This window comes from Chiloscyllium plagiosum, unplaced genomic scaffold, assembly GCF_037043375.1.
Source record: "Chiloscyllium plagiosum isolate Xiang-an unplaced genomic scaffold, Cpla_swu_hap1 HiC_scaffold_51, whole genome shotgun sequence".
In the NCBI taxonomy this organism is placed as follows: Eukaryota; Metazoa; Chordata; class Chondrichthyes; order Orectolobiformes; family Hemiscylliidae; genus Chiloscyllium; species Chiloscyllium plagiosum.
Window position 1 is genome coordinate 38,012,684 of NW_028270189.1, and position 144,179 is coordinate 38,156,862.

General features: G+C 46.5%; 1 protein-coding gene across 2 annotated transcripts; it reads right to left on the minus strand.

The window, feature by feature from the left end:
• Positions 1–24,546: 24,546 nt before the first annotated feature.
• Positions 24,547–118,304, minus strand: LOC148135179 (putative G protein-coupled receptor 139). Of its 2 annotated transcripts, none has more exons than XM_087985243.1 (2): positions 118,172–118,304; positions 24,547–25,543 (listed from the first exon to the last, which is right to left on the minus strand). In XM_087985243.1, the coding sequence occupies exons 1-2, from the start codon at positions 118,302–118,304 to the stop codon at positions 24,636–24,638; spliced, it is 1,041 nt and encodes a 346-aa protein (XP_087841369.1). In that variant the 3' UTR covers positions 24,547–24,635. The 2 variants fall into 2 exon arrangements, with proteins under 2 accessions (XP_087841369.1, XP_087841368.1); XM_087985242.1 differs by lacking the exon at positions 118,172–118,304 and adding an exon at positions 79,375–79,507.
• Positions 118,305–144,179: the final 25,875 nt, after the last annotated feature.

The window sequence follows — 144,179 nt, forward strand, 5'->3', positions numbered from 1 at the left end:
TGTCTCCCTTCTCTCTGACCCCCTCTATCTCCCTCACTCTCTGTGGCCCTCTCTCTGTCGCCAACTTTCTGCCCCCCTCTCCCTCCCCGTCTCTCTCTGTCCCCCTCTCTGTCCCCCTCTCTCTCTGTCCCCCTCTCTCTCTGTCCCCCTCTTTCTCTGTCCCACCCACTCTGTCCCCACCTCTCTCTAACCCCCCTCTCTGTCCCCTTCTCTCTGTCCCTCTCTCTCTCTGTCCCCCTCTCTGTCCCTCTCTCTCTGTCCCCGTCTCTGTCCCCCATTTCTCTGTCCCCCTCTCTCTCCCACCTGCCTCTCTCTGTCCTCCTCTCTCTGCCACCCTTTCTCTGACACCCTTTCTTTCCCCCACTCTGTAACCCTCTCTCTGTCCCCACTCCCTCTGACCCCCTCTGTCTTCCCCACTCTCTGTGCCCCACTCTCTGTCGCGCGCTCTCTGTCCCTCGCTCTCTGTCCCCAACTCTCTGTCCCCCTCTCTCTGTCCCGCGCTCTCTGATCCTCGCTCTTTGTCCCCAACTCTCTGTCCCCCTCTCTCTGTCCCGCGCTCTTTGTCCGTCGCTCTCTGTCCCCCACTCTCTGTCTCCCTCTCTCTGTCCCCCAGCTCTCTGTCTCCCCCGCTCTCTGTCCCCTCTCTCTCTCTCTTTCCCGCCCTCTCTCTGTCCCCCCTCTCTTTCCCCCCTCTCTCTGTCCCGCTCTCTCTCTGTCCCCCTCTCTCTGTCCCCCTCGCTCTCTGTCCCCCCTCTCTTTCCCCCTCTCTCTCTCTGTCCCCCTCTCTCTCTATCCCCCTCTCTCTCTGCCCCCTCTCTCTATTTACCCCCTCTCTCTGTCCCCCAGCTGTCTGTCTCCCCCGCTCTCTGTCCCCTCTCTCTCTCTCTTTCCCGCCCTCTCTCTGTCCCCCTCTCTCTGTCCCCCTCTCTCTCTGTCCCCCTCTCTCTGTCCCCCTTCTCTGTCCCCCTCTCTCTCTTTCCCCCTCTCTCTCTGTCCCGCTCTCTCTCTGTCCCTCTCTCTCTATCCCCCTGTCTCTCTCTGTCCCCCTCTCTCTGTCCACCTTCTGTGTCCCCCTCTCTCTCTGTCCCCCTCTCTCTCTCTGTCCCCCTCTCTCTGCCCCCTCTCTCTGCCCCGGTCTCTGTCCCCCTCTCTCTGTTGCCTTCTCTCTGCCCACTCTCTGCCCCCCTCTCTCTGCCCCCCTCACTCTCTCCCACTCTGTCCCCCACTCTCTGTCCCCCTCTCTCTGTCCCCCTCTCTCTCTGTCCCCCTCTCTCTGTCACCCCTCTCTCTGTGACCCCTCTCTCTGCTCCCCCTCTGTCCCCCTCTCTCTCTGTCCCCCTCTCTCTGTCCACCTCTCTCTGCCCCCTCTCTCTGTTCCCCTCTCTCTCTGTCCCCCTCTCTCTCTGTCCCTCTCTCTGTCCCTCCTCTCTCTGTCCCTCTCTCTGTCCCCCTCTCTTTGTCCCCCTCTCTCTCTGTCCCCCTCTCTCTGTCCTCCCTCTCTCTGTCCCCCCTCTCTCTGTCCCCCTCTCTCTGTCCCTTCTCTCTCTGTCCGCCTCTCTCTGTCCCCCTCTCTCTGTCCCCCTCTCTCTCTCTGCCCCCTCTCTCTCTATCCCCCTCTCTCTGTCCCCCTCTCTCTCTGTCCCCCCTCCCTCTGTCCCCCTCCCTCTGTCCTCCTCTCTCTGTCCCCCTCTCTCTGTCCCCCCTCTCTGCTCCCCCTCTGTCCCCCACTCTCTGTCTCCCTTCTCTCTGACCCCCTCTATCTCCCTCACTCTCTGTGGCCCTCTCTCTGTCGCCAACTTTCTGCCCCCCTCTCCCTCCCCGTCTCTCTCTGTCCCCCTCTCTGTCCCCCTCTCTCTCTGTCCCCCTCTCTCTCTGTCCCCCTCTTTCTCTGTCCCACCCACTCTGTCCCCACCTCTCTCTAACCCCCCTCTCTGTCCCCTTCTCTCTGTCCCTCTCTCTCTCTGTCCCCCTCTCTGTCCCTCTCTCTCTGTCCCCGTCTCTGTCCCCCATTTCTCTGTCCCCCTCTCTCTCCCACCTGCCTCTCTCTGTCCTCCTCTCTCTGCCACCCTTTCTCTGACACCCTTTCTTTCCCCCACTCTGTAACCCTCTCTCTGTCCCCACTCCCTCTGACCCCCTCTGTCTTCCCCACTCTCTGTGCCCCACTCTCTGTCGCGCGCTCTCTGTCCCTCGCTCTCTGTCCCCAACTCTCTGTCCCCCTCTCTCTGTCCCGCGCTCTCTGATCCTCGCTCTTTGTCCCCAACTCTCTGTCCCCCTCTCTCTGTCCCGCGCTCTTTGTCCGTCGCTCTCTGTCCCCCACTCTCTGTCTCCCTCTCTCTGTCCCCCAGCTCTCTGTCTCCCCCGCTCTCTGTCCCCTCTCTCTCTCTCTTTCCCGCCCTCTCTCTGTCCCCCCTCTCTTTCCCCCCTCTCTCTGTCCCGCTCTCTCTCTGTCCCCCTCTCTCTGTCCCCCTCGCTCTCTGTCCCCCCTCTCTTTCCCCCTCTCTCTCTCTGTCCCCCTCTCTCTCTATCCCCCTCTCTCTCTGCCCCCTCTCTCTATTTACCCCCTCTCTCTGTCCCCCAGCTGTCTGTCTCCCCCGCTCTCTGTCCCCTCTCTCTCTCTCTTTCCCGTCCTCTCTCTGTCCCCCTCTCTCTGTCCCCCTCTCTCTCTGTCCCCCTCTCTCTGTCCCCCTTCTCTGTCCCCCTCTCTCTCTTTCCCCCTCTCTCTCTGTCCCGCTCTCTCTCTGTCCCTCTCTCTCTATCCCCCTGTCTCTCTCTGTCCCCCTCTCTCTGTCCACCTTCTCTGTCCCCCTCTCTCTCTGTCCCCCTCTCTCTCTCTGTCCCCCTCTCTCTGCCCCCTCTCTCTGCCCCGGTCTCTGTCCCCCTCTCTCTGTTGCCTTCTCTCTGCCCACTCTTTGCCCCCCTCTCTCTGCCCCCCTCACTCTCTCCCACTCTGTCCCCCACTCTCTGTCCCCCTCTCTCTGTCCCCCTCTCTCTCTGTCCCCCTCTCTCTGTCACCCCTCTCTCTGTGACCCCTCTCTCTGCTCCCCCCTCTGTCCCCCTCTCTCTCTGTCCCCCTCTCTCTGTCCACCTCTCTCTGCCCCCTCTCTCTGTTCCCCTCTCTCTCTGTCCCCCTCTCTCTCTGTCCCTCTCTCTGTCCCTCCTCTCTCTGTCCCTCTCTCTGTCCCCCTCTCTTTGTCCCCCTCTCTCTCTGTCCCCCTCTCTCTGTCCCCCCTCTCTCTGTCCCCCCTCTCTCTGTCCCCCTCTCTCTGTCCCTCCTCTCTCTGTCCGCCTCTCTCTGTCCCCCTCTCTCTGTCCCCCTCTCTCTCTCTGCCCCCTCTCTCTCTATCCCCCTCTCTCTGTTCCCTCTCTCTCTGTGCCCCCTTTCTCTGTCCCCCTCTCTCTGTCCCCCTTCTCTCTGTCCGCCTCTCTCTGTCCCCCTCTCTCTGTCCCCCTCTCTCTCTGTCCCGCTCTCTCTCTGACCCTCTCTCTCTATCCCCCTCTCTCTCTCTGTCCCCCTCTCTCTGTCCCACTTCTCTGTCCCCCCCTCTCACTGTCCCCCCCTCTCCCTCTGTCCCCCTCTCTCTGCCCCCTCTCTCTGCCCCGTACTCTGTCCCCCACTCTCTGTCCCCTCCCCTCTCTGACCCCCTCTAACTCCCTCACTCTCTGTGACCCTCTCTCTGACGCCCACTCTCTGCCCCCTCTCTCTCTGTCCCCACGTCCCTCTGTACCCCTCTTTCTGTCCCTCTCTGTCTGTCACCCCCCGTCCCACTCTCTCTGTCCCCCTCTCTCTCTGTCCACCTCTCTCTGTCCCCCTCTCTCTGACCCCCCTCTCTCTGTCCCCATCTCTCTCTGTCCCCCTCTCTCTCTCTGCCCCCCCCTCTGTCCCCCTCTCTCTGTCCCCCTCTCTCTCTGCCCCCCCTCTGTCCCCATCTCTCTCTGTCCCCCTCTCTCTGCCCCCTCTCTCTCTGCCTACTCTCTCTGTCCCCCTCTCTCTGTCCCCCCCTCTGTCCCCTCTCTCTGTCCTCCTCTCTCTCTGTCCCCCTCTCTCTCTGTCCCCATCTCTCTCTGTCCCTCCTTCTCGCTGTCCCCCTCTCTCTGTCCCACTCTCTCTGTTCACTCTCTCTCTCTGTCCCGGTGCTCTCTCTGTCCGCATCTCTTTCTGTCCCCCCTCTCTATCCCGCCTCTCTCTGTCCACTCCCACTCCGTCCACCCCTCCCCCCCGTTCCCCACTCAGTCCATCCCCCTCTCTCTGTCCCCCAGTCTCTGTCCCCGGCTCACTGTCCCCCTCTCTCTGACGGACGCTCTCTCCCCAACTCTGTACCCCTCTCTCAGTCCCCCACTCTCTGTCCCCCCTCCCTCTGTCCCGCTCTCTCTGTCCCCCCCTCTCTCTGCCCCATCTCTCTCTGTCCCCCTCTCTGTCCCACTCTCTCTGCCGCCTCTCTGTCACCGTCTCTCTGTCCCCGCTCACTCTGTCCCCTTCTTTCTGGCCCACTCTCTCTATCCCCCTCTCTCTGTCCCCCTCTCTCTGTCCCCCTCTCTCTGTCCCTCTCTCTCCCTGTCCCCCTCTCTCTGTCCCCGCTCACTCTGTCCCCCTCTCTCTGTCCCCCTCTCTCTGTCCCCACTTCCCTCTGTCCCCCTCTTTCTGTCCCACTCTGTCTGTCCCCCTCTCTCTGTCCCCCTCTCTCTCTGTCCCCCTCTCTCTGTCCCCTCCCTCTGTCCCCCTCTCTCTGTCCCCCTCTCTCTCTCCCCCTCTCTCTCTGTCCCCCTCTTTATGCCCCCTCTCTCTGTCCCCCCACTCTCTGTCCCCCTCTCTCTGTCCCCCTCTCTCTCTGTCCCCCCTCCCTCTGTCCCCCTCCCTCTGTCCTCCTCTCTCTGTCCCCCTCTCTCTGTCCCCCTCTCTCTCTGTCCCCCCTCCCTCTGTCCCCCTCCCTCTGTCCTCCTCTCTCTGTCCCCCTCTCTCTGTCCCCCCTCTCTGCTCCCCCTCTGTCCCCCACTCTCTGTCTCCCTTCTCTCTGACCCCCTCTATCTCCCTCACTCTCTGTGGCCCTCTCTCTGTCGCCAACTTTCTGCCCCCCTCTCCCTCCCCGTCTCTCTCTGTCCCCCTCTCTGTCCCCCTCTCTCTCTGTCCCCCTCTCTCTCTGTCCCCCTCTTTCTCTGTCCCATCCACTCTGTCCCCCCCTCTCTCTAACCCCCCTCTCTGTCCCCTTCTCTCTGTCCCTCTCTCTCTCTGTCCCCCTCTCTGTCCCTCTCTCTCTGTCCCCGTCTCTGTCCCCCATTTCTCTGTCCCCCTCTCTCTCCCACCTGCCTCTCTCTGTCCTCCTCTCTCTGCCACCCTTTCTCTGACACCCTTTCTTTCCCCCACTCTGTAACCCTCTCTCTGTCCCCACTCCCTCTGACCCCCTCTGTCTTCCCCACTCTCTGTGCCCCACTCTCTGTCGCGCGCTCTCTGTCCCTCGCTCTCTGTCCCCAACTCTCTGTCCCCCTCTCTCTGTCCCGCGCTCTCTGATCCTCGCTCTTTGTCCCCAACTCTCTGTCCCCCTCTCTCTGTCCCGCGCTCTTTGTCCCTCGCTCTCTGTCCCCCACTCTCTGTCTCCCTCTCTCTGTCCCCCAGCTCTCTGTCTCCCCCGCTCTCTGTCCCCTCTCTCTCTCTCTTTCCCGCCCTCTCTCTGTCCCCCCTCTCTTTCCCCCCTCTCTCTGTCCCGCTCTCTCTCTGTCCCCCTCTCTCTGTCCCCCTCGCTCTCTGTCCCCCCTCTCTTTCCCCCTCTCTCTCTCTGTCCCCCTCTCTCTCTATCCCCCTCTCTCTCTGCCCCCTCTCTCTATTTACCCCCTCTCTCTGTCCCCCAGCTGTCTGTCTCCCCCGCTCTCTGTCCCCTCTCTCTCTCTCTTTCCCGCCCTCTCTCTGTCCCCCTCTCTCTGTCCCCCTCTCTCTCTGTCCCCCTCTCTCTGTCCCCCTTCTCTGTCCCCCTCTCTCTCTTTCCCCCTCTCTCTCTGTCCCGCTCTCTCTCTGTCCCTCTCTTTCTATCCCCCTGTCTCTCTCTGTCCCCCTCTCTCTGTCCACCTTCTCTGTCCCCCTCTCTCTCTGTCCCCCTCTCTCTCTCTGTCCCCCTCTCTCTGCCCCCTCTCTCTGCCCCGGTCTCTGTCCCCCTCTCTCTGTTGCCTTCTCTCTGCCCACTCTCTGCCCCCCTCTCTCTGCCCCCCTCACTCTCTCCCACTCTGTCCCCAACTCTCTGTCCCCCTCTCTCTGTCCCCCTCTCTCTCTGTCCCACTCTCTCTGTCACCCCTCTCTCTGTGACCCCTCTCTCTGCTCCCCCCTCTGTCCCCCTCTCTCTCTGTCCCCCTCTCTCTGTCCACCTCTCTCTGCCCCCTCTCTCTGTTCCCCTCTCTCTCTGTCCCCCTCTCTCTCTGTCCCTCTCTCTGTCCCTCCTCTCTCTGTCCCTCTCTCTGTCCCCCTCTCTTTGTCCCCCTCTCTCTCTGTCCCCCTCTCTCTGTCCCCCCTCTCTCTGTCCCCCTCTCTCTGTCCCCCTCTCTCTGTCCCTCCTCTCTCTGTCCGCCTCTCTCTGTCCCCCTCTCTCTGTCCCCCTCTCTCTCTGCCCCCTCTCTCTCTATCCCCCTCTCTCTGTTCCCTCTCTCTCTGTGCCCCCTTTCTCTGTCCCCCTCTCTCTGTCCCCCTCTCTCTGTCCCCCTCTCTCTGTCTGCCACTCTCTCTGTCGCCCTCTCTCTGTCCCTCCTCTCTCTGTCCCCTCTCTCTGTCCCTATCTCTCTGTCCCCCTCTCTCTGTCCCCCTCTCTCTGTCCCCCCTCTCTCTGTCCCCCTCTCTCTCTGTGCCCCCTCTCTCTCTGTATTCCCGCTCTCTGTCTGCCACTCTCTCTGTCGCCCTCTCTCTGTCCCTCCTCTCTCTGTCCCCTCTCTCTGTCCGCCTCTCTCTGTCCCCCTCTCTCTGTCCCCCTCTCTCTCTGCCCCCTCTCTCTCTATCCCCCTCTCTCTGTTCCCTCTATCTCTGTGCCCCCTTTCTCTGTCCCCCTCTCTCTGTCCCCCTCTCTCTCTGTTCTCCCTCTCTCTGTCCCTCCTCTCTCTGCCCCCACTCTGTCACCATCTCTCTGTCCCCTCTCCCTCTGTTCCCTCTCGCTCTGTCCCCCTCTCTCTGCATCCCCACTCTGGTACCCCCCTCACCCCCTGTCCTCTCTCTCTCTGTCCCCTCTCTCTCTGTCCCCCTCTCTCTCTATCCCTCTCTCTCTCTGACCCCCTCTCCCTGCCCCCTCGCTCTGTTCTCCGCTCTCTGTTCCCCCATCTCTATCGCCCTCTCTCTGTTCCCCCCCCGTCACCGTCTCTCTGCCCCCTCTCAGTCACCGTCTCTCTGTTCCCCCACCCCCGTCCGCCCCTCTCTGCGCCCGCTGTCTGCCCCCTCTCTGTCACAGTTTCTCTGTCCCCCCTCTCTATGTCCCCCTCGTCCCCCCCTCTCTCTGTCCCCCCCTCACTGTCCCCTCTCAGTCACCGTCTCTCTGTTCGCCCCCCCGTCCCCCCTCTCTCTGTCCCCTCCTTCACTGTCCCCTCTCTTTGCTGGCCTCTCTCTGCCCCGTCTCTCTGCCCCTTCTCTCTCTGGCCCCCCTCTTTCTGCCCCCTCTCTCTGTCCCCCTCTCTCTGTTCCCTCTCTGGTCCACCCCTCTCCCCCCCCCCTCTCTGTTCCCCTCTCTCTCTGACCCCTCTCTCTCTGACCCCCTCTCTCTCTGACCCCCCTCTCTCTCTGTACCCTCTCTCTCTGACCCCCTCTCTCTCTGTCCCCCCCTCTGTCACCCCCTCTCTGTCCCCCTCTCTGTCTCCCTCTCTCTGCCCCACTCTCTTTCACCTCTCTCTCGGCCCCCCTCTCTCTGTCCTCCTCTCTCTGTCCCTCTCTCTCTGCACCCCCTCACTCTGTCCCCCTCTGTCTGCCCCCTCTGTCTACCCCCATCGCTCTCTGCCCCTCTCTCTCTATCTCGCCCAATCTCTGTACCCCCGCCCCTCTCTGCCCCTCTCTCTCTGTCCCCCCTCTCTGTCCCCTCTCTCTGTCCTCCTCTCTCTCTGTCCCCCTCTCTCTCTGTCCCCATCTCTCTCTGTCCATCCTTATCGCTGTCCCCCTCTCTCTGTCCCACTCTCTCTGTTCACTCTCTCTCTCTGTCCCGGTGCTCTCTCTGTCCGCATCTCTTTCTGTCCCCCCTGTCTATCCCGCCTCTCTCTGTCCACTCCCACTCAGTCCACCCCCCTCTCTCTGTCCCCCAGTCTCTGTCCCCGGCTCACTGTCCCCCTCTCTCTGACGGACTCTCTCTCCCTAACTCTGTACCCCTCTCTCAGTCCCCCACTCTCTATCCCCCCTCCCTCTGTCCCGCTCTCTCTGTACCCCCCTCTCTCTGCCCCATCTCTCTCTGTCCCCCTCTCTGTCCCACTCTCTCTGCCCCCTCTCTCTGTCCCCCTCTCTCTGCCCCCCTCTCCCTGTCCCCCTGTCTCTTTCACCCTCTCTCTGTCCACCCCTCTCTGTCCCCCTCTCTCTGTCGCCCTCTCTGTCACCGTCTCTCTGTCCTCCCTCGGTCTGTCCCCCTCCCTCTGTCCCCCTCTCTCTGTCCCCCTCTCTCTGTCCCCCCTCTCTGTCCCCCTCTCTCTGCCCCCTCCCAGTCACCATCTCTCTGTCCCCCCTCCCTCTGTCCCCCTCGCTCTGTCCCCCTCTCTCTGTCCCCCTCCGTCTGTCCCCTCTCTCTGAACCTCCCTCTCTGTCCCCCCTTCTCTCTGTAGCCCCTCTCTCTGTCCCCCTCTCTCTGTCCCCCACACTTTCTGTTCCCCCCTCTCTCTGACCCCTCTCTCTGTCCCATCTCTCTGTCCCCCTTTCTCTGTCGCCATGTCTGTCACCGTCTCTCTGTCCCTCTCTCTCTGCCCCCTCTCTCTCCCCCACTCTCTGTCCCACTCTCCCTGTTGCCCTCTCTGCCACTCTGTCCCCCTCTCTTTGACCCCCACTTTCTGTCCACCACTCTCTATCCCCCACTCTCTGCACCCCTCTCTCTAACCCCCAAATTCTGTCCCCCACTCTCTGTCCCCTCCCCTCTCTGACCCCCTCTAACTCCCTCACTCTCTGTGACCCTCTCTCTGTCGCCCACTCTCTGCCCCCTCTCTCTCTGTCCCCGCGTCCCTCTGTCCCCCTCTTTCTGTCCCACTCTCTCTGTCCCCCCCTCTGTCCCCCTCTCTCTGACCCCCCTCTCTCTGTCCACATCTCTCTCTGTCCCCCTCTCTCTCTGCCCCCCCTCTGTCCCCCTCTCTCTGTCCCCCTCTCTCTCTGCCCCCACCTCTGTCCCCATCTCTCTCTGTCCCCTCTCTCTGCCCCCTCTCTCTCTGCCCACTCTCTCTGTCCCCCTCTCTCTGTCCCCCCTCTCTGTCCCCTCTCTCTGTCCTCCTCTCTCTCTGTCCCCCTCTCTCTCTGTCCCCCTCTCTCTCTGTCCCACCCACTCTGTCCCCCTCTCTCTCTATCCCCCCTTTCTGTCCCCTTCTCTCTGTCCCCCTCTCTCTCTGACCCCTCTCTGTCCCTCTCTCTCTGTCCCCGTCTCTGTCCCCCATTTCTCTGTCCCCCTCTCTCTCCCACCTGCCTCTCTCTGTCCGCCTCTCTCTGCCACCCTTTCTCTGACACCCTTTCTTTCCCCCACTCTGTAATCCTCTCTCTGTCCCCACTCCCTCTGACCCCCTCTATCTTCCCCACTCTCTGTGCCCCACTCTCTGTCGCGCGCTCTCTGTCCCTCGCTCTCTGTCCCCAACTCTCTGTCCCCCTCTCTCTGTCCCGCGCTCTCTGTCCCTCGCTCTCTGTCCCCAACTCTCTGTCCCCCTCTCTCTGTCCCGCGCTCTCTGTCCCTCGCTCTCTGTCCCCCACTCTCTGTCTCCCTCTCTCTGTCCCCCAGCTCTCTGTCTCCCCCGCTCTCTGTCCCCACTCTCTCTCTCTTTCCCGCCCTCTCTCTGTCCCCCCTCTCTGTCCCCCTCTCTCTCTGTCCCGCTCTCTCTGTCCCCTTCTCTCTGTACCCCTCGCTCTCTGTCTCCCCTCTCTTTCCCCCTCTCTCTCTCTGTCTCCCTCTCTCTCTATCCCCCTCTCTCTCTGCCCCCTCTCTCTATTTCCCCCCTCTCTCTGTCCCCCAGCTGTCTGTCTCCCCCGCTCTCTGTCCCCTCTCTCTTTCTCTTTCCCGCCCTCTCTCTGTCCCCCCTCTCTTTCCCCCTCTCTCTCTCTGTCCCGCTCTCTCTCTGTCCCCCACTCTCTGTCCCCCTCTCTCTCTCTGTCCCCCTCTCTCTGTCCCACTTCTCTGTCCCCCCCTCTCTCTGTCCCCCCCTCTCTCTCTGTCCCCCTCTCTCTGCCCCCTCTCTCTGCCCCGTACTCTGTCCCCCACTCTCTGTCCCCTCCCCTCTCTGACCCCCTCTAACTCCCTCACTCTCTGTGAACCTCTCTCTGACGCCCACTCTCTGCCCCCTCTCTCTCTGTCCCCACGTCCCTCTGTACCCCTCTTTCTGTCCCTCTCTCTCTGTCACCCCCCGTCCCACTCTCTCTGTCCCCCTCTCTCTCTGTCCACCTCTCTCTGTCCCCCTCTCTCTGACCCCCCTCTCTCTGTCCCCATCTCTCTCTGTCCCCCTCTCTCTCTCTGCCCCCCCCCCCTCTGTCCCCCTCTCTCTGTCCCCCTCTCTCTCTGCCCCCCCTCTGTCCCCATCTCTCTCTGTCCCCTCTTTCTGCCCCCTCTCTCTCTGCCTACTCTCTCTGTCCCCCTCTCTCTGTCCCCCCCTCTGTCCCCTCTCTCTGTCCTCCTCTCTCTCTGTCCCCCTCTCTCTCTGTCCCCATCTCTCTCTGTCCCTCCTTCTCGCTGTCCCCCTCTCTCTGTCCCACTCTCTCTGTTCACTCTCTCTCTCTGTCCCGGTGCTGTCTCTGTCCGCATCTCTTTCTGTCCCCCCTCTCTATCCCGCCTCTCTCTGTCCACTCCCACTCCGTCCACCCCTCCCCCCCGTTCCCCACTCAGTCCATCCCCCTCTCTCTGTCCCCCAGTCTCTGTCCCCGGCTCACTGCCCCCTCTCTCTGACGGACGCTCTCTCCCCAACTCTGTACCCCTCTCTCAGTCCCCCACTCTCTGTCCCCCCTCCCTCTGTCCCGCTCTCTCTGTCCCCCCCTCTCTCTGCCCCATCTCTCTCTGTCCCCCTCTCTGTCCCACTCTCTCTGTCGTCTCTCTGTCACCGTCTCTCTGTCCCCGCTCACTCTGTCCCCCTTTCTCTGTCCCCCTCTCTCTCTGTCCCCCCTCACTCTGTCCCCTTCTTTCTGGCCCACTCTCTCTATCCCCCTCTCTCTGTCCCCCTCTCTCTGTCCCTCTCTCTCCCTGTCCCCCTCTCTCTATCCCCGCTCACTCTGTCCCCCTTTCTCTGTCCCCCTCTCTCTCTGTCCCTCCTCTCTCTGTCCCCCCTCACTCTGTCCCCACGTCCCTCTGTCCCCCTCTTTCTGTCCCACTCTGTCTGTCCCCCTCTCTCTCTGTCCCCCCTCCCTCTGTCCCCCTCCCTCTGTCCCCCTCTCTCTGTCCCCCTCTCTCTCTCCCCCTCTCTCTCTGTCCCCCTCTTTCTGCCCCCTCTCTCTGTCCCCCCACTCTCTGTCCCCCTCTCTCTGTCCCCCTCTCTCTCTGTCCCCCCTCCCTCTGTCCCCCTCCCTCTGTCCTCCTCTCTCTGTCCCCCTCTCTCTGTCCCCCCTCTCTGCTCCCCCTCTGTCCCCCACTCTCTGTCTCCCTTCTCTCTGACCCCCTCTATCTCCCTCACTCTCTGTGGCCCTCTCTCTGTCGCCAACTCTCTGCCCCCCTCTCCCTCCCCGTCTCTCTCTGTCCCCCTCTCTGTCCCCCTCTCTCTCTGTCCCCCTCTTTCTCTGTCCCACCCACTCTGTCCCCCCCTCTCTCTATCCCCCCTCTCTGTCCCCTTCTCTCTGTCCCTCTCTCTCTGTCCCCGTCTCTGTCCCCCATTTCTCTGTCCCCCTCTCTCTCCCACCTGCCTCTCTCTGTCCTCCTCTCTCTGCCACCCTTTCTCTGACACCCTTTCTTTCCCCCACTCTGTAACCCTCTCTCTATCCCCACTCCCTCTGACCCCCTCTGTCTTCCCCACTCTCTGTGCCCCACTCTCTGTCGCGCGCTCTCTGTCCCTCGCTCTCTGTCCCCAACTCTCTGTCCCCCTCTCTCTGTCCCGCGCTCTCTGTCCCTCGCTCTTTGTCCCCAACTCTCTGTCCCCCTCTCTCTGTCCCGCGCTCTTTGTCCCTCGCTCTCTGTCCCCCACTCTCTGTCTCCCTCTCTCTGTCCCCCAGCTCTCTGTCTCCCCCGCTCTCTGTCCCCTCTCTCTCTCTCTTTCCCGCCCTCTCTGTCCCCCCTCTCTTTCCCCCCTCTCTCTGTCCCGCTCTCTCTCTGTCCCCCTCTCTCTGTCCCCCTCGCTCTCTGTCCCCCCTCTCTTTCCCCCTCTCTCTCTCTGTCCCCCTTTCTCTCTATCCCCCTCTCTCTCTGCCCCCTCTCTCTATTTACCCCCTCTCTCTGTCCCCCAGCTGTCTGTCTCCCCCGCTCTCTGTCCCCTCTCTCTCTCTCTTTCCCGCCCTCTCTCTGTCCCCCTTCTCTGTCCCCCCTCTCTCTTTCCCCCTCTCTCTCTGTCCCGCTCTCTCTCTGTCCCTCTCTCTCTATCCCCCTGTCTCTCTCTGTCCCCCTCTCTCTGTCCACCTTCTCTGTCCCCCTCTCTCTCTGTCCCCCTCTCTCTCTCTGTCCCCCTCTCTCTGCCCCCTCTCTCTGCCCCGGTCTCTGTCCCCCTCTCTCTGTTGCCTTCTCTCTGCCCACTCTCTGCCCCCCTCTCTCTGCCCCCCTCACTCTCTCCCACTCTGTCCCCCACTCTCTGTCCCCCTCTCTCTGTCCCCCTCTCTCTCTGTCCCCCTCTCTCTGTCACCCCTCTCTCTGTGACCCCTCTCTCTGCTCCCCCCTCTGTCCCCCTCTCTCTCTGTCCCCCTCTCTCTGTCCACCTCTCTCTGCCCCCCTCTCTCTGTTCCCCTCTCTATCTGTCCCCCTCTCTCTCTGTCCCTCTCTCTGTCCCTCCTCTCTCTGTCCCTCTCTCTGTCCCCCTCTCTTTGTCCCCCTCTCTCTCTGTCCCCCTCTCTCTGTCCCCCCTCTCTCTGTCCCCCCTCTCTCTTTCCCCCTCTCTCTCTGTCCCGCTCTCTCTCTGTCCCTCTCTCTCTATCCCCCTGTCTCTCTCTGTCCCCCTCTCTCTGTCCACCTTCTCTGTCCCCCTCTCTCTCTGTCCCCCTCTCTCTCTCTGTCCCCCTCTCTCTGCCCCCTCTCTCTGCCCCGGTCTCTGTCCCCCTCTCTCTGTTGCCTTCTCTCTGCCCACTCTCTGCCCCCCTCTCTCTGCCCCCCTCACTCTCTCCCACTCTGTCCCCCACTCTCTGTCCCCCTCTCTCTGTCCCCCTCTCTCTCTGTCCCCCTCTCTCTGTCACCCCTCTCTCTGTGACCCCTCTCTCTGCTCCCCCCTCTGTCCCCCTCTCTCTCTGTCCCCCTCTCTCTGTCCACCTCTCTCTGCCCCCCTCTCTCTGTTCCCCTCTCTATCTGTCCCCCTCTCTCTCTGTCCCTCTCTCTGTCCCTCCTCTCTCTGTCCCTCTCTCTGTCCCCCTCTCTTTGTCCCCCTCTCTCTCTGTCCCCCTCTCTCTGTCCCCCCTCTCTCTGTCCCCCCTCTCTCTGTCCCCCTCTCTCTGTCCCTCCTCTCTCTGTCCGCCTCTCTCTGTCCCCCTCTCTCTGTCCCCCTCTCTCTCTGCCCCCTCTCTCTCTATCCCCCTCTCTCTGTTCCCTCTCTCTCTGTGCCCCCTTTCTCTGTCCCCCTCTCTCTGTCCCCCTCTCTCTGTCGCCCTCTCTCTGTCCCTCCTCTCTCTGTCCCCTCTCTCTGTCCCCCTCTCTCTGTCCCCCTCTCTCTGCCCCCCTCTCTCTGTCCCCCTCTCTCTGTCCCCCTCTCTCTCTGTCCCCCTCTCTCTGTCCCCATCTCTCTCTGTCCCCCTCTCTCTCTGTCCCCCTCTCTCTCTGTTCTCACTCTCTCTGTCCCGCCTCTCTCTGCCCCCACTCTGTCACCATCTCTCTGTCCCCTCTCCCTCTGTTCCCTCTCGCTCTGTCCCCCTCTCTCTGCATCCCCACTCTGGTACCCCCCTCACCCCCTTTCCTCTCTCTCTCTGTCCCCTCTCTCTCTGTCCCCCTCTCTCTCTATCCCTCTCTCTCTCTGACCCCCTCTCCCTGCCCCCTCGCTCTGTTCTCCGCTCTCTGTTCCCCCATCTCTATCGCCCTCTCTCTGTTCCCCCCCCGTCACCGTCTCTCTGCCCCCTCTCAGTCACCGTCTCTCTGTTCCCCCCCCCCGTCCGCCCCTCTCTGCGCCCGCTGTCTGCCCCCTCTCTGTCACAGTTTCTCTGTCCCCCCTCTCTATGTCCCCCTCGTCCCCCCCTCTCTCTGTCCCCCCCTCACTGTCCCCTCTCAGTCACCGTCTCTCTGTTCGCCCCCCCGTCCCCCCTCTCTCTGTCCCCTCCTTCACTGTCCCCTCTCTTTGCTGGCCTCTCTCTGCCCCGTCTCTCTGCCCCTTCTCTCTCTGGCCCCCCTCTTTCTGCCCCCTCTCTCTGTCCCCCTCTCTCTGTTCCCTCTCTGGTCCACCCCTCTCCCCCCCCTCTCTGTTCCCCTCTCTCTCTGACCCCTCTCTCTCTGACCCCCTCTCTCTCTGACCCCCCTCTCTCTCTGTACCCTCTCTCTCTGACCCCCTCTCTCTCTGTCCCCCCCCTCTGTCACCCCCTCTCTGTCCCCCTCTCTGTCTCCCTCTCTCTGCCCCACTCTCTTTCACCTCTCTCTCTGCCCCCCTCTCTCTGTCCTCCTCTCTCTGTCCCTCTCTCTCTGCACCCCCTCACTCTGTCCCCCTCTGTCTGCCCCCTCTGTCTACCCCCATCGCTCTCTGCCCCTCTCTCTCTATCTCCCCCAATCTCTGTACCCCCCCCCCCCTCTCTGCCCCTCTCTCTCTGCCCCCCTGTCTCTGGCCTCCTCTCTCTTTGGTCCCCTCTCTCTCTGCCCCCCCTCTCTCTGACCCCCTCTCTCTCTAATCCCCCTCTCTCTCTGTCCCCCTCTCTCTGTCCCCTCTCTCTCTGCCCCCTCTCTCTGACCCCCTCTCTCTGTCTCCTCTATCTCTCCCTCTCTCGCTCTGCCCCCTCTCTGTCCCCCTTTCTCTCTCTGTCCCCCACTCTCTCCATCCACCCACTCTCTGTCCCCCTCTCTCTGACACCCCGTCTCTCACCCCCCTGTCTCCCTCACTTTGTACCCCTCTCTCTGTTCTCACTCTCTGACCATCTCTATCTCCCCACCTCTCTGTCACCCTCTCTCTGCCCCTCTCTCTTTCCCCTCTCTCTCTGTTCCTCTCTCCCTGCCCCCCTCTCTCTCTGTCCCCCTCTCTCTCTGTCCCCCTCACTCTCTGTCCCCCCTCTCTCTGTACCCCTCTCTCTGCCCCCCCTCTCTGTCCCCCTCTGTCTACCCCTATCCCTCTCTGCCCCTCTCTCTCTGTCCCCCTCTCTCTGTCCCCCATCTCTCTGTCCCCCTCTCTCTCTGTCCCCCTCTCTCTCTGACCCCCTCTATCTCTGTACCCCTCTCTCTGCCCCCCTCTCTCTGTTCCCCTCTCTCTGCCCCCTTCTCTCTCTGTCCCCGTCTCTCTCACTGACCCCCTCTCTCTCTAAACCCTTCTATCTCCCCCACTCTCTGTCCCCCTCTCTCTCTGTCGCCGTCTCTGTGTCCCACTCTCTCTCTGTCCCCTCTCTCTCTGTCCCCCTCTATCTGTCCCCTCTCTCTCCCACCCTCTCTGACCCCCTCTCTCCCCCGCTCTCTGACCCCCTCTCTTTTGCCCTCTCTCTGCCCCCGCGGTCTCTGCCCCGCCGACCCCTCTCTCTGCCCCCCTCTCTCTGTTTCCCTCTCTCTGTTCTCCTCTCTCTGTTCCCCTCTCTCTGTCCCCCTCTCTCTTTTCCCCTCACTCCTGTCCCCCTCACTCTGTCCCCTCTCTCACTCCCACTCTTTGACCCCCTCTCTGTCGCCCTCTCTCTCTGCCCCCTCTCTCTCTGCCCCCCTCTCTCTGTCCCCCTCTCTCTATCCCCCTCTCACTGCCCCCTCTCTCTCTCTCCCGCTCTCTGACCCCCTCTCTGTCACCCTTTCTCTCTGCCCCCTCTCTCTCTGCCCCCACACTCTCTGCCCCCCTCTCTGTCCCCCCCACTCTCTGTCCCCCTCCCTCTGACCCCCTCTCTCGCCCCCACTCTGTACCCGTCTCTCTGTCTCCCTCTCTCTGCCCCCCCTTTCACCGTCTTTCTATTCCCCCTTCTCTCTGTTCCCCCTCTCTCTGTCCCCCTCTTTCTGTCCCCCCTCTCTCTGTCCCCCTCTCTCTCTGACCCCCTCTATCTCCCCCACTCTCTGTCCCCTGCTCTCTGTCGCCCTCTCTCTGACCCCCACTCTCTCTGTCCCCTCTCTCTCTGACCCCCTCTCTCTGACCCCCTCTATCTCCCCCGCTCCCTGTCCCCCCTCTCTCTGTTGCCCTCTCTCGCTGTCGCCCTCTCTCTGACTCCCTCTCTCACACCCGCCTCTCCCTGTACCACCTCACTGTCTCCCTCTCTCGCTGTCGCCCCTCTCTCTGTCCCACTCTCTCTGTCCCACTCTCTCTGCCCCCCAGACCCGTCTCTCTATCCCTTCTCTCTCTCTGTTCCCCTCTCTCTATCCCCCTCTCTCTGTCCCCTCTCTCTCTTCCCCGCTCTTTGACCCCCTCTCTGTCACCCTCTCTCCCTGCCCCCTCTCTCTCTGTTCCCCTCTCTCTATCCCCATCTCACTGCCCCCTCTCTCTATCTCCCGCTCTCTAATCCCTTCTCTGTCATCCTCTCTTTCTGCCCCCTCTCTCTGCCCCCTCTCTCTCTCTGCCCACTCTCTCTGCCCCCCTCTGTCTGAACCCCGTCCCCGTCTCTGTTCCCCTCTCTCTGTTCCCCTCTCTCTGTCCCCCTCACTCTGTCCCCCCTCACTCTGTCGCCATCTCTCTGTCCCCTTGTCTCTGTCTCCCTCTCTCTATGCCCCTCTCTCTGTCCCCTCTCTTTCTCCCCCGCTCTTTGATCCCCTCTCTGTCTCCCTCTCTCTCTGCCCCCTCTCTCACTGCCCCCTCTCTCTGTCCCCCTCTCACTATCCCCTCTCTCTCCCGCTCTCTGACCACCTCTCTGTCACCCCCTCTCTCTGCCCCCTCTCTCTCTGCCACCCTCTCTCTGTCCCCCTCTCTCTGCCCCTCTCTCTCTGCACCGCTCTCTGAACCCCCTCTCTGTTGCCCTCTTTCTGCCCCCTATCTCTCTGTCCCCCACTCTGTTCCCCCCTCTCTCTGTCCCCCTTTCTCTCTCTGTCCCCCTCTCTCTATCCCCTTCTCACTGTCCCCTCTCTCTCCTGCTCTCTGTCCCCCTCTCTCTGTCCTCCTCGCTCTGTACCCCTCTCTCTGTTGCCGTCTCACTGTCCCCCTCTCTCTGCCCTCTCTTTCTCTCTGCCCCTCTCTCTCTGCCCCCTTTCTCTCTGCCTCACATCTCTCTGCCCCCCTCTCTCTGTCGCCCTCTCTCTGTCCCCATCTCTCTGTCCCCCTCTCTCCCCCGCTCTCTGACCCCCTCTCTGTCGCACTCTCTCTGCCCCTCTCTCTCTGCCCCCCTCTCTGTCCCCCTCTCTCTCTGTCCCCCTCTCTCTACCCCCACTCCCTCCATCCGCCCACACTCTGTCCCCCTCTCTCTGACCCCCCTCTCTCCCCCACACTGTACCCCTCTCTCTCTCTCTCCCTCTGCCCCCTCTCTCTCTCACCGTCTCTCTATCCCCCCTTTTCTCTGTCCCGCCTTTCTCTGTTCCTCCTCTCTTTTCCCCCCTCTCTCTGTCCCCCCCTCTCTGTCGCCCCCTCTCTGACCCATTCTCTCTCTGTCCTCCTCTCTCTCTGTCCCCCTCTCTCTGTCTCCTCTTTCTGCCCCCTTCTCTCTCTGTCCCCCTCTCTCTCACTGACCCCCTCTCTCTCTGACCCCCTCTATCTCCCCCACTCTCTGTCCCCCTCTCTCTGTCGCTGTCTCTCTGTCCCCCTCTCTCTCTGTCCCCTCTCTCTCTGTCCCCCTCTATCTGTCCCCTCTCTCTCCCACGCTCTCTGAACCCCTTTCTCTCCCGCTCTCTGACCCCCTCTCTGTTGCCCTCTCTCTGCCCCCCGACCCCTCTCTCTGTCCCCCTCTCTCTGTTTCCCTCTCTCTGTTCTCCTCTCTCTGTCCCCCTCTCTCAGTCCCCCTCACTCCTGTCCCCCTCACTCTGTCCCCTCTCTCTGCACCCCCCACTCTTTATCCCCCTCTCTCTGCCCCCCTCTCTCTCTCCCGCTCTCTGACCCCCTCTCTGTCACCCTTTCTCTCTGCCCCCTCTCTCCCTGCCCCCACTTTCTCTGCCCCCTTTCTGCCCCCCCCACTCTCTGTCCCCCTCTCTCTGACCCCCTCTCTCTCCCCCACTCTGTACCCCTCTCTCTGTCTCCCTCTCTCTGCCCCCCTCTTTGTCACCCTCTCTCGCTGTCGCCCTCTCTCTGTCGCCCTCTCTCTGACCCCCTCTCTCACACCCGCCTCTCCCTGTACCACCTCACTGTCCCCCTCTCTCGCTGTTGTCCCTCTCTCTGTCGCCGTCTCTCTGTCCCCCCCTCTCTCTGTCCCCCTCTCTCTCTGTCCCCCTCTCTCTCTCCCCTCTCTCTCTGTCCCCCTCTCTCTGTCCCCTCTCTCTCTCCCCCGCTCTCTGACCCCCTCTCTGTTGCCCTCTCTCTGCCCCCACTCTCTCTGCCCCCGACCCCTCTCTCTGTTCCCCTCTCTCTCTCTGTCCCCCTCTCTCTGTCTCCCTCTCTCTGCCCCCCTCTCTGTCACCGTCTCTCTATTCCCCCTTCTCTCTGTTCCCCCTTTCTCTGTTCCCCCTCTCTCTGTCCCCGTCTCTCTGTCCCCCACTCTCTCTGTCCCCCCTCTGCCCACTCTCTCTCTCTGCCCCTCTCTCTCTGTCCCCCTCTCTCTCTGTCCCCCTCTCTCTCTGCCTCTCTCTCTCTGACCCCCTCTGTCTCTGACCCCCTCTCTCTCTGCCCCTCTCACTCGGTACCCTCTCTTTCTGTACCCTCCCTCTGTCCCCCCTCTCTCTGTACCCTCTCTCTCTGTCCCCCCTCTCTCTGTTACCCCTCTCTCTGTCCCCCCTCTATCTGCCACCCCTCTCTCTGTTCCCCCTCTCTCTGTTCCCCCTCTCTCTGTCCCCCCTCTCTCTGACACCCCTCTCTGCCCCCTCTCTCTGTCCCCCTCTCTCTGTGTACTCTCTCTCTCCCTGCTCTCTGACCCCCTCTCTGTCGCACGCGCTCTCTGTCCCCCTCTATCTGCCCCCTTTCTCTCTCTGCCCCCTCTCTCTCTGCCCCCTCTCTCTGCCCTCTCTCTCTCTGCCTCCATCTCTGTCCCCCTCTCTCTCTGTCCCCCTCTCTCTCTCTCCCCCACTCTCTCCATCCGCCCACTCTCTGTCCCCCTCTCTCTGACCCCCCGTCTCTCCCCCACACTGTACCCCTCTCTCTCCCTCCCTCTGCCCTCTCTCTCTGTCACCGTCTCTCTATCCCCCCTTCTTTCTGTCCCACCTTTCTCTGTTCCCCCTCTCTTTGCCCCCCCTCTCTCTGTCCCCCCCTCTCTGTCCCCCCCTCTCTCTGACCCCTTCTCTCTCTGTCCTCCTCTCTCTCTGTCCCACTCTCTCTGTCTCCTCTTTCTGCCCCCTTCTCTCTCTGTCCCCCTCTCTCTCACTGACCCACTCTCTCTCTGACCCCCTCTATCTCCCCCACTCTCTGTCCCCCTCTCTCTGTCGCCGTCTCTCTATCCCCCTCTCACTACACCCTCTCTCTCTCTCCCACTCTCTGACCCCCTCTCTGTCACCCTTTCTCTCTGCCCCCTCTCTCTCTGCCCGCACTCTCTCTGCCCCCCCACTCTCTGTCCCCCTCTCTCTGACCCGTTCTCTCTCCCCCACTCTGTACCCCTCTCTCTGTCTCCCTCTCTCTGCCCCCCCTCTCTGTCACCGTCTTTCTATCCCCCTTCTCTTTGTTCCCCCTTTCTCTGTTCCCCCTCTCTCTGTCCCCCCCTCTCTCTGTCCCCCCCTCTTTATGTGCCCCCTCTCTCTGTCCCCCTCTCTCGGTCCCTCTCTCTCTTTCCCCCCTCTCTCTCTGACCCCCTCTATCTCCCCCACTCTCTGTCCCCTGCTCTCTGTCGCCCTCTCTCTGACCCCCACTCTCTCTGTCCCCCACTCTCTCTCTGACCCCCTCTCTCTCTGACCCCCTCTATCTCCCCGGTCCCTGTCCCCCCTCTCTCTGTTGGCCTCTCTCGCTGTCGCCATCTCTCTGTCGCCCTCTCTCTGACCCCCTCTCTCACACCCGCCTCTCCCTGTACCACCTCACTGTCCCCCTCTCTCGCTGTCGCCCCTCTCTCTGTCCCACTCTCTCTGTCCCCCACTCTCTCTCTGTACCCCCTCTCTCTCTGACCCCCTCTATCTCCCCCGCTCCCTGTACCCCCTCTCTCTGATGCCCTCTCTCTCTGTCGCCCTCTCTCTGACCCCCTCTCTCACACCCGCCTCTCCCTGTACCACCTCACTGTCCCCCTCTCTCGCTGTCGCCCCTCTCTCTGTCCCACTCTCTCTGTCCCCCACTCTCTCTCTGTACCCCCTCTCTCTCTGACCCCCTCTATCTCCCCCGCTCCCTGTACCCCCTCTCTCTGTTGCCCTCTCTCGCTGTCGCCCTCTCTCTGTCGCCCTCTCTCTGACCCCCTCTCTCACACCCGCCTCTCCCTGTACCATCTCACTGTCCCCCTCTCTCGCTGTCGTCCCTCTCTCTGTCCCCCTCTCTCTGTCCCCTCTCTCTGTCCCCTCTCTCTCTCCCCCGCTCTCTGACCCCCTCTCTGTTGCCCTGTCTCTGCCCCCTCTCTCTCTGCCACCCGACCACTCTCTCTGTCCCCCTCTCTCTCTCTGTCCCCCCCTCTCTCTGCCCCCCTCTCTCTCTCTGTCCCTCTCTCTGTCCCCTCTCTCTCTCCCCCGCTCTCTGACCCCCTCTCTGTTGCCCTCTCTCTGCCCCCACTCTCTCTGCCCCCTGACCCCTCTCTCTGTCCCCCCTCTCTCTGTCCCTCTCTCTCTGTCTCCCTCTCTCTGCCCCCCTCTCTGTCACCGTCTCTCTATCCCCCCTTCTCTCTGTCCCCCTCTCTCTGTCCGCCTCTCTCTCTGTCCCCCTCTCTCTGTTGCCTCTTTCTGCCCCCTCTCTCTCTGTCCCCCTCTCTCTCTGTCCCCCCCTCTGCGCCCCTCTCTCTCTGTCCCCCTCTCTCTCTGTCCCCCACTCTCTCTGTCCCTCTCTACCCCCCTCTCTCTCTCTCTGCCCCTCTCTCTCTGTCCCCCGCTCTCTCTGTCCCCCTCTCTCTGCCCCTCTCTCTGACCCCCTCTGTCTCTGACCACCTCTCTTTCTGTCCCCCTCTCTCTCTCTGTACCCTCTCTCTCTGTCCCCCTCTCTCTTTGTCCCGCTCTCTCTGTTCCACCCCTCTCTGTCGCCCTCTCTCTGACCCCCCTCTCTCTGTCCCACTCTCTCTGTCCCCCTCTCTCTCTCTCTGTCCCTCTCTCTCTCTACACCTCTCTCTCTCTCTGTCCCCTCTCTCTCTGTCCCCTCTCTCTCTGTCTCCCTCTCTCTCTGTCTCCCCTCTCTCTGTCTCCCTCGCTCTCTGTCTCCCCCACTCTGTCCCCCTCTCTCTGTCACCCTCTTTCTGCCCCCTCTCTCTCTGCCCCCTCACTCTCTGTCCCCCTCTCTCTGCCTCCCTCTATCTACTCCACTCTCTGTCCCCCTCTGTCTGTCGCCCTCTCTCTGACCCCCTCTCTCTCCCAACCGCCTCTCTCTCTCTCCCCCGCTCTCTGCCCCCTCTCTCTGTCGCCCTCTTTCTGTCCACCTCTTTCTGACCCCGTCTCTCTCCCACCTGCCTCTCCCTCTGCCCCGCTCTCTGCTCCCTCTCTCTGTCGCCATCTCTCTGTCCCCCTCTGTCTCCTACCCGCCTCTCTCTATCCCCCCTCTTTGCCCCACTCTCTCTCTGTACCCCTCTCTCTGTTCCCTCTCTCTCTGTCCGCCTCTCTCTGCCATCCGCCTCTCTCTGACCCCCTCTCTCTCCCACCCGCCTCTCTCTCTCTGTCCCCCTCTTTCTCTCCGCCTCTCTCTCTGTACCCCTCTCTCGGCCCCCCCTCTCTGTTCGCCTCTCTCTCTGTCCCCTCTCTCTCTCTGTCCCCCACTCTCTCCATCCCCCCACTCTCTGTCCCCCTCTCTCCCCCCACTCTGTACCCCCTCTTTCCCCCACTCTCTGTCCCCCTCTCTCTGTTACCTCTATCTCCCCCTCTCTCTGTCCTCCTCTCTCTGTCCCCTATCTCTCTCCCGCTCTCTGACCCCCTCACTGTTACCCTCTCTCTGCCCCCTTCTCTCTGTCCCCCTCTCTCTCTGTCCCCTATCTCTCTGTTCCCCACTCTTTCCATCCCCACACTCTCTGTCCCCCTCTCTCTCTGTCCCCTATCTCTCTGTTCCCCACTCTTTCCATCCCCACACTCTCTGTCCCCCTCTCTCTGACCCTCTCTCTCCCCCCCCACTCTGTACCTTCTCTGTCCCCCACTCTCTGTCCCCCTCTCTCTGTCCCCTCTATCTCCCCCTCTCTCTCTGTCCCTCTCTCTCTGTCCCCCCTCTCTCTCCCCCCCGCCCTCTCTCTGCCCCCTCTCTCTGTCCCCCACTCTCTCTGTCCCCCTCTCTCTGACCCCCTCTCTCTCTCCCACTCTGTACCCCTCTCTCTGTCCCCATCTCTCTGTCACCATCTCTCTGTCTCCCCTTCTCTCTGTCCTCATCTCTGTCAATCCCCCTCTCTCTGTCCACCTCTCTCTGTCCCCTCTCTCTCTCTCCCCCACTCTCTGTCCCCCTCTCTCTGTCCCGTCGATCTCTCCCTCGCTCTCTGCCCCCCTGTGTCGCCCTCTCCCTGCTCCCTCTCTCTCTGCCCCCTCTCTCTCTGTCCCCTCCTCTCTGTCCCCCACTCTCTCCATCCCCCACTCTCTGTCCCTCTCTCTCTGACCCCCCTCTCTCCCCCCACTCTGTACCCCTCTCTCTGCCCCCCTCTCTCTGTCTCCCTCTATATCCCCCTCTCTCTGTGCCCCTCTCTCTGTCACCCTCTCTCTGCCCCTTCACCCTCCCACCCGCCTCTCTCTTTCCCCCATCTCACTGTCCCCCTCCCTCTCTGTCCCTCTCTATCTTCCCCACACTCTGCCACCCTCTCTCTCTGCCCTTCTCTGTCTCTGTCCCCCTCTCTCTCTGTCACCCTCTCTCTGTCGCCATATCTCTGTCCCCCTCTCTCCCTGACCCCCCTCTATCTCCCCCACTCTCGGTGTCCCTCTCTCTGTCCCCCTCTCTCTGACACCCTCTATCTCCCCCACTCTCTGTGCCCCTCTCTCTGTCGCCCTCTCTATCTCCCCCCTTTCCCTGTCCCCCCTCTCTCTGTCCCCCTCTCTCTGTCCCCCCCTCTCTGTCCCCCTCTCTCTGTCCCCTCTCTCATTATGTCCTCCCCTATTTCTCTCTCTCCCTCCCTCACCTTATCTCTCTCTTCCCTCTCTCTCTCCCTCTGTCTCTCCCTGCTCCTTCGCTCTCGCTCCATCTTCTCTCACTCTCGATCCCCCTCCCTCGGTGTCTCTCTCTCTCCCCACCCCCCTCCGTTTCTCTCTGACTCAATCTCTCTCCCTCCTATCCTGCCTTTCCTCTCTCTCTGACACACTCTGTCTCCCTAGTCCTTCCCTCTCCCTCTGACCCAGAGATGGGGGGTTGGTGGTGAGGCTGTGTGTGGGGGTGGGGGTGAGATGATTGAGAGATGTGGGAGGTGGGGAAAATGGGGTTGAGACGACATTGCGGGAGGGAGAGAGAGACGGCAGGAGAGAGAGAGAGTGAGGGTGAGGGGGAGAGAAAAGAATGGAGGCAGGTGGAGAAACTCATGTTGGGGGTGTGAGAGAGAGAGGGGGAGAGTGCGGCAGAAAGAATAGTGGAGGCACGTGGAGAAACCGGGGTTGGTGGGGAGGGGTGTCTGAGAGGGGACCAGAGAGAGTGAAAGGGAGAGGAGGTGAGAGAGACTGAGTGTGCAGAAAGAGAGAGAGAGGGAGAGAATTGAGGAGGAACAGTCGGGGAGAGGAAATGGGGAGGCCAGGTTGGAGTTGGGGGGTGTCAGAGGGAGTTAAACCCAGCTCCTGAGCTCAGTGCCCGGTGCCCTCCCCTTCCATGAGGACCAGGACTTGGGGCTGAGTCTGTCTCTCTCCAACACAAAGACACACAACAACATCGGTCACTCTGCTGCTCGGCACGCTTTAATGAATATTTTTATTGTTTACAAACGGAAGTGATGGATACAGTCAGTGGGATGGTGCCTTTTCTCACTGGCCCCTGAGTTGTGAGAAACATTGAAATGTTTCCCTGTAACCCCCCTGTGGGATAAGGATGGACAAGCCAGCGCTACCCTCAGTCTGTTACCATAGCGACAGGATGCTCCATCGCTGAAACCCTGAACCGAAATGAGCAAATCCCGGATGGATTGACTAATGCGGGAATTTGATGGATGGATGGATCTGGGTGAAGGGATATTTCAGCACATTCTTCAGCTGCTGCCTGAACTTAGTCTGGGTCACGGCATAAATCGCGGTGTTTGTGCAGCAACTGAGGAGCTGCAGCATGAAGCCCAATTCCCGCACAAAAGAATCGAGGTACACAGACTTATACCCAATCAACCACATCCGGGCCCATATAGTATACAGCATTAACGTTGACCATAACAGGATGAAATTGGCCGAGATCACAAACAGTAAAATGATGGATTTTTTCCGGTTTCTCATTTCAGTGTCAGACTGAGCGTCCCCATTGGTGTGAGCGCGGAGTCTCCTGCTGGCTCTGCTGGTCACTACAATGTGTCTGACGGTGAGAACATTGAGCAGCAGAATCAGGAGAAATGGGACACCCGGGGTTAGAATGTGGTGGAGGAACTCGATTGTGACCCAGACACTGGAGAATAGAACAGCGTCTGTTACATCACAAAACCAGGGGGAGTTCACCAGCCAATACCGAGTCCCGAGCATAAAATACCAGGAAATGTTCTTTAAACAGCTCAGCACAGTCACTGCTCCCAGAACCACAGCCGCCGTCTTCTCACTGCAATATTTACTTTTCAGCTTCTGGCAACAAATGGCCACAAACCGATCAAAGGTGAAAGTGACGGTGAACCAGACAGAGCAGTCAGTGGCTGCATAAACCAGGACAGCATGGATATTACACACGGAGACGGAGTACAGGAAATAAAACTGTTCATCAAAAACAATGGGAATGTGTCTCAGTATCAGGTCGAGGATAATGACCAGGAGATCCGCCGCTGCCATGGCCCCCAGGTAACGTCTGACACATGGAGACAATCCACAATCTTTATAAAGCAGGACGTAGATGGTCACTACGTTAACTGTGAGGAAGGAAAACAAACCCATTATCCTTCAGCCTGGAGGCAAAGGGACCCGTTTGATCGGGGACCCAGTGAGATTTTCAAATGTGTCCCTGTATTCAGGGACTTATTAAAATAATTGGAGCTGGAATAACAAATGGGAAGGTCGGAATTACTGACAAAAATGTGACATAAACCACAAGAAACCCTCCCTCCCCAAATACACAGAGACACATCCATAAGGACAGATGGTTTCTTGAACATTCCCACACACTCGATCACTCGAGACCAGACACAGGTCACTCCTTCCCAGTTCCTAATACGGAGGGTGGAAACGTTGCTGTCCTGAAGGATTCTCTCCCAGTTTCCTGAAGACAAACGGAATTTGGGAATTCCTGTATTTTGGTCTCCATTGTGGTCGATCCTGTGACGTGGAGAAATGTAAACGCAGGGAAAACGCATTCACCCCTTTAACTGCCTGAGGGGCCTTTGGAACAATGTCTCCTTCTCCCTGGAACGGGATCTCTTCCCTCGGGATCTTATCGTTTGTTCAATTCACTGACGTCCGGCCGTTCACAAACAATGTCAGGGACAGAACGTTCCGGGGAATGTCAGTTATAGAATGTCGGGGACAGAACGTTCCGGGGAATGTCAGTTATAGAATGTCGGGGACAGAACGTTCCGGGTAACCCCTTGACCTGTCCATGACCTTTCCCCCTACCCACCACACCAACATGATGTCCTGTGCCTGGGCACACTGTAACATTAATGGGGTGAGAGACGGAGGGTCCAGTAACAGGGATGGGAACTAAAGGCATTGCCAGATCAGCTGAAATGGTTAGATATACCACATTCTCAATCCACCTCACAGAACCAGCCCAGACCCCATAAAGCCAGAGGAGATATCTGTTCACCGTGGAACACTGTGCAGACCAGGCCAGTGTCCTGCTCAGTACAACTCAGCAATCTGTCCAGAGTGGAGCACTGCTCAGATCAGGGCATTGACCTGTAATCCCAGACCACTTATCTGTCCAGCGCGGTGAGAAGTGCAGACCACAGCAGTGCATTGATCTATAAGCCCAGATTAGATATCTGTCCAACACGCGGAGCTGTGCAAACCACAGCAGTGCATTGATCTATAACCCCGTAGTAGATATCTGTCCAGCAGCGGGAGAAGTGCAGACCACAGCAGGGCATTATCTATAAACCTCAACCAGAATGACTGACCAGCACAGTGATCTGTGCAGTGGTCACCCGTGAATTAATCTGTAAACCAGGAGCAGTTATCCTCCCAACATGTAGGACTGTGTACCCCACCACAATGCACTATCTGTGAACTAGGAGCAGTTACCCTCCCAGCATGGAGGACTGTGTACACCACCCCAGTGCATTGATCTGTAAACCAGGAGCAGTTACCCTCCCAGAATGTAAGACTTTGTATACCACCCCAGTGCATTGATCTGTAAACTAGGAGCAGTTACCCTCCCAGCATGTAGGACTGTGTACATCACCCCAGTGCATTGATCTGTAAACTAGGAGCAGTTACCCTCCCAGCATGTAGGACTGTGTACATCACCACAGTGCATTGATCTGTAAAACTGTGATAGATCACTGCCCAGCGTGGGGAAACTTGCAGCCCGGGCTGGAAGTGACAGGATGTGCAGCTCACGTCCATTTACAACTCCATTTCTCCATTGTGCCCTGACAAGGGGGTGCTGTGAGTGTGAACATCACTGCCACAGAGATACAGAGATGGAGGGGGAATCAGTTTAAACAATAACAAATGGGAGGGATATGGGAAATAGACAGAGAGGGGGACACTGAGAGACAGTGGTATGAAAGGATGTGTTCCTAGGTTTTAGAATGCAGAAATGAAAACATTTTAACAGCATCCTGTAACATAAGTGTTTCCAGGAATTGTAGGTGAACATGATATTGGTGGGAGTTCAGATGATGCAGAGTTTTGGATGTGTACTTGTTCTGCAGCTTTGTATCTGGGTGTAGGGTCAACAGAGTCTTTGACTCATTGGGCTAAATCTAACTATAATTTGTCTCAGTGCCATTTCCATTGACTGTGACAGAGGGATCATCTACACTGGGCCGAACTAGTTTCCTGGTGCTATCTTATCGAACTCACTTCATTAACCACCCACCCCATGGTGTCCCTCTCATTCAATACCAGCCCGATTCTCCCACCCAATATGGCTGGAGGTACTTACCATCGCCCGGGTCCCTGGATATTCCATGATCCATGACACTGGCGCCATCTTTAAAAGGCCACTGAGCACACGGTTGAGCTTTCTCCGTTTGGAGCTGCCCTGCACAGTTTACCCCGAGCATGGCAGATAAGGGGTAATTACAGCACGGTTTGTCGACAGGAGCACGGAGGGCCAGGTGGATGGGCTAGTACAGAGGGGGACCATTATCTTCCCAGAGTGGGCCACAGCACCAACCCACCGAGCATGGTCTGAGCTCACCACCCAGCTCAGTGCAGTATCTGCAGTATGAAGAAATATCCAGCAATACAGGACAAGCATCAATAACCTTCCCCGCTCTGTCAGGATAAGGGTCACCGTATTCTCTCTGCTCCCTCACACTCACTGTATATCTGTTATAGCACCTACCCCCAAACAAGGCTCATGGTCCATCACTCTCACTGCCGCATGCTGCACCTTCTCTCTCTCTCTCTGTCTCTGTCTGTCTCTTTCTCTCTCTCTCTCTCTCTTTCTCTCTCTCTCTCTCCCTCCACTTTACCCCCACCCCGCCACCACCACATTAGTAACACTGCATGGATACAACACTGTGGACTGACTCCCTCCAGACACCTCACCATGACCATGGCCCCCACCTACACCAGCACTAACAGCAGGGCCACCCACTCCCACCCTCCCTCTCTCCCTCCCTTTCTCCCTTTCCAGGAGAAACTACCTGGAATAGGAGAGGAAGGGCCTATCCGGGTGGTGGAATGCCCGATATCCGTTCCCTCACCCCCTTCCCCTGCCATGTGGGGAGGACCATGGTATAAGCTGGAGAGGAGAGGGACACCTCGTGTGGAGATTCTGAAACATCCAGGTCCCACCGACCGAGTAAGGAGCAATGTTCAGTGAAGGGCAATTCTCACTTTAAACTCACTGGCACCTCCGTTTCCCCCCGGCACAACTTAGAAGCCGTGGCCCTGATGCCATCTTCCTTTTGTGTTGAGCTGGTACAAATTGAATCCCCACGGTCTCAGTGGGCAGGAGGGTGGGCTCACAACACATCGTCACCACCACCTCCCAGGAGGTGTAGGAGGGAGTCAGCTGTAAACAGCTCAGATACTGAAACTAATCTGTGATAGTTACTGCTCTCCCCACTTCTCCTGACATCTTCAACAATCTGTGCTCATATACACCCAGGACTCTCTGTTCCCACACCCCCTTTATAATGGCACAGCCTGTTTGAAAATGTCTTTCATTGTATTTCCTACCAAAGTGTATTACCACAAACTGCTCTGCATTAATCCCCATCTGCCATAAACCTGAACACTACACCAACGTGTGACTGTCCTGTTAGAGTTCCACACTGTCCTCCATAGACTTCAGAGTTCTTCCAGGTTCGGTGCCATCTACAAACATTGAGATTGTTATAGCGTCACAGTCCCCATGAAACAACTGAAATCCAGCCCCACACACATGAGTGTGAGCAAGTGAAATACTGATATATTCCGATGGACAAAGTCGAATAATGACATGCTGTCAATGGAGCAACAGAAGTCCTGACACACACCAGACGGAGCAAATGAAATATTGACAAACCACAGAGCAAGAGAAATCCGGATAGGTCCCACTTATCTATATTCACCAGGGTTCAATGTGATGAAGTTGAAAGTGTGTACTGTACCTTTAAGAGAGGGTGAATGCAGTTCTGAACTGAGAGCTTGCAAGCACCTGTGATATGAGAGGATGGCAGACCCAGAAACAGTATATTACTGGAGAGCTGGAGTCGGGAAATAAGCAGTTAAGAGAAAGGGAGTCCCAGAGTTGTGAATAGTTGATGTAAAATGTTCACTTTCAGAGTTAAAAAATAAATTGATGTTTTTATTTAAACAGTGGGATTTGGTAGATCTGTCACTCATATTTTAACAGTTTACGAGGCGAATTGAACATTTCTTTATGTTTCATTTAAGTTACCAGATGAGCTTCACGCCGTGGCCTAACAATTGCTGTGTGTGTATCTGTGTGTCTCTGTGTGGGGCAGGTCTGGCAGTCTCTGTGGTGCTTAAAGTGATGCAATGCCACCCTCTGCTGGCCTCCCCACGCCATTGCACAGACATTGGCAGAGGGTGAAAACCAACAGGGATTCATTCAGAGAGGGGAAGGGCGAGGGCAGCTGCTCACAGCACCATCCAAACTGATGTCTTATCCATGGATTGATCTAAATGTCTTTTAAACGTTGTAACTGTCCCTGCTTTCACCACTTCCTCTGGAAGTTCATTCCACACACAAGCCAGATTCTATCTCAAATAATTACCTCTCATGACTTATGCAAATCTTTTTCCTCGCACCTTAAAATATCCCTCAGTTTTGAATCCCCAACTCTAGGGAAAATACATCAGCCCTTCAGCTTATCTGTGCCCTTCATTATTTTATAAATCTCTGTAAAGTTACCCCTTCATCTCATCCTCTCCAGTGAAAAATGTCCCAGCATACCAAGCCTCTCCTTATAGCTCACTCCCTCCATTCCTAGCAACATCCAGGTTAATCTGTTCTCAACCCTCTCCAGCTTAATTATATCAAGTTCAATAATATCAAAGTGAATAGTCAAGGTGTTTTCGAAGGGTAGGGGAGACCAAAACTAGAGGACATGGGTTTAAGGTGAGAGGGGAAACATTTAAAAGTGACCTAAGGGGCAGCTTTTTCACCCAGAGGATGGTGTGCCTATGGAATGAGCGGGCAGGATGACCAGACTGGACACAGTATTCCAGAAGGGGCCTCAGCAATGAACTGAACAACCACAACCTGACATCCCAATTCCGATAGTCAAAGGTCTGACCTATGAAGACAAGTGTGTTAAACACCTTCTTAACCACAATATCTGTATGAGATGCAAATTTTAAAGAATTATACCTGACGGCCTCGGTCTCTGTCCTACAACACTGCCAAAGGCCCTACTTTTAATTGTATAGATTCTGCTCTTGTTTGATTTACCAAATCCAATACCTCTCATTAATCCAAACTAAACTCCATCTGCCACCCCTCAGTCCAGTGTGTGATATTATTGCCACCTCACCCATCCCCTTCAGTTTTAAAATGCCCATTCCCCTCTCCAGGAGGCTTGCACACTCCGGCCTTGATTTTCACAAAGACCTCGAGCTTGGGTTGCCTTGTGTGGATAGGAGGAGGAGGGACAGATTGAAGACGCAGTCAGTGAGGAGGAGAGGCTGGACAGTAATAACCGGCCTGGTATCATTTCATTGTTTTAGGAAGCGGGCAGTCGCACGTTAGAGTTGGTTAAGAGTGATCGGTGTTTTGGGACCAGAAATTAAGCTCTTCCTTCGTCTCTGGTGTTCAGTAATAAATATCTATTTGAGACCCTTCATTGTGCAGAGTGTGTCTGCAAGATTTCTTTCCCTAATATTGCAGACTACAGATAATAGCGATTAAAGATGGTCATAGTTAATTTCGATGGCACAGCACGTGGACTCAACATCCTACAGTTGAGACAAATATCGTGCATTTGATTAATAATACAAAGTGTTGTTTGTAATTCAGTAATGGTAACCTGATTATAATAAATCCACGATGGAAATGTGTTGCTGGAAAAGCGCAGCAGGTCAGGCAGCATCTAGGGAACAGGAGAATCGACGTTTCGGGCATTAGCCCTTCTTCAGGAATGCCCGAAACGTCGATTCTCCTGTTCCCTAGATGCTGCCTGACCTGCTGCGCTTTTCCAGCAACACATTTCCATCTCTGATCTCCAGCATCTGCAGACCTCACTTTCTCCTATAATAAATCCACACCGAGCAGAAAGTGGGCTCTAAAATATGACTCAAAATCTGGGTATGGTAGTGTGCTGGGTAGTGTCCTTGCCTCTGAGCTAGATCTCTGGATTTGATTCCAATTCCTGAACTTGTGTGGTAGTGCTCCAAGCTCTGGACTAGAAGGTCTGGATTCAAGTCCTGCCTGTTGCAGAGGTATGTTACAGCATGTCAGAACGGGCTGATGAACAACCACACAGGAGAATAATGTTACAGCTTTATGGGTATTGCTGAGTGAGTCTAGTGTCCCTCCCTCCGGGCACAAAGGTCTAGGTGTAAATCCCACAGAAGTGTCTCATAATACACCTGAAAAAACTGATTAAAATGGATTTAGAATTGTGACTTGATGGAGAAGGAAGAGGTGTCAGTATTGCATTTCAGAATTTATGCCCAGGATGACTGAAAGTCCAGCCATTCGTGTTGATTGGAGTCACATTTCGCAGCAGTAAAGGTTTACAAAATCAAAATGGCCATGGATAGGGTGAGTAGTCAGGGTTTTTCCCCAGGTTAGGGGCGTCCAATACGAGAGGGCATTGTTTGAAAGTGAGAGGGGAAAGGTTTTGATGAGGCCTAAAGGACACCTTTTCACACAAAGGGTGGTGTGCGTATGGAATGAGCTGCCAGAGGAAGTGGTGGAGGCTGGTGCAACTACAGCATGTAAAAGGAGCTTTTCCAGCAATTTCTGTATTTGTTTAAAAAAGCGTTCATTTTAACACAGGTATTCTGAATAAATTAAACATTTTATTTTTTAATGACGCAGGGACATGTAAACATATTTCAAAATGACCGAGACCATTTTCTGCTAAGGGTATGGCTCTGTGTATGTATGACAGCAGCAATGGTGCACCTACATGGAGCAGGGAATGTGATGTGGACATAGTTTGTACAATGTACAAGGAGACCTGACATGGTCTAGTTTGGGAGAGGATGGCATTACTGTGTGATTCGGCTCAGAGAGGGAGACAATGTAATCTGCCTGAGAAGGAACGGCCTCTTGCACTCTCACTCCTTTATTGTTCCTCATCACAGCAATGTGTGCGAGCTAAATAAAAAACCTCTAAAGTCATCGTTACCATTCTTATTTTAATGGAATCCCTGCAGTGTGGAAACAGGCCTTCCGGGCCAACAAGTCAATATCCACCTTCCCAATCCATTTCCCTATGTTTACCTCTGACGAATGTACGTAATCTAGATATCCCTGAACGCTACAGATAATTTAGCATGACCAATCCACCGAACCTACACAGTTTGAGCTGTGATAGGAAACTGGATCACCCATTAGAAGCTCGCACAGACCAGGGGCGAATGTGCAAACTCCACATAGAGAGTCACCCAAGGCTGGAATCAAACCCAATTCCCTGGTGCTGTGAGGCAGCAGTGCTAACCACCGTGCTACCCTTTGGGTGATCTCTAACCAGAATTCACTGGAATCTCCTCACTGCCTAAAGCAAAGGGAATTCAGCCAAATCCAACTCTCCCAGGATGTTGGTGAGGCCACTTTAAGAATACTGTGTACAACTCGATTGTCTGCAGAAAAGATTTATACAGATGACCCAGGACTGGAGGTTTGAGCTTCGGGGAGAGGTTGATTAGGTTGAGGTGATTCCACCTGGAGTGTAAGAGGCTGAGGGGTGACATTATAAAGGTATATAAAATCATCAGGGGCATGGATATTCTGAATAGCCACGTTCTGATCCCAGTATAGGGGAGTCCAGAACAAGAGAGCATAGGTTGAAGGCGAGAGGGCGAATGATTTAGAAAGGACCTGAAGATAAATGTTTCACACAGAGAGTGTTGTGTGTACAGAAATTGCTGTCAGACGAAGTGGTCAAGTTGGGAACAACCACAGGAGGAATATTGGCCAAATGCTGGCAAATGGGACTAAATCAGATTTGATATCTGACCGGAGTGAACAGATGGACTAACGGGTCTGTTTCCGTTCTGCAGGACTCTCTGCAGGATTCTATAAGAAGAATGACGAAAAATTCTTAAAGGACCTTTCAAGTGGGAAATCTCTTCACTGGAAGTTTTTATTGTGCCTCGATGTTCACATGGACTGAAAACTGCGTTAGTTAAATATTTGACAGGGAAGCGAGTCACGGATAATGGGATACAGTCAGGAAAGTGGAGCTGAGACCACAACCTGATCAGCCACAGTCTTAGTGCCTGGTGGAGAAGGCTCAAAGTATCTAATGACCCACTCCTGCTCCTCAGTCCCATGTTTCTGTGTTCCATTCAGCCCCTCAAACCTGCTAGACAGGAGCGGTTGGAGGCTACTTACATCTATAACCTGATGCACAGAAACAGAGGAGACCATTCAGCCCTTCAAGACAGTCCCACACGCTTTGAGGTGATTTGGGAAATGTAATTGGAAAACCCAGGCTGGGTATGAAAGAGGCCCCTCATCTCGCTTTACAAAATTTCCCCTCTCTGCAACTCGTGCTTCATTTGTTGGTCATATTGTAGACCCAAATTCACTGAGAATATAGACAACTTACCTCACCCACAGATGACTCACAAAATCCTCTGGTCTCCCTGGCTGCAATATTCAGTAATTGCACATTCATGAAAATAACACCCACTAACTTTCCAATAACAGAATGTGAGTACATTAGAAACAGGGGCAGGTCGTTCACTCCCCAAGCCTGCCTTGTCCTTCCCTAAGATCATGGCTGATATGCTCTTGGTCTCAAATCCTCTTTCATTCCCAATTCTTCATAACCCTCAATTCTCTGACAGGTCAATATCCATCGACCTTGTCTTGAAATACTTTCAGTCATCTAGCTCCCCGAACAGTGTTGAGAACAGAAATCCTGACATGCAATACCACCTGTTTGAAGAAAGCACTCGCTGCTCCTATATCATGGCTTCTTGATATGAACAAAAGAGGCTGACACAAGGGTTCAGATAAAAATGACTGGCCCTGATATCAAGGCAGTGGTTAACTTCTGAAGCATCAAGTAACTTAACAAAACTGGACTTAATGGGAATCAGAGTAAACTCTCCAGTGTTTGGGATCAAACATGGCACAAAGGAAGATGTTCATCATCTTAGTCATGTGGTCAGCTCTGTGGGAGATCCTCAGGGTAGCTTCCTCTTCACAAACATCTTCAGCTTCTTCATCAATGTCTCCCCGCCACTACCCTCCCCACCATAAGATCAGAATGTGGGGATGGTCACTGAAGATTCCACAATGTTCAGAGGTTTGTTCCGGTAAAGTGTCTGTAACATTCATGTAACAGCACTGCCTGACACTGCACATTGCCACAGTAAAACAAGAGTTCATTCAGCAGCTCACTCTGGTTTCACAGGAATATGAGGAAGTTATTCAGACCATTGACAGTATTGGGGAAGAACAGGGACAGCCCATTCAGTGCCTCCAGCATATAACTCAGGAAGAGAAGGAGTCTAGTGTGATGGACCACGCCAGAGCCCCTCAAAAATATTTGAGGGCGGTAACCTAGACTCTAATATTTTCATATTTTAAATGAAATGTAAACTGTCTGTTCCAGATGCAATGTGACTGGTCAAACTACTCGTTGTGAAGCAAAACACCATTTATTTAAACACGGAAGATAAAATGAAACCAAGGAAAGGGAAATTTAGAATAACTTAATTCTATTGGCCAAGTTAACAGAATAATAGATCGTGGAGCTATTACTAATGAACTGTTCCAATACAGGAAAATCGCATAACCACTGCCCTTGGCAAAAAGGAATATTCAGACACAGAATGTCACAAATATATCTCCAATCCAGGAATTAAAAACAGCAGCAAGAGAAAATTCAGAGAGAGTAGCAACCAGGAGACATCCACTGAAGCTTCCAACTCTGTGGAGACCCCAATAGTTTCTGTTATTACTGAGAAAGCAAAACCCAGAGATCCTAATCTGTGAGAGCTGGCCACACCCATTCAGTCTTTATTAAAATAAACACAAGGCTTCCCTAGCTGTTTACTCAAGTGGTCTTAACTAGCCAGCTTGGTAACGATCATTCAATCTCTCTCTTAAAAGAAACCAGGACAAAATAACCTCTTAAAGCTGCAACATCATCACACTTGTCAGCACATCGAGCTGTCAAACAGGAACCAGGGATAACCCAATCAGCCTCTTGGCCCTGTCCAAACAGACAATGAAGAAGCCATTCAATCCCTTGAGTCACTTACACAGGAACAGCAGGAGGCCATTCCCACCTCAATGCACTTACACGGGGACAGAATGAGATAATTGATGCTGATCCTGATGAATGGCTTATGCCCAAAACGTCGACTCTCCTGCTGTGCTTTTCCAGCAAACCACTGTCTACTCTGATCTCCAGCACCCACAGTCCTCACTATCTCCTAATGATGCTCTAGTATGATGACCAAGTGGAGCAGAGGCTGCACAGACAGATTGCTCCACGTTGTTCCTCGTGGCGCCGTCGCTCATGATACACACTTAACGTGGTTTTCTAGTGGTGAGGAGGGAAGCCATATGTCTTGTGTGAAGTCTCAAGAAGGCATCTTTCATCTCCGAGAAGACAGCCTGGTGTTTCTATGTAGGGCAGATGCTGGTGGGAATGGCTACCTGTTTCAGATGGAATGTATTGTGGCTGCTGTTAGGGATTGTGAGCAACATGGCGTTCAGTACGGGTTCACACACCGACTGCACAATAACGTGGGGAGAGTTAATTAAGACATATAAACTATTAGGAAAGTCATGTTAGACTGATTAATGGACTCTCTAAGTTCAAATAATGATGGTATTACTCATGTGGATCTTGTCTAGTGCACGTCCTGTTCAGTGTAACCTGAACGCCTTATTCTGTCCAAGCCTATTTCCACCCTATGATCTGCCAGTTCATCCTTACTATGACCTGCCTCCACTGCTCATAAATAAAGTGTTTCCCTGTACTGAGGTACACGTGACAATAAATCAAACCAATCAATCCTAGGTAAAGTATGGAATTTCTCACCCTATCAATGTCTCTTTTGGAAATAAGTGATCGCTGCCACTCCTCGCGTTTCAGCATCACCATTTCTTCGTCTCTCACAGCTCTACTGATTAAACACTCAGCTTCTTCACTCTATCCTCATGTTACTATCACCCGTATCTGTGGTAAGGAGATAATTCCTTACAAAGGAGATCAAATCTGTACAGAGTGCCCCAAATGAACTCTCAGCAAGGCTTTACAACAACAGGAAGATGGCTTTACTTATGTACTCGAATCATCTTACAATGAAGGACAGCATACCATTGACTGCACCCATTACTTACACAGGGTTTGATTCGGAGCAGTCAGCATAGACTTGTGAGTGGGAGATCATGCGTCCCAAATTTGTTAGAGTTCTTTGATGAAGTGACCAAGAAAGTTGACGAAGGCAGAGCAGCAGCCATAGCCTCTATGGATTTCAGTAAGACCTTTGATAAGTTTCCACATGGTAGGCTGTTCAGGAAGGTTACATCACATGGAATGCTGGGAGGACTGACCAATTGGGTACACAGTTGGCTTGTTGGTAGGAAGCAGAGGGTTTAGTGGAAGGATGCTTGTCAGACTGGAGGCTGGGTCCATTGCTGTTTGTTATCTATGACTTGGTTGAGAATGTACAAGATATGATTAGTAAGTTTGCAGATGACATTAAAGTGAGTGGGAGCATGTTCAGTGAGGAAGTTTATCAGAAATTGCAGCAGGACCGTAATCAGGTGGGGAAGTGGGCCGAGAAAGTGCAAATGGAATTGAATATAGAAGTGTGAGGTCTTGCATTATGGAAAATCAAATCAAGGTAGGAGTTTCACGGTGAATGAGAGGGCCTTAAGGGGTGTAGTGGGAAGAGAGACCTTGGTGTTCAGGTGCACTGTTCTCCCAGAGTCGAGTCGCATGTAGAGAGGGCAGTGAAGAAGGCTTTTGGCACATTGGCCTTCATCAGGCAGGATATTGAGTATAGAAGTTGGGAATTTATGTTGCAGTTACACAGGACTTTGGTAAGGCCGCACTTGAAGTATTGTGTTCAGTTTTGTCACCTTTGTTATCAGGCGGATGTTATTAAACTAGAAAGATTGCAGAAGAAATTCACAAAGACGTTGCCAGGACCCGATGGTCTGAGTTATAGGGAGATGTTGGACAAGCTAGGACATTTTCCTTAGCGTGTAAGAGAATGAGGGTGTCCTAATAGAGCTATATAAGATCACGAGGGATATGAATAGGGTCAATGCTCTCAGTCTTCTTCCAAGGTGTAGAGAGTCGAGGACTGGATGGGATCAGTTTAAGGTTAAAGTGGAAGGAATAAAAGGGAACCTGGGGGGTCACTTCTTTACCCAGAGATGGTACGTGGTTGAGCTGCCAGCAGCTGGGGCTGAGGGGGTACATTAACAATATTTCAAAAGCATTTGGATAAATATGTGGATAGGAAAGCACTGGAAGGATATGGGCCAACTGCAGGGAAATGGGGTGAGCGTGGGTGGACATTTACAAAGTAGAGTTGAAACCCTCTGTTAATTAAAGCCAAACACCCAGAAAAGCTCGTAATCTTTTAAAATATGAGCAACACCGATCTCCTACATTCCACTATTTAAACAAAAAATAACAAGTTAGTTTCTTATCATTAATAGTGAATACTAAACAACAACTATTCTCAAATACACGCCCCTCTTTTCTAAGCTACTTAATATCTGACTCCAACTCTGTAAAAATATGCTGTTCCAACAACCCACATATTAAACATTACAATCTCAAGACCACACAGAATCCATCTTCCCCGCTGTGTTCACTCTTCCAGCTGCTGATCTCCTTGGGTAATCTTTTTTTATATATTGCAAATAGCTTTTAAATGGACATGTATATTTGATAGAAAGTGTCTGAGATGACCAGTTAGCAATCCTGCTCTACAGCAATTACACTGCTGTTGGATGGCAGTGGCTCTCCCTCTAGTGTTCAAAATGCTGGGTTTATATACTCCCCATGATACAATAATTCTCATAATTTGATTGCTTTCCAGGTGCCCAAACAATAATATTCAAATTCCGTTGGCTTCTGGTATCCTGAGCGTTATTTGAACTCTTTGGTTTTATTTGAATTGTTGTCAAAACAGAAACCAAAACTCAGGTATCCATTTCCCAGCTAATGGTGACATGTGGAACAGAGTGAACTTTAGCTGGCATCTGTGGCTGTACTTTCTATTCAGCAAAACCCGTTCTGTCTGAAAGTTACCGGACATGCTTTCGGCTTCATAACACCTCCCCACTTCAGAAAAAAAACCCATGAACCAGCAGAATGAAAAAATGGTTTCATTTCTTTTCCTCTAATTCTTAATCCCATTATTATGAATTCCAAAAGTATTAATCTCAGCTATACCATACATATTAATTGTGCACACATATATAACACTGCAATAGGTCAAATGTTATCGAAACTTTTTCCTTTAAATCTAGAATAACACATCTGCTATTGCATTTTAGGACCCACTGCATGTACGTTTTGTAAGGTTAAAGTCGGTAACATAAGACTCCAATGAAATAGTCTCATATTCTGTTCTTTAAATATTAAAAAAAAGCGAGAGGGTTGTCGTTGTCCACAACCATCTCTGACAATTTGTTTGTCATATAAACATCAAAATATTGAGGTAAAAACAATGACTGCAGATGCTGGAAACCAGAATCTGGATTCGTGGTGCTGGAAGAGCACAGCAATTCAGGCAGCATCCAAGGACAGGCAAAATCCTCGGACTGCCTGAATTGCTGAGCTCTTCCAGCACCACTAATCCAAACATCAAAATATTGTCAGTCCCGTGCGAAACTTAATCATTCTTTTACAATAAGGGAGATTTTGTATTTTTTTTCTGGTGGATATTGTTTTTTCCGACAAGTAGCTAATTGGCCATTCAATTCCAACATCATCTTGCTGTATCAATACTTCTCCAACACCTATACCCCTAGCATCAAATACAATTTTCAAATTTTTCAAAATATTTGGTGCTGCTAAAACTAGTGCGATGATTAATCCGGCTTTAAAATTCTCTAATGCCTCCTGGCATTGTTCTGTCCACCACAATTCTGTGTTCTTCTTTAATAAATCCATCAGGGGTGCCAATACGCTGCTGAAGTTTGCAACAAACCTCCGATAGAATCCACTCAGTTCCAAAAATCGAAGCACCTCTTTCTTCGAGGATGGTCGTGGAAATTCCTCAAAGCCATTCGTCTTTGTGTTCCGTGGGGTCAACCTTCCATGTCCAATGTAATGTCCCAAGAACATCACCTCTGCCTTCGCGAATTCTGTTTTCTTTAAGTTTATTACCAAGTTTGCTTCTTGCAATCATTCAACATGCTCTGCCAACTGTAACATGTGAACTTTCAATCACTTGCTAAAGATCACTACATCATACAGATAAACTGCACAATTTATTCAGCTGGCCACAACTCTGTTCCGGAGTCTTCAATGTATCTGGAGCATTATTCATTCACATGACATTCTCTGGCATTTTTTGTCATATCCGGTACCTTTACCAGATAGTTTAACTGACTCAACATTTGTTTTAATTGGAAAGGGGCCACTAAACCTGGCTTTGAAGAGATTTCCTACCACTGCTGGCAATACTAATATGTCATCCCACGGGAAATCGTCAAAGTTTCAGCGTTTTTATCTGCCACCTGCTTCATTCCATGCTGTGCCCTCTTCAGGTGTTGTTTAGCTAACTCACCTACTCCATCTAATTTCTCCCTTACCTCAGATACATCATCCAAGTGTGAGATCTCCGACTTCGGTCCTGTCAATTTAAATTTAATTAATTTCAAAGGACCTCTCACTTCATATATGAATATTAACTCAAAGGATGTAAAGTGAGCAGATTTATTTGGGGCATCTCCAATGGCAAACAATATAATGATACGCCTTTATTCCAGTCATTTGGGTAATTCTGACAGCACGCTGTTAATATTGTCTTCAGCTTCTGATGCCAACTTTCCAAGGCCCCCTGGGATTCGGGATGCGATGCACTTGATTTAAACTGCTGCGTGCCGAAGCTATCCATGACGTCCTTAAACAGCTGAGCGATAAAATGAGACTCTTGGTCTGCCTGAATCACACTGCGTAGCTCACAGTGAGTAAAGTTACCAACAACTCCTCTACCTCCCTTTTTGCCTTAACACCCCATAATGGAATTATCCATGGAAATCTGGTAGACACATCCATTATGATCAGCAAATATTGGTTTCCACTTTTACTTTAGAAAGGGGAGCTCCACAATTGATCATAAGCCGCGTGAAAGGTTCTATGAATACAGGAATTGGCAAGAAAGATTCTGGTTTTATTACTACCTGTTACTTACCTACCTCTTTCAGTCTCTCTCTTTATCTTCTAACTCCAATTGCCCCACTTGCAATTTAAGTTTTTTTCCAACTCGACTGCAGTTTCCTGCTTCTCTGATACACCAAAGTGCTTGACCAACTCCATTCTGGTGACAGCTTTCCTTTTGTCCCTGGTGAAACCCAATTCTAATCTACATGTTAATTCTAAAAGTATGCCCTTCCTATGTCTTTCTAAACATTGTCGGCAAACTTGTGAATCATCTTCAAATCTCAGAACCTCTTTAATAATGTTAAAAGCCATTTCTTTTGATTTAACCAACCACAAGGAAACAAAATTAAATTAATTTTGTCACCTGTTTTATTTGAAGATCTAGGTCACTAACTGCCAAGTGCTGGAATCTGCTGGGACATTTAGTACCCCAAATCTGTTCAAATCCCACACGACAAGCCCTCATACCGTTATGATGTCGATGTCTAACCCCTCTGTTAATTAAAACCACACACCCAGAAAAGCTCACCTCGCCTCGTAATCTGTTAAAAGATGAATGACAGAGAAGTCCCAAATTCCACTATTAAGAGAAAAATAACCATTTATAAGTATGTAAGTGAGCTCGCTGAGCTTGAAGGTTTGTTTTCAGATGTTTCATCACCATGACTAGGTAACATCATCAGGGAGATTCTCTGGTGACGCATTGTTGGTATGTCCTGTCTTTCTATTTATAGGTCTTGGTTTCTTAAGGCGCATGATGTTATTTCCAGTTTTTTTCAAGGGAAGGTAGTTAGGATATAAATTGATATGTTTATTGATGTACTTCTGGCTAGAATGTCATGCCTCTCAGAAGTTTCGGGCTTTGCGTGGCTTTGTCCTAGGAAGTGTGTGGTGTCCTTCTTTATGATAGTGGGTCATGTCTTTTGATGGCCAGTTGGTGTTCATATGTCCTGCTAGCACGACAACAGGACGGTTTGAAATGGAGGAAAAATGATTTTATATACACTGTTTAATCAGTGTGTGTTCAGATATATAAAATTTTTCATATTTGATTAGATTAGATTATTTACAGTGTGGAAACAGGCCCTTCGGCCCAACAAGTCCACACCGCCCCGCCGAAGCGCAACCCACCCATACCCCTATATTTACCCCTTTAATCTAACACTACGGGCAATTTAGCATGGCCAATTCACCTGACCCGCACATCTTTGGACTGTGGGAGGAAACCGGAGCACCCAGAGGAAACCCACGCAGACACGGGGAGAACGTGCAAACTCCACACAGTCAGTCGCCTGAGGCGGGAATTGAACCCGGGTCTCTGGCGCTGTGTGGCAGCAGTGCTAACTAACCACTGTGCCACCGTGCCGCCGTACAACACATTCTGAATGAACAACGGAGACACAGTTAACGAAAAATGATGCACATGATGTATAAAATTTATAAAGCATTAAAACATTATTTGATCCTCATCTGATGTGATACCTTCCCTTTCTCTCAACTTTCCCCCTTTTCTGATATTCCCAACTCTCGTCTCATTCTTATCAGGATGTGTGTTATAAATTCTTACTTCTCGTGTCCCAACTTATTTTAGTTAATCCCCTTTCTTCCGGAAATTCAATATATTGGCCTGCTGGGTTATTTCCAAAGTTAGTGTCTATCATATTATTGGAAAGAAAAGTTCTGGCATCAGACCCAGCATTTGAACATATTGTATGTGCACTGTACAAAGGACCACAGCACATAGGAATTGCCAAACATTGAAGGATATACATCTACTTCTTTCGATAATGTAGTTTTCTCATTTTCCACATCTCAATATCTCCATCCTCTCTCTCATTCTCCCTTTGCATCTAGGTAAGAAATTCATCAATTATTCTTCGTGGCCCATCTCTCAAAACTCCTCCTTTCAGTTTATATCTAATGTTCTCTTCAAGATGTAATGCGGTTATAATTAAGCAATGTAACTACAAAGACATGCGGGAGGAGCTGTCCAGAGTTAATTGGAAGGGGAGCTGAGCAGGAAAGACCATGGAGCAGCAAGGGCAGGAGTTTCTGGGGATACGTCGGAAGATAATACCAGAAATGCAACCCCAAGAAGATGAAACATACTCATGGGAGGACAAGGCAGTGTGAGTGATAAGGCCTCAGACCAAAAGAGAAAACATGCAATGTGGTGAAGATGATTGGGAATCCAGAGAATTCAATGGCTCTGAAACTACATAAGGCTGGCATCACTCACACTACAGGGTCCAAGGTAGTTCCTGTGGAGTGAAGAGTGAGGCTTTTGCTCAGAAGTCTTTGACAAGGAGTTTGAGTGAAATGATTGCACCACAGTTGAAGAGGGGTGAAGACATGACTGCCCAGCTGGTTCAGTGCGCTACTTGCTTGATGTGGGAGGTCAACGACTCTGGTCTGTCTGGCTCGTTTAAGTGTGGAAAGTGTGTGCACGTTCAGCTACTGACCGAGCATGTTGCAGCGCTGACGAAAGAACTCGAGGACCTTAGGCTCATCCGAGAGAACGATATCTTTCTGGGCAAGACCTTCAGTGAGGCTATTACACCGACCATACCAGAAGAGAGCAGAAGAGAGCAGACCTTGTGGAAGGCAGAGAGGAGACAGGTGCAAGAGACTCCAGGGGAAGTACCTGTCAGGAACAAGTTGAATCTTTTGGAAACAGTAGAGACAGATGACACTGCCAGTCGGCCAGGCAGCCAGGTCTGTCAATCAAAAGTTGGCGTGGAGACAGAGCGATAGAGTCGGACATCGCACAGAGCCGTGGTAATAGGGGACTCCACAGTGAGAGGAACTGACGGGGTTTTGTGGCAGCAGGTGGGACTTAAGGATGGTGTGTTGCCTTCCTGGTGCCAGGGTTAAAGACATCACAGACAGAGTGCAGGAAATCCTCAAGGACGAAAGTGAAGAGCCAAACGTGACGGTACATGCCGGCACAAATGATGTTGGGAAGAAGAGGAGGAACATACTACAGCGGGACTTCGGAGAACTAGGAAGAAGGCTGAAAAGCAGGACGTCCAAGGTGGTTATCTCCGGTTTGTTTCCATTTCCTCGGGCTGGAAAGGCCAGAAACTGTGAGATAATGGACTTGAACATGTGGCTGGGGAACTGGTACAAGACGCAAGGATTTAAATTCTTGGATCACTGGGGTATGTTTTGTGGTAAGCATAAATTATACAAGAGAGACGGTTTGCACCTTAATAGGTTGGAGACCAGCATTTTGACAGGCAGGTTTGCTACTGCCACACAGCTGCGTTTAAACTAAGTAGGGGGTGGGGAGGGTGGAGGGGACAAACTGGATATTTAAGAAGGAAATTGAAGGGAAAGTTAGAACAATGGAAGTCAAGAAAGACAACTGTATCAATGATGCAGAAAACGCAAAAAGGGATCATACTGTCAGGTTGCGTGAAATAGGAGTTGATGAGAAGAGTGAGGGCAGTGACAAATTAAAAAATACTTTAAATATGAATGCACGAAGCATGATAAATAAGATGGATGAGCTTGAGGCTCTTTTGAAAATTGGCAGATACCATATTCTGGTGGTAAATGAGACGTGGCTTCAAGTGGACAGTGCTTACGAAATGAATATTCAAGGCTACACGTGCTATCGTAAGAACAGACTGACGGGCAGTGGGGTGGGGTGGCCCTGTTGGTAAGAGGTGATATTCAGTCCCTTGCGCGGGGGGAAACCTAGAGTCAGGGGATGTAGAGTCAGCGTGGATAGAGCTGAGAAATTCTAAGCGTAAAAAGACCCTCTTGGGAGTTATCTACAGGCCCCCAAACAATAGTCTGGATGTCGGATGTAAGTGAAATCAGGAGCTGAAATTGGCCTGTTGCAAAGATATTACTACAATTATTATTGGGGATTACAACATGCAGGTAGACTGGGAGAATCAGGATTGCATTGGACCTCAAAAAAAAGACTTTGTGGAGTGCCTCCGAGATGGATTCTTAGAACAGCTGGTGCTGGAGCCGACCAGGGAGAAGGCAATTCTGGATCTGGTATTGTGCAATGAACCAGAATTGATCAGGGACCTCGAAGTGAAGGAACCATTGGGAAGTAGTGACCATAATACAATAAGCTTCAATCTGCAATTTGAGAGGGAGAGGGTACAATCGGAAGTGACAATATTTCTGTTGAATAAAGGGAATAATGGAGCTATGAGGTAGGAGTTGGCCAAAGTTCAATGGTGCAATACCTTAGCAGGGATGACAGTGGAAGAACAATGACAGATACTTCAGTGTATAATGCAGAAGATGCAGGATCAGTTCATTCCAAAAAGGAAGAAAGATCCTAGGAGTAGGCATGGGTGGCTGCGGCTGACGAGGGAAGTTAAGAAACATATAAAGTTAAAAGAGGAATAGTATAACACAGCAAAGATAAGTGGGAAAACGGAGGACTGGGAAGCTTTTAAAGAACAACAGAGGATTACTAAGAAGGAAATATGCAGAGAAAAAAAAATGAGGTACGAAGTTAACTGGCCAAAAATATAAAGGAGGATAGTAAAAAAAATTTTAGGTATGTGAAAGGCAAAAAACAAGATGGTTAAGACTAAAATTGGGCCATTGAAGACAGAAACAGGGGAATATATTACGGGGAACAAAGAAATGGCAGAAGAATTGAATTGGTACGTCAGATCTGTGTTCACTGGGCAAGACACAAACAATCTCCCTGAGGTAACAGTGGCTGATGGACCTGAACTGAAGGGAATTTATATTTGCCAGGAATTGGTGTTGGAGACACTGTTAGGTCTGAAGGTTGATAAGTCCCCGGGGCCTGATGGTCTACATCCCAGGGTACTGAAGGAGGTGGCTCGAGAAATCGTGGATGCGTTGGTAATTGTTTTCCAGAGTTCGACAGATTCGGGATCAGTTCCTGCGGATTGAAGGGTGGCTAATGTTGTACCACTTTTTAAGAAAGGTGGGAGAGAGAAAGCAGGAAATTATAGATCAGTTAGTCTGACCTCAGTGTTGGGAAAGATGCTGGAGTCTATTATAAAGGATGAAATTACGACACATCTGGATAGTAGTAACAGGATATGTCAGAGTCAGCATGGATTTATAGACAGGAAATCATGCTTGACTAATCTTCTGGAATCTTTTGAGGATGTAACTCTGAAGATGGACGTGGGAGATCCAGTAGATGTAGTGTACCTGGACTTTCAGAAAGCTTTTGATAAAGTTCCACATAGGAGGTTAGTGAGCAAAATTAGGGCGCATGGTATTGGGGGCAAAGTACTAACCTGGATTGAAAGTTGGTTGGCTGACAGGAAACAAAGAGTAGTGATAAACAGCTCTATTTTGGAATGGCAGGCAGTGACCAGTGGGGTACCGCAGGGATCAGTGCTGGGACCGCAGCTTTTTACAATATATATTAATGATATAGTAGATGGTATTAGTAATAACATTAGCAAATTTGCTGATGATACTAAGCTGGGTGGCAGGGTGAAATGTGAGGAGGATGTTGGGAGATTACAGGGTGACCTGAACAGGTTAGGTGAGTGGGAAGATGCATGGCAGATGCAGTTTAATTTGGATAAATGTATGGTTATCCACTTTGGTGGCAAGAACAGGAAGGCAGATTGCTACCAAAATTGAATCAATTTATTTAAAGGGGCAGTACAAAGAGACCTGGGTGTTCATGTACACCAATCAATGAAGGTAATAATGCAGGTACAGCAGGTAGTGAAGAAGGCTAATATCATGCTGACCTTCATAACAAGAGGGATTGAGTATAAAAGCAAAGAGCTTCTTCTGCAGCTGTACAGGGCCCTGGTGAGACCACACCTGGAGTATTGTGTGCAGTTCTGGTCTCCAAATTTGAGGAAATACATTCTGGCTATTGAGGGAATGCAGCGTAGGTTCACAAGGATCACAATTCCTGGAATGCGGGACTACCTTACGCTGAAAGACTGGAGTGACTGGGCTTGTATACTCTTGAGTTTAGAAGACTGAGAGGGGATCTGATTGAGACATGTAAGATTATTAAAGGATTGGACACTCTGGAGGCAGGACACAGCTTAAAAATACGGGGTGGACCATGTAGGACAGAGATGACGAGAAACTTCTTCACCCAGAGAGTGGTGGCTGTGTGAAATACTCTGCCCCAGAGGGCAGTTCCAGCCCAGTCTCCGGATTCATATAAGAAAGAGTTGGATAGAGCTCTTAGGGATAGTGGAATCAATGGTTATGGAAATAAGGCAGGAACATGTTACTGGTTAAGGATGATGAGCCATGATCATATTGAATGGTGGTGCAGGCTCGAAGGGCAGAATGGCCTACTCCTGCACCTATTGTCTATTGTCTACAGAGCTCTTAATCATGGTCATGGAGAGAAACGGAGGAAACACATTCATTTAAACAGAGAAGATGGCATTTCTCAAGGAAAAAGATTCAGGTGAATTAAACATTTGAAATAAACATTTGAATTAAGATCAGTTAAATGCTTTTGTGGAATGTGTCAGATTGGAAGCAAGACTGGGAGACAGACCCTCAGCAGAATGAGAGTTTGAAAATGGAAGTATTTCCACATCAGAAACCAGGTTAGGTCACTGAGTTCAGGGCTGATGGGTGAATGGGTCTCAGTGAGAATTGGGGAACAGACAGCAGAATTGCATTGCAGATATTGCAGCTCGAAACTTGGTATTTATGTAGTGCTGTAGACAACAGCAGCAGGAGAAGCAGACCTGCATTCAACCACAACCTGTAACCTTTTGCCAGGATAACACCTCAGTCTGTCATTACAATCAACACCATCTATGGCTCAGTGACGAGTGAGGGTGAACATGGCAGAGTCAGTATCACATGAACCTTAACCTGATGCTAACTCATTAAAGCTACCAGACTTGACCAAGAGATCTGATCGAAGCCCTGCAGTTCTGCCACAGTCAGTCATAAATGGTGATGGACGATTAAACAAATGACTGGAGGCGAGGGCTCCACAAATATCCCCATCCTAAATAATGGAACAGACCTGCACATCAGTGTAAAAGGGAAGGATGTTTTATCTGCACCATCTTCTGCCAGAAGTGTTGAGTCGATGGTACACCTCACCCTCATCATGATGCCAACAAAATCATAGATGCTAGTCTTCAACTAATTTGATTCGCTGCACGTGACATGAAGAAACAGCTGAACAAATAGATACGACACAGACAATGGGCCCTGACCCCATTCCTGCAATGGGACTGAAGACTTGTGCTGCACAACAAGCCGTGTCCCTGGGAAGCTGCTTCATTGCAGCTCCAACTCTGACATCTCCCTGGCAATGTGGAAAATTATTCAGCTGTGTCCTGTCCACTAAGACGGGAAATATTACAAACTGACCAATTACTACCCCCTCAGTCCCATCATGACAGCCAAATTGGTGGGAGTTCTTTTTGGCAGCACAGAAATAACCTGTTCAGTGTGGTTTCCGATAGATCCCCATGTGGATATGGTGCTGTGGAATATCACTGGATTATTAATCCAGACCAGGCTAATGATCTGGCAGAAGTTAAAGATAATTAATAAAATATCGAGACCTAAAATCTGGGGTCAGTAACAGTGACCTTGAAGCCAATATGGATTGTAAACAGAATTTCCTTCTCCAATGTACTTTTACGAGGTGAATCTCCCGTGATTTCCTGGGCTGGCCAAAAAGTGACTCCAAAGACGCTGACATGCGATAAACATTTCAATGGTCTCTGAAATTACCAAGCAAGCGCACTCATTTGTATCGAACTACTCCGAGGTCTGAAAGGATGAAACCGGACAGAACACCCGGCCTCAGCATCAATGTCGGAAAAGGTAATGGGAACACAGTCCTGTCGACCCTGCAGAAACCTCCTTCCGAACATCTGAGAGCTTGTGACAGCATTGACACAGCTTTCCCACAGACTGCACAGAAACATCGGGAATGGAAAACACATTTAGCCTCCCTATTCTAGTTCATGGAAAAAATATCCTCAATGCACTTACCCCACATGATATAAATATCCGTTAATGTTAGTAACCTTGGGGAGCTATAAAATAGGCAGTGCAGTAGTACGTTTGGTCCATCGAGTTTGCTAACCAATTCAATATAATGATGGTTGGCTCTTTATTTCCACACCGTACTCCTGCTCTCCCACCATCACTTTACTGTCTCTAAATCCTTATTGATAATCAGTGTCTCGGTTTCCAGGTGCGAGAGAATTCCTCATGTTCACCAGTCAGTGAGTGCAGACATTTATTCTCATCTCAATGCAGAGTGACTGCCTGTACCTAAGACTGTGACCCCTTGTTTTAGAAGTCCCAGCCAGGGGACTTATCATCCCTGCTTCCAATCTGTCTCACCCTGTCAGAGTTTTGTATATTTCACTGAGATCCCACTCATTTTCCTAAACCCAATGGAATACAGGGTATTCCAGTCGCCCCAAACTCTGCTCCCACAAGCCTGTCATCCTTCACTGCTCTCCATCAATGTCAGGTTTGTCCTTTATTAAGTAAGAAGACCAAAACTGCCCACAATACTACACAATGCTCGAGATGATATCTCACCAAGGGTATTTACAGCTGCAGTAAGACACCCTTTCTCCTGGACTCACATCCCCCTGAAATTAAGGTCAACACACCATTTATCTTCCTCACTGCTTTCTGTTTCTGAAATATTACTTTCAGCGACTGGTGTACAAGGAGATGCAGATCCTTTTCAGTGTTGCAGCTCGCGACTTGGGTCTGTGTACACTGGGCAGCGTGCCAACGCCATGCCCTGTATTGACTTCTGGTTGCAGAACTCACTGAGCTGCAGGGGCCTCAGAGGTTTATGCAGAAGGAAACAACAAAAAGGAACGTACATCCCTTTCTAGATCAATATGTTCCAACCAATCCCTTTCAAATGGTAGGCTGCCAATTTATCATTTCCATCAAAGGGCACACTGTCACCTCTATCCACATTGTTCTCCATCTGTCACGTATTTAATCATTCACTCCACTTGTCTTAGTCTTCTCGGTGCTTTTTTACATCCTCCTCACCCACTCACAATCCCACATCCGTTAGTGCTGTCAGCAGGCTGGGATATATTGTATCTGATTCCAGCAACCAAATGTTTAAAGGGCATTGTGAACAGCTGGGCCCCAAGCACCGATCCCTGCGACACCTCAGCAACCTGTTAATTTATATTTATTTATTTCGTGAATCTCGGAGTCACTGGCTGGGCCAGCATTTATTGCATGTCCCTAGTTGTCCTTGAGAAGGTGGTGGTGAGCTGCCTCGTTGAACGCTGCAGTTCACCTGCTGTGGTTGACCTCCAATGCCATTAGGAAGGGAATCCCAGGATTCTGACCCAGTGACTGTGAAGGAGCGGTGATAAATTTCCAAGTCAGGATGGTGAATGGCTTGGAGGGAACCTGAAGATGATGGTATTCCCATACATCTGTAGCCGTTGTCCTTCTAGATAGACATGGTCATGAGTTGGGAAGATGGTAGCTAAGGATCTTTGATGAATCATTTCATTGCAGCATGTAGATAGTAAAACACTGCTGCTGCTGCTGAGCGTTGATGGTGGAGCATTGTGGATGAAGGGACAGTCAAACTAGCTGCTTTGTCCTGGATGGTATAAAGCTTCTTGAGTGTTGTTGGGGCTGCACTCATCAAGGCAAATTGGGAGTCTCCTATTACACTTCTGACTTATGCATTGTAGATGATGGACAGACTTTTGGAAGTCAGGATGTGAGTTATTCGCCGCAGTATTCCTAGCTTCAGACCTGCTCTTATAGTTACTGTGTTCATGTGGCGAGACCAGTGAATTTCTGAGCAATGATTACCCACCAGGAATCTGATACTGGGGGATTCAGAGATAGTAACACCATTGAATGTCAAGGGGCAGGTTAGATTGTATTTTATTGGTGATGGTCACGGTCTGGCATTTGTGTGGCCTGAATATTACTTGCCACTTGTCAGCCTGGAAAAGCTCCAGATCTTGCCGCATTTGAACATGAACTGCTTCAGTATCTGAGGAGCCACGAATGTTGCAGGACATTGTACAATCATTGGCGAACATCCACACTTCTGACCTTAAAATGGATGGAAGGTCATTGATGAAGCAGCCCTGAAGAAGTTTTCAGTCACCGTTCGAGGGACTCCTACAGATTTGGAGCTGAGTTGACTGACCTTCATCAACCATGACCACATTCCTACGTGTCAGTTATGAATCTAACCAGCAGGGATTTTGCCTCTGATACCCATTGATTCCAGTGTTGCTAAGGCTCCTTGATACCACACAGGGTCGAATGCAGCCTTGATTTAAAGCGCTGTCACTCTCACCCCACCTCTGGAATTCAGCTCTTTTGTCCATGTTTGAACCACAGTAATGAAGTCAGGAGCTGAGTGGCCCTGGTGGATCCCAAACTAGGCGTCATTGAGCAGGGTATTGCTGTGCAGGTTGCTGCTTAAAAGCACTGAGACCTTCCACCACTTTACTGATGATCGAGAGTAGACTGATGAAGTGGTAATTGGCCGGATTAGATTTGTTCTGCTTTTGATATACAGGAGATAGTTGGGGTAATTTTCACATAATGAGGAAAAGCAATTGTTGGAAGTGTATTGAAACAGTTTGGCTCGGGGAGTGGCAAGTTATGGAGTACAAGTTTTCAGTACTATTGCCAGAATGTTGTCAGATTATGGACCCACGGAGTATCCAGTATCTCCAATCGTTTCTGGATATCGCGTGGATTGAATCAAATTGGTTGATGACTCGTAACGGAATTGCTGACGACCACAGGAGGAGGCAGAAATGGATCATCTACTCAGCACTTCTGACTGAAGATTGTTGCGAATGCATCAGCCTTAACTTATACACTGAAGTGCTGGGCTCTTCCATCATGGAGGAAGGGGTTATTTGTGGAACCTCTTCTTCCAGTGAATTGTTTAATTGTCCCCAATGTTTCTCGACTAGATGTGGAAAGACTGCAGAGCTTAGATCTGAACCGTTGCTTGTGGGATCACTTAGCTCTGTCTATCACTTCCTGCTTATGCTGCTTGGTGCGTAAGTAGTCCTTTTTGGTGGCTTCACCAGGCTGACACCTCATTGTCAGGTATGCCTGGTGCTGTTCCTGCCATCCTGCACACTCCACTGAACCAATGTTGATCCTCTGGATTGATGGCAATTGTTGCGAGTGGAATATGCCAGGCCATGAGGTTATGTGGGTGTACAATTCCACTGCTATTGATGACCCACAACACCTAACATTTTTCTAAAAATCAAAATGTTTTACACCCATTGCTTCTCTTTCATTTGTCTCCCAGTTTGTTTCTCAAACATAATTTCCATTTCATAAATCTATGTTAGTGTTGTATATGTCCATTACTTTCAGCAACAATAATTTCTGCTAAACCATTTACTTACTATGTTTATTGTTCCATGTACTCTATCATTTTCCCACACCAGACTCGGTTTTCCTTGTATTGGCAAAAAGTTCTGTGAAGACAGAACTGAAGTAGTGGCTTCATAGTTCTGCCATTTCCCTGTTCCCCATTTTCCATTTTCTGGTTTCAAACTGGAAAGAAACTGCACTTGTTTTCTCATATTTCTCACATTGACATAATTTAACAAGCTAATACAGTTCACTCTTAAAACCCTTATGAATATAACTCTTCAGAAATCCATCAATTCCTGCCTTAAACTGCTCAATAATTGACCTTCCACACCATACACTCACAGGGGCAGAGACTCTGTGCCAACAGAAATATAGCACGATCTATACTAGTCCCACTTTCCTACACCAGGCCCATAAACTGGAATGTTATGACACTTCCAATTGTTCGTCCAAGTACTTTTTAACGATTGTGAGGTGATCATTCCCCTCTCAGGAAGTAATCCCAGAACCCCACACCTCGAGGTGAAAAAATGTTTAAATCCTCTCTGAACCTCAAACTCTTCACTTTAACAGTGTTCTCCTTTGTTCTTGACACTCTCACTAAAAGGAACAGCTGCTGTCTATCCACCCTGTCCGTGTCGCTTATAATCTTATCCTCCTGAATCACTGACTCCTCAGCTTTCTCTGCTCCAAAGTAAACAACCCGAGCTTATCCAGCCTCTCTCCATAGCTGATACTTTCCATTCCAGGGAACATCCTGGTGAATCACCTCTACACCCTCTCCAGTCCAATCACATCCTTCCTGGAATGTGGTTCCAGGAGCTACATACAGTACTCCATTTTTGCCGAACCAAAGCCCTGTATTGCTCTTATAATCTACACCCTGATTAGGAAACGCTACACCCAAGGGCCAATTCTTATCTAGTCCATTAACCTGTCCAGGAGAAAGTGAGGAATGCAGATGCTGGAGATCAGAGCATCAAAAATGTTTTGCTGGAAAAGAGCAGGAGAATCAACGTTTCGGGCATAAGCCTTCTTCAGGAATCTGCCCGAAACATCGATTCTCCTGCTCCTTTGATGCTGCCTGACCTGCTGCGCTTTTCCAGCAACACATTTTTAAGCATTAACCTGTCCAGTCACATTCAGGGATGTGTGGAGAAGCACAATCTGAGCTTCCCATGTGTGCTGCCATTCATTGAGTCCTCCCCTGCCAGGTTTCATTTCCCAAAGTGCATCACCTCATATTTATCATGGTTACATTCCATCTACCATTGATGTGCCCATCTGACCATTCCATCTGGATCTTCCTGTAACTTAAGGCCTTCCCCTCACTGCTAACCACCCAGCCAATCTTTATGTCAAACATACACTTACTTATCACACCTCCCCCACTCTCCACCTAGCCCCCTCCACATTCAAATCTATATTTTGTTATGAATAACACAAACAATAAGGGACACAGCACTGATCCCTGTGGAACACCAGGGGACACTGGTCTCCAGTCACACAAACAGCTTTCTCCCACCACCCTCTGTCTTCTGCTACTAAGACAATTTTAGTTGTAACTTGTCAAGCTATCCATCATATTATGAGATTTTACTTTATTTTCAGTTTCCCAGGTCGAAATTTGTCAAAGGTCTTCCTACAAAACTAAACAATCGACCTCCTCAAACTAATTCAATCAGATCTATTGGATGTGACTTCCTTCTGATAAAGTCATGATGATTATCCCTGATCAAACCTTGTGACTCAGTTTGGAGTTCGATTTTCTTCTTCCCTATTTTATCCAGTAGTTTCCTTAACAGTGATCTAATACTCGCTCATCTATACTTACCTGGTCTATCTCTCCCACCCTTACTGCGAAGTGGAATTGTATTAGCAGTTCTCCAGCTCTCTGGCACCTCCACTATGGCCAGATTCTAATGAAAGTATTCAGTCAGGGTCTTTCCTCCTTTGGCCCCATCAGCCTCCTGTGATACAACTCACTCAGACATGGAGATTGTTCCAAATCTGTACAGAACAAAACCTCAAATACCTGCTTGCATTTTACATAAATCTGTTCAAGAGCTTCCTAGTCCATCTTCTTGAATTCTATACCTGCCTCCTCCTTCTCCCAAGTAAAATAGATGGGAAGGTCTCATGTAACATTCCATCAATGTTCTCCAGCTTGACACACAGATTGCCCCTTTGGTTTCTAATGGACACTAACTGTTTGCTGATTATTCTGTTCTATTTGTCCGTGTAGAATATCGTGGGATTCTCCCTTATCCCGCCTACTTGTACTTCTTCATGTCCCTCTGTTATTTAGTCCTTTCGATGTTTCTTAGAGTCACAACAATCAACTCTCATGTTTTGAAACTCGAGATTACAGGCTGAGGTTCCCAGTCAGACAATCTTGCCATTTTACGGATTAATCTGGATAATACCTTTTGCAGTTCCTCTGTAGTCAATATATTCTTTCTTAGATTGGGACTCCGAACGGTACACAATACTCTAAGTTTAGTCTCACAAACGCTCGATGCAACTGGTGCACGACATCCTCTATCTTCCAATTACATTCACATGAATGTAAACCTAATTTTTACTTATCCATTTGCATATGTTCTTCGCAATACCTCTCGCTTTAATTTTTCTTATGAACTTGCTGTGTGAGTTCTTTAAAAAAAAGCTCATGAATATCCAACTATACGTTATCCAATGGTTCATCATTGCGTATGTCCACAAGAATCATCTTCAAACCATTCCAAAACTATGTTTGTCACTTCTGGTTTTCCTTTCGTCGGTACATTCTCACACTCCCCAGTTATGTTATTGCCTTCTCTATATCTAGTAGCATGTTCTTTGTAATCGAGTCCAACAGATACCTAACTGCAGATGACAAGATAACTGGTCTGTAGTTCACCATTCTCCAAATTCACCCTTTCTTGAACTGTTGGATAATATTTATAACCTTTGTCTTATCCAGATTGGCTAAATGACTTTCGGGATTGTGTCGGAAAATAAAGTGAAAATCCGCGATGCAATCAATATGTCTATTGCTGCTTCCTCTGAAATTCTTGTATGATGTGCATCTAGTCTGTCAGATTTGTAAATACTCGATCAAGCTTTCTTTTCAAAGATGACCTCAACATGGATAAGAATGATCTTAGACTTTACTTACACAAGTCCCATGGTCACTTGGTATTTCTGGAAGAATTCCTGGACATTCTTCCATGAAGATAGACACAAAGAAACTGTTTCTTTTCCCCGCGATTTCTCTGTTCTCTGCAATAAATTATCCTGAACACACACCAACTGTTCCACATTTGACCTTGTTTTTAGTTCTTTTTTCATACATTGATGGACGCTTTTTAGCAGTCTTCATGTTTTTCTTTCATTTGCACGCTTTTTCTCATTCTGATTTTCTTCTCAGTTTCTTGGTCTTCCTTTGCTGGGTCCTACATTTCTCTGAATCTACTAGCTTATTGCAACACTTGGCATTTTTCTAAGCTGCATCCTTTCATCTAATAGGAAGATGAAGGTGGGGTTAAAAGTGATAGTCGGAGAGGAAGGAGGGTGGACCAGATTGATAAGGAGGAAGATGGAGACATAGGAACGTTCAAAAGAGCGCTGCTGACTTGGAAGGTTGGAGTAGGATAAGGTAGGATTCGGGGAAATGGGGAAATGGGGAAATCCACTATGATCCCCTGTGGTTGGAGGGTCACAAAGCAGAAGAGGAGGCTTTCTTCCCCCAGGCTTCTGCTGGCTTGGGTTTGGCGATGGAGCAGGCCCAGGACCCTCATGTCCTTGGCAGAGTGGGAAGGGAAATTGAAGTGCTCAACCAAAAAGTGATGGATTTGTTCAATGTGGTTGTTCCAGAGGTGCTCTCTGAAATGATCCACAAGTTGACCTACTGCTTCGGCAATGTCGAGAAAGCCACATTGGGTTTAATGGATGCAGTAGATAGGGCGTTCTGTCTCCATTCGTCGCCTATCACTTTCAACCCCACCTTCATCTACCTATCGCAATCCAAGCTGCCTCCCTTCTGCCGCACCCCCTTCCCATTTATCTCTCAGCGCCCTTGGCCCAGAAGATTCATTCCTGATGAAGGACTTATGCCCAAAACATCGATTTATCTACTCTTAGTATGCTGTCTGACTGTGCTTTTCCAGCACCACACTCTTCGACTCTGAACTCCAGCATCTGTAATCCCCATTTTCTCCTCACACCTTCAGGGCTTGCATGACTCAGTTTTATAACGGTTACTGCAAATAAAACAAAAATTGTCTTGTACTCAAACAGCACAAAAGAAAACCAATACATTGTGGTCACTGTTCCCAAAAGGTCCTTTACAGCAAAATTTTCAATTAGCTCCTCTGATCACTCAACACCAATTCCTAAATAACCAGATCTCGAGCTCAGTGCTCGACATAATGTTAATGTAAACCATCTCACACGTGGTCACGAAATCCATTTTTCCCAGCATTAGCATTCAATTGGGTTAACATAGTTTAGATATAATGTAAACAGTACATTATTACTGAAGTACCCACAAATGTGCACATCTAATTTCCTGTTTTATAAAATGTCCAGCATTTCTATTGCAGCTTTCACTTTGATATATAACTCCAATCAATGTCTGCTCCTCCTTGCTGTTTTTGCGCTCCACCTTACTAGAGTCTGTGGCATCTGAGCGACGTGGGCTCTGGGGAGATTAATGATAGACATCTCTCACATCATATATGACCTTCTCCAACTTTAACTTCTCCAGATCTCCCGTAATGCTGATGGAGTAGAGAAGGACAATGATCTTCCAACAATGCTCTGTATTCGCCCAGACAGCTGAGACAGCTCTAACCTGGGTGGGAACTTTACAGCAGGCAGGTAAAGTGTTGCTGCTGCTATACAGGATCTTAGTGAGATCACATCTGGAGTAGTGTGTACAGATTTAATGTCTTCAATGAAGAAAGGATGTTATTATATTGGAAGCAGCTCAGAGATGGTTCCCTCAACTGATTCCTGCAATGAGGGTGCTAGCTTATAACGAAAGGATGATCAGGTTGACACAGTAGCCATTGGAGTTTACAAAAATTAAAGATGATCTTATTTGAACATAGCTGACAGCAGGAGTTAACAAGTGAAGTGAATTACACAGATAATGGAGGAATCCATTCCGTTCTCCAGCCTGTTACCCAGGAACAACAGGAGGATATTCAGGCCTTCGAACCTGTTACACCAAAACAGAAAGAGGCAATTCAACCCCTCTACATTTGCTGAAGGAGGCCAGTCAGCCTAATCGAGCCAATAACATTAGGCCATGCTGCACCAGTATCCTGTTAAACAGCAACAGGATCAGTCCATTCAGCCTCCTCAAGTCTGTAACATAGGAACTGGAAAAGGTCACACAGTGACTGGAGATTGTTACACTGGGATAACAGGAGGCCATTCAGACCCACCGAGGCTATTGCAAGGGATTTGGATAGGATAAAAACTATCTGAGACTTCTTTCATGAGAAAGGAAGAGGTAATTTAGACACGTGTCTGTTGTATGGGAATAAGAGAAGACCAATCAATTCGTCGGTCCCAACTCCGGGATACATGAGGAGACCGTTCAGTATATCCACCTGTTATGGAGAAGTATGAGAAGACCCATCTGCCCCTCAAAATGTTACACAGCAACAGGAAGAATCCATAATCTCACAATCCTCTAAAGTATCAACAGGAGGAGGTATTCTGGCCTTGGAGATGGCAACATGGGGACACCAGAAAGACGTCAGCCCATTGATATTGTACACCAGCAGGATGATGCATCCATTCAGCCACACGTGGTTCTTATTCAGCAATTGGAGCCTTGTGCCCATTAAACAGGAATTCAAAGAAAATGTAAAGGTTTTCAAAAGGGAATAGCTTATAATAATGGTGTGCATTAGGGAGTAAAGTGTAACAATAAACTATTGTAATTTAAGGCAAATGTTTAGAATCCATTGTTCAGGATATTCGCAAACTCAAACCATAATTCGTCAAGGTCAACATGGTTTTACGAAGGCTAAACCATGTTTGAGTTGTTTGCTTGAGTTTTTTGAAGATGTCACAAACAAGGTGGTTAGTGGGAATCCTGGAGATGGAACATATCTGGTCTTCCTGAAGGCATCGGATGTTTCGCTTCTCCAAAGAGTAAATGGTAAGATCAGACAACATGGGTTTAGGAGTAAATTATTAGCTTGGATGGAGGATTGGTTAACCAACAAAATGTAGTCAGATGGAAAAAATGTGTCATTTTCTTTTTGACAAATGCAGTTTGTGCCATTGATTTCAGTTCTCATGCCTCAACCATCGATGGTATTACTGTACTAGTTGACTGGAGAGAAAATACAATGCCACATTTTCAAATGACACTAACATCGGTGGGCAATTACTTCGGAATGATGATGCAAGAGATTTTAAAACATATGGATAGGTTTGGTGAATGGGCCAACATTTAGCAAGGAAAATTCAAGTGAATAAATATGGAGCTATTCAAGTTAGCCAGTAGAAAAGAAAGACAAATTATTATCTAAATTGAGAGAAAGTTCAAAGTGCTTAGGTGCAGAGGGATCTGGGTGTCTGCTTGCATATCACAGAAAACCTGCCTGCGGGTACTGCTAGTAATGAGAAATGCAAGCATAATTTCAGTGTTTATTTATAAAAGGATAGAGTAGAAAGGTAGGGAGTGTTGGTGTAGCTATGCAAGGCATTTGTGAGGATGCAACTGGAGGACAGTTTGGGTGTCCTGCGGAATGAGGTATTTCCATTGGAGGCAATTCAGAAGAGCTTCATTAGATTGATTCCATATTTGAAGTGTTTGTCTTATGAAGAGAAATTGAGCAGTTTAGGCCTATACTTTCGAGTTTACAAGAATGAAAGGAGATCTCATTGAGGTCTGTAAAATGCTAAAAGTAATTGAAAGTATAGATGTGGAGTGGATTTTCTTTCATGTGGCGCAATCTACAACAAGAGACTAGAGTTTTAGGATGGAGAGATGGCAGGAAAGTGGAACAGAGGCCGCGTTGACATCAGCCTCATCGTGGGGTTGGATACCTCACAGATGCTCCTTGTTCTTATCCAACTCTTCGACTGTGTTGGACAGGAATGGGGGAGGACTGGGTATCATACTGGAAGCAGGCACTCAGGATAAATCAGTTAGCGAGAACGTTACCAGTAGGGTCACACAGTGACCGGCGCTGGGTCTCAATTATTTCCAGTCTATATTAATTGTCAGGAGTATGGAACAGGTATACAGATGCCGAGTTTGGTGATGTCCATAAGAGCATAAGACCATAAGACATAGGAGTGGAAGTAAGGCCATTCTGCCCATCGAGTCCACTCCGCCATTTAATCATGGCTGATGGGCATTTCAACTCCATGTACCCGCATTCTCCCCGTAGCCCTTAATTCCTTGTGACATCAAGAATTTGTCAATCTCTGCCTTGAAGACATTTAGCGTCCCACCCTCCACTGCACTCTGCGGTAATGAATTCCACAGGCCCACCACTGTCTGGCTGAAGAAATGTCTCCGCATTTCTGTTCTGAATTGACCGCCTCTATTTCTAAGGCTGTGCCCACGGGCCGTAGTCCCCTCGCCTAATGGAACCAAAGTCATAGCGTCCACCCTTTCCAAGCCAAGTATTATCTTGTAAGTTTCTATTAGATCTCCCCTTAACATTCTAAACTCTAATGAATGCAATCCCAGGATCCTCAACCGTTCCTCGTATGTTAGACCTACCATTCCAGGAATCATCCATGTGAATCTCCGCTGGACACGCTCCAGTGCCAGTATGTCCTTCCTGAGGTGTGGGTCCGAAAACTGGACACAGAACTCCAAATGGGGCCTAACCAGAGCTTTATAAAGTCTCAGCAGCACATCGCTGCTTTTATATTGCAACATTTTTGAGATAATTGACAACATTGTGTTCACTTTCTTAATCACGGACTTAACCTGCATGGTTACCTTGAGTGAATCCTCGATTAGCACTTCAAATCCCTTTGTACTATGGCTTTATTAATTTTCCCACCGTTAGAAAGTAGTCCATGCTTGTATTCTTTTTTCGAAAGTGCAAGACTTCGCATTTGCTCACGTTGAATTTCATCAGTCATTTCCTGGACCATTCTCCCAAAATGTGTAGATCCTTCTGCAGGGAGAAAGTGAGGTCTGCAGATGCTGGAGATCAGAGCTGAAAATGTGTTGCTGGAACAGCGCAGCAAGTCAGGCAGCATCCAGGGAACAGGAGAATCGACGTTTCGGGCATAAGCCCTTCTTAGATCCTTCTGCAGCCTCCCCACTTCCTCAGTACTACCTGCCTGTCCACCTAACTTCGTACCATTGGCAAACTTCGCTAGAATGCCCCAGTCCCTTCATCCAGATCATTAATATATAACGTGAACAGCTGCGGCCCCAACATTGAACCCTGCAAGACATCACTTGTCACTTGGTGCCATTCAGGAAAAGAACCTTTTATCCCAACTCTCTGCCTTCTGTCAGACAGCCAATCCTCAATCCATGCCAGTAGCTCACCTCGAACACCATGGGCCCTCACCTTACTCAGCAGCCTCCCGTGTGGCACCTTATCAAAGGCCTTTTGGAAGTCTAAATAGACCACTTCCACTGAGTTTCCCTGGTCTAACCTACTTGTCACCTCTTCAAATAGTTGATATGTCGCTGTGATAAGCAAGAGATTAAATTAGCAATAGAGGGTGGAGAGTCTGCAAATAGATTCAGAGAGGTAAAGACAATAGCTAATAGTTTGGCAGTTGGACTTTAACATGATTTAACCTGTCATTCAATTTACAGGAATAATGGAAGGCAATATGTTACTGAAATGGAGAGGGATTACAGGACTTAATGATACTGTGCATTGGGGGGTTCACTCAAATCCGTTCAGACATGGGAGGTTTTGCTCCATCCCTGATCGTCAGCTCCCAGACACTCCAAGTGACCCTATTGCTCTCCATACACATGGAATACTTTGTTGTGGTTGATTGGTGGTGGGGATGGTGTTTTGAAACGTGCATCAAGGGGACGGCCTTTATCCAAGTTATATTCATTTCTTTCTACGTGGGGACCCGATGACGATGGGAATGGCTGACTGCTTCTGAATGAAGAGGCCGGGACTGCTGCCAGGTCAGTGGGTATTCACCAACATGATGTACTGTGCCTGGGTACACTGTAACGTTAATAGCGAGAGAGCTCCTTCAGTTCCTCTACCTCTCCCCATTGACATGGGGACTCTGCAGATGCCATGTACACCATCGGGAATCCCACTACACTGGATACACCCGGCAGCTCCCTGCTGAGGCAGAAACAATCTATTTACCTCATCCACCATATATATCCTCCATCACAGAATGGTGACATTGATGTTGAGATACTGGGAAATGATGGATATGTCACCTCGTCCTGCCTGGAAAGGTCTGGTTCATACAAGTTGAATGAACCAGTGATCCTAACAGCCACTGGCAGCGCCATCCTCCCCCGGGTGTGAAGCTGCGGATCGTGTTGAAGGAGGTGACACCGCTCTGTGATCAGCTCCTTGTTCAGTCAGGGTCCCCTCACACTCTGCTCCTGGTTAAGTGAAACTTGGGAAGCTGTTCCTGGAAAACCCGATGTGGATACAGCAGATCCGTTTCACCATATACACTCACTGCGTGGTTTCAGAGCTTTCCCTCTCTGCAACCTCTGCTCCATTTGGTGTTTATGTTACACACCCAGATACTGTAACTACAGTCTCCATGCTCCATCCAGAGTTGGGTCACCAAATCCTCAAGTCTCCCTGAATGTTTGAGGCAGCTCACAGCATAATCTCCAGCAACCCATCCCCAGCCCCTGCACTAAATTTTCAATTACAGGTGTCAGTCAGAAACCCCTTGGTACAAGTGTTGTAGATCAGACCAGATCCCCCCAGAATAGTTTAAGCAGCTGGGGATCACATATTGAAACTTCCAACCGTTTTGTGATCCCCAGAAACTTCTGAATGCTTCAGCTAAAAACAAAATGAGAAGCCCTGGTCTGGGAGAGCTGGCCACTGCCCATCCATTGTTACAACCATTTTAATGAAACCTAAAGGCTTTCTCAGTTATTTACTTAAACTGTTTTCAGACAGCAGTTCTGCACCTCTGCCTTTAAAACCTCTATTCAAAAGTAAACCCAAGAGAAAATAACCTTTTTACAGTGATAGCATTCTTCCAACTCAATTTTTAAGAAAATAATCCATCAATATACAACGTGGATTCATTTTTGACCTCCTAATCTTCTTCTATTAGTAGACTGAAATGCATTTACTTTACATTGACTCTGAGCGTACAAATGTTCACAACTAGTTTCAGTCATCTTACTCCTGCCACAGAATGCCTTTGTCTTTCTTCATCCAAGTCTCCACAACGTGTCAAAATTTCGGTTTCCTCGCCCTGTCACCTATATAATTTCAAATTGAATGACAGCAATAATAAGCTCAGTTGAATCAGGCTGGTATTCTTCTCCCTAAACTTCTCCAAAAAACTTTACCGGGTCACGATCAGTGATAAAGATTTTTCGCATGTATGTTATTCTCAATTTAAATGCTGAAATGTTGCAACGCCAACACCAAGCTCAAGACCTCCTTCCCCATTGTGGAACAAATCTGTTGATGTTTCCACTGGACACTAAAACCACACGTTACATAATGGAGCACTTCTCATCTCTCCAACACTCCCTCTGAATGAAATAGCTCCTCAGGTCTCAGCATAAAAGAGTTACCTACTTCTGTACCTCTTAATGCTGTAACCTCTTTACCTGCTACTCCTGGCCTATGCCAGTAAACCTTACTCTCACAGATTTTAAGAAGATCTCGCACATTCTTCTCAATCCCTCACAGAAACCAAACTTTGATTTCTGAACTCAATCATCATCATCATCAGCCATTACAGTTTCTAACCTTGCCATTGTTTCTCTCTGCTCTTCTACACGAGTTCTCACGACTGCAGGAAGTGAATTGTTGAACTTCTCCAAAATAAGAAACTCTCTAAGAGTGTCATAGGTTTGCTCTGTTTTAATACTCTTACCCACCTTTCAAAATTACTTTGTTTTATCCTTTCAAACTCAACGTGCATTTAACCAGGGACCCTTTTTTTAGATTTCTGAAATGCTGTCTGTCGGCATCTGGCACTTCAGACGGCTTTCTTCACCACCCCATACTGGCCAGATACCGACCGGGATGCAAATACCTATAAGCTTTGTTTGGATCAACGAAATCCACATGGTTACTGGCCACTGCATTGGTTTAGCCACTTTCTCAAATGAAATTCAAAAGGCTTTCCCATACTTCTCATCAAATTTAGATAATGGCTGGGTGTATTTAAACAGAAACACAGCAGGCCATTGGCTACTATAGGGTTACTCAACCTCACTAACCTCCTCATCCCGCCGACCGTCAACCTTCATCTCCGCCTTCTATGTCAACTTTCCTCTCTAATTGCTAACTTTTGAAGTTGGAACTCTCTGCTTTTCTTATCTCCTTTTCCCTCTTTCTTCTTCATGTCCTTTTCTTTTATTTGTATTTTTCATCATAATTCAAACTGTTTCAATTATTCCTCATGTTCAAAGTACCTTATTTGAAATTGAATTCTAGGCATTTCCAAAGAGTCTGATGGCGGTTCCACCAAATGTAATTGCCGAGCTATAGCTATAATTATCTCTCGTTTTCTCACAAACACAACCCCAACTCCAGCTTGTCTGTCAATTGCTACAGCTTTGCCTTCATTACCTTCTGTAAAACCCCCAACTTCACTTTTTCCACACCCAGAGAACTCTTAGTGACTGAAAGATTTTTTATACACAAAACACTGCTTAAACCAACCGAATTCAACATCTGGAACCAAAGACACTAAACATACCAGATGCGACCTTTGAACCCAATAGCCTCCTGGTGCATACTCTCCAGTGTCTGCAGGAGCGTATTCTAGATTCTCTGGTTTCCTCCTATAACCCAAAGATGTGCATGTCAGGTGTATTGGCCAATCTAAATTGTTCGTAGTTTTCAGGGATGTGCGGGTTAGGTGCCTTAGGGTAAATGTGTAATAATAGGGTAGAGGAATGGGTCTGGGTAGGTTACTCCTCGGAGGGTCGGTGTGGACTTGTTGGGTCGAATGGCCTGTTTGCGCACTGTAGGGATTGTAATTCTAAACCCAATTTGGTGTTATCGATTTAGAACCAGACAAGGGCCTCCAGTTTAATATAGACCAACCAGACAGCCTCAAACTATTTTAATAAAGGTAGCTTGGATGCCAAACCTTTCTTATTTTAAAGGTAAATGGGAAGTGGGTATTACAGATGTGATTCTACTAGTCAAACCACTCACCATTATGCAAAACACAATATATTTAAACATTCGAATGAAAAATCCATAAAAAATGAAGAGGAATTTAGAATAACTTAACTATTGGAAACCTTAACTGAATGATGGATACAGTACCTTCTACAAATGAACTGTTCCAATTTATTAACATCACCTAAACACAGGGCGGCACCGTGGGGTGGCACGGTGGCACAGTGGTTAGCACTGCTGCCTCACATGCCAGAGACCCGGGTTCAATTCCCACCTCAGGCGACTGACTGTGTGGAGTTTGCACATGCCCGCGTGTCGCATGGGTTTCCTTTGGGTCCTCCTGCAGTCCAAAATTGTGCAGGTTAGGTGAATTGGCCATGCTAAATAGCCCGTAGTGTTTGATGAAGGGGTAAATGTAGGGGAATGGGTCTGGGTGTGTTGCTATTCAGTGGGTCGGTGTGGACTTGTCGGGCCGAAGGGCCTGTTTCCACACTGTAAGTAATCGAATCTAATCTGAACCCCACCTTGGCAAAAAGGATCATTCAGACATACATTCTAGCATACATTCCTCCAATCCAGGAGGAAACAGCACCAAGTGAGGTTTTAGAGAGAATAGCATCGAGGGATAATTTGCTAAAACTTCAAGCCCTTCTGGGACCCCAAGCACCTGGTAACTGTTGCATCTACAAGAAAAAAGCTGGAAAGCCTGTCTGTGTGAGCTGGCCATTGTTACTACTATTTATTAAAAACCCTAAAAGCCTCATAAGTTGTTTACTTGAGCCGTTATCAGTAGGCAGTTTGGCCTTTAAGATCGCTTTGTCAAAAAAGGAGAAACTAACCTTTTTTTAAAAAAGAAGTGACAGCATTGTCATACAATTTAGAGCCTGGTCGTTTACTCAAGGGGCTTCCTCGTGTTACTGATAGCAAGATGACCTGAGAGGGGAAAACACAGGTACAGACCAAGTTACAAGGATGTGTCTCATGACTTCTGAAACAAGCCTGTTCATAGATTATCACATGGGACATACCGGGAAGGGAACAACAGCTTGACACAATCCATCTCATTATTTCTGAGCTACACAATTCCAGCACTCGATACACTAGGGAGCCAAAACCCAAGGCCAGGGAAAGATACAGAGGGGCAGAGAGATTCACAGTAAAGACAGAAACAGACAGTTAATTAACTGAAAAGATGTGGAAATATGGGGAAAAAGACAGGGCAGTGGGACTAACTGGAGAAGTGAGACCTTCGAGAGTAAAATTACAAGAATGAGAACATCGAATAAAGGCATTGTCAGATCAGCTGAAATGGTTTGTTACATCAAATTCTGAATCTGCTTCACAGAACACCACAAACAACATAAACTGGGACAAGATGACAGCCCAGCATGGAGAGCTGTGCACACCATGCTTGTGTGTTGTTCAGTAAACTGTACTATCTGCATAGTATGGAGAGCTGTGCACACCATGCTTGTGTGTTACTCAGTAAACTGCAGTATCTGCCCAGCATGGAGAGGTGTGCAGACCATGTTAGTGTGTTGTTCAGTAAACTGCACTATCTGCCCAGCCTGGAGAGGTGTGCAGACCATGTTTGTGTGTTGTTCAGTAAACTGCACTATCTGCCCAGCATGGAGAGCTGTGCAGACCATGCTAGTGTGTTACTCAGTAAACTGCACTATCTGCCCAGTATGAAGAGCTGTGCACACCATGCTTGTGTGTTACTCAGTGAACTGCACTATCTGCCCAGCATGGAGAGCTGTGCAGACCATGCTAGTGTGTTGATCAGTAAACTGCAGCATCTGCTCAGCATGGAGAGTATTGCAAACTTTACTATCATATGCTAACTATACTCGCATCAGATTACTGCCTACAACGGGAAGGTTTGCTCTCTCTGCGTGTGTGTGTATATGTGTGTGTGTGTGGTTGAACGTGAAACTCATTGTTTGAGAAGGAATGCACATGGAGGAAACAATTTTAAATACGAACATCTGGCAGGCTTTTTGTTAATCAACAGAGAGAACGAGAGAATTTTCATGGACAGATGAGGTAAAGTGTTTGAGAATCTTTAACTAAAGTCATTGCCAGACACAACAGCAATATACATCGGTATACACATGAATGACAGATGGATGGGGGTTTGGTGTGAGTTCGAATCAGATTTGCTTCGGCAGGATTGAAGCCAGGAGCATCAGCAGCAGATTATTGGCTTCATTAAGACTGTATTTCATAGCTCAAGATTCAAACAGCAGATGCAATAAACCAGTGAGATATATTCTGGAGTAGTGAGTATTTCAAGTTAGAAATGGTCAGGGAATGGCGTCAAGATACAGCTCATGGTCAAAGGGATGTCCCACAGTTGTGACTTGTGATCTTCAGCCGCAGATATTGGCCAGGGAATGGGATGAAAACAGTGGAAGAAAGTGGAATTTGTAACCAGAACAGTGGACAGTGACATCCATGCTCTTAATATTTAAATAACAAAGGCAAAGTTGCAATGCATTGTGATTCTCCGCTGAAACTGAGTAGGTCAAGATAGAGACCCGTGAATAACACTGCCAGAGCAGAGATAAAAAATGATAGAGGGTTCCATGATGCTAATCATGGTTCCATTGTTTGTAGATCGTGAGCTACTTTAACAAGGTTTGCTGGCAGTGAGGAGGGAAGCCAAATGATTTGCGCCAAGTCTCAAGGAGGCAATTTCCATCTCTGAGAAGACACATCCATGTTTTCCATGGGGTCAGAATCTGGTGGGAAAAGGTAACTGTTTTAGCATGAACGTGTTGTGGCTGCTGTAGGGATTGCGGATAACGAGATTTTCAGTGTAGGACCACACACCGAATGCACTGTATTAATGCGAGGAGAGTTTATTCAAAGTCTGGTCCGCTGTCTCTCTCATGCGAAATGGGGATTGGGTGTGGAGTGAGGGGTATATTCTTAGATGCACTTAAACTATTGACAGTCATGTAACCCGAGTAAAAAAGAAGCCATGGAATTTTTCACCGTATCAGTGTCTATTTAGAACATCGTGAGTGACTGTCCCTTCCCCCAAGGTTCAATGTAATCGCCTCTCATTTTAATCATTAATCATCATTCTCTCCTCATGGCACCACCATCCCAGGGATTCGTCTGGTGAAATCCCATTGCACTCTCTCCGTGGCAAGGTGATCATTCCTGAAAAAGGAAAGAAAATCTGTCCACAATATCCCAAATGCTGCCTCAACAACACTCTCAGCAATGATCAAAATAACTCTTTTTCCTCTTAGACATCTCCGTTTCTTTCCTATAGCGTAAAAAGACTTTCTTTCTCTCTACACTGCTGGAAAGAGTTAACACTTTTATAATGAAGGTATTGTTGTTGCTGTCGGGATTATGGATAACATGACGTTCATTGCAGGATCAGGCACCAATTGAACTGTATTAATGTTGGGAGAGTTTAATCAAAAGCCTGAACCTCTCTCTCTCTCCCCTCTCTCTCTCACCTCTCTTTCTCCTCTCTTTCTCAGTCGAAATAGGGAGTGGGGGTGGTTAGGTGAAAAGTTCTCAGAGTCTCTTAAACAATCGAGAACCATGTAATCTGAGTGAAAAAAAAAAACATGGAACTTATCACCGCATCAGTGTCTGTTTAAAACATCATGAGTGATTGTCCATCCCCCGTAAGGTTCAATGCAATCACCTCTTATTCTCTCACTGAGCTTCACTTACTGCTCATGGTGCCATCATCCCAGGGATTAGTCTGGTGAAACATGGGAGAAAGTCTATCCACAGTACCCCAAATACTGCCTCAACAGCACTCTCCTGGATGATCACAAAGCATCTTTTCTCTCACTTAGACATTGCCATTTCTTTCCTGTGCCACAAAAACCCATTACTTCTCTATGAACTACAACTGACATGCAATTTATAATTCCCTTATAACTGTACGTCGGCATCAATAAAGCGAGCACCAGAGGTGCCTATGGAGCTGTGCATCACTCTCAGGGAGAATTTCAATGAGATTGAATACACTTCAAATAGGGGATGATCACCTACCTGAATGGAAATGAGATGTAGCAATACAGAAAACAGGCAGAGAAAGGGAGCGATCTTTACTTCTGTTCTTCTCTCACAGCATGTATGCAGATCTTGAACTGAGTGGCTGGTTCAGCTGTTCCACAGTACCGTAAACAATAAAAAGCATAGCTATGGGTTTGTAGTGTTACAACACAGGATACATCTTCCTGCTTAATTAAAACCAGCAATAGAGAAAAGATTCATCCCACGCAGTAATCTGTCATAATTCTCGAGTACAAATCTATTTAAAGTAAAAATTAACAACTTTATTTCTTAAAGTATAACAGAGAATAATAAACGAATGACTATTTACAACTTCTTCCTCTAACCTGTCTTTTACCTTCCCCCTCCACAATACTAGTCCGATAAGACTCCTCATTAAGATTTACAAAACAAAACTTCTCACCTCAAAATCAGGAAGCTTTCAGTTCTTCTTCATATTCCTGTCTTCTTTTCTTCTTGGGGACTCTGTTTCACCAGTTACTAATCAATAAAGGTACCAATAGGAGATATATTTTTCAGGCAGTCTTTGCATGCTGGTAGCTTGGCAGTTCTCCTCTCAACTGTTCAATTTTCCATGGTCTTGTACCGCCAAACTATTGGGGATTGTATCATTGGCTTTTAAGATTGTCAATATCATAAATTCATACTTGGTTGGACGTGGTTATTTTGTGGTATAATTTAAAATGTTTTCCTGAATTTGTTTCGAGACAATGAGCTAATCAGGTTGTTCGACCAAATGTTACATTATATCTATTTTTCAGAACACTTGGTGCTGTCAGATAGTTATTGCTGGCTTTTAATTCTCTCAATGGTACAGTATACCCATGTGTTCATCACATAAGTCACACCGAAACCTGACAAAGGAAGCATGATACATTGACTTCCCTCAAGGTCTTGAGGCAAGCAGATTGGTTTTTAAAACAAATGATAATGGTTGCTTTTAAACACCCTAATGTCCTTCATGCGATATTAACAGACCATTATTCTGTGGCTCTTGATTATCAGTCAATGGCTTGACCACCATAAACTGTCTTCCCGTACGTGCAGATAACAAGTTAAACATTCTCAAGAGCAATTATTTAGTGACGGACATGTGGTTAGAAGGAACATGAAACTATTGCATTCGGATTGAACAAAGGCACAAATGGTTTATTCATAGGTGGCACTGAGACTGAAGGCGAGACTGGGATATCATGATGGTGGTATTGGACAGGATTGGTGAGTTGGGAGGACATTGAGATGTAAATCTGTGAAGGACAAAATGGATTATGGAGTTTGAGAACAGTCTGGCTCCTTCTCGCATATCAGTGAGTAATTTATAAATAGTAGTTTGATAGTTATAATATATAAGGAAAAGAATTTTTGTTTGGAACTGAAGGCATTGACTTGCACTTTACAAAATTTATATATAATGAGCAGAAATTCAGGTCAACCCGGTTTAGTAGACAAATATAATGATTTGAAAGCTGAAAGATGTGTTGCTGGAAAAGCGCAGCAGGTCAGGCAGCACCCAAGGAGAAGGAGAATCGACTTTTCCAGCATAAGCCGTTCTTCAAGAACTTATGCTCAAAACGTCGTTTCTCCTGGTCCTTGGATGCTGCCTGACCTGCTGCGCTTTTCCAGCAACACATTTTCCAGCTCTGATCTCCAGCATCTGCAGTCCTCACTTTCTCCTATTAAATATAATGACTTACCAGGAATACCAACTATAGCGAGGATGGCATAGTAACCACCTTGAATAATCCAAAGGATATCCTGGATCCACCATGCTAATGATATCCAAGGCAGGGAAAGACAGTAAAGACCCCAGGATAAACTCCTGTCCATTGTTGGAACATTCCAGTCTAATATTCTCAGATTCTGATCTCTCCTCCGCATCTCTCTCTCTTTCGAGCTGCTGATCCCTGCTCGTGCTGTCAGCGATGCTCCTACTCATACTATGGGATAGCACATTGAACAGAGTTCGTTTATCTTTCAACAATGAAGACTCTCCATTGTGATAATTAGGATCCACAGAGATTGACATTAATCACAGTCACTGAACAAATAGCTTCAGTTAACCCCTTTGAATTCAATATTGATATTATTAAAATTCAAAAAATAAACGTTTAAAGTTACACATTTGGCATGGGATATGTGTGGGGGGGATGAACAGAGGGAAGAAATGTTTGAGATATTAGATTGATTGTACGTCATCATTCAATCTGTCTTAGATATGCGAGTAACGTCAAAGGATTGTCAGAACTTAAAAAAGTTTCTCCGTTTATAAATCGAAACATATAGTCTGTAACTACTGATCAGTGATTATAATGTCAGTAAAATATGGAGAGAACTTTTCTAGTCCATAATCTGACAGGAAAATGTGCATACAACATGAGTGGTAACAGACCAATGGCATGGATATGTTAACAGATGTGACACACAATTCAAATGGTTATTCGAGGATCAGAGAGGGCAGGTGAGGGTCATGCTGTTCATGTTGTCGATGTCAATGAACTATGATGAAGTAAATTTCACTGGATTTCTATTGCAGTGTAATTATGATATTGGGGATATGGCTGTTGAAACTGCAGGGAGGGAATATGATATTTCCCAGCCATCATTATTGGAATTTTATTCTTCATACATCATATGAAGATCAAATTTCGGGATACAACTCCAATAAGGAATGAGGAGAGCCAATATTAACTATACAACCAAAAGACATTGGAGCAGAAATTTGGCCATTCAGCCCATTGAGCCTGTTCCGCCATTCAATGATGGCTGTTAAGCTTCTCAACCGCATTCTCCCGCTTTCTACCTGTAACCCTTGATCCCCTTTACAATCAAGAACCTATCTGTCTCACTCTTAAATATACTCAATGACCTGGCTTCGACAGCCTTCTGTGGCGGTGAATTCCAAAGATTGACCACTTTATGGCTGAAGAGGTTCGTCTGTATCTCTGTTCTGACAGGTCTTCTCTTTACTCTGTCCCCTCGGGGCCTAGTCTCACCTACCATTGGTAATACCTTCCCAAAATCCACTCTGTCCAGGCCATTCAGTCTCCTGTAAGTTTCGAGTAGACCTCCTAACATCTTCTGAACTCTGTCATATATAGACCCAGAGCCCCCAGATGATCTTCATATGTTAAACTTTTCATTCCTGGGACCATTCTCGTGAATCTCCTTGGAAAACGCTCCAGGGCCAGTACATCCTTCCTGAGATATGGGACCCAAAACTGTGCACAATAATCCAAATGTGGCCTGACCAAAGCCTTATACAGCCTCAGAAGTACATCCCTGCTTTTACACTCAAGCCCTCTTGAAATAAATGCCATCATTGTATTTGCCTTCCTAACTACTGACAACCTGCAAGATTACCTTTCGAGACTCCTGGATTGGAACTCCCTCGGCTTTTTGCACTTTTGACTTCTGAACCTTCTCACTATTAAGAAAATAGTCCATGCCTGTATTCTTCCTTGCAAAGTGCATGATGTCACACTTTATACTCCATCTGCCACATCTTTGCTCGCTCCCCTAACCTGTACAAATCCTTCAGTAGGAGAAAGTGAAGACAGCAGATGCTGGAGATCAGAGTCAAAAAGTGTGATGCTAGAAAAGCACAGCCAGTCAGGCGGCATCCGAGGAGCCGGAGATTCGATGTTTCAGGCATAAAGTCTTCGTCAGGAACGACGGGGTTGTGTGGAAGGGGGCTGAGAGATAAATGGGAGGGGCTGGGGCTGGGAGGAAGGTAGCTTGGACAGCGATAGCTAGATGAAGGTGAGTGGTGATAGCGAAAGGTCAGAGTGGAAGGTGGAGTAGATACATGGGAAGGAAGATGGACAGGTTGGACAGTTCAAGAGGGCGGTACTGAACTAGAGGGTTAGATCTGAGATAAGGTGGTGGGAGGGGAGATGAGGATATTGGCGCAATTGTCTTTGATACTGTGTGGTTGGAGTGTCCCTTGGTGGAAGATGATGAGTTCTTTCTCCAGACGACTGCTGGCTAGACATTGGCCATGGAGGAAGCCAAAAACTTGCATGTCCTTGTTGTAGTGGGAGGGAGAGTTGAAGTAATCAAGGATAGGGAAATTGGGTTGTTGGGTGTGTGTGTGTCCGAGTGTGTTACCTGAACCGTTCTGCAAGTTGATGTCCTGTCTCCCCAATGGAGAGGAGATCCGGTGCAATGGACAGAGTAGATGTTGTGTTTGGATGCACAGGATGTTCTTTGCCTGATGTGGAAGGATCGTTTGGGGCCTTGGATGGAAGTGAGGAGGGAGTGTTGACACAGATTTCATACCTCTTGTAGTGGCAAAGAAGGTGTCAGGAGTGGAAGGTGGCTGGGTCGGGTTGGAAGGGCGTGAACCTCACGAAGGAGTTGTGAAAGGAATGCTCTCTGCTGATATGGATGGGGAGGGTGGTGGGGTCTGACTGTTGGTGGCGGAAATGTCGGAGGATGATGCGTTGTATCCTGTGGTTGGTGGGATGGAAGGCGAGCACCAGAGGGGTTCTATCCTTGTTGTAGTTGGAAAGGTGGAGATCAATGGCGGAGGTGCGGGAAGTTGAGGAGATGCACTAGAGCACCCTCCTGTAGCCGAACCACCTCTTCAATGCTACCTGTCCCTCTATCTATCTTTGCACTGCTTGAAAGCTTAGCCAGAATCCCCTCAGTTACTTCACGTAATTCATTAATGCATAAATGGAAAAGGTGTGGTCCCAATATGGAGTCTCGTGGAAGACCATTTGTCCCTGGCTGCCATCCTGAGAAGGACTCTTTTATCCCAACTCTCTGGTTTCTGTCAGGCAGCCATGCTACTATCCATGTACGCACCTTGCCTCTAACACCATGGGCCCTTATCTTTCTCAATAGTCTCCTGTCAAAAGATTCTTGAGGAGCAAGCGGATAACATCCATTGTTTTTCTTGGTCTAATCTGCTCGTTACTCCCTCAATGAATTCTAACAAGTTAGTCAGACCTGACCTCCTCTTGATGAAACCATGCTGACTCTGTTCTATTTTACCAAAGACCTCCAAGTATTCAGAAATCCCATCCTTCACGATGGATTCTAGGTTGTTACCCACAACTAAGGTAAGGCTAATCAGTCTGTAAGTTTACATTTTCTGTTTAACTCCCTTATTCAACGGGGTGTGACATTAGCAATTTCCAGCCTCTTGGCCCTTTCCTGATTTTAGTCATTCCTGAAAGATTACTCCTTATACTTGCATTACCTCTTCAGCTATCTCCCTTACAAGGTTGGGGTGTAGTCCATCTGGTCCAGGTGATTTATCCACATTCAGGCCATTCAGTTTTCTAGTATGTTCTTCTTGATGATGGCCACCATACTCAGCTCTGCCCTCTCACTCTGTTCAACTTTTGTGAAATTATTCATGTCTTCCACCATGAAGACTGATGCAATGTTCCTCATTCATTTTTTTGTTTCCCACTACTGTCTCTCCAGCATCATTTTCCAGTGTCCAATATTACTTTTACCTCTCTTTTGCACTTTATATATCTAAAGAACCACTGTCTTTCCTGCTATAACCCTCTCCATATATCGGAGATTGCTGCCAGTTCAGGTCCATCCTGTCCTTCATGTTTTGGTCCAACCTACATGGGAATCCCAATGATCCACATATAAGAAGTGCTGCCTCTCCTGCCAGCTGTTTGGTCTTTTATTTAACTGTGCTACCTTCCTATTCCTAACCTCACTCGCACGTGACATATTCTAGTGCCTCCAAAGTTCAAATATCTTTCAACACAGCTCCAGCAAGGCCTTTTCTTTAAAGTGGATAGACTTGATAATAAAAACTTAAGTGTGACCTCAGGAAAGTGGAGTCCACTGAATCAGTCCAATGCCCAGAGGATCTGATATCTATCCTCACCTGTTTAACAAGGTATACATATGGATTAGTGGTGCTGGAAGAGCACCACTGAACTGCTGTACTCTTCCAGCACCACTAATCCAGAATCTGCTTTCCAGCATTTGCAGTCATTGTTTTTATCAAGGTATACATATGAACCATATATTTGCAGATGGACGAAGATAAACAGAAAACTAGAAAATGTCAGAGCAGATGGATGTCATGCAGCTTGTTTACTCTGCTTTGCTATTCAATTGGACTTTAGTTATTCTGTTCCTTTCAATGGCAGGATCTTTACCCTGCATTCCCACTGGGCCAGAAAGTGCCCAGTGTCGTTGTGTGCACAGTCCTGTGAAGGGAATGTCCAGTGCCAGGCAATGGGGTGTGGGGGGTCCCAGGAGTGGCACAAGAAAAGGCTGCTTGTAGTGACGAAGGATTGAGGGACTGAAAGGGATGGAATGGGTATCCAGGGACACTGCACACACGGAAGGGGCCGGGCAAGATTCCTAAACAACCAGGGAACCCGCGATGCACGGCTGCTTTTACAAAAACCTGTCACGTTTGCTAGATTTCTCTGTCGAATCAAAGCAAAAATACTGTAGATGGTTGAAATCCGAAGCAAACACAGAGACATACTGTGGAGAGACGAAAGAGTTAATGTTCCCAATGCAGACACGGGAAGAATTTACAAAGTCCACATACACAGGGTCCAGAGATTGGAATTGAACCCGAGTCCCTAGCACTTTGAAGCAGTAGTGTTGTGTCACCGTGCCGCCCAATGATGGATAATTTGAGTTAGAGACATAGCTACTGTTCTCTGTGATTGCGATTGAGAGTCCTGAATGATGTGTTGCCTTCTTGGTGCTTGGGTTTGGGATATATCATCTGGGCTGCAGAAGAACTTGGATTGGGCGGGGAATGATCCAGTGGTCAGGGTCCGTCTAAGTACCAACAGTAGGACAAACAAATGACAGTGAAAACAGCGACGGGTAATACAGGACTAAACTATCATATCGAAATGCATGCAGCATAAGGAATAAGGTAAATACGCTTGTGACTCATTCACAAATTGGCAGGTACCACATGGGCATTACAGCGATATCACTGCAAGAGGATCAGGATTAGGAGCTGAATATTCAAGGATATTCATCCTGTCGAAAATATAGGCAAGTGAGCATAGAGATATAGTTGTTTCATTATTAAGAATGGAATTGAATCAATAAGCAATAATAAGAAATGAAGTAAGGTCAGATCGCGTAGAATCTGTGTCGGTAGAATTGAGGAATCAAAAATGTGAAAGAATGCAGTTGGAGTTATATACAGGGAGCTGGGGTGCAAGATACACCAGGATCTAGAAAGTTCTGTAGGAAAGTCAAAGTTACAATGATCATGTGGGATTTCATTATGCAGGTGGACTGGGGATTCAGGTTGGTCGTGGTTCGCTCGGAAAGGAATTTGTGGAATGTCTATGAGATGGCTTTTTGGAGCAGCTTGTACAGGCGAACTAGATGAAGGAGCTTAAGGTGAAGGAATTCTTAGCAGGCAGTGATCATAATATGATTGAACTTACTCTGCAATTTCAGATGGAGAAGGTAGAATCAGTAGTAACGGTATTACGGGCAAACAAAATAAAATAAGGAGGGAGATTATTAAGTCTGGGGTAATATAAAGGAAGTCTGTAACAGTTTCTGTCGATATATAAAGTACAAATGAGCGGCAAAAGTGAACAGTGGACTGCTGGAAAATGATACTGGAGCGATAGCAGTGGGGAACGAGAAAATGGCCAAGGAACTGAAGAATTACTTCGCATCAGCCTTAACGGTGGAAGACACGAGTAATATATTAAACATTCAAGCGATTGAGAGTCCAGAGCTGAGTATGATGGCCACCACCATGGAGAACATGCTAGAAAAGAATTGAAGGTGGTTAAATAATCTTGACCAGATGAACTACATCCCAGTGTTATAAGGGAGATAGCTGAAGAGAGAAGGGAGGCGATCGTGGTGATCTTTCAGGAATCACTACAGTAAGGAACAATCTCAGAACAGTGGAAACCCACTAACCTGACACCCCTCTTTAACAAGGGAGTAAGGAAAAAGACAAAAGATCCACAATGAATAGTTTAAACTCAGTCGTGGGTAAGATCCTGGAATCCATTGTGAAGGATGAGATTTCTGAATACTTGGAAGTGTTTGGAAAAATAGGGCAAAGTCACTACGGTTTCATCAAGGGAAGGTCATGCTTGACGAATCCTTTAAAGACGAAATGAGCAATCTCGACCAAGCACAGTTATCTACCTTGTCTACAAGAAGGTCTTGGACAAGGTTTCACACAAGAGATGACTGAGTATGATAAGGGTCCATGGTGTTAGAGGCAAAGTAGTGGAATGGTAGAAGCTTGGCTGTCTGGCAGAAAGCAAAGAGTAGGGATGAAATGATCCTTATCAGGAAGGCAGCCAGTGACAAGTGGTGTTCCATAGGCTTAGTTTTGGAATCGTAATTTTTAATTGTAACGTTTACAATCTAGATTTGGGAATTAAGGGCACTCTGGATAAGTTTGCAGACGATACAAAGATAGGCAAATGGACAGGTCATATTGAGGAGGCGGAGCGGCTGAAGAAGGAGTTGGCCAGATAAAGAGATCGGCAGATGCATTCCAACGTCGCAAAGTGTGAGGTCATGCACTTTGGCAGGAAGAATAGAGGCATGTTCTATTTTTTAAATGGGAGAAAATTCAGAAATCTGAAGTGCAAAGGGACTTGGGAGTTCTAGTGCAGGGTTCTCTCAAGGTACGCTTGCAGGTTGAGGCAGTAGTTAGGAGTGCAATTGCATTTATTACTGATGGCATTTATTACGAGAGAAATTGAATATAAAACAAGTTGTATACGGCTCTGAATAGACCACATTTGGAGTATTGTGCGTAATTTTGAGCCCCATATCTCAGGAAGGATGTACTGACCCTGGGGTATGTTCACAAAATCTTCACAAGAATTGTCGTAGGAATGAAAAGCATATTGCATGAAGCATGTTTGAGGACTCTGGGTCTATACACGATAAAGTTTAGAAGGATGAGAGGGATTGTAACGGAAGCATGCAGAATAATGAATGACTTGGACAGAGTGGATGTTGGTAAGATGTTTCCATTGGACTAGAAGCCGAGGACGCAGCCTGAGATGAAAGGGAATACCCTTTAGAGCAGTGATAAGGAGAAATATCTTTAACCAGAGAATGGAGAATCTTTGAAATTTGTTGCCACAGAAGGCTGTGGGGGCCAGGCCATTGAGTATATTTGGGATGGAGATAGATAAATTTTGATTATCCAGGGGATCAAGGGTTACAAGGAGAAGGTCTGAGAATGGGATTTTGAAACCTATCAGCGATGATTGAATGGTGGTGCAGACTCAATGGGCTAAATGGCCTACTTTCTGCTCCTGTGTCTTATCGTCTTATGGTTTAAACCTCAAGGAGGCAGCTTGCATCTCCGAGAAGATGGATTCATGTTCTTCATGAAGGTCAGAAGCTGGAGGGAATAGTTAACTGTTTTAGAATGAAGGTATTGTGGCTGCTGTCAGGGTGGTGGATAATATGACATTCAGTGCAGGATCACACACCAATTGCACTGATTTAATGTGGGGAGAGTTTATTCAAAACCTGGACCTCTCCTTCCCTGTCAATTACCGTGGGGAGTGGGAGTTGGGGTGGGAGGGCGTAAGGTCCTCAGAGGCACTTAAACTATCCAGAATTATGCATCCTGAGTGAAACAACAGTCATGGAATCTATCACCTTCTCATTGTCTGTTTAGAATATAATGAGTTATTGCCCATCCCCCCCAGTGTTCAATGCAATCACCTCGAATTCTCTCACAGCGCTACAGATCAACCTTCGCTCACTCCTCATGGTGCCATCATCCCAGAGATTAATCTGGTGGAACTCCTTTCCACACTCTCTGTGGTAAGATCACTTCTTATAAAGGCGAGAAAATCTGCCCACAATGCCCCAAATACTGCCTCAACTACAATCTCAGGTTTGATCGAATAATTCCTTTCCCTCACTTAGTTGGCTCCGTTCCTTTTGTGTGAAATAGGAAATCATTCATTTACGATGCACTGTCACTGATTTGGAATTTAAAACATCCTTACATCTGTAGGTCAGCATCAATAAAGCCAGCATCGAAGGTGCCTATTCAGATGGACATCAGTCTCGGGGAGAGAATCTATCACAAAGAATACATCTAAAACAGTGAATAGCCACCTACCTGAATGGAAATGAACTGCTGGAATATTGGATTCAGGCAGAGGAAGGGAGCTATCTTTCCTTTTGATCTACCCTTGCGGGATCTGTGCAGACCTGGTCAGGCCAGCATCTTATGCCGACCTTGAACTGAGTGGCTAGTTCAGCTGTTCCACAGGACAGAAAAGAGTAAAACACAGTGCTGTGGGTTTGCAGTCACACAGAAAGCTGACCAGGGAAGGATGACCAACTGCTTTCTCTAATGGGCATGAGGCAAGCCGATAACAACAGATTATAATTCTGTGGCTCTAGATTATGAACCAATGACGTGACCACCATGCACTGTCATCCCATCTTTCAGATTCTGTGCAGAGAACAAGTTAAACATCTCAAGTGCAATTGTTTTGCAATAGACACGTGGTAGAAGGGACGTGAAACAGCTGTATCCGGAATTAACAAAGGCACAAACGAAGGTTTATTCAGGAATGGCATGAGGCTGAGGAGGACACTGGATGTCACAAGGTGGTACTGGAAAGGATTGGTGAGAGGGGAAGATATGGAGATGTAAACTGGACAGGAGAAAATGGATCAAGGAGGTTGAGAACAGTCTGTTTCATCCTCGCATATTGGTGATCAATTTGTATTGAGTAATTTGCTCGTTACAATTTCTAAGGAATGGAAACTTTGATTGAAAATGAAAACGTTGACTTGCACCTGTCCAAATTTTACATATAATGAGCATCGATTCAGTTCAGACCATTTCACTGGACAGCTTGAGTGACTTACCAGGAGCACCAACTATAGCAAGGATAGGATAGTAACCAGCTTGAATAACCATCAGTACATCTTCAATCCGCGATACTAATGATATCCAAGGCTGGGAAAGCCAGTAAAGACCATAGGATAAACTCCTTTCCATTGCTGGAATATTTCAGTCTACTGCTATCAGTTTCTGATCTCTCCTCACTCTCTCTCTGAAGCTGCGGATCCCTGTTACTGGTGTGGGTGATGCTCCTGCTCATACGATGGGATAAAACACTGAAAGCATTGCCTTATTCATAGAAGAGATAACTTCTCTAGGGACGAATGGAGACTGACATAATCACAATCGCTGAATAAACAGCTCAGTTTCGCCCTTTCAATTCAATCCTATTTCATTAAAATTAAAAATAACTTTGAACATTCATCCATTCTGGGTGTGATATGTGAGTGTGACTGAAGGAAGGAATGTTGAAGATGTAAGATTGATTGTGTGTAATCATTCAGTCTGCCTTGGATATTTAAATAATGCCAGAGGTTTAACAGACCATAAACATGCTTCTCTGCTCATACATGGAGAAACAGATCCGGTAACTACAGATCAGTCATTGCAATATCAGTAAAACATTGAGAGAACATCTTTCATCCATGATCTGATGGCAAAATGTGCCTGAGACAATGTGGCTTTATAACAAACAAACGGCATGGATATGTTAACGGTGAATTGTACGTGACAAACACAATTCAGATTGTTATTCCAGAATCAGAGAGGGCAGGTGTGGGTCATGTTGTTGATGTTATCGATGCTAAAGAACTGTGATGAAGTATCGTTTACTGGACTTCATTTACATTGTGATTATGACATTAGGGAAAAGAGAGAAGATGGCAAGGGTTCGGGGACATGACTGTTCAGTCTGGGCGGAGGGACAGTGATGTTCCCCACACACTAGCATTGGAATGTTACTCTTTATAACTCATATGAAGAACAGATTCAAGGGTACATCTACAATGAGGAATTAGCAGAAACAATATTAATGAAATGCATTTATGCAATACAAACTACAGGGAAAAGTGATTTTCTGTACAGACGGAAATATGCAAACTACAAAGAGATACGGTTGTTAAAATGCACTCGTCATATGGAGCTATATAAATTGAAATGTGGATTGCAAAACTATGGAAGGGGTGTGTGATATTTATCAATCATTATTTGATCCACAGCTGAGATCCTGATTTCCCTTCCGTCAGTGTAATAGAAAAGAAACAAACTTAACATTTTCTGTGAAACCTGAAAGAGAATGCTATGATAATTCTGAAACTTTTCTGAACGTTGCAAACACTTTGCTGAATTCTGCAGTCGAAGAGATATCTTGACTTTGCTGAACTTTGTATACATTCAACCTGGCCTGGCGAGCAGGCGAATTCAGCAGAAAAGCAAAGGAAAACATAAAGACAGTTATGTCCACGGCAAGGGAGTGAAAAAAATAAGAACTTGAATGTTTCCCAGCCCATGTCCTTGAGCGTGTGATAAGAAGAGCATAAAAGGAATACGTTAATTATGTTCAGGGCCCTTGCACAAGGTGTGTTTGCCAAGTGTATTGGCTCCCTGCAGTGGTTAAAAATAAAGCTTTTCCTTTGCTCTTGCTCACATCTGAGTCCAGTCAGATTAATTTCCACGACAGTCAGCGATCCATCTGACTGAGATGCTCTGGACCAGTCTCACACAGTGGGGGTTATTATCATTCCCTGCTGTTCTTGGCATAGTCTATTTTCTTAAAAATCCACCTTCTCCATGGTACTAATCTATTGGCCGAATGGATTTTGTTAGCTGTCAGTAATCTAGCTCTGTGACATTATTGGGAATAAGTGATCTGGGATGACAGCCAGTGTCAGCACACTGCTCACAGTGTATGCCACCCAGACAAAGGGTTTGCCGTCCAGAGGAATTTCTAAATAAAGCTTCTTACTTCTATCTGTCCATATCTATCCATCTCATTACAGCCTTGGTTTAAACATAGAAAAAGGAGCTGAATTCCAGCCCTTGACATCCTTTCAAATGTGGCATAATGGAACCCGAGCAAAAAGGGCATTGGGGGCAAATACTCCATTATTGCTGTCATACCTGACAGGTAGGAAGATGGTCATTGTTGTTGGAGGTCAGTCATCTCTGCTCCAGAACATTTCTGCAGCAGTCCCTCAGGATAATGCGTATGTAGTTTTGATCGCTGAGCTGGAAGTTTCATTAGCAGACGGTTCATCACCATACTAGGTAACATCTTCAGTGACTCTTCAGATAAAGCCTAAATCCAAGCACCTTCAAATGCTTCATCAATGACCTTCCCTCCATCATAAGTCAGACGTGGGGATATTTAACAATAACTACATAAGGTTCAGCACCATTCGCAAATGCTCAGATATGGAAGTAGTCCATGCCCAAATGCAACAGGATCTGGACCCTCACCAGGCTTGGGCTGATAAGTGGCAAGTAACATTCACACCACACAGATGCTAGACAATGACCATCACCAATAAGAAACAATATAACAATTTAGTATTCAGCAGCATTATCATCACTAAATTCCCCACTATCAATATCCTGGGGGTTATCATTGACCAGACACTCAACTGGGCTCGCTACATAAATACAAGAGCAGATCAGAGTCTAGGAATACTGTGTGAGTAACTCACCTCCTGACTTCCCAAAGCCTGTCGATCATCTACAAGGCACAAGTCAGGAATGAGATGGAATTCTCCCAATTGCCTGAATGAGTGCCGCCCCAAAAACACCAAGAAGCTTGACACCATCCTGGACAAAACAGTCCATTAAATTGGCATCACATCCACAAGCATTCACTCCCTCCACCACCGTCTCTCAATAGTGGAAGTGTGTACTATCTACTGGATACACTGCAGAAATTCCCCAAAGATCCTCAGGCAGCATCTTCCAATCCCACGAACACTTACGTCTAGAATGGCAAGGGCTGCAGACTTATGGGAATACCACCACCTACAAATTCCCTTCCAAACCAGTTAACATCCTGATGTGGAAATATATCGCCATCCCTTCACAGTTGCTGGGAAAAAAACCCTGGAATTCCCTCCTCAATAGCATTGCGTTTCAACACACAGCAGGTGGACTGCAGCTGTTCAAGAAGGCAGCTCAGTACCACTTTCTCAAAGGGCCAACGAGGGACGGGCAAGAAATGGTGGGCCCATCCAGCAATGCCCGCATCCAAAAAACGATTTTTAAAAAATAGTTCCAAGTTGAGCTTCTCAATGGGACAGGTTATCTGATTTTAACATGAACAGGAAAGCAATGTTTCTTATCCAGAACATTGTAGACTTTTTGTTAATAGAAGGGTGTTCAGTGTTCTATGACTTATTGTTGCTGTGTGCTGTGATAAATTGCATCTGTTTTGTTTAATTCAACAACACTGGCGTAACAGAATCGATCCTTCGAAAATACCAGACTGAAAATGACAATCATCGCAGAGACAATGTACTCCCGCCAGATGAGACTCACAGATCGCTGTTTATATTCAACGTTTAATGGACTACTGGCCGACACTGAATCCTCCCTCCATCCATATCACAGGGGTTACCATTGACCAGAACGTGAAGTAAAATCAACATAAAAATATAAGGGTTCCAAAAGCAGGTCAGAGACGTACAATTCTGCACTGAATAAAAGACCCTACTACCTAAAGAGCATGAGATATAGTAATAGGTTTAGGCCATTCAGCCCATTCCATCTTACTGAAACTGCCGTTTTGTCATTGTCCATATGACTAGTGGAACTATCTTCTTTACACTGACTGTATCAATCTTTGCAGTGATCAATCAGTTTCTATCGGACACCTCACCTCCCATTCTTCTAAATTGCATCGAGTACACACACTGCCGTGCATATGACAAATCATCATCCCCAGGATGGATCACCTCCATCACCAGCAGATCCTTCCCCAGAGATAGTGCCCAAAACAAATTCCAAATGCCATCTGAAGATAACCCATTACATTCTCAGCAGTATGTCTCCTCTCTTGTATTCTAGATCCCTTGAAATGAATGCTAACATTGCATTTGCTTTCCTAACTGTCAACTGAAACTGCACATTAACCATAAGAGAGGATGAGTGCTTCAAAATCCTTTTGTGCTTCAGATTCAATGGATCCTATTAGAACATAGTGTCTGGCTCTATTTCGCAAATCAAAGTGCATAATCTCACACGATCCCATAATGTGTTCAATCAGCCACGTGTTTGACCACAGCCCTAAACTGTCCAAGCTTTAATGCAGCCTCCCCACTTCATGAATATCGCCTGCCCATCCAAACATCACAGTATCATCTCCAAACTTAACAAAACTGCCCTCAGGTCGTTTGTTCAGGTGGTTCATGTAGATGGCATTTCCTGACTCCCTCAGGACTGTCCACCATTGAAAAGACGCAGCACTCAAGATGGTTTACACCACTCAGGTTAAAGCAGTGGCTTGACTGGAATTTTACCTTTAAAATCTTCACTTACTGCACCACTGACACCCAGTAGGAGCACACCCTGCCCCCGTTTTGTTGTGAATTAACCGCGTTATGGTGACAAAGGACTTGACGGCGCACAATCCCAATCTAATGATGTCACTCTGTCTCAACACTAACTGTGTGTTGCTCATAACAACCAAAATCACTGTGTGTTGTTGATGATGGAGAGAGCTGGGGGAGGGAATGTCTATGATAAATGACTGTGTGACTGCCACGTTGTTTGGAATTTGACAACACAGCTGCGTGTGTACAGGGCGTACAGTAGGGGGTGAAGACAGGGATATGGGTGTAGGGTATGGGGATGAGGACACAACCTTGGGAGTAGAGGGAGTAGGGTCGGGGGATGAGGACACAGCCATGGGAGCTTCTGACAGCCTCGGATATACCTGTGCCTGCTATCACCACGGCAGACATGATCAGTCTTGCTGCAGGTCAAATCAAGAAAAGTGACAGACCTGCAGAGTGTTCCTGGCTGAGCACTCAGATGTTGTGAGGACCAACTAGCAGAGGTATTTAAAAAACAACTTCGACTTCTCCCTCCTGAAGCCGAAATCCCAACCCACTTCATCATTGTCAGTGAGAAATCACATTCAACGTTCCTTAATGACTACCGCCCAGTGGCTCTGACTTCAATAAACATGAAGTGCTTTGAGACGCTGGTTATGGCCCACACCACCTTCAGTCTCCTAGCCTGACCTGCTGTCCTATAATGTGCTGACTGATGTAACGGGTCCACATCCGATGCCGGAAACCTGCCCTGCCCTCATCCATGGAACATCTGGACAACAGGGATGCCTACACCAGACTCCTGGTCATTGACTACAGCTCCATCGTCAACATCATTATCCCCTCCAGACTTATCTCAATTTTCTGTGACTTTGATCACGGCTCCACCCTCTGCAACTGGATACCATGGTTTCTGACACACAGGCGACAATCTGTGAAGATACGTATCTGCACATTCTCCACAATAAAACTCAACACTGGAACTCCTGGAGGATGTGTTCTCTGCCACCTATTGTACTCTCCGTGCACCCACAGCAGTGTCCTCAGCCCCCTGCAGTACTCCCTGTATATCCACAGCTGTGCCCTCAGCCCCCTACTGTACTCCTTGTACACACATGGCTGTGCTACTCCCTGTATATCCACGGCTGTGCCCTCAGCCCCCTACTGTACTCCCTGTACACCCACGGCTGTGCCCTCAGCCTCCTACTGTACTCCCTGTACTCTCATGGTTGTGTCTTCAGCCCCCTACTGTAGTCCCTGCACTCCCATGGCTGTGTCCTCATCCCCCGACCCTACTCCCTTTACTCCCAAGGTTGTGTCCTCATCCCCATACCCTACTCCCTCTACTCCCATATCTCTGTCTTCACCCCCTACTGTACGCCCTGTACACACGCAGCTGTGTTGTCAAATTCTAAACAACGCCAGCTACAAGTTCGCTGATGACATCACCAAATCAGGAGAGATATCAAACAATGATGAGTCCGAATACAGAAAAGAGGTTGAGGGCTTAGTGGCATGGTGTTATGATAATAACCACTCGCTCAAATTCGGCAATAGTGAGGAACTGATCATTGAGTTCAGAAAGAAAGGAGAGGAACACACCGTCATCTACATCAATGGCTGAGGAAGTGCAGAGCATCAACTCCCTCGGAGTGACGATAACTGACAGCCTTCCCTGGTCTTCTTGCATAGGTATGACAATCAAGAAGGTTCAACAACGCCTCTTCTTCCCCAGGAGGCTCAGTAAATTCAGCATGCACTGCTTCGACAGATACACCATTGAAAGCATCCTGTCCGGGTGCGTCACGGCTTCATACAGCACGCTCTGCCCAGGACAGCAAGAAACTACAGAAGGTTGGGTGCACAGCCAATCTCCCAAACATTAACTCTATTTACATGGTTCGTTGCCGCAGAAAGGCTGCCAACATCTAGAACACAGAACATAGAACAGTACAGCACAGAACAGGCCCTTCAGCCCACGATGTTGTGCCGACCATTGATCCTCATGTATGGACCCTCAAATTTCTGTGACCATATGCATGTCCAGCAGTCTATTAAAGGTGCCCAATGACCTTGCTTCCACAACTTTTGCTGACAACGCATTCCATGCTCTCTCAACTCTCTGTGTAAAGAACCCGCCTCTGACATCCCTTCTATCGTTTCCTCCTACCAGCTTAAAACTATGACCCCTCGTGTTAGCCATCTCTGCCCTGGGAAATAGTCTCTGTCTATCGACTCTATGTATGCCTCTCATTATCTTGTATAATCAGAACTTGACGCAGTATTCCAAGTGCGGTCTAACCAAAGTTTTATAGAGCTGCAACAAGATCTCAGGACTCTTAAACTCAATCCCCCTGTTAATGAAAGCCAAAACACCATATGCTTTCTTAACAACTCTGTTCACTTGGGTGGCCATTTTAAGGGATCTATGTACTGCACACCAACATCCATCTGCTCCTCCACACTGCCAAGAATTCTATCCTTAATGCTGTACTCAGTTTTCAAATTCGACCTTCCAAAATGCATCAACTCGCATTTATCCAAGTTGAACTCCATCTGTCACCTCTCAGCCCAGCTCTGCATCCTGTCAATGTCCCGCTGCAGCCTAGAACAGCCCTCTGTACTGTCAACGACACCTCCAACCTTTGTGTCATCTGCAAACTTGCTGACGCATCCTTCAATCCCCTCATCCAAGTCATTAATAAAAATTACAAACAGTAGAGGCCCAAAGACAGAGCCCTGTGAAACACCAATCACCACTGACTTCCAGGCAGAATATTTTCCTTCTACTACCACTCGCTGTCTTCTGTTGGCTAGCTAATTCTGTATCCAAACAGCTAAGTTCCCCTGTATCCCATTCCTCCGGACCTTCTGTATGAGCCTACCATGGGGAACCTTATCAAATGCCTTGCTGAAGTCCATATACACCACATCCACAGCTCGACTCTCATCAACGTTTCCAGTCACATCCTCACAGAACTCGATAAGGTTTGTGAGGCATGACCTGCCCTCACATAGCCGTGTTGACTGCATTTAATCAAGCCATGCTCTTGCAGATGGTCATAAATCCTATCCCTCAGAATCGTTTCTAACACCTTGCAGACGACAGGCGTGAGACTTACTGATCTGTAATTGCCGGGATTTCCCTATTTCCTTTCTTGAAGAGAGGAATTACATTTGCCTCTCTCCAGTCCTCAGGTACGACTCCAGTGGAGAGTGAGGATGCAAAGATCTTCGCAAGTGGCGAAGCAATTGCATTTCTCGTTTCCCAAAGCAGCCGAGGACAAATCCGGTCCGGGCCTGGCGACTTTTCAATCTTAATGTTTGAGAAAATATTCAGCACATCAGCTTCCTCTATCGAAATCCATTCCAGCATGCACACCTGCTCTTCAAAGGTTTTATTCACTACAAAGCTCGTTTCTTTCGTAAAGACAGACGCAAAAAACACATTTAGGGATACCCCTACCTCCTCAGACTCCACACAGAAGTTCCCTATGCTATCCCTGATCGACGCTACTCTTTCTTTGACCATTCTCTTATTCCTCACACAAGTGTGAAATGCCTTTGTGTTCTCCCTAATCCGTTCTGCCTAGCCTTTCTCGTGCCCCCTCTTGGCTCTCCTCAGACCATTTTTGAGCTCCTTCCTCCCCACCTGTAATCCTGTAGAGCTGAGCTTGACCCTAGCTTCCTCCACGTTATGTAAGATACCTTCTTCATTTTGACGAGAAGCTCCACCGCTAAGGCAGATTACTGAGGGAAGGGAGACAGGAAATAGCTGGGGCATTAATAGATATTTATGTAGCATCCTTTAACACAACCGAGGTCCCGGAGGACTGGGAAGTTGTTGTTTAAGAAGGGTAGCATGAAAAATCCAATTAATTCTAGACCAGTGAGCCTGTCATCAGTAGTAGGGGAGCTGCCAGAGAAGATACTGAGGGATAGGGTCTTTTCTCATTTGGATGAAAATGGTCTTATCAGTGAAAGGCAAGATGGTTATGTGCAGGGAAGGTCATGTCTTACCGACTTAATCGAATTCTTTGAGCAAGTGACAAAGTTGATTGATGAGGGAGAAACTGTAGATGTCATGTACATGGACTTCAGGAAGGCGTTTGATAAGTTTTCCCATGGTCGGGTTATGGAGAAAGTGAACTCACATGGTGTGCTAGCTGCATGGATAAAGAACTGGCTGGGCAACAGTGTACAGAGAGTAGTAGGGGAAGGCAGTTTCTTAAAATGGAGAACTGTGACCAGTGGTGCTCCATTTAAGATGTTTCCAGAAAGATACATGAATGGGCAGGGAGCAAAAAGGTACAGACCCTTAGAAAATAGGCGACTGGTTTAGATAGAGGATCTGGATCAGTGCAGGGTTTGACCGACGAATGGCCTGTTGTACTGGAATGTTCTTAGTTCTAACATTACCAAAGACCCATCACATGCCTGTTAAGATCTCCCACGACCTCTTCCATCAGGCTAAAAGATACAGAAGCTTGAAAACACAGATCAACTGGTTCAGTAACGGCTTTTTCCTGGCTGTTATTAGACGGATGAATGGACTCTCTAATCTCAGATAATGCTGATCTTGTTCATGTTGATCTCACCTAGCGCATGCTCTGTGCAGCGTAACCTATACGCCTCTCAAACATGTTTTACAACCATCGTTCTGTACATCCTTGCTTACTATGATCTGCCTAGACATCTTGGTACAGTTCAAAATAAATCCTCACCTCCATCCCCCCCAGCTCCCTCCAGTGCTCACTCCCAGCTCTCTCCGGTCCTCACCCCCAGCTTCTCCCATACCCCCAGCTCCCTGTGACCCCATGCCCAGCTCCTCGTGTCCTTTGTCTCTTCCTGTGTCTCTCTCCCTGCCTGTTTCCCTCTGTTTTCCGTTTCCCTGCCTTCTGTTTCTTTCTGCTCCCTCTCCATGTGACGGTTTGTTTCCTTGTTTTGTTTCCGTTCTCTCTTTGACTGACTGTCCATGTGTTTCTCTCGCTGTGTTCTCTCTCTCCTTTCCTTCGTATCTATCTCTTTCTCCCTCGTTGTGATGGTGATGGCTTCTCTATTCATTTGAAGCCGGTGATGGCTCATTGGTTCGATGCTGGCAATGCAATTAACTCAACTGGTTTTTGATATCGAAGACATAATTTAAAATTATCGGTTAAATTTCGATTGTTGTCAAAACAGCACCCAAAACATGGGTATCCATTTAACAGCCAGTTGTTACATCTAACTATTTTGGAAGGTATAGGACAGATGTTAGGGGTAGGTTCTTTACTCAGCGAGTCGTGAGTTCATGGAATGCCCTGCCAGTAGCAGTGGTGGACTCTCCCTCATTATGGGCATTTAAGCGGGCATTGGATAGGCATATGGAGGATAGTGGGCTAGTGTAGGTTAGGTGGGCTTGGATCGGCGCAACATCGAGGGCCGAAGGGCCTGTACTGCGCTGTATTCTTCTATGGTCTATGTTCTATATTCTATGGAACACCCCGTCTCGCAATTTTCCGTACACTGGCAACTGAAAGCATTCTAGTCACGTGCATAATGTTCTGACATGGTAACTGCTCTGCCCAGGACCATAAGAAACTACAGACGGTTGTGTGCACAGCCCAGCCCATCACGGAAGACCACCTTCCGTCATTTATACTTGCCATTGTCGCAGAAAGGCTGGCAACATCAAAGATCTCTCCCAAACCGGTAATGATCTCCTACAACCTCTTCCAACAGGGAGGAGACACAGAGGCTTGAAAACCTGGACCAGCATGCTCAAGAACACTTCCTTCCCTACTATAATTAGACTGACGAATTGGCATCTCTAACTTTTCAAATAATATTAATCTTGCTAATGTCGATTTTGCTTTGCTCACCTCTTGTGAAGCTGTAACCATGTATGCCTCACAGTGTGTAAGTACCCCACGATCTCTGTTTTCTTGTTTACTATCATGTGCCTACACTACTCGCAAAACAAACCTTTCCATTGTACATTTGGCTGAAATAAATCAAATCAAATCAGATCAATCACGTGGACTGCAGTGGCTCAAGATCTTCTCAAGAGCAACTGTGAAAGTGAACTAATGCTGGCCCAGTCAGAGATACCCATATCCCGTTAACAAATGTAAGAAGATGACCACACGCAGGGAATGCTGACAGGGGGAATCAAATCGCTTAAAACATGATCTTAGACAAATACAGGTTTCCCTCGCTATCTGAAAGAAACCGTTCACTAGCTGGTATGGTGTAAAGTGCAGTAGCACTAATTTATATGGGAAAAGCTTCGCCTTTCTTCGTAAAAGTGAAAATTCTCTTCGGATTTCTTTTGGTTAGCGTAACAAGGCCCTAATGTAGGTCATTCGGGAAGGGAAGTGGCGAAAAGCGAACTTTTGAAAAGCGTGGAATACCTGTATGTACATGGGCATGATATCCAGGAAGATGGGAATGGCGAAAAATAAATGAGGTTAATCTCACATTTTATTTCCAACCCAGCTGATCATCATTCTCTTTGTTTCCTCTTTTTCTTCTATATCCCTCTTTCTCTATTGATTCCTCCTTCCCTTCAAAGCAGACTTCCCTGTCAATGGTATTAATCAGCTGCTCTTTTCCAGCTGCTTTCAGTTCAGGGAAGTTCCCCAGCACTTTCTGTTCGTTTCTTTGCATTTCTTTCTATAGTTTCAGATTTTCAGCTACTTCCTTTATTTGATTTCACCTTCAATTTTGTTATTTCGTGGGATGTTGGCATCTCTGCCAAGGGCAGCATTTGGTGACCATCACTAATTGCCCTGACTCTGAGGCCATTCCACAAGCCAATATAAAGTAAAACACATTGTCATGGGGCTGAAGTCTCACTTAACCCAGACCGGGTAATAACATTAGTTTTCTTTACCGAAGGTGATCAGTGAAACAGGAAGGCTTTCAGACAAAATGTTGCTTTTATGGTTGTCTTTGTGAAATTCACTTTTATTCCAATTCTTATCAGTTTTATTGAAATTCTGTCATCAGCTGTGGTGGAATTGAAACAAATTACTTGAAACAATATCTTTCGTTTAATAAGCTTTGCTTCTGAATTACATCCAGCGACATTCCTACATTCATATATTGTCCTAATCATGAAGTAACTTCCGAGATAAGAACAATTTTATGTTTGAAATATTTGTAATCGGAAAAGTGGTCAGAAGAGAGTTTGAAACATTAAGTCTGAATTTTACCAACGTGTAGGCAATGGATTGTTCAGCAACAGCACTGACGCAGAGATGGACATTAGGAGCTGGTAGTGGACAGGTTTGGTGACAGAGAGAACAGAAGACATAAATCAGTTCAGGGCAAAAAGGGATCTCGAGGTTTGGCACAGTTTTGTTCTCAGATGTTTTGAGGGAGTGGTCTGCAATTCATTGATAATGAATGGAGACTGCAATTGAAACTGTCGACAATAGTTTCTTTGTCTGACAATATAGATAACAGAAATTGCAACGAAGTTCAAACTTGTTTGCGGGGTTAATGAATGGAAAGAGGTTAAGAACACCAACAGTAGCGATAATAGGTTAGTAGCACACCCTCCACCCCGCCCAGAATAATCATCAGCACTGCTGATATCCGATATGGTATAAATTTCCAACAGGGAGAAATCTTGAAAAGACTCAAGAAAAACCTCCTCTCCATTGTTGCAATGTTCCAGTCCGCTATTCTCAGATTCAGATCTGTCCTCTCTCTGTCTACGCAGCTGTTGGAATTGATGCATTTGCTACTACAGAGGATAGCGCACTGAATGAAGCACTTCACCAATATGACAGGGAAACCCTCCAGTGACACAGTTACATTGCATGGAGACTGACATTAATCATAGTCACTGAGCAACCAGTCCCAGCTTTCAATCCAGGACATTCAGTTCACAATATGACTGGACTGAACTTCATGTTGACATTGCTGGCTATTGGTCAAATCTCCCATCACCAATTGCTCTAGTGAAGTCAGTTGTGAGGGAGAATGATGGATGTTATCTTTTCGTAGGCTTGATGATTCTGCCTTGTTGTCCGTTTACTATGCTGTAACCATGTCTCCCCAAATCCCTCCACCCCCCAAAAGAAACACACTGTCACTGGGCACATTTGTCCTGAATATTGACAGGAAGTGTGGACTTCTCTGAATGTTCCTCTCATTGCTCTAATAAAGGCAACTTTAGAACTTCTTTAGGGAATATGCTTCAATAATTTATTTAGACAAATTGACAAACTTCTAAATGCAGTTTTATTTGCTGTAAAACCGTATTTGTTTATGCATTTTGGCCTCAGTCCAAAACCAAAAGTGATAATTACAATTAACCTACTCATTAAGACTTATGAATTAATGAGTCAGCTTCGAATGTACATGACATTGGCTGGGAGATAGGTCAGAATGGGGATAGTGGCTTTGGAGACTGCATGGGGAGTACAATGATATGCCCCAGTCATCATCACTCTTTCTGCCAGACAGAATTAAATCTAATGCACAACAAGGAAACCTCCAACATGTGGGAGATGCAACGCTGAATGACAAAGTGAACTGAACAGGATCGTTTTAAATGTGATAAAGTGAACTATATTTTATATACACACCATTTAATCATTGGGAATACAGATTGATTAGGATCACTGGACCAGAACATTAACTTTGATTTCTCTTCACAGATACTGCCAGACCTGCTGAGCTTGCCCTCTAAGTACTGTTTTTTTTTTGTTTGAGTTTGATCGTATTGTCCATATCTGGCAGGATACTTAAAATTAAAAGCAGACACTAATAACAAAATGTGGAAGGCTATGGGGACAGTACAGGAGACAAAAAGGAGAGATATAGTCGTTCCAAGCTGGAAGAGACAATGGGCAGTGTTTCCCCCACTTTTGCTGTAAATAATTCTGTGTTATGTCATCAAAGCCTTTGGAGAGGGGGTAGACAAGCCGGTTCAACGAAGGACACAGAGTGTTCCACCATCAATAATTTATTCCTGTTATCTCATGAAATTTCAGCTGCCTCTGAAACGTCTTTTCAAACAAAGTGGAGTTCCTGAGATTTACAGGATATTCAGAAAAATATTATTTTTCCTTTGAATCTTAAAGAAGAAACAGATTTCGGCCGTAACACGGGTGTCACAAAAACACAAACGATAATAGGAAAAGGAAAGGACTACATTGTCCATATATAACCAAATTCAGCACGTAACTCTGTCAAGAAAATGAAATATAGTGATACGGAAACATGAAATACAAATAAAAAATGACGGAAAAGCGCAACAGATGAGGAAGCATCTGCAGAGAGAAACAAAGTTAACATATCGAATATGATGTGACACTGTCCTGAAAAAGTCACATTGGAATCAAAGGTTAATTCTGTGTATCTCTGCTCAGAGAGTGCCAGACCGGCTGAGTTTCCCTCTATCGATTTTTTTCTTTCTGAACTGTGACAAATTGATTGATGTGAACGATACAAACAAATCTGCTATCAGAGTTGAATCTCGAGTAATTTGTAATCAAAAGAGAAAATGCTGGAAAATCTCAGCTGGTCTGGCAGCATCTGTAAGGAGAGAAAAGAGCTGACGTTTCGAGTCTAGCTGCTTCTGTGCAGAGAAATCAGAATTAAAGTTTCTAGTTCAGTGGCCCTTCCTCAGAATGGATGGTAGCCCTGAAAGTGTTGATTTATATACAGAAGAGACTGAATAGCTGTTAGTGGAGCCTGTTAGTAGCTTAAAATAAGCGGTGAGTAATGGAAGGCTAAGTGACTACTAGGCCTGGTAGTATGGGTAGGGGGCATTGAGGAGTTCAGACACTAAAATTATTGAATACTATTTTGAGTCTGAAGGGCTGCAGGGTCTGCCCGTGGAAAATGAGGTGTTGTTCTTCCGGCTTGCATTGAAATGTCCTGGAACACTGCAGCAAGCCTGATGCAGAGATATTGGCCAGGGAACAGGATGGGGTATTAAACTGGCAGGCAACTGGAAACTCAGGGTCTTTTGCATAGGTACAGCTTGGTTATTCTGTGAACTGTTCACCCAGTCTACCTTTAGTTTCCCCAATGTAGAGCAGATCAGAATGTGAGCAGCGAATGTAGTAGACTGGATTGTGAGAAATGTTGATAGGATGCTGCTTCACCTGGGAGGTATGTTTGGGCCCTTGGTTAGTGAGGAGAGAGGAGGTAAATGGGAAAGTGTAACACCTCCTGCAGGGGAAAATGAGGTTGACCTGTGGTGGGGGGTGGGGGAGGTGGGGGGAGGAGTTGGCAGTGAATAACGAGCGGACCAGGGTGTCCTGGAGGAAATGGTCACTTCAGAAGGCGGAAAAGGGAGAGGAGGCAAACATGTGTCTGGTGGTGGCATCTCGCTGGAGGTGGGGAAATGCAGACTGATGATTTTCTGCATGTGAATGCTGGTGGGATAGTAGGTAAGGACAAGGGGAACTATTAACGCTGTTGCAGGAGGGAGGAGAGAGGGTGAGGGTAGAAGTGCAGGAGGTGGGTCAGAACTGGTTGAGGGCCCTATCGACAACAGTGCTGGGAATTCTCGGTTGAGGACGAAGGTGGATATTTCAGACGCCACATTTTTGAAGTTGACATCATCGGAAGCAATTCGGTTGAAAGGGAGGAACTGAGGGGAGTGTAATGGAGTCTTTGCAGGAAACAGGTTGTGAGGGTGTATACTCCAGGGAGCTGTGGGAGTCGCTGGGTTAATACTGGATATCAGTGACCTGCTTATCCCCAGAAATAGAAGCAGTGATGTCGAGGAAAGAAAGGGAGCAGTCAGAGATAGACCAGGTGAAAATGAGGGAGGAGTACAAATTGGAAACGATGAACTTTTCCAATTCTGGCCAAGAGAGAGGCGCAACAGCTAAGATATCATCTACGTATCGGAGAAACAGTTGTGGGTGGGGACTGGAAAGAACTAGAGCAAGGAATGGTCTGCGTACCCATGAAGGAACAGGTATAACTTGGGCCCACGTGTGTATCCATGCACCCCCGCTGCATGGCATGAGCAGGCTGAAGCAATGGGTCTGCCCAGGCAGTTCTGTTTGTGGATTTTCAGGAAGACATAAAAGCAAGCTCTGCTATCAGAGGACTATCAGCTTCGGGAATTTAGGTGGGGGCGAGTGGGTGGGAATCTCCATATGAAATGTTGTCAGATTTAGTTAATAAAATGGCCTGATATGCCATGGCAGGGTTATGGGACAGCAGGTGATATGTGGAGGTATCTGAGAGCTGGCACTCAGCCTCTGAAATGGAGAAGTGAGTCCACCAGACTACAGCAGCACCACCCTTATCGGCACAGGCTGAATAACACAGTCAGGGTTGGATCGAAGTATACAGCGTACAGTCTGGTAAGCGAGTGATAGGTGGGATAGGGTGAGGGGGATGCAGTGAAATTAAAACAACCAGTGTCACATCGAAAGTTCTCAAAGTACAGATTGAATCAAAGTCAACGCCAGAGGAATGTGTCCAGGTTGAGGGAGAGTGTTGGAGCTGGGCGAAGTGTCTGTGGAGTGGTGAGTACACTCTTGTCCAAAGAAATGGACACCAAGGAGAAGACGGTGGAAGAGAAGTTCAATATTATGTCGTTCCTGAAATTCATGAAAGTGGGGGTACGGAGGGATAAAGCTGAGACCTTTGCTGAAGTATAGGCGGGATGGTGAATACACGACATGAGGTGGCCGAGGGGGAGGGGATGGACACAGAGCGCAGGGCATGGGTGGGATGGCCGGTTCTAGAGCCTCGTAGACCTCTTTAAGTTATTGTAGTCCTCATATAGCTGGCGAGCACAGCGAATGAGCTGGAGAATGAAGTAGAATTGGATAATGGTGCAGCCTTGAGTCAATGTGATGAGATGCTGGTGGACAGAGAAAATGTTGATCTCAATGGCAGTGACATCGCACAATCAGTCCTCAGAAAGTAACTGATTGAAAATAATCGTAATCGTTATTTTATTGTAATGCTCTGATTTCATTGGGGTGACACTCAACCAGCAAGGTGTTAGTTTTCTGAGACTTTAGACCAAACTGTGAAAACAAATGATGTTCTTAGTAAGACAAATCCATCCATGGTTTTGGAACGCAGTAGCAAAGGCAGAGTTTATTTGTCATTCCCAATAGCTCTAGGGAAGGCGTCATTGTTCATTGAGGAAATTACCAGCACAGAATTTCCTCTGATTCCCGTTAACCACAGTTTTCCGAGGGTTAATGATGCTACATGAGTCAAATATTACTTTGATGCGAGGGAAGTTACTCTGATCTCACCCCTAATGACATTGGAAAATCAGTTAAAATGGTACTGAGCAAATGATCGAACACGGCTTATTTGAACAATATGGTCACTATCCTCACAACGTCTAAGGAAAAACTGATGATTGGACGTCTGATTCTGAGGAGAGGTTTGTCCTATTTGCGATGAGGCTGTTTGGTTAAGCGTTCTGACACAGAGACAGAAATAAAGTTCCACTCTCTATAGGGAACAGAACCACCATGTTCACGGTGCATTGGACAGTGACAGCCACGCACTATTATCTGTTTCAATTGGACATTGATCACCTCAATCTCATCATCCACTAAAGACCAATAGCAGCACAGAAGCCAGCAGTTCCCATCACCCCAGTTGGAAAGCAAAAACGGAAAGTAATGGCCAGTGGAAATGGGAGTAACTAGGGAACTGGTGTAACTTACAGTGGGAGTGGGAGAAGAAAGATGTGAAGAGATATCATCAATGGAAGAGTATGTAGAAGCAGAAGGGGTATTGCAAGAGAAGTAGGAGTGCAAAAAAAAAGAGTAAGAAGGCTGAGGTAGAATGGCTAATAAGTATTAGTGATTGGGAAAAACTTGCTTTAGCAAATGTGAGGTTGGGTGAAATATATTACTGTCCAGGAAAATTGGGATCTGGTTCCATTGAAAATTAAGATTTGATGTACTTCATTTTCTATCACTTGATTCTTGTTCAGATTGCACATTCACTCTGTATTTCTGCATCTCCATCAAATGCAGATGACATTTTTTTTTCCCTGGTGTGGTATCTCAACATTTTTGATTTTTTTAAACAGTATGTATTTGCTTCCAATTCAAGGTAGACATGAGCATATGATTTGATCTCCTGCAGTTTGTTCATAACGTAGAATTTAATTGAATATTTATCCTCATCACATTCACTGATTCAAGCAATGAGTCAGTGCCCATCCTGCAGGTGAAAAACTTAAGCTCCTACTATTGAATTAACAAGACAAGTGTGTACTCAAACTGTGAAGTGCGAGGGCAAAAGTTACTCCTTTTTTCATTGCAGCAGGGAAGGTTGAGGCGGAAACCTGGTACAGGTGTACAAAAGCATAAGGGGAATGGAGAAGATGAACAGACAGCAGCTGTTTACCTTACTCAAAGGGTCAAAAACAAAGGGATACATGCTTAAAGTGAAAAGCAGGGGATTGAGAGAGAATTTGTGAGTCTGTTTTGAACTGAGAGGGTGGCACAGACATAGAATATAAAATTCCGACCGTGTGGAACTAGGCTGTTTGGCCCAACAAATCCACACTGACCCTCCAATCTTTTATTTACCCCTGACCTAGACATCCCTGAACACAATGGGCAATTTAGCATGGCCAATTCACCTAAACTGCACATCTTTGGATTGTGGGAGGAAACCGAAGTACCTAGAGGAAACCACGCAGACACGGGTAGAATGTGCAAAATCCATACAGGCTGTCACCCGAGGCTGGAATCATTCCTGGTTCCCCGCGCTCGAAGGCCGGAGTTCTAACCACTGAGCCACCGTTCTGCGCCTGGTGACATGTGGCTGGAGTGCATTCCCTCGGCGGGTGATTCAGCAGATAATCTCACAAACTTTCAAAAAAAGCCTTTGGATATGCACTTGGTGGTGCAGGCTTGCATTTTCATTCAATGATTCTATGTGGTGGCAGCCATGAACACTGATATATTCTGAAGCAATAGCTAATGGCAGTTCCTGGTTTGTTCCATTGACTGTCTCAGTAAGTGAGGCTCCAGTGAAGTGCTGGCGTTATCTCTCACTTTCTATTTAAGTGTTTCGGTTTCCTTGAGTTGGTCATGTAAATTCCTCTGTCGATGATGTCATTTCCGGACCTTTTCGTCAGAGGGTGGGAGATGGCATCGAAATTGATGTGTTTGTTTATGGAGTTCCGGTTGGAATGCCATGTTTCTAGGAATTCTTGGGCTTGTCGCTGTTTGGCCTGTCCTAGGATGGATATGCAGATTAATCAGAATGGCGTACTTCCTTATCAATACACAAGAAATTAGTGTTGGGGTCATGTATTTTGTGGCTAATAGAGTTTTGTACTCTATTATGTATCAGTTGTGAATAAAAGTCAGTATCCAATTATTTCACCTTGTAAATGCTCGCAAATATCTGATTATTTGGTGCAGCATAAGCATTTAAAATGCAAGTAATGCAAGGTCAGCTTCATTATGAAGTCTAATTATTACTCAGAACATGAATAATTTACATGTGTTGTTCTAATTGGTAAAACAAATATATCATTGCTTTGGCACAAAACCCTTTGGAAAGCTTTGACGTTTCTCTGAGACAATATTATGTTCGTTGTCTTTTTCACTCTCCACATTTCATATTAAATATCATTCATTCTAAAAATTGGAAGTTTTCAAATTATTAGATTAGGTTAGATTGCATTACAGTGTGGAAACAGGCCCTTCGGCCCTTACCTAACACTACGGGCAATTCAGCATGGCCAATTCACCTGACCCTGCACATCTTTGGACTGTGGGAGGAAACCAGAGCACCCGGAGGAAACCCACGCAGACACGGGGAGAACGTGCAAACTCCACACAGTCAGTCACCTGAGGCTATTGTTCACTGAAATTTGATAACACAAATAATTTATTTAGTTTAATATTTACAGTTCATGTTGAATTATTGCCATTTTAAAATTGCTGGCAAATAGCAGAAGATCGCACATTTCAGTGAGAAATTAAACTGATTGATATATATAAATGTATAAGAACGCTCATTCTATTTGTATGTTCAATCTTCTGCTCACTCTGAACATGTAATCACTCAGAAGCCAACCACTTTAAAAATATTGGAGTGGCAAAATATTGCTTTGAATCTTGACATTGAATATCTAATTCTAATCACCACAAGTGTTGTGTTCTTTATTGATAAAATAAAATGTACATGCTTTATTTCTGTGTTAGGAAATTTTGACAGGAGTTTATATTTTAGTTCCATAGATATAGAAGTAACAGAATTGATTTAAGATATTATAGCTCAGTTGAATGGTTATCGTTCTCATCTTATTGTTGCCCAATTCATGAAATATAGCAAACATCCGAATATTGTTCGGGTCAGTAAACTCAACACCTTGCAATAAGCTACGCTGAAAATTGCTTCCAATTTATCTGAAATCATTTACAGTGCTATTGGACCTTACAGCTGCCTGTGATACAGAGAGACTCAGTGGCCTTTTCCAAAATCTGTGCATGGAGCTTCTAACATGGTTCAGGCCAGTCAGTCAAACATTACTTCAAAACAAATAAGTTGGAATTCTCCTTGGGCAGGGGGATAACCCGCCAAAAGGTCTCAGTGCAGATGTAAATATTGTCCAGGTTAAATGCTAATGGCTGACCAGCAACCAGGTTTTGAAATTCATCTTCAGTCAGAGCCTGGCCCAGAGAGCAGACGTGTTGACATGGAGAGCCAGAATCTCACCATACAAGTTACCAATGGTGATGAAACCTGACCTGTCTCCTGGACTCCATACTTCTGCATCCTGGACCAGACATGGGTGAAGACGTTAACAAGTTGACAATCTATTGCAGTGCCTTGTGTCTCACAAAGAAACCTCTAAATCCGTATCCAATAAATGTCACCTTCACATTCTCCAGTATCAAAATGAAATTGTACATATCTGTGAATGGTCAGAGATTACTACATGGATCACACAGTAGAATGTATGTGAAGTAACCAGCAGCAAACAGCAGTCCACAAATCACATTAATAACTGAACTTGGTGGAATATCTCTAGTCTAAGTAACCACACATATTGTACTGGCTTTCAGGTGACTGTAACAATGCACACCATAACTGGAGGTTTTGGCCTTACTCCCCTCCAAAGCTTCCTGATCTCACACACATCACTCCCGCACACATTCAACAATTTAAGGGGAATCCATAAGCTGGGTGAAACTGGAAACATAGAACAGTGCAGCACTGTACAGGCCCTTTGGCTGTTGACGTTCTGTTGACTTTTTATCCGACCCTAAGATCAGACTCACCTCCATATCTTTCATTATACTGTCATTCATGTGCCTATCCAATTAAATATACTTAATAGAGCTAATTGTACTACAACTGTTGGCTGTTCATTGCACACACCCACCACTCTCTGTGTAAAGAACTTACCTCTGACATCTCCCCTAAACCTTCCACGAATTACTTTAAAATCATACCCCCTCGAGATAGCCATTTCCACCTTGGGAGAAAATCTCTGGCTATCCACTCTGTCTATGCCTCTCATCATCTTGTATACCGCTGTCAAGTCACGTTCCATTCCTCTTCGTTACAATGAGGAAAACACCCGATATCCATCAAATTGTCTTTGCAGGACATGCCCTCCAGTCCAGACAACATCTTGAAAAATTTCCTCAGCAACCTCACCTCTTCCACATCTTTCCTATAACGAGGCAATCAGAACTAATCACAATATTCTAAATGTGGTCTCACCAGGGCTGGATAGAGTAGCAGCATAACCTCGCAGCTTTTAATCTCAATCCATCGGCTAATGAACACATCAAACGACTTCGTAACAACCTTATAAACCTGGGTAGAAACATTGTGGGAGCTATGCCATGGCCCATACGATCCCCGTTCCTCCACCATGTAAGAATCCTGCTTCTAACCCTGTATTCTGCATTCAACGTCGACCTTCCAAAATGAATCATATCCCACTTTTCCATATTGAGCACCATCTGCCACTTAGCAGCTGAGTCCTGCTCCTGTGAATGACCTGTTGCAAACTACAACAGTTCTCCACACTATCCACAATTCCACCAACCTGAATTACATAATCAAACTTACGAACCTACTCTTCAGTTCGTCATCCAAGTCATTTATCAAAATCACAAAGAGCAGAGGTCCCAGAACCGATCCCTACGGAACACCACTTCTCACCTAGTTCCACACTGAATACTTCCCACTTACCACCACCCTCTGTATTCCATGGGCTAGCCAATTCTGTATCCAGACAGATAGATCTCCCTGTATGCCATGTCTCCTTACTTTCTAAATGAAACTACCACGGGGAAGCTTATCAAACACCTTGTTAAAATCCATGCACTCCACATGCACTGCTCTACCTTCTTCAGTGTGCTTAATCCCATCCTCAAAGAATCCAATAAGAGTTGTGAAGTATGACCTGCCCCTCACAAAGCAGTGCTGACTATTTCTAATCAAACTATGATTTTTCTGAATCCTCTCCAATACTTTTGGCCATTACAGTTGTAAGACTGACTGGTCTGCTATTCTCAGGACAATCCCTGTTTACTTGCCTGAACAAGGGACTAACATTTGCCACCCTCCAATCAACCGACGCTACTCCAATGGAGAGTGAAGATGCAAAGACCACCGCCAAAGGCACAGAAATGTCTTCCCTCTCTTCCTATAGTAACCTAGGGTGTTTCCTGTCTAGCCAAGGGATTTATCTATCCTTATGTTTGTACTTCAATCAGTCTGTATTTCACCTCAACTTGTTTACTCCCTGCCCAACCAACTGATTGACTGCTTTCCATTTCAGGGTTCTATACAGTGCTGCCTTCCGGAGCAAGTATGGTTCCCTATATCCTGTGTATTATGAATGGAAAACATGGGAAGGGCAGATGCCCAAATCTTTGACTCTGCTGCTCCGCAGATGCTGCCTGACTGCTTTTGCAGCGGCACAATTTTCGACTCTGATCACCAGGATCTGCAGTCCTCACTTTCTCCATGACTGAGGGCTGCCCCCTTTGCACACTGAGCAGGGAAATAATCAGCAGAAACTCGTGGTATCTGGAGCTGACTGTTCAGTTCTGGAAAGTTGCATTTGATGAACACATTTACTAAAAACGAAATTAAAGTTCAACAAATATTAATTCAGTCCCAGAGTTACAGTTTTGGTTCATGAATTGGACAGGTTGATAACGAACAAGGAATGACTGAAGAACTCCGAGGTACAGAGTATTCCAGGTAATATATTCCATGTTGGATGTGCTTTACCTTAAGGGTGGTAATATTATCAGGCAGACAGATATGAAAAGGAAATGAGGTGACATGTGGAATTGTAACATTTTTGCCACTTCTGAGATGTGTTTGAGGTAGGTCAGGGCTGACAACTCAATATTCTGTGGTACCAGAACTATACTCAGGACAGGAGAAAGGGTAAAAGAGGAGGTGATGTTGCCTTATTAATGGTGGAGTTAGTTACTGGCGTTAGAAGGGACGATATCTTGAAAAGATCTTCTAATGAGGCTTGGTGGTTACAGCTCAGGATCAAAACCATGACAGAAACACTGCTCGGGATATAATGTAGACCCCCAGACAAAGGGAAAAAAGGGAGTGGGTATATAATCAAGTTATTGCGTTGTGTAAAAACAATAATAGGATCATTATATTCAGGCATTTCCATTCCAAACATTAATTCGGTCAGTGATAACTTTTTAAGAGGGGCACGTATTTTGAAATTTATTCCACAGAGCTTCTTATATCAACATAGAGCAGATACAACAATGGGCAGTGCAGTGATGGGCCTCACTGTGGGGACGAAGCCAGTCAGCTGTTCCAGGCAGAAGTGGGAGAGCATTACAGGACCAGTGACCGTGACATCACACATTTTGACTTTGCTAAGGAAAAGACCCCAAAAATGTTAGAAAAATAAAAGTTTTTTGCATTGGGGAGACAGATTTTATGGAAAAAATGACATGATCCGGCTAAAGTACAGTTGCTTCTGGGTGAAACTGTCGCAGAACAAGGTGGGGCTGGGGTTGGGAGATCATTTGATTAAAAGTGAATTGATGACAGTGTCGGCCCAGCATGTTACACCGAAGATAAAATTTATTAAAAAAGAAAACCCCAGAGAACCTCAGATGTCGACACAAATTCCGAACAGGATGTAAAAGAAAGAGAAGCTTAAAGCAGGTATCGAGTGAGCAGGTCGATGAAGGTCCTAAAAGAATATAGAAAGCGTCGGGATAAACTTAAAAAAGTCAGTGGAAGAGCAGAAGGAGGGGTGATAAAACATTAGCGGGTAAGATTAGCAAGAATCCAAAGTCATTTTTTTGGCTTATTATGGGGAAGAGAGTAACGCGGGAAAGAATGGGAGTTTTAGGGACTAAGGGGACAGCCTGTTCACAGAGCCAGAGAATATGCTAAACACATCCTGCGAATCGGTCTTCAGTTTGGAGAAGCAGTTCCTGGATTCAGGGAGAGTGACCGTTTGACGCTTGAGCAAATTAATACAGGAGCTGAGGATGAATTGAAATTTTATGCAAGATAGAGTGGGCAAATCACAAGATTAAAGACCAAGTCTGACATCAGTGAGAGGGAAAGAATTGAAGAAAATTCGGAGGGCTGTTGAGGCTGGATCATTAAATATCTTCAGGCTGAGGCAGACAGGTTTTTATACAAGTGTTAAGGGGAAATCACAGGAAATTGAAATGGGGGATTAACAAAATAAATATAACCTAATCGAAGGAAAAACAGACTCAATGAGAGGATAGACATATTGTTGCCCCTATGTCTAATAGTGTTCTTTTCTAATAGCCCTGTATTCACAAGAACATCATCTCTCTCACTGTGGAGTGAGTCACAGTTTGGAATGCAATCGAGGGATTCAAGGTATTCATAAACGCGATACTAATAGACAGATAGTACGAGAGGACTGCGATAACACGGATTGCCTGTCAGGGTGAGGATCTGCTCGACATAGTCTCCACTACCAGAAGGAAGACCTCAGCAAGACACCCTCCAAGGCCAAGCAGCGACCTGCACTGGGGAGCAGCTAGTCAGGGGCCAGGTGTCAAGGAGTGCTGAAGGCCTGAACGCTACATCAATGTCGTGTCTCCTTCCTTCCCTGACGAAAATTAAGTGTGGAGGGGTAGAGAGACATGCCGTTGGTAGCAGAATAAGCAGTAAGTCTTTGACACGAGAGGCTTTGGACAGCTCCAGCTCAGCAAAATGTACAGTTAAACTCAAATAAAGTCATTTTAACTTTATTGTTACAGCAGTCCAAATGGCAGTTAACACAGTCGCATGTTCCTCTTGTGGGATGTAGGAGCTCAGGGAGCTGATGGCTACACATGTGGAAACTGCATCCAGCTTCAGCTCCTGATGGACCATGTTAGGGAGCAACGCTCGGCGACACAGTGGCTCATGGGTTAGCACTGTTGCCTCAGAGCACCAACGACCATGGTTCAAATTCTACCTCGGGCAACTGTCTGTGTGGAGTTTGCACATTCTCCCCGTGTCTGCATGTGTCCCCTCTGGGTGCTGCGGTTTCCTCACACAGTTCAAAGATGTGCAGGTTATGTGAATTGGTCATGCTAAATGACCCGTGGTGTTGCGTGTTGGGGAGTGGGTCTGGATGGGCTGTTCTTCGGTGGGTCGGTGTGGACTTGTTGGACTGAAGGTCCTGTTTACACACTGTAGGTAATTTAATCTAGGATGCACTCAGAGTCATCCGAGATACTGACAATTTCATAGACACGCCCCTAGTTACGCTTCTTTAATGACTGTAATATTCCAGTCCAACGTTCATCGTCCTAGGTTCATTAGCCTTACCGGTCAGTCCTGTTGTATTTAAATAAACATAATTTAATCCAACAGTCGTTCCTTGCTTCCTGTCATGTTCCAGGCTGAGAGTCGATGGGCAACCACCAGCAATGGAAAAGGGAGTATGCAGAGGGTGCAGGAAACTCCTGTGGCCATTCCCCTCGAAAACAAGTAGACCAGTTTGGATTGTTGGGGAGATGACCGTTCAGGGGAAAGTAGCAGTAGCCAGGTTGGTGGTTCTACCACTGGCTCTGGGACACAACGGGAAAGGGTAAAGGTAAACAGGACGTTAAAGAATGGAGGGTCGATTGCTAGTGGGACAGATCAGAGATTCTGTGGTCGTAAACGGGAATCCAGGATGGTGGGCTACCTCTCAAGTGCTAGGGACCAGGATGTCTCCAAGTGGCTTCAGAACATTCTCAAGGGGGACAGTGAGCAGCCAGAAATCATTATGCACGTTGGCACAAATGTTACCCGTAGAAATAGGGACGAGGTCCTGCAGCGTGATTACAGAGAGCTAGGAGAAACATTTTTTTTAAAAAAACTTGACAGTGGTAATCTCCTGAGAGGGGGATTAACGTCCGAGACATGCACTGGAGGGGATACCAATATATTGGCGGCCAGTTTTGCTAGGGTTACAAGGGAGGGTTTAAACAAGATTGGCAGGTGGTCGTATCCTCAAGAGCAGGGAGGCAAGTGGAAGGAGACAGAGTAAATAGAAATAGTAAGGTTAGGCTGGAAAACGACAGAGAGAAAGTAATGCATTTTGGATTAAGTTGCATCTGTTTCAATGCAAGAAGGCTGACAGGTAAGTCCAATGAACTCAGGGCATGGATACGTAAGTGGGACTAGGATATTATAGCCATTACAGAAATATGGCTAAGTGATGGATAGGACTGACAGCTTAATGTGCTAGGGAATAGGTGCTTTAGGTGAAACAGAGATAGTGGAAGGAGGGGAGGGCGAGTTGCATTTCTGATTAAGGGGGGTACCACAGCCGTAATCAGAGATAAAATAACTGATGCATCACCCAGTGAGGCTTTGTAGGTGGAGTTAAGAAATAGGAATGGAATGGTGAGGTGATTGGGGTTTTAATATAGATCCCAAAGAGTCAACAGGAATGAGAGTAACAATTATGCAGGGAGAGAGGGGAGACCTGCATGAGCAGTAGGGTTATCATAATACGGGATTTTCATTTTTCTAAAACAGACTGGAACGGCCAGAGCATTAAGGAATTTGATGAGATAGAATATGTTAAATGCGTCAGGAAATTTTCCTCAAGCAGTATATAGAGTGTCCTACTCGGGAAGGGGCAAAACCCGAAATTTTCTTCGGAAATAGGACAGGACAGGTAAATGAGTTAATAGTGGGGGGAGCACTTTGGAACCAGTAACATATTTCTACTAGTTTTCAAGTAGTTATGGAGAGGGACAAAACTGGTCCACAGGTTCGAACTCGGGACGTGGCTCAGGTACAGGCAGCTGGGATCAAGGGAATCCCTGGAGGTATATAAGAGATAACGGAGTTTACTGAAGAAAGAAATCAGTCGGGTGAAAAGGGGGCAAGAAAGAGCTTTGGCTGAGAAGATTAAGATGAATCCAAAAAGGTACTTTAAACATATTAAAAGAAAAAGCAATAACTGGAGAGAAAATAGGACCCCTGGAAGACCAATGTAGACAAGTATGTGTGGAACTTCTTCTCTATTTTTACCGTGGAGAAAGACATGATGACTTGAGAACTTGAGAAAGTTAGTCGTGATATCTTAGGGACAATCCATGTCATAGTAGACGAGATTTTGGACGTACTAGAATGTTTGAAAGTGGATAGATCTCATGGTCCTTACCCGATATATCCAAGAACACCTCAAGGGGCTCCAGAAGAATTTTCGGGGACTCTGACCTATAATATTGATCATCATTAACTACAGGTAATGTCCCGGAAGACTGGAGGATAGCAAGTGTGCCCTTATTCAAGAAGAACTGAACAGAAAAGCCTTGGAACTATAGACCCGAGGTTGAACATCCGTGGTAGGTAAGTTACTTGAGAAGGTCTGAGGGATAAGATTTACATGCATTTAGAAAGACAGGCTTTGCTTCGGAATAGTAAGTGTGGTTTTGTGCGAGGAAGTTTGTGCTTGATAGTTTTCTTCATGTAATTGGATGAAGTGACCAGGAAGATTGACTTGGGTAGGGCAGGAGACGTCGAAACATGTGGTGTTGGAAAAACACAGCAGGTCAGGCAGCATTCGAGATGCAACAGAATCTATGTTTCAGACATAAGCCCTTTATCAGGAACGTCCAATACATCGATTCTCCTGTTCCTCTGATGCTGCCTGACTTGCCGTGTTTTTCCAGTGCCACACTTTTCGACACTGATCTCCAGCATCTGCAGAGCTCACTTTCTCCATGGGTGGTAGATTTAGTAAATATGGATTACAATTACACCAGAACAGAATGAGGCTTTTCAGCCCCTGGAACCTGATATACAATTACAGGAGGAGGCCAATAAGCCCTCGCGCCTATAAAACTGTAACTAGATCATGCAGCACGAGTATCCAGTTAGACAGCAGCAGGATCAGTCTATTCAGTAATTTGAAGTCAGTAACACAGGAAATGGAAGAGGCCACGAAGTGACTGGACTATGGGGCATACTGGAATAAACCAGGCTGCATAGCCCCTCAGACCTGCCCTTCCATTCACTAAGTCAGGGCTGATCTGCACTCGGCCGCAATTTCTCTTTCATGCCCAATTCTTTGTAGCCCTCGACTCTCTGATGGGTCAAAATCCACTGACACCACTCGCACCCCTCAAACATTTCAGTGATTTGGCCTCCCCAACAGTCTGGTTGCAACCGTCACTACCGCCTGAGAGAAGGAAACACTCCCCACACATATACCTTGGCCTATTGACATGGACAGAATTTATGAACACAGCGTAAAGTGACTGGCCCTGATATCATGGCCGTATTTGTTTGAGCAAGATGTCAAGGAGACTGAACAAAATTGAACTTGATGGGAATCAGTTGTAAACTCCCCACTGGTTGGATCATTCAGAGCACAATGGGGCTGGTGGACATCAATCCTCCCAGTCCCTGGATATCCCTGTGGGCAATCCTCAGGGTAGCTTCTTCGGCACAAACATCTTCAGCTGCTTCATTAATGTTTTTCCCTCACGTCATACGATCAGAGGTGGGGATGTTCTTTGAAGATTATACAATGTTCAGAACAATGAGTCACCTCCTCAGGTACTCAGGGATCAAATGTGGACAACATTCAAGCTTGTGCTGTTAATGTAATGGTAACATGAATCAAAAGCACTGCTGGACACTAAACATTTCCACGGTTAAAAGAAATAGGAACTCCTTCAGTAACTCTAGCTGGTTTCACAGTAATATAAGAAAGCCATTCCGCCCATCTGATCTGTTGGATAACAAGAGGCGCAATGCGTTCTCTCACTCCTGCCTATTACACAAGGAGACAATTTTAAAAAATAATATGTGTTGGAATCCAAAGTACACACGCAGAAAGCTGGAAGAGCAGATTAAGCAAGGCAGCATCAAGACGTTGAGAAGTGAACGCCTTGGATATAACCCTTCGTCAGGACTGTGCTGGGAGTAAGGGGTTTTATAGATTAAGTGGCGGGTGAGGGAGGAGGAGGCTGAGGTGGCGAGGTGGGGGATAAGTGAACACAGATGAAGGGTATCAGCGAGTTGTTGATGGGAGGGCTGAATCCAGTTGGTAGCTGGACAAAAGCCTGCTCAGAGGAATGGAAGGGAGGGGAGAGCCTGGGAAGGGAGTCGGGGGATTTGAAGGGAGGTTATTTGAAATTGGAGAATTCAATGTTGAGTCCCCGGGGTGTAGGCTGCACAGGTGACAGATGAGATCTTGTTCCTCCAAATTATGGTTTGGTTCATTGTGGCAATGGAGGAGGCCAAGAATGCCTATGCCGGAAAGGGATTGGGAAATAGAATTGAAATAGTAAGTGACTGGGAGGTCTTCCATTCCACCTAACGACCCTACCTTTCAGCTCGCAACCGGATTCATCACTCCCATCGCACAACCAGGTTGCACCCACCACTTGTGTCCACATATCCATAACTCACCATCCCCCTGATCTCCCCACCCCAACTACCCCTTCCCTCTTTATCTGCAGCTCCCCCTATCCACCAACCCAGTTCTAAAGGACATTTATACCTGAAATGTTGACTTTCCCAGCTCATGATGCTGCATGGCTTGCAGTGTTTTTTCAGCTTTCCATTTGTCTCCTATAACTCAGGAAGATCGAGTCTCGTCAGCACAACGTCTTGGTAGGCAGGAACCACGGGCTTCCCACTGAAGTCTTTGAATGCCTTCCCTCTGGCCAGGAGGAAGACATTCAGTCCCTCGAGACATTGACACATGAACAGAAGAGGCCATACAGCCCCTCCAAACTGTTACACTGAAATAGGAGGATGTCATTGTTGCTGCAACACGACAAATGAGGCGTAGATGGCATAGACAGACTGCTCCACGTTGTTCCTCCTGGCCCCATTGCTAATGGTACACACGTGCTATGTTAACGTGGTTTGCTGACCATGAGGAGGGAAAGTGATTGGTTTGTATCAAGTCCCAAGGAAGCACCTTCCATGTCCGAGATATTACGGACTAGGCTAGACCACTCAAAACATTTTTAAGCAGGCAGCCCAGAGCATACCTTTGCAATTTATTTCGGTAAGTGCACAATGAAAATTACCCAGAGAAATTTAGCTAGGTTGACTACTAGATTTTAAAACAGACAAAAACTTTATTCATAAAATTAAACAAGAAAACTCAAAGAACAGAATAAAGAATCACGACAGAATTCAACCTATTCAGCTAGACTTAATTATTCTATTCTGAATATATACAATAGTCGCAATGCGCAAACTCCCAATAAAAACCAGTATAAATGGAACACAAACTTCCAGGTAGAAGTTGAAGGTCAGAAAAGAGAGAGAGTTTCCACACAGCTCCCAGTTGAACTTCCCAGTTCAAAACTAAACTGAAAACTGCTAAGCTCAGTTAGTTCAGCAAAAATAGCTCACCACTCTCTGTTAATTATACTGGTCACTTATAAAGCATGACCACTTTGGCCTGAAGTCTCATCTGTTTCCATGTAAACCAAAGGCCTCTGAAAATCCTTTTCATCTCTGTACCAAACCAGATTGATCGGAGCTTGGCCCCGTTTTATTGTACCTCTGAAAAAAAATCAAGGACAGAGTCTCCTTGAGCCAAGGAACAGCTTTTAGACAAAAAATGGACTTGCTTTGTGATATGTCACCTCTCCCTAACAAAGAACCATCGATGCTAAAAGATGGCTGCATTTTTAACCCTTCAAACCCAGTTAGTAGTGTCAATACAGACAGATACACTATACTAACTGTAAACATTCAAACACAAACCTATGCAAATTCAGGCCGCGGTACACCCACCATCGAACACCTCAATATCTAATTCGAGTCTCAATAACTCATCAGCTTTCACGTTTTCACGACCTGCCACATGCACAATGGTCAGATTGAATGGCTGCAACAACAAGCTCCATCTTAGCAATCTGATATTTTTGTCCTTAATATTTTCGACAAATGTCAATGTGTCGTGATCAGTGTATACGATTGTCTCAGTTGCATTGCTGGTGATATAAACAACTGTTCTGGTGTAATGCCAACAACAAGTTTAAAGTCTCTTTCTCCACCGTTGAACATTTCTGTGGATGAACGTTCGACTTCCCAGAAAAATACCCGATGGGTCTTTCTATTCCCTCAAGATCCTCCTGCAGCAAACCCGGACCGACACCCCCATCACTGGCAACGTTAGCCACCTTGAAAGGTTTCATGTAATCTCGTGTAGCTAATACTGGGGGCAATGGTTAACACAGTCTTTCGGCTGTAAAATGCCTTTTGACAGTCCTCTGTGCACTGAGAGTTCTTGCCCTTGTCAATTCGGTGAGCGGAGCAGCCACACTGTTTAAAGTTTGGCAGAAACTTTCAGTAAAATCCAGTCAATCCCAGGAACCGTAGCACTGCATATTTCTTTTTGTCGACGGTGTGAAACATTCCCCAACTACTTTCATTTTCATACCTCATGGGGCCATTTGTTCATGTCCAATAACGTGAGCCAAGGAACGTGACTTGGGCTTTCTCAAATTCACTTTTAGCGAGGTTAACCACCAAGCCTACCTTCTGAAGTCAATTGAACAAGTCCGATAAATGCTGTAAATGTTCAGTTCATGAGTGACTAAAAACCACCAGGTCATCAATGTACACCACATAGTTGGGTAATCCGGAAATGACCTTATTATCAGTCCCTTAAACGTGGCTGGATCGTTTTTCATAACAAATGCCACAACTTTGAACTGATATAGTCCATTTGGCATTATGAAAGCCGAAATTGCCTTCGCTCTCTCTGGCAGAGGTTCTTGCCAGGAGCCTCTGAGCAAATCCAACTTAGAATGTAAATAATTTCTCCCATTGTTTCGACACAATTCTCCAAATATGGAATTGGATATGCATCAGTCTTTGTAACGGCATTGACTTTGTGATAGTCCACACATGGCCATTGGGTACCATCTGGCTTTGGTCCCATGACTATATGTGAACTCCAATCACTGTAACTCACTTCGATTATGACATCTTGGAGTGTGCGCTCTGTCTACTTCTGAACCTGTGCCAATTTTGGACAGCCATGCCTCTCAGGATGTTGCTTAATCAGAACAGAATACCCTGTGTCTACATCATGCGCAATTATGTTCGTACCTCCCAGTTTATTGCCGCATATCTCTCCACGATATCGTAATAACTCTTTCAGGTCACTTTGCTTTTCTTGTGGAAGGTAACTCAATAGTTTCTCCCAATTTTTGACAACTTTCTCATTGTTCAATTTGATTTGAGGAATGTCCAATTCAGAATCCTCTGAACTTGGTTCTTCCTTCTGTGCTGTAATCATTAACACCTTCTCCTCTTGCTTTTCTTCCATTTCAAAATACCTTTTGAGCATATTCACATGACACACTCTGCGAGATCTCATCCTGTCTGGAGTCCGTATCAAGTAGTTCATCTCATTCAATTTCTTCCCAATTTGATAAGGTACACTAAAACTTGCTTCTAAAGACTCAACTGTTACTGGAAGTAACACGAATACCTTATTCCCAATTGCAAAATTGCGAAGTTGTGATTTCTGATCCACTTCCTGTTTCATTGTACGCTGCAATACTTTTAAATGCTGTATAGCCAACTCTCCAGCTCTATTTAAGCGTTTCCTAAATTTTGACACATCGTTCAAATGGGTGGTCTCTGAATTCTGATTTATTAATTTCTCGTTAACCAATAGTAATGGTCCTTTTACTTCATGCCCACAAATTAATTCAAATAGTCTGAATTTGGTCAATTCATTTCGTGCGTCTCTGAATTTCCTTATCGCATTAATCTGGATAATCCTGACCATAAACCCTCAACATTTTCTTCACTGTTTGATACCATCTCGCTCATGCTCACTGTGATTCCGAATACTACGTCGTAGACTTGAATTGATTTATTCCTAAGTTATCCATCACCTGCTTGAATAGTTCAGATGTGAGGTTTGATCTGTCTGAATCTGTATTGGTAGTCCGTACCTAGTTAAAAAAAAAGCTTTTTTTTCTACAACACTTTTAGCTGTAATGTTGCATAATGGGTCTGCCTCTGGAAATCTCGTCGACACATCCATTATTGTTAATAAATACTTATTCCCACTTTTGGGTTGAGATAGGGGACCTACACAATCTATCAACACTCTTGGGAAAGGTTTCTCAAATGTTGGAATCGGTATTAAAGTTGCAGGTTTTATTACTGCCTGTGTGACATGTTTGAGATGTCTGGCAATATTCAACTACAAATTTTGTGTAGTCCAGGCCAATGAAAATAGCTTTGTATTTCAGCCTGTATTGTCCTCACCCCGAAATGATCTCCAAGTGGTCGCTCATGTGTCACTCGCAGCACCTCCTTTCTACACTCAACAGACAAAACAATTTGATGAATTTCTGTCCACGTCTGACCTGCTTCAGTGTGTGCTGATCCCCATATCCGCATTAAAACATCATTTATTAAGTAATAACACACAGGAATGCATTCATTTTCTTTCTTGTTAAACATCTTTTGAGATAACTTTTTTAACTCCTCATCTTTCTACTGTAATTCAATCAACTTAGCAGAGCTAAAAATACGTTCATGTTTTCCTACTTGCTCCTTCTCTGTTCCACTTATCAGATCAAAAAGAAACGTTCAGATAACTCTACGTCAGCTTCCTTGTCTGTGCCTTTTGCCTGCTTAAACCCGTGTATCTGTGATCTTCTGATCACGCAATCAGGGGAAATTCCTGGATAAACATTTTCCAGGTTTTCAGTTGCCTGCATCTCCACTGGCTTTTCAACTAGAGTAGGCAGCACGCCTACCAGTGAATCAGCTATATTATTTGCAAGGACAAATTTTATTCCGGGAGCTGAGAGTTAGGGGTCCAGTACTCCTACCACACATTCTCCACTCTTCTCTGGACTCTCCAGCCTCACTTTACATAACTGAGCACTTTTTGTTTCACTATGAATTCCTGTTACCAGCATATTTTCTGGTAATAGTCTCTCAAGAGTGCATAAAGCCTCACCCCTCAGCATTACAGATTGCAAAGATGCTGTGTCAATTAATATTGGAACCTCCTTGCCAATTACTGCTGGCCTATATGAATAAACTTTACCCTTTCATGTAAGTTTATTATGCAGAATTGGCACGCCCACTGATCATCTAGTACACTCTGAGGCAGTAGCCTTACTTCCCTCACGCTTTTTGTTACGAGTCCAACAAAACTTCCAGGCTTGTCTAGTTATCCTACATAGTTATCCTATATCTCCCACCTCATCAACACTGTGATTTTGTGTGGCCCACTTTATTACAATCAAAACACCATAGTATTTTAACTTCTTTGTCCCCCTCAAGGTTTTCTTTATTACTGTGGTAAATTATCCTTGTGATCTACGCTGTGATCTACCTTTCCCTTTGCACGTGAGGATATCTCTTTGCTCCAATTTCTGTCCCTCAGAGACCATAACTGGTTCTGGAAGCCAAACCAAGTTTATGGACCAGTTCATAATCATCAGCCATTTCAGCAACTAACCTTGCTGCTTACACTCTCTGCTCTTCCACCTGAGTTTGCACTACTTCAGGCAGTGATTTTTTAGAATTCCTCCAAGTACTAACCTCTCTAAGGGCATTATAGCTTTGTTCGAATTTTAAAGCTCATATCCAACTATCGAAATTAGTCTGTTTGATCCTTACAAACTCAGTGTAGTTTGACCAGGATTCCTCATTAGATTCCTGGAAGGTTGCCAATGCAGACAAAATGTTTTTTTAACCTCCTCGTTCTCCCCAGATACCTCCTCTGATAGGGATGTGAGTACCTCACCAGTCCGACCTACACATTTGGTTTGGATCAACAAAACCCGCAATGCCCCTGGCCACTGCATTTGTTTAGCCAACTTTTCAAATGAGATGCAAAGGTCTTCTGACTACCAGGGGCTTGCTCATCCTCACTCTCTTCTTAACTAAGCGCACCCTCAGCCGTTATCTCCAGCCTTTTACACTGACTTTCCTTTTTAAGTGTCAGTTTTTGCTATTCAAAAGCTGTCTCTTTCTCTCTCCCCTGTTGCTCTCCCTTTTGCCAATTTTTTTACTCTCTGTTCTCCTGCTCTCTTCCACACCCCCACACCCCCACCACCTTCTGCATTTTATCGAATGTCAAATGTTTCATTTTGGCTGCCCTTTCCTTACCTCTCGACATTAACTCAAGATGTTTCATTTGCAACTGAATTCTTGCCATCTCTGTAGATTCTGATGGTTTCTCCAGTAAGTTTAATTGACGAGCTACGGCTGTAATTATCTCTCCGTTCCTCTCAGAAGCAGTCACGTCCAATTCCAGCTTCTCAGCTAATTCTTGCAACTTGGTCTTATTCACTTTTCGTAAAATTTCCAAAGTCACTGCATGCACACCCAGGAAACGTTTGGCGACTGAAATAGCCATTACTATTCGAAGCTTTGTCAACCCAATCAAACTAATACCCGAAATAAAGACACTAGCACCTCCCACTCGCTGTTGAAAATCCAGCAATGAGTCCCCACTCTGTTATGGACGAGGCTAGACCACTCAAATCATTCTTAAGCAAGCAGCCCTGAGCATAACTTTGCAGTTTGTTTTGTCCATTATCCAATGAAAATTACCGGGAGTACTTTAGCTAGGATGTTTTTAAATCAGACAAAAACGTTATTCACAAAGTTACACAATGAAACACAATGAACAGAATAAAGAACCCCTACAGATTTCAACCTATCCAGCTAGACTTAATTATGCTATTCCAAATACACACAATAGTCCCAATAATCAAACTTCCTTGAAAAAACGTTATAATGGAATGCATGCTTCCAGGTTGAAGCTGAAGGGCAGAAAAGAGAGAGAGTTTCCACGTAGCTCTCAGTTGAACTTCCCAGTTCAAGACTTAACTGAAAACTGCTCAGCTCAGCTCAACTCAGCTAGCTCAGCTAAAAGAGCTGACCACTCCCCGTTTATTATACAGGTTACTTCGAAAGCATGACAACTTTGCCATGTAGTTTCATCTGTTTACATATAAATAAAAGGCCTCTGAAAATCTCTTTCGTGTCTGCACCAAACCAGACTGATCGCAGCCTGACCCCGTTTTATTGACCCTCTGAAAAACATCAAGGACAGAGTCAACTTGAGCCAATGAACAGCTTTTAGCAAAAACGAAGTCAGAGAAGACAGGCTAGTGTTCTGTGTGGAGGTAAGAGCTGTTGGGAATGGCTAATACTATCTGGTGACAGATTTGTGAACAACATGACGTTCAATACAGGGTCACATACCAACTGTACATCCAGACGGTGAGACTTCATTCAGAACCTGGAGCTCTCTCTCAACCAACATGGGGGCTCAATAGATCTCTGTAAACTTTCATCGAGTCATAGAATCCCACAGCACAGAGACAGGCCCATTATCTCAAACAGGTTCATGCTGATCAAAATGTCCATCCATGAAAACCCCATTTCCCTGCGCATGGTCCATATCCTTCTAAACCTTTCCTATCTATACATTTGTCCAAATGTGAAGGCACGTATCATGGAAAACATGTTCTATCCAATGCTATCCGTATTTTGTTTTGGAAATAATGAGTGTTGATTCATAACACTCCAGTGTTAATGCAATCACGTTTCATTCTTTTTGTATCGTTACAGATTAAACACTCATTTCTTTCACACTCTCCTCATGGTACCATCACCGCAGGGATTGGTCTGGTGAAACTCCATCACACCGTCTCTCTGTACCAAGGAGATCATTGATTATAAATGAAAGAAAATACTGTCTCAAGTACACTCCACAACTGCAGGACGGTGTCTTCACTCATACTTTAATCATTTGTAATGAACGCACCTACTCATTTATTATGCTGATTACTTGCTGAGTCATTCAGTCATAGAGATGCACAGCATGGAAACAGATCCTTCGGTCCAACCCGTCCATGCCGACCAGATATCCCAACCCAATCTAGTCCCACCTGCCAGTACCCGACTGCTCTGTATGAATTCTGTTAGTGCCCCATGATCAAGGACATCCAGCTCCTTTTCACCAAGAGGACTTCCCATCATCTCGCCTTCTCATAAATACAAAATGCGAAGGATGGCATTTTTTGCCAATCATTTATTTATGAAGCAAAGTCACACCAACAACAACATCACTGTTGCCATTGGAGTTGATTGGAGATACTGAGGATGCGATGATCTCGCTGTATTGTCTCCGAATATTAATCCAGGGAATCAGGTAATGACCCAGACACCGGATCCGAATCCGACAAAGGCAAATGTTGGGAATTGAATTCAATAAAATATCAGGAATTAAGAATCAAATGAAACAATGAAACCATTGTCGATTGTCCTACCTGGCACCCTCATGCCCTTCAGGAAAGGAAATCTACCATCTTCAGCTGGTCGGGCTTACATGGAACTCCAGACCCACAGCAATGTGGTGAACTCTCAGTTGCAGTTTGAAATAGCTAAGCCATCCACTCAGTTATATCAGTCACTTCAAAGCCTCAAAGAAAATAAACCGCATGGACCTCAGCACTGACGACGAACAGCCCACAGACTGCAGTGGGTGAGGAAGGCAGCTCACCAAAACCTTCTCAAGGACAATGAGGAAAGGGAATTAAATGTTGGCCCAGCATCCCATTCATGAATAAAGGAACATGATCCCACTCAGGGAAGAGAGAAAAACAGACATAAATAACTTTAAACAGGAACTTTGACATATACCTTACATGGTCATAGTTATCGGTAATATGGGAACAGGAGAAACATAAGTAAGGTTTAATTTCATTTTTTATTTCCATCCCAGCTGATCATCAACAATCCCTTAGTTTGCTTCTTTCTCTCTATCTCTCTCTTTCTCCATCTATTCAACTCAGTCCTTTTCCCCTTCATAACAGATGTCAGTGTCACCAACATCAATCACGCTATTTCCCAACTGTGTTCAGTTCTGATCTATTTTTCTCTCGACCCGCTGTGGAAGATGGGCTGCCACACCTGCTCAGTTTGTCTTGCACTTTCTCATTCGTTATTGTTTCTGATCTGTTGCATCATTCTTTGCTTTATTTAACCTTTAATTTTGTTATTACTTGGAATGTCTGCATCGCTGACAGGGGCAGCATTTGTTGACCTAACCAAGTGTCTTTTTCTGCGAGGTCATTCTTTCAGGCAGTACAGAACAAAGCACCTTGCTGTGGGTTTCACATCATTCTTAAGCCAGGCCAGATAATAACACAAGATCTATTTACCAAAGGACATCAGTGAAATAGATAAACATATAGACAAAATGCAGGAAACGTTATGGTTGTTATTTCCAATTCCTGTCTTTTGTATTTACTTTCTGACATCGTCTGTGGTAGGATGTGGAACAGTGTCTGTCTGTGTCATAACCTGTGCATCTGAATTACATTTCTTCCGACATTACTGCTCTGAGATAGTGTTCGTGTCATTAAGTTATTTTAGAGACAAGAACAAAGTTGTGATCGAAATATTTGCAACTGAAAGAGTGCTTTGAGGAGACATGGAACCATAAAGACTGAATTTTACCAAAGCATAGATAATGGTTTATTAAGCGTCAGTCTGAAGCCAAGGTGGTGACTGGGCATATAATCGAGCTGGTAGTGGACATGTTTTGTGATGGATAGAATAACGAGACATAAATGAATTTCATTTATTTAAATTCGGTATTGTGAACAGTCTCGTTCTCCGATGTTTGTGAGGGTGGGGGTGTGGGCGGTTCTGAAATTTGTGGGGAACCAATGGAATTTGCATTTGAAACTGAAGACAATAGTTTCCGTCTTTGTCAAATATCGATAACAGAAATAGCAACGAAGTTCGCCTTGGTTGAAGAGATTAATAAATGGATAGAGATGAAGAAACTTACCAGGAACACCAATAATAGCGAGGATAGGATAGTAACCCGCCTGGATAATCATCAGTGCACCATATATCCGATATGGCAATGTTGACCTGGACCAGGAAAAAAGGAAAATACCCCAGGATAAACTCCTGTCCATTGTTGCAGCATTCCAGTCTAATGTTCGCAGATTCTGATCCATTAGTGGATCATTCCAGACTATTCTCAGACGTTTAAATCTCCTTTTTCTGTCACTGCAGCTGCTGATCGATTTGAGCGTTGGAGTTGATGCATCTGCTGCTACAATGGCATAAACCATTGCAAGAGGCCCCTTACTAATAGGAGACGGAAAACATCCAGTGACATAACTAAGATCCATGGAGACTGGCATCACTTACAGTCACTGAACAAACAGCTCCATTTAACCCCTTTTAGTATGGTTCCTTCAGTTCACAAAAACTACTGGACTGGATTGAATGTTTGCACCGTTGGCTATTGGTCACATCTCCCATCACCCATTGCTCTCGTGAAGTTAGTATTGAGGGAGAATGATGCATAGTTTCTTATCGCAGGCTAGATGATTCTGCTGCGTTGTCCGTTTGCAATACTGTAACCTGCTGAACCTCCCACCACCACCACCCTCAAATACCACAATCTACATGCTGTTAGCGTGCAGATCTCTCCTCGACTAAAACAGGCACCAGCCAATATATTTACAGTGGATATATTTGCAGTCCAATGCATAGGAAATGTGAATTTGCCTGGGCATTCCTTTAATTTTCTCTCTTTTTCTGGCCATTTCTCCATCCATCCAATTTAAACCTGGCCCCCACCTCTCTCTCCAACCCAACCATCCATGATACCAGGATAAATAATATCATTTCCCAGTTTGCTTTCAGTTGTGAGGCAGGGTCACTGGACTCAAACCGTTATCTGCATTTCTCCTGACAGAGGCTGCCATACCTGCGAGATTCTCCAACACTTTCAGACGCTGGAGAATTTTATTTTCGATCTTAAGCACTCACCGTTTCTTGGTTTAGTTCACCTTTCATGTTGTTGTTTCCCCGAATGTCAGCATCACGGGCAAGGGCAGCATTTGTTGTCCATCACTAATTGTCTGTGACTACACGGCCATTAGTCAAGACAAAATGGAGCCAACAATGTTTTTGTGGGTCTGAAGACACACTGAGTTCAGACTGGGTAATAATGTTAAGTTTCTTCAGCAAAGACTATCAGTGAAATAATAAAAATAAATCTTAACGGTTTCTGAGTGAAATTGCCTAGTCCGTATTCCCTCGTTTCAGCCAGAGAGAGATGGCGGGGAAATCAGTTTAACTACCAACAATCAAAAGGACTTTGGGGAAAAAAAGCGAAAGGGAGATTGAGTGACAATTTCCAGTAAGATCACAGGTTTCAGAATGCTGAAATGAAGACATTTCTACAGCATCCTGCAACATGAACCTGAATTCCTAGGAATGATAGGTGAAGGGGATATTGGCGTCAATAAAGATGAGGGAGAGTTTTAGATGAACATTTGTTCTGCAACTTAGTAACTGGGTGTGGGTTCAGTGGAGTCTTCGACTCATTGGGCTGAATCTAACAATAGTTTGTCTCAGTGACATTTTTATTGAGTGTGACAGAGGGATTGTCTGTACGAGACTGAACTAGTTTCATGGTGCTATCTTCTCGAACTCACCTCATTAACTACCCACTCAATCTCATAGTGTTCCTCGCATTCAATGCCACCCCGATTCTCCAACCCAACATGGCTGGAGGGACTCACCAGCGCACTGATGTCGCTGGCTATTCTATGATCACTGACACTGATGACATCTTTCAAAGGCCAATTGGCACACTGTTGTAATTCCTCAGTTTGGAGCCACCCTGCACAGTTGACCCCGAGTATCGCAGGTAAGAGGAACTAACACCACGGTTTTTCAACAGGGGTAGAGAGGTCCTCGTGTATGGGCTAGAACAGGGGGGTCCATTCATTTCCCAGAGGAGGCCTGAGCATGGTCTGAGCTCACCAGCCAGCTCAGTGCAGTATCTGTCTCTCTCTCTCTCTCTTACACACACACACACACACACACACACACACACACACACACACACACACACACACACACACACACACACACACACACACACACACACACACACACACACACACACACACACACACACACACACACAGTGATTATGGAACATTTCAGATAGTATTCCAAAGAATTCCCATTTTCAGGTGCAGGGACTTGCAGTCATTCAACCCCCTGGGTTCCTGCATAAAAACGCACTTATTTTATATCCAATCACAATTAGTAATTCTGGATAGTTCACTTTGTCTCACTTTGTTGTATTCAGCCAAGCACTGCTTCGAAACACTTGTCCCGTTATGAAATACAATTTTGAGCAGAGAACCTTCTTTCCTCAGCTGTTATCTGGACCGTTATCTGAACTGTACCATTTTCTTTGTTATGAAAGTTTCTCTTGCCCTTTGTCTGTGCCTGTTTCTGTCTGTAACAGTTAGACTGTCTCCCACGCAATTGGCCGGACGGCTGGTTTGTGATGCAGAGGGAGGCCAGCAGCGCATGTTCAATTCCCCCACACTGACAGAGGTTACCATGAAGGGGACATTCTCTCAACAATGAGCAATCGAGCGTGGCCAATCCACTCTAAGCTGCACATCTTTTGTACTCTGGGAGGAAACTGGACCATTGAGAGGGAACTCACACAGATACGTGGGGAATGTTCAAACTCACCTGAGATTGGAATTGAACCCAGCTCCTTGGGTGATGTGCAGCCGCAGTGCTAGCCACATATCCATCATATTCCTCAGTTAGTTCTGTTAATTACTTGTAGCTGAATGAAGAAATCCAACTGGCTTGTTCTGATAACTGAACCTGACCCAGTCTTATACCTTTATCATCGGCCATATCGCCAACCTGTTTACATTTAAAATTTGTTGTGAGCAGTGGAGGAGTGGGATTAGAAATGGAAACAGTGACACCCTTCAACCCCAGTCAGGACCGCAGTAAGAAGAAATTCACAAAGTGGGAATTCATTCAAGTAGGAATTCTCTCACCCAGAAGATTGGGAGGGCTGAATCTTCATATTATATTGAGGCTGACTTTGTCTGATTTTCCAGAGACAGGTGAATCAGGGATCATTGTGAAATCAGAGAAAAGTGCAGCTGGGACCACAATGAGATGAGCCATGACCTTATTGACTGGTGGAATAGTGTCAAAGTGCCGAATGGCCCAGTCGTGTCCGTCAGCCCTATGTTCTGATGTTCCATTCAGCCCTTCGGTCCTGCTGTGAAGGAGCAGATTGAGGCCACTCTAATGGTTTGGTGTAGTTTGGGAAATGTATTAGAAAATCCAGGCTGTGTCAGGAAGTGACCCCTCTCCCCCAATCCCTCTTTGCAGGCTTCTCCTCTCTGTAACTTCTGCTCCTGATGTAGGTCATGTTACAGGCCCAGAATCGCATTGAATACACTTCCCATGTCCCACACAAGGTCAACTCGCACAATCCTCTGCTGTCTCTGAATGCAACATTTTACATCATGATTTCTAGGAAAATAATCAATTATTTTCCAAAAACATAAATAAAAACGGAAGAAATAGGACCCTGCGCTGTCATTCAATAAGAACATGGCTGATCTACTCCACGGCTCAACTCCACTTCCCTGCTAACCCCTTGCATCCCTCAACTCGCTGAAATGTCACAAACCAATCCACCCATCTGTAAATACAATCAGAGACCAAACCTCCCCAACCCTCGAGGTTAGGAAATTCCAGTCATTTACTACCTTCTGAAAGAAGACATTTCTTTAAATCTCAGTTTGAAATCGATATTCCTTACTCTGTATCTACATCTCTGAGTTCGAGACTTTGTCCTGGTGTGGAATCATATTCTCAATGCCGACCTTGTCAAGTCCCCTCTGTATCTTGTCCGTTTTAGTTATGACACCCTCATTCATTTAAACCACAATGAATAATTGCCTCAGCATTTTTGATGTCTTCAATAATTCAATCCTTTCATCCCAGGAACCAGTCTAATGAACCAACATTTCTGCATCAACATGCTGACGTTATGTTTCAGACACAGAAACACACCACTCCGTTGCACTGCTCCTTTTTTAGGAGTTCTCTCCATTTAATAACAGCTGCCTTATGGTTGTCAGTGTCGTCCTCGAACTCGAATATGTATTGCACTCAGCTCCCGCCGCCAGGAGCTGAGTGCAGCTCTTGTAAGCAGCTCTTGCCATCAGACTGATATTTGTGGTACTCCAGTAGATACATTTTTTTCATAAAGATCGATGAGTCCTGACTCTCCGATTTCTAACTGTTTACCAAGTGTCATCCCATGCTCATGCATTATCCATCATACTATGAGCTTCTGTCTTGGGTAAGAACATTTATTTAGTGATATCTTGTGGAAAATCTCTGGAAAGCCTCATGTCTACCAGTTGCCCTTTATCAAGGCCACTAGTTACATTCTCATGGATTTCCAGAAAAACTTTGCATGATGTTACAGGCAAAATGTAGTTCGCCTTTAACAAGACCATGCTGACTCTGTGTGAAGCTTTTCTAAATGCTCTGCAGTTCCTTCCTTAATAACAGACTCTCACAGATTCCCAGCAGTAATGGTGAGGCTAAGTGGGTCCTGCTTTCAGTCTCGCTCGTTTCTTGAAGACAGGCGCCACATTGGAGGGTCTCAAGTTTCACTGTGTCACTCTTTTAATCCAGAATTATGGAGTATTTCACACAGTGCCACCAGCCACTCTGTGACCACTTCTTTTAAAACCAGCTCTGAATTGTTGATGACCTGTTTACCCTTGCTCTTATCTGTTTGAGAAATGCTTTATTCCTTCTGTTAGAGACAGTTCAAGATCTTCCCTCCTATTACATTTTGTTTATACCATTGAAATGCTTACAGTACCTTCACCTGTGAAGGACGATGTAAAATACTGGTGCAAATTATCTGTCTGTTCCCTGTATCCAGTTCTCCAGTCACACCCACCAAATGTCCTCAATAAACTTGCCTGACTTTCTTTATACCAAAATCACACAAACCTCTTGAACTCTTCTTACATGCATGTAAAAGCTCGTGCTGCTTGTTTTTATATTTCTTGCTAATTTGCTTACATCACATCTTTTCTTCCCTTTTCTTCACTTTCTATATTCATACAGTCATATCGCATACAAACACAGTCTTTGGTCCAACTTGTCCATGCAGGCCACGTTTTCCAAACTCAACTATTCCCATCTGCTTGCATTTGGCATATATGCCTTTAAACGGTTCACATTCATATGTTTGTCCAAATATCTTTCAAATGTTGGAGCTGTACTTGCATCTGCCAGGCTTCCTCTGGCAGCTCATTCCATAAACGCATCACCCTCTGTGTATAAAAGAAATTCTCTCTTCCTCCCATTTAAATCTTCCCTCTTCCATCATAAATCTATGGCTCTATGATTTAATTTTCCTATCCTGTGGAAAAGACCTTGGCTTTTCACCCTGTCCATGCCTCCCCTGATTTGATAAATTTCTATAATGTCACCCCTCAACCTCCTACACTCCATCTGATATTAACTTCAAGAACAAACATTTAAAGATCAGCACTGTAAATTTGAAACAATATTAAAAGTGACAGGTAAACAGCACTCAGCCCAAACTTCATACTGTTAGTTGTTTTCTTCTTTATATTACAATAATAAGGCAGCATGAAAATCTTACTAGTGCCAATAAGCCGGCAAGCACCTGAATTCCTTTGTCTGATGGCGGTGATGATCTCTACAGTGAAAATGTATCCCTGGCCAGATCTATATAATTCCATATGTTCAATATTCTCCCTCCTGGCCTCCGTATGACCTTATGTGGTTGTGGCTTCTTTATCTTGCACTCAGGAGAGAGAACCCCTTTTCCCCATTCACATCTTAATTTAAATTCATTTTGCATCATCATGTCGTTCTCCACTGCTAAAAGCCTGGTTATTTGTTGTCACATCCTCTTTTCGCTGTCACCTACCCCTCACCTCTGGCAAGTGACTAAAATGCCCAGTTTCCAATCATTTTCAGTTCTGAAGAAGTGTCACACTGAACTTGAAACGCTAACTCTGTTTCTCTGTCTCTGGAGATGCTGGCAGACCTGCTGAGCTTCTCCAGAAACGAATAGGCACAGCACAAATTTTCAATTAAACAAATAACTACGGATACTGGAAATGAAAATGCATAAATTGCTGTAGAAACTGGGAGCTTTGTCGAAGGGTCACTGGACCCGAAAGATGAACTCAGCTTTCACTCCACAAGATGCAGCGAGACCTGGTTAGTTTCTTCAGCAATTTCTGTTTTTGAACATTTTCCAAAGACGTGTGTCGAATCTGCTCAAACACCCTGTCCAGCACAGAGTGCTGTACATTGGGAAGGGAACAAAAACGCAAAATGCACAAGTTCATTGGCTCTGAAACAACATCGCTGACACGATAGAGGACTTAATCATGGTCAGAGAGAAAAACAGAGGAAAAAAACATTCACGTCAAACACAGCAGATGGTATTACGGGAAAGACAATGATTCAGATTAATATTTTAAAGTACCTGAGAAATGTAACAACTTCGAGGCGTGACATCAGGAAGAGACCCTCAGCAGAATGAGATTATGAAACTGGATGTGTTCGCACGTCAGAAACCAGGTTAGGTCACTGAGTACAGGGCTGATGGGTGAATGGGTTTCGGTGTGAACTGGGAGAAAGTCAGTAGAATTGATTTGCAGATATTGCATCTCACACTGGGTTATCATGTGATGCTGTAGATCACAGCAGCAGCCGCAGCAGAATTGCATTCAATCACAATCCATAGCTTTTTCCCCAGGATAATCCATCACTCTACCATTATCATCAAGCCGAGTGATGGTTCATTGCCGAGTTTGGGTGAACATGCCAGAGTCAGAAACATGTGCATCTAAACCTGATGACAACCCATTAAAGCTACCGAACTTGACTGGTTACATTACAAACAGCAGAACTACCATCTGGTGGAGAGCGGGAAATGATCCCAAGACAAACAGATAAGATCGAAACTCTGCAGTCAAGCCACATCCAGTCATCAATGTCGATGGATTAATAAACAACTTACAGGAGGAGAGGGCTCCACAAATATCCCCAGCTCTGTACATCAGTGTAAAAGACCAGGATGTAGTATCTGCACCATCCTCAGCCAGAAGTGTTGAGTCGATAATCCACCTCACCCTCCTCAAGATGCCCACAGAATCCCAGATGGCAGTCTTCAACCAATTCGATTCACTGCACGTGACATGAAGAAACAGCTGAACACAGTAGATATGACAAAGGCAATGGGCCCTGACACCATTCCTGCAATGGGACTGAAGATTGTGCTGCACAACAAGCCGTGTCGCTGGGGAAGCAGTTTCATTCCAGCTCCAACTCTGACATCTGCCTGGCCACGTGGAAAGTTCCTCAACTATATCCAGTCCCATAACAAGTGAATGACTATAGTCTGACCATTTACCACGCCCTCAGTCCCGTCGCGATAGTCACATTGGTGGGAGCTCTTTTTGACAGAGCTGTCAAGCAGCACAGAAATAATGTAGTCAGTGTGGTTTCCGATAGGTCCCCATGTGTAGATAGTGCTGTTGTGCAAATGTCACTGGATTACTGATCCAGACCAGGCTAATGCTCTGGCAGCTGGTAGAAATTGAAAACAATTAACAAAATATCTTAAAATCTGGTGCCAGTAATATTGACCTTGAATCTAATATCCATTGTAAACAGATGTACTTTCCCCAATGTACTTTCAGGAAGTGAATCTCCCGTGCTTCCTGGTCTGGCCTACAAGCGTCTCCAGACACACAGACATGTGATAAACTCTGCAATGGTCTCTGAAACGGCCAAGCAAGACACTCAATTGTATCAAATTACTGTGAGTTCTTGAAGGATAAAACTAGACAGAACACCGGCAACGAGCTTTAGAGAAGGGAACGGGAAACACAGTCCTTTCAACCAGACAGATGCTACCTTCCTAATGTTTAAGAGCTTGTGAGAACAATGACAGAGTTTTCCTGCAGACTGCACAGAAACATCAGGAAGGGACAGGACATTAGACACTTTGAGCTTCCCCTGTTCTAGCTCATCGAGACAAGTTCACTTTTACCACCCTAGTTAATACATTCTTCAGAAACTCATCAATTCCTGTCTTATGCTGCTCAATAATTGACCGTCCAACCCATACAATCACATAAGCACTGATTCTGCACTGTCATAAATACAGCACGACCTACATTAGTCCCACTTTCCGATACGAGGCACATAACCATGTATGCTATGGCACTTCAAGGGCATGACCACATATTTATTCACGGTTGTGAGGTTACCTGTGCCAACTGCCCTCTCAGGAAGTTCATTCCTGACCCCAACAGCCTCTGGATGAAAACCAATCCTCAAATCCTCACTAAACATCCAACCCTTCACTTTAAAATGGCACTCCCTTCTTCTTCGCCCTTTGACTGAAAGGAACAGCTGCTGTCTATCCATCCTGTCCATGCCCCTGGTAATCTTCTCCTTCTGAAGCACGTCCCTCTCAGCCTTCGCTGCTTCAAAGTAAACAACTCGAGTTGATCTACTCCATCCAAGGGAGCATCCTGGTGAATCTCCCCTGCAACCTCTCCAGTGCAATCACACACTTCTTGTAATGTGGCTCCCAGAATTGTACATAGTATTCCATTTGGCCTAACCAAAGTTCCACATAGCTCTTATAATCTGTGTCTCCATGAATAAAGGCTATGTTTATGGTCGCTATGCTTTGTCAACTTGTGCATTAACCTGTTTAATCACATTCAGGGATATGTGGAGAAGCACCCTCTGAGCTTCTTAGTGTGCTGCTATTCATTGAGTCCTTCCCTGCCTGGTTCCTTCTTCCAAAGTACACCACGACATATTTATCAGGGTTACATTCAATCAGCCATTGATCCACCCATTTGATCATTCCACCTGTATCTTCTTGTAATATAAGGCCTTCCTCCTCACTGCCAACCAACCAGCCAAACTTTGTGTCAAACGCAAAATGATTTATCACTCACCCCAACACCTCCATATTCACAGCTGCATCATTTATGAATACTACAAATAATAAGGTTAAAAATCACACAACACCAGGTTATAATCCAACAGTTTTATTCGGATGCACGAGCTTTCGCAGCGCTGCTTCTTCATCACGTGATTATGCTCCAAATAAACTGTTGGACTTTCATCTAGTGTTCTGCAATTTTTAAACTTTGCCCAAGCCAGTCCAGCACTGGCATCTCCGAATCACAAATAATATGGGACACAGCACTGATCCCTGTGGTACACAATTGGATACGAGTCTCCAGACAAACAAACAGACTTCTACCAGCAGACCTTCTGTCTCCTACCACTAAGTTAATTTGGATGCAACTTGGCAAGTCACTAATGAGTCCTACCTGTTCCCGGGCTATTCTGTTCCACTTGACGTACCTGTAGAATATCTGGGGATTCTCCCTAATCTTGTCCTGCCAGCAGGTTTCCATGTCGCTGTGTTAGCCAGTCCACGTCAAATGAAGAATTGCCTTCTTATTGCAGTCTGAAATGGTCTGTCATTTACCTGCCATTATTTGCCTTAAATGTAGAGTAGACAACCAGAGAAAAATCCTCTTTATTTCCACCTTGTCATTTGTTTAGTGACTTTTCTAAATTTCACAATGATCACCTCTCATTCTTCGAAACTCTAAAGAACACAGGCCGAGTTTCCACATCAGGCAATCTCGCCATCTGAGGGATTAATCTGGAGAATGTCCATTGCACATCCTCGGTGGTCAGTATATTCTTTCTCAGATTAGATCAATACTCTATGTACAGTCTCATTAGCAAGCTGTGAAACTGCTTCAACATGACCTTCCAACTATGTTCTGCTTCTCTTAAATGAAGGCGAACCTGATTTTAACTTTCCACTTCTATATATTCCTCCAATTACCATTCACATTACTTTATTTAGGAATTCACTGCATGAGTTCTTATAAAAAGCCTTCTAAAAATCGAAATATGCCATTTCTATGTTGTAATAAACAAGTTCAAATCATTCTGAAGTTTTTCAAGTATGAAGACTCTGTCAGACTCAATTAGTGAAAACTGATTCTCTCCAATGTTGCTGTTAATTTCTAAATATCTAATATCAGATCCTATATAATAGATTCCATCAGTTTCCTGACAGATGTCAAGTTAATTGGTCTGCAGTTCTCCACACTATCTTTTCTTCCCTTTGCAGATGCTTGAATCCCTTCTATTCATCTACAATGCTTGGAGCACATTGACTAACTTCCAGCCTCTGCAGGAAAATAAAACAGTCATCGACCCACAATTAATGCATCTATTGCTGATTTATTTCTAATATTTTGATACGAAGTACCACTGGCTCATCAGACTTAGCAATGCCCAATCCAGCTACAACACTACTATGCCAGCCTTCAACTACTACCTTTTTATTGATATGAATTGACTTTATTTCTTCAGTTCCACAGGTTCCATGTGATCACTTAGTATTTCTCAGCGATTTTCTGGATCTTCCTCCGTGATGACAGATGCAAAGTAACTGGTTACTTTCTCGGCCATTTCCCTGTGCTCCACAATAACCTCTCCTCTCCCGATTATAAAATTCCACATTTGACCTTGCTTTTATTTTGTTTTCTTTGCAATTCAGATTGTAGATTTATGCAGTCTTTGTGTTCTTCTTTCACAGAATCATTAAAAGCCCACAGTGTGGAAAAGGCCCTTGGGCCGAACAGGTCCACCCCGCCTCTCCGAAGAGTAACCACTCAGACCCATCCCCCTCTGATTCTACACTTTGCGACATATGCACCTAATCTACGCATCCCTGAACACTTTTGGAAAATAAGCATTTCCAATTCAGCTAACCTGTAAATCTTTGGGCTGTGGGAGGAAACCGGAACACCCGGACGAAACTCACGCAGACACGGGGAGAATATGCAAACTCCACACAAACAAATTTCTGAGAATTCTCCGGTTTCCACAATGTCTAGAATTCTTCTGAACTCCCTTCCTATGATTAATATAATCTTTAATTTATTAAGATAACCTTCATTAAGTCACTTGCCCTTTCTTCGGTGATTCTACCTTAAAGAAACAGACATATTTTTCACACATTGCAGTATTTCTGTAGATATCCTGGTCCTGATCAGGTGTATCCAAGAACACAGCAAGAGGCGAGAGAAGATATTGCGAGGGCCCTGGCTGATCTTTGTGCATCATCGCTGTCCACCGGGGAGGTCCCAGAAGACTGGAGGGTAGTGAATATTGTGCCCTTGTTCAAGTAGCGTTTGTGAAGAAGAACCTGTGAACTATAGACCAGTTAGCTTAACAACTGTGACATGTAAGTTCCTTGAGAAGGTTCTGAAAGATAATATATACATGCATTTGAAAAGATACGGTTTCATAAGGAGCAGTCAGCACTGCTTTGTGCATAGGATATCATAGCTCACAATTCTTTAGCGTTCTTTTGAGGAAGTGACCTGGAATGTTGATGAGAGTATGGTGGTAGACGTAGTCTATCTAAGTTTCAGAAAGGCCTTTGATAAGGTTCCACATGATAGGCTGCTCTGAAAGGTTCGATAGCATGGAATCCAGGGGGATCTGGCAAATTGGATACTCGATGGTAGAAAGCAGAGGCTAATACTGGAAGGATGCTTGTTGGACTTGAGGCCTGTGATTAGTGGAGTGTCTCGGGGTTGGTGCTGGGCCTATTACTGTTTGTTAACTCTATCAATAATTTGGATGAGAATGTAGAATGGATGATTGGTAATTTGGCTGATGACAATAAAATAGGCAGTACTGTGAACAGTGAGAAAGGTTATCAGAAATTGCAGCAGACATTTTTTCAGCTGGGGAAGTGGGCCGAAAAATGGCAAATGGAGATTAATATTGATATGTGTGGGTTGTTGCATTATGGAAAGTCAAATCCAGGTCGGAGTTTCGTGTTGAATGTTAGACCCTGAAGGAGTGTAGTGCAACAGAGGGACCTTGGAGTTCAGGTCCGTGGTTCTCTGAAAGTAGTTGCACGTAGACAGGGCAGTGAAAAAGGCTTTTGGCACACTGGTCTTCATCAGTCAGGGCACTGAGTATAGAGGTTGGCGAGTTATATTGCAGTTGGACAGGACGCTGGTGAGGCTTGCACTTGGAGTATTGTGTTCGGTTGTGTTCACTTTGCCATAGGAAGGATGTGATTAAACTGGAAAGAGAACAGAAGAAATGTACACGGATGTTGCCAGTACTCAATGCGCTGAGTTGTAGGGAGAGTTTGGACCGACCAGAACATTTTCCTTTGACTGTAAGAAACTGATGGGGAAATCGTATAGAATTGTATAAGATCATGAGATGCGTGGATAAGGTGAATGCACTCATTCTTTTTCCCAGTTTTGGGAATCAAGGACTAGCGGACATCAGGTTAGAGGTGAAATAATAAAAAGGATCCTGAACGGCAATTTTTTTACGCAGAGGTTGGTGCACATATGGAATTAGCAGACAGCTAATCTGGTTGAGGCATGTACATTAACAACACTCAAAAGGTTTTTAGATAAATACGCGGATAGGAAAGATTTAGAAGAATAAGGAGCAAGGACAGGGAAATGGAATTAGCAGGATGGACATTTGGGTCGGCACGGACCACTTTGGTCCAAAGGGCCTGTACCCATGCTGCAGGCCTCCATGATTCCATGACTCTAACAGCCATTGCGTGTCTACCACTTCATGCTCAAACATTCTATATTGTATGCTGGTGCCGTGCAGAATATAACATATTAACGTCTCTAGTTCTCAGAGCAAGGTTAATAATGAGTCCTTCTGACCACACATAATCAAATCCAAAATAACCTGCTCTCTCCTTTGAGTCACAACATACTCTTCAACCAACTGTTATATGCTGATGGAATTTATTTTTCACAGCATTAGCAGTTACTTAGTTAATGTGGTTTAGATGTAATTTGAGATCATGCAGTAATACTGCAGCACCCACAATATTTGAATCTCTAATTTCCAGAGCATATAATGCACAAAATTTGCACGAGAGCATTGGTTTAGATACATAATACACCAATGTTTGCTTCTACTTCCTATTTGCAAGATCTACCCAAACTGATTCTGTGGAATCTGAGGGACAGGGTCTGTGGTGTTATTACTGATTGACTTGGACAAGACATTCGGGGAGGGTCACCTTGACGCTGACATGATCTGAAGAAACGACCAGCATCACAGGACAAGCATCAATATCCTCCCCACCTTGTCAGGATAGCTGTCACCGTACTCTCTCTGCTCCCTCACACTCACTACTTATTATAGCACCCACCCCCTAACAAGGCTCGCACTCTATCTCCAAATAAGGCTCACGCACTCACACTGTCACTATTGAATTCAGCACCTTCGCCCCCCTACCCCTCACCCCGCGCGCTCTCTCTCCCTCCACTATACTCCCAACATTAATAACACTGCATGAATGCAACACTGTGGACTGACTCCCTCCGGACACCTCGCTATTCCCCCTCCCCCTCTACCTACACCAGCACTAACAGCAGGGCCACACACTCCAACCATCTCTCCACCCCCCCCCCCCCCCGCCCTTCTCCCATTCCAGGAGAAACGGACTGTAATAGAAGTGAAAGGGCCAGGTCCGATTGTGGACCACCCGATATCTGATCCCTCCTCCACCCCACCCCCCTCCCCCCGCCATGTGGGGAGGACTCTGGTATGAACCGGAGTGGACCGGGAGGTGTCGTATGGAGATTCCGTGACATCCATGTCCCTCCAACTGAATAAAAAACAATGTTCAGTGAAGGGCAATTCGCACTTTAACAATTCTGTCTGTTTTCATAATTTTCTCCCTCCCAAAACAACAAATATCACATTGCAGAGAGATACAGACACTAAAATATTCAGAGACATATGTAACCACGCGAATATACTGACACTCACAGTACATATATGGAGGTGGACCGGAGTGGCATACGGAGACATAGACAGTCGCACACAAATAGACAAAAGCACAAGTAAAACGCACAGGCTAATACACAGATAAACCGAAGTCAGCACATAAATACACAAACACACAGACACATGAACAAACACACACAAGTGCACACACGGACCCACAGAGACACAGACACTAGTGCTTATAAAACAGAGATAGATAGGTTTTTGTTGAGTAAGCATGTCAAGAGTTACAGAGAGTAGTCAGGAGAATTATTTTGAGAAACCTCTAAGCCAGTATTAAATGGCATTCAGAGTCGATGGGCCGAATGTCCTAATTCTGCGTTTTTAATGCTTGTGTGGTGTTATTCTATCAGTTATTCTCTTCCTGGGACAGGAGCAGAGAATGCGTTTAATACATATTTGATTGAAAAGGGTCAGTGGTAAAATTGGAAAGTTTTAGAGGGCTGAATGGTTTATGTCTATGCCTAATTATTCTGTCCTTGTGTTTCAAAAGAGGTGGCGATTTCATGTTAGGTTAACACCGTTTAATATAACAGGTCCCACACTGAAATAAGGTCACAACTTTCACTTTAGTGTTGTATTATCTGTAGGATCCTCATCCTCAGGGAGCAGTGAAGACTCGGTTTTTGAAGATATTCAAGGCTGAGCTCGGCGGATCTTTGCTGGACAGGAGAGTCAATATTTATTAGGAACAGACAGGAGACGAATGGTCAATCACAAAGGGATCAGTCATGAGCATTCTGACTGGTGGCGCCGAATGGACAACTGCTGCCCCTACCCCATGTGTTGTTCCCTCAATCCACCCCTCGATGCTGTTGCAGAGATACACTGCTGCCCCTACCCCAGGTGTCGTTCCCTGAAGCCACCCTTCGATGCGGATACAGAAATATACTGCTGGCCCTACCCAATGTGTTGTTCCCTCAATCCACCCTCGAAGCTGTTGCAGGATACACTGCTGCCACTACCCTATGTAATGTGCCCTCCATCCACACTCGAAGCTATGACAAAGATAGGGTGCCACCTCATTCAGCCAGTCATTATCGTTCCCATGAGACTGGAGGAGACCATTCTGCATATTTAACGAGTTACGGAGGAAAATAGAACTAATCATTTTAGCTCATTGAGGATATTTTACTGCACAGGACGCCATGTAAACATCTGAGCTGTTACACAGGAGCTGTTGCTAACAGGAAATAAAGATTAGCGATAAATGCTTATTTTCACATTACAAAGCTGGAACTGGTGGAGTGCCTCAGAGATCACTATGGGATCATCAACGATCAATATCTGGACCAAAGATCTGGAGGAAGGGACTGGATATATTAAGGCCCAATTAGCCTAAACACCAAGCTGGTCATCCAGTATGTCATCAAATGGAGGTCCTGTGTGATCAATGTGATATAGGCAAAGGGAGGTTAGTGAGAAAACCTCACCAGATATAGCAAAATGTGAGTTGTCTATTTTGGATAGAAGGATAAAACAATGGTAAACAATTTAAGTGGAGAGAGATTGCAGAACTCTGTGATACAGATGGTATTCATGATCCTGGTACATGAATCATATGTAGTTAGTCTGCACTTGCTGTTAGTGATTTGGAAGCTAAGTGGAATGATTGTTTCTGGCAAAGGGTACCAGGATTAATCAGGAATGTTTCACTGCATCTGTACCGGTAAAAGTGAGGAGTGCAGATGCTGGAGATCAGAGTCGAACAGTGTGAGGCTGGAAAAGCACAGCCAATCAGGCAGCGTCCGAGGAGCAGGAAAATTGGCGTCACGGGTATAAGTCCTTCATCAGGAATGTGCCTGTAACATCGAGTCTCCTGTTCGTTGGGTGTGCCTGACCTGTTGTGGTTTTCCAGCATCAAATTTTTCGAGTCGACATCTGTACAGGGCGTTGCTAAGACCACATTATGTGCGGTTTTGATCGCTTAACCTAAAAAACGTTTTAGAAGCTTATCAACAATGTTTTGTTCACACTTTCTTGGAATGAAGGCCTTTTGTTTTAAAATATTATCAGTTTTGGTCTTAGATGAGAATTCTTTAGGAGCATGCACGATTTTGAGAAAAATCAGCTGGATGCACATTTTCTCTTCTCAGGGAGACAAAAACTACGCAATAAATTTTAAGAATAAAATGTATTGATTTTAGCACAGATATTATGAAAACATCAAACGATTTTTAAAAAATTAAGTGTATGCATACCAAAATATCATCAAATTATAAAGCAGGATTTTTCTCTTTTGTTATTGAAAGGCACTGTGTATAACAACAGCAATGAATCACTTGCATATCATCCATTATGATCCATTCCAGAGAATGTTCACGACGAGCGGACGCGGTCCCGTTTGGTGTTCAGTTGACATGATTGCATGTTTCAACACAGAGAGGGAGAACAATGCTCCCTGCCTGAGAAGCAGCAACTGATTGATCCCTCTGTCTTCTTTTGTTCCACCTGACAACAGTAAATCTCTGACTCACCTCTACCTGATGAGACATGGATTATTCCTGATGAGAGATTCATTGAAATCTCTCTACCGTCTGAAGCAAAGGGAATTCAGCTAAATCCAACTATTCTGGGGAGAAATCACATCACAAGTAGCTTGTCTGAGCAGAATGGGCGGCACGGCGGCTCAGTGGTTAGCGCCGCTACTTCCCAGCACCAGGGTCCTAGTTTTGATTCCAGCCTCGGGCGACTGTCTGTGTGGAGTTTGCATATTTTCCCCGTGTCTGCTTGGGTTTCCTCCAGGTGTTCCGGTTTCATCTCACAGGTCCAAAAATGTGCAGGACAGGTGACTTAGCCATGTTAAATTGCCCATATTGTTCGGTGCATTAGCCAGAGGGAAATGGGACTGGATGGGTTGATCTTGGGAGGGTCGATATGGATTGGTGGGCTGAAGGGCCTGTTTCCACACTGTAGGGAATCTAATCTAATCACTTCAGAGGACCGAATAACATTTGGGACAGTCTATCGTTTATCCATTTAAATGAGTTCAACTATTATGAAACTCTGGAAAGCTTTCATTTTTCTGTTTTGTCTTAAGATGTGTGTGTGTGTGTGTGTGTGTGTGTGTGTGTGTGTGTGTGTGTGTGTGTGTGTGTGTGTGTGTGTGTGTGTGTGTGTGTGTGTGTGTGTGTGTGTGTGTGTGTGTGTGTGTGTGTGTGTGTGTGTGTGTGTGTGTTTCACATTACTCTTGAAGATGAGCCAGACTGACATTTATATCACTATACTTTGCCATATCACTAAACTTTGAAATGTGTTGTAAATAGTGGAGCAGTGTCACTGCAAAAGGAAACACTGACCCTGCAACATTGATTGGAGCACGAATGACAAATTCTAAAAGGGCTGTTCAAGTGGGAGTTCCCTTCCCCAGAAGTTTGTGGTGCCTGGATGTTTACATTTATTCAAAGTTGTGTCTGTTAAATATTTGATAGACAAGTGAATGTAGGAAAATACTGCACGTGCAGAAGAAGTACTGCTGATACCACAATCAGATCAGCTACGATCTTAGTGCGTGGCAGAGCAAAGACAAAGTGCCGAATAGCCCTCTCCTACTCCTCAGTCCGATGCTCCTATATTCCAATCAGCCCCTCACAGCTCCTGCACAGTTGCAGACAGAGGCCAATTGCTCGAAATACCTGGTCCACAGTAATACAGGATCTCTTTCTGTCCCTCACAATTGTCACATAAAGTTTGGCGTGGGTTGAAAAATGTTAAATCAAAACCCAGGCTGATCTCAAAAGATGCCTCTGGTCTATTAATAGAGTGTCTCCTCTCTGTAACCTGTGCTTCATTTGTTGGTCATGGTGCAGACCCAGATTCATTGTGAATACAGTCCCCATACCTCACCCTGAGATGACGCATGAAATGCTTTGCTCTCTCTAACTGCAACATCCAATAACGGAATGTTCAGGAAAATTACAACCATTAACTTCCTAATTACAGAATATGAGAGCATTAGGAACAGGAACGGATGGTAATTCGGATGGTCAGGCCTGTCGTGCCTTTGTATAATATTATGGATGATCCACTGTTGTTATGAACTCTGCTTTATTTCCCAATTCTTCACATCCCTCAATTCTGTGGCAGGTCAAAAACCCACCTAGCTCCTCTGTAAATACTTTCAGTGATATAGCTCCATGAACTCTCTTGACCAGATAATTTCTGACATTCAGTATCCTCTGTGAGAAGGTTACACTCCCCAACCATACACAATAACCTATCTGTATGTTCAAAAGAGGTGAACACAGCAGCTCATGTAAGAGTGTCAGACCCTGATAGCAAGGCAGGGGTTGACTCAGGATGGTATCAAGAAACGTTGACTAAATTAAATTTAATAGGAATCAGCCACAATCTCTCCACTGGAGGTCAGCCATCGCACAGAGGAAAATGCTCATGGTTGATGGACATCAATCCTTTCCGTCCCGGGACATCCCTACAGGAGATCCTCAGGGTAGCTTCCCCCACACAATCATCTTAAGCTGTGTCATAAATGTCCTTCCCCATCATTACATCAGAAATGGGGATGATCACTGAAGATCACACAATGTTCAGAACATTTTCCCCCCTCAGCTCCTGAAGCAGTCTATGTCCATGTGCAGCAAGAACCGGACAGCATTCCAGTTCGTGCTGTTAAAATATGGTAACATTTATGTAGCAGCAGGGCCAGACATTGCACATTTCCATAGTTAAAAGAGGAGCTCATTCAGCATCTCAACCTGGTCACACACGAATATGAGCTAGCATTCAGCCCATCAAATCTATTGAACAGGAAGAGTGGCAATACATTCAATATTCCTGCCTGTTACATAGGAAGAGGAGGGGTCTGGTCAGCACATCGAACTGTTAAATAGGAACAGGTGGAGCCCAAACAGTCTCCAGAAACTTTTCCACGGGACCAGGAAGAGGCCATTCAGCCTCTCAAAGGCTTATACAGGAACAGGAGGATGTCACTGATGCTCCAACATGACAAATCACAGGAGTAGATCATGATGTTCATCGTGGCTCCTTTGGCTGTGGAACAATTGCTACTTTAACGTGGTTTGCTGGCATTGAGGAGGGAAGCGAGATATTTTCTGTCAAGTCTCAAGGAGACATCTTCCATCTCCGAAAAGGCAGACCCGGGTTCTCCGTGGGGGTCAGAAGCTGGTGGGAATAGTTAACTGTTTTAGATTGAAGGTATTGTAGCTGATATTGGGATTGTGAATAAAATGACGTTCAGTGCAGGATCACACACCAAATACATTGCATTAATATGTGGAGTTTTTTATTCAAAGTCTGGATTTTCTGCTCTCTCATTGATATGGGGAGTGGGGTGTGGTTGGGGGGAATGTTCTCAGAGGTAATAAAAGTATCTAGAATTTCGTAAAGTTAGTTAAAAAAGAGGCCGTGGGATCCATCACCGTATCAGTATCTATGTGTGATTGTCCATCCTCCTGAAGTTCCAATACAATCCCATCTTATTCTCTCAAAGTGCGACAGATTAATCTTCACTCACTCCTCATGGTACCATCATCCCAGGGATTAGTTTGGTGCAATTCCTTTGAACTCTCTCTGTGGTAAGAAGATCATTCCTTATAGAGGAGAGAAAATTTGTAGACGATGCCCCAAATACTGCCTCAACAAAACTTTCTGGGATGATCACATTAATTACTTTCCCTCACTTCGCCGTTTCCACTTCTTTCTAAAGGCGTAAAAAGCATCATTCTTTATATATTGCCACTGATGCGTAATTTACATCTTCCTTATTCTGTATGCCAGTGTCAATACAACCAGCACCAGGGGTGCCTATCGAGATGGACATCACTCTCGGGGACAGACTCAATGAGATGGAAAACACCTAAAATAAGGAATAGTCGCCTACCTGATGGAAATGAGCAGTAGCAATATGGGAAACAGGAAGTAGGAGGGAGTTATCTTTACTTTTCTTTTTCTTCACGAGGCATATGAAGCCCTGGTCAGACCAGCATGGTATCCCTATCATGAACTGAGTGGCTGGTTCAGCTGCTCCACTGGTCAGTAAAAAGTAAACCACATTGCTGTGGGTTTGCAGTTACACGGAGACATGACCAAGGAAGGATAACCCATTGCTTTCTCGAAACGACATGACGTAAGCAGATGGGCTTCTGTATATTACAAATAATGATGATTTCTTTTAAATTCTATCAACTTGCTTCATGAGACATCAACAGATTATTATCTGTACCTCTACATGAAGAGTCAATGACTTGGGCACCACGCACTACCTTCCTGTCTGACAGATTCTGTGGAGAGGACAAGTTAAACATCTCAAGTACAATTCTCTTGTCATGGACATGTGGTTTGAAGGGACTTGAAAGAGATGAATCCAGATTTCATAGTGGCACAAATAAAGAAGTTTATTCAGAAGTTGCACTGAGGCTGACGATTAGACTGGGACATCATAATTGTGGTACTGGGCAGGATTGGTGAGTCGGAAGAATATGGAAATGTAGATTTGTGCAGGGCTAGAAGGATTATGGAGATTGAGAACACTCTGGTTCCTTCTCGCATATCAGTGAGCAATTTATAAATAGTAATTTGCTTTGTAGAATTTATCAGGAAAGGAAATTTTGATTGAAAGTGAAGACACTGATTGCCCCTTTTCCAAAATTTACCTAACTTGAGCAGAAATACAGTTCAGCTCGGTTTAGTAGACAAAGAGAATTACTTACTAGGAACACCAACTATACCAGTACCTGTGATCCTATCTACTCCCTCTCAAATTGCAGAATAAATTCAATCATTATGATTACTGCTTCCTTCGTGTTCCTTCACTTTAAGTTCTCTTAAATAGTCTGCCTCACTGCACAACACTAAACCCAGTATTGCCTGTTCCTGAGTGGGCTCCACCACAAGCTGCTCCAAAAAGCCCTATCGAAGATACACCACAAATTTTATTTCTTGCGAACCACTACCAACCTGATTTTCCCAGTCCCCCCATGGATTGAAATCTCCCATGACTACTGTACTTTGCCTTTTGTATGCATCTTTTCTATCTCCTGGTGTATATTGTGCCGCAGCTCCTGACTAATTTTTGGAATCCTGAACCTAACGCCGTCTATGTTTCTTTATTCAACCTTTGGGGATACTTAATTCTACCCACACTGATTTTGCGCCATCTGACCCTACTTTATGTCATACAGTCAGAAAGTTGTACAGTCAGAGAGATGTACAGCATGGAAGCAGATACTTCAGTCCAACTCGTCTATGCCGACCAGGTTACCCAACCTAATCTAGTCCCATTTGCCAGCACATGGCCTATATCCTTCGTACCCTTCCTATTTACAAACCCATCCAGATTCCTTTTAAATATTGTAATGGGACCAGGTCCACCACTTCCTCCCACAGTTTTTTCCATACACACACCACCATGTGCATGAAAAAACTTGCTCTCTTGGTCCCTTTTAAATCTTGCCCTTCTCAACCTAAACCTATGCCCTCTAGTTCTCCTCCACCCCAGGGAAAATACTTTGTTTATTTATCACATTCATGCCCCTTGTGATTTTCTAAACAGCTATAAGGTCACCTCTCAGCCTCTGACGCTCCAGGGCAAACAGTCCCAGCCTATTCAACTTCTCCCTGTAGCTCAAATAGTCCAATCCTTGTAAATCTTTTCTGAATACTTTCAAGTTTCATAACATTCTTCCGATAGCAAGGAGACCCGGATTCTTATGATTGATTTTTCTTTCAATCTTACTTCCCCCCACCAAACTATCTTTTAGTAGGATGCATACCCTTGAATATTGTCAATCCTGATTCCCTTTCAGCACGTATCTGCCAATTTCAATCTGCGCTACAAGCTCATTTACCTTATTTCTTATGCGGTATGCATTCAGCTATAACACTCTCAGTCCTGTATTAACCGTGCCTCCTCTCAATTTCATTTGTCTGTCCAGTGTGCTTGAAGTTTGATTGTTTACACTCTGTCCTATTTGTGCCTGTGCTGGAGATTTTAATAAACTCTCCTGCGTTCTCCACTCTTACCTCCTCTTTGCATTCGAGTTTTCTATTTTCCCCTATAACTGAAACCCCACCCAAACCTAAACATTTGTTGAAAGATCTGACCGAAGCCCTAGTTATGTGATTTGTTAGGACTCTGGTACTATCATTGTTCAGATGAAGACCATACCATCAGAACAGGCTCCTTCTTCCCCAGTAATATAATATGCTTATGCATCACACAATACAGGGTCAAAATGACTTGTCGTACATTCAAAAATATGGAAAGTACAAACAGATATGATTGCTAAAATACACTCGTGACCTTGAGCTATATAAATTGAAATGTGAATTACAAAACCATGGGAGTGCTGTCCAAACTTTATCAATCATTCTTCGTCCCATAGCTGAGATGTCGATTTCCCCTTTATCAGTGATCCCCTTCACTGAGATTCTCTGGTCCAGTCCCACACACAGTATTTCGGGGGCTTATCAGTTGTTGCTGCTGTTCGCCCAGTCTATTGAAGTTAATCCACCTTCTCCCTGGAACCAAGCAATTGGTCTATTGGATTCCGTTTAACTGTCAGCAACCTAGCTCTGTGATGTTATTGGAGATAAAGGATCTGGGATGACAGCCAATATTAGCACAGTGCTCACAGGGTATGGCACCAGACAAAGGCCTTCAGTCCAGGGGCATATCGAAATAATATTTCCACATTCTGTGTATTTTCCTCATGGTGTCTCCTTATCTAACCAGCTTTGCTCTCTTCTAACACCCGTTTCTCCCACACAGTCCACGCTTCCTATCCACGCTGTTGATCTCCCTTCACATTCTTTCTTTCTGTTTCATTCTCTTTCTCGCTGTCTTTCTCTCTCTCTTTCTGGATCTCCAATAACTCTGTCTGCTTTTGGGTAGTGCAGTTGGAGAGCGTGTGGATGTAGGATGGTCTAAATTGCCTCCGTCTGTGCCATATTAATTCTGAAGGTCTCTGACCCACAATAAAGACTTTCAGTGCCTGGAGAAACAAGCTGGTCCTGCGAAGGACAGAGTACACAATCATCCATTATCTCTTCCTGTTTTCTGACATGCAGTGTCCTGTAAATATCTGATCAAACAAAATAGACTGACATTCGAGCAGTTGGGAGGACATTCACCAGGCGATAGTGAAATCAGGATTTAATAAACAGTTCCAACATGCAAAATGTGGATTTGCCTGATAGCAGCTCCTCCTAATTAACAGCCCCTCCCTTCTGCCTGATGTGGATTTGCCTTCCACCAATTTATTAACTTCCACAAGGTCCTGACTTATTCCATGATCTTAGCTATCTCAAACCTGAGGGCATTGTGATCACTGTTTCCAAAATGATCTTCTACTGAATGGTCAGTCACCTGGACAGACTCATTTTCTAATACGAGGTCCAGTATGGCCCCTCCTGTGGTTGGACAGGCCCCATACCGCTGCAAGTAACTTTATTGGATGCAGTTTAGAAATTCTACCTCGTCTAAGCCTCTTTCTCTAAGGGATTCCCAGTCAATATTGGGGATGTTAAAGTCACGCACTGTGGCAACTCTGTTTTTAATACCCGTTTCCACAATCGGCCGACATATTTGTTCCTCAATCTCTCGGTGGCTGTTGGAGGGACTACAGTACAATCCTAACACATGCATCCATCATATGTTGAGCTCTCCTCATGTAACCTCAGTAGATGAGCCCTAAGTGCAGATGTAACAATCTCCCTGATTAGTAATGCAACTCCTCCGCCTCTTTTAGCTACCCCTTTATCTCATCTAAAACAACAAAACCCTGGAAAGTTGAGCAGCCAGTCTTGTCTCTTTCTCAACCAAGTCCCTATAATGTTTGCAACATCGTAGTCTCATCGTAGTCCCATTCAGGCTCTAAATTCATCTGTTTACCCATAATAATACTTGCATTGAACTAAATACACTTCAGACAAACACATCACACACTGACCTGATATTTGGTTTGAGATTCCCTGAAGTATTTTCTACTGCTATTTTCCGGTGACAGGAGGTTATAAAAGACTATCAGTAAAGCAGAAAATATTGTAGACAGACAATTCCAGTATCCTCCTTTGTCACTTCAATCTGTACATTGCATTACACATGATCCGATTTCGATAGAGTGCTGTATAATTATTTCACTTTAAACGACTGTCTCCAGCCACTCACTGCATATTCAGCAAGTATTGCTGTACCCACTGGATTGATTGCTCTCTTGTCCCTCTCTCACGAAATCTCTGTAATATTTACATTGGAGTTATGTGTACTCATCCATTCTCGAGGTCCCTACAAACCAGATTCCTCGCATTAAACTAATAACCCTTACGCCTGCCAGTCCCATTGTGTTCAGTGCCCTCTGCGTCTTTGTTGTTGATCTTAGATGCACTGGTTTTAGTCTCCAATTCCTCCTCAGTCACTGTACTGTGGACCTACTGCTCTGCTTCCCACTCCCCAGTGCCACACTATTTTAAACCCTCCTGAGTGACAATAGCAAACCTGCCTGCCAGAAGATTGCCGCCAGTACAGATCCATTCCGTACTTCTTGTGTAGGTCCTACCGACAAGGGAATCCCAATGATCCACATATCGGCGATTGCTGCTAGTTCAGGTCCACCTCGCTCTCCTTGGGTATATCCTACCGACTCGGGAATCCCCATGATCAACATATCAGAAGTGCTACCAGCTCTTTGGCCGTGTATTTAACTGTTCTACCTTCCTATTCCTAATCTCACTCGCAAGTGACATATTCTAGCGTCTCCAAAATTCAGCACAACTCCAGCAAGGCCTTTTCTTTAAAGTGGATTGACGAGATAATAAAAAAACGTAAGTGCGACTTCATTAACCAGGAAGGTGGAGCCCACTGACTCAGTCCAATGGCCAGAGGATCTGATATCTATCACCTCCACCAAACCTGTTACAAGGTAGACATATGGACCATTTATTTGCAGACTGACGAGGATAAACAGAAGACTACAAAATGTCAGAGCAGATGGATGTCATTCAGCCTGTTTACTCTGCTTTGCTTTAAAATTGGAGTTTTGATATTCAGTTCCTTTCAATGGCAAGTTTCTTTACCCAGCATCCCCAGCGGGTGAGAAAGTGCCCAGTGTCGTTGTGTGCATAGTCCTGCGAAGGGAGTATCCAGTGCCAGGCAATGGGGTGTGGGGATTCCCAGGGGTGGCAAAGGAAAGGCTGCATGCAGCGACGATGGACTGAGGGACTGAAAGAGATGGAGTGGGTATCCAGGGACACTGCACTCAGACAAGTGGCTGGGCAAGATGCCTAAATAATCAGGGGAATCCGCGAACCACGGCTGTTTTTACAAAAAGCTGTCACATTTGCATCATTTCTCCTTCAAATAAAAGAAAAAAATACTGTAGATTGTAGAAATCCGAAGCCAATACAGAGACATACCTGTGGAGAGAGGAAACAGCTAATGCTCCCAGTGCCGACACGGGAAGAATATACAAAGTCCACACAGACAGTTTGCAGAGATTGGAATTGAACCCAAATCCCTATCACTGTGAGGCAGCATTGCTGTGTCACTGTGATGCCCAGTTATGGATAATTGGGGATAGTACAGTTAGAGGCATAGATAATATTCTCTGTGACCAGGATTGACAGTCCTGAAGGTTTTGCTACCTATGTGGTACTTGGATTTGGGATATGTCATCTGGGGTGCAGAAGAAGTTGGAGTGGAAGGGGAATGAGCCAGTGGCCAGAGTCTGTAAGGGTACTAACGGCTGGATAAGCAAATGACAATGATAAGAGGGACGGGAAGTACAGAACTGCACTGTTATATCGGAATGCAAGTAGTAGAAGGAATAATGTAAATAAGCTTGTGACTCATATACAAATTGGCAGGGATGACGTGGAGGGCATCACAGTGACGCCATTGCAAGAGGATCAGGATTGGGAGCTGAATATTCAAGGGTATTCATCCTGTCGAAATGATAGGCAGGTGGGCAGAGAGACAGATTTGTCTCATTAGTAAGAAATGGAATTGAATAAATTAGAAGAAATGAACTAAGATC

What these genes read in the sequence shown, in the direction of transcription:
- LOC148135179 (XM_087985243.1), bottom strand. Translation starts at nt 118,304, where the DNA reads ATGGACAGGAGTTTATCCTGGGGTATTTTCCTTTTTTCCTGGTCCAGG. An exon ending in CGCTATTATTGGTGTTCCTG is followed by an intron (nt 25,544 to 118,171) that starts GTAAGTTTCTTC and finishes CCTTCCTCACAG; the next exon opens with TTAACGTAGTGACCATCTAC.